This window comes from Castanea sativa, chromosome 8, assembly GCF_040712315.1.
Source record: "Castanea sativa cultivar Marrone di Chiusa Pesio chromosome 8, ASM4071231v1".
Classification (NCBI taxonomy): domain Eukaryota; kingdom Viridiplantae; phylum Streptophyta; class Magnoliopsida; order Fagales; family Fagaceae; genus Castanea; species Castanea sativa.
Genome location: NC_134020.1, coordinates 24,682,951 through 24,827,129, shown reverse-complemented (window position 1 = coordinate 24,827,129; position 144,179 = coordinate 24,682,951). Strand labels below are relative to the sequence as shown.

Sequence of the window (144,179 nt, the reverse complement as noted above, 5' to 3'; positions counted from 1 at the left end):
TAGATGAGCGCTAAGGCGGTTGCTTTTTGGGGACGATGGATGAATTGACATTTAAATGATGACAAATGAAATTTGGATTCACCTTAGGAGCTTCGTAAGCACTCCATGCAAACACATCGATGTTTTTCCTAAGAAACACTATTAGCTCCTCCCTCTCCCGAGGAGGCAACTGAGCCCCGACTTCGAAAAAAGTTTCCATATCATCATCTATAACAATTTTTTTCTAACTTCTCACACTTTGCCCCTTTCGTTGCCACATCCATAGATACACACTGACCTTTTTTTATTGCTATAAGTCCTCTTCAGCAAAGGCTAAGGACTCCATCCTAGTCTGATGCCTAATTGCAGCCACCAAGCACTGTCTAGCCATAGATTGGCTTCCAACAACTTTCTCTACCCTGTCCTCTGATAGGTATTTCACCTTGAGATGCAGAGTGGAAGAAACGACCCTATGGAATGAAGCTAGGGCCTTGCCATAATGGCAATATAAGGGGAGTAAGAATCCACAACAATAAAGTCCACCTCGACCACCTCTAAACCTGCCTGGACCAGTAGTCTAATCTAACCCATTGGGACAACAACTTTTCCATCAAAACTCACCAAAGGTGAATCATAACATGTCAAATCCTCAAGTTTCAACTTTAGCCTCTTATATAGATCATGATTTCTGCTCCACTGCCTTGATCCATTGACATCCTCTTCACATCATAGCCCCTTATTCTAAGAGTGACCACCTAGGCATCGTCGTGTGGCTACACGGTTCCAACCTTATTCGCATAAAAAAAACTCAATGTTGGTCGGACCTCCACCCTACTTCTCTTTGGCTCAGGGGACGAGTCTTCTGCGAGTGGCTGAGTTATGGACAGTACCCTAGAAGGGTGAGAACTAGTCTTTCCCGGAGTGGCAAGAATAATGCTGATTGTGCCTAGAGGTGGCTTTGAAGAAGCATCTCTCTGAGATCCTGACCCTGCTTGGTCTCCTTGCCCATTGGGGTGATATAAAAATTGCTTTAACTTACCACCTCGAACTAACTACACCAGGTGATTCCACAAAGTTTTGCAATCCTCCGTAGTATGCTCTTACTCCTGGTGGTATTGGCAATGAAGGCTCTGGTTACATCTCGTGAGGTCCCCTCACATCGTATTTGGCCACTAAAAATATGGTTCATTCTTAATTTTTTCAAATATTTGATGCACTGTTTCTTAAAATACTGTGTTAACCACTTGAGCAACAGCAGCCTCAGATTGCCCAAAAAAATCCCACCAAGGATGATTGTTATTGTACTTGTCCGACCTGAAGTCCCTTCTATTCTAAGGGACCACCTTAGCCTTGCCTTTACCTGGCTATTGGTCCTCCTCGACCCGCATATACTTGTCAATGCAGTCCATGAGTTGGCGCACATTTTTGATAGGTTTTCCAGTCAAAGACTTCCTCAAATCGTGCTCGGCAGGTAGGCCGACCTTGAATGTCCTTATAGCTATGTTGCCAAAATTCTCATCTATTTCATTGAACATTTTCCAGTATCGGTCAAAGTATGTCTTCAGGGTTTCTCCCTCTCATATAGTCATAGACAACAGGGAGTCTAAAGGTCGAGGAACTTTGTTGCAAGTGATGAAACGAGAACCAAAGGCTCTTGTGAGTTCTTTAAAGGAGGCAATAGAGCCTTCTTCCAAATCATTGAATCATCTCATCGCCACGGGCCCCAAACTGGATAGGAACACTTTACACATCAAGGATTCATTCTTAGAGTGAACAGCCATCCTTTAGTTGAAGTGACTCACATGCTCCACTGGGTCTAACTTGCTATTGTACATAGTGAACGTTAGCTAAGTAAACCACCGAGGAAGCTTCCTTCTCTCAATCCTTCGAGTAAAGGGTGATTTAAAAATCTGATTCAGGGCCCTGCTCATAGCATTTTTGCCAAGGCCCCTGTGAGATGGACTTTTCCCTCTCCTTCTATAATGGTGCTCCTCGTCACACAAAAAAGACTCACTGGGGGGAGTCCTTGACCTAGGCTGGTAGTTGTTGTCACTATCATCGCCAGAAGAATAGTTAGAACTAGAAGGAGTCCCCCTATGTCGCTCGTGGTGTAACCTCCTACGCAATCTGTCAATCTCCAACTGCATGCTTCTAGTATTTTCCTCATGAGAGATATGACTCCCACTACGAGACTGGCTTATACCAGTGTGTGCAGTGTGCACACTAACCTTTCGGTCCCTTCTCCGCTTAAGATTGACAAAATGATTTTGGTGTTGAGACCCAACGAACTCCTCCTGGTTTTACCCCATGCAAACCATAACTAAACACTAATCTCACCAAAGCTCAAGTATTTCCCACAAACAACGCCAATTGTAAGGATATAGTTTGGTGCTTAAGCCAAAAAGGAAAAAGGATCTAAGCCCAAAGAGCCCAATACAATGAATTTGTAGAGAGTGAGCTAGAAAACTAGGCTCTAATGAATTAGATAGTGATTACTGTGAGCCTAGATGACAAGAAAACAAGAATAAACTGGTTTTGCCTCAAAGAAAATTGTTCTTGGTGCAGTTCGAGGAGACTAGTTCTTATATATATATATATATATATATATATATAGGCTCAGCCTACCATTTGCAGATGTAATAGAAAATGATGAAATAATAGCAGACGAAGAAATAAATAAAAGGGAACGGAAGAGTTATCATGAAATAGATGTAAAACAAAATATGGGGTATGGGAGATATATCCATGAAAATAATTCAAAATAATTATAATGCCAAAAATAATCTGGATAACTATGGCGGCAGTGCCGACCAACTTGATTAAATGATAAACAGTAACTTACAATCCGACCGGGCCAAACTTGGCTCTGATACCAAAAGGGGGTAAGTTACAGGCTAAGGCCGGTTGGGGCCATGTGCGGAAAATACAAATAAAGGCCGACTGAGGCCATGATATTACAAATATGAAATAGTGCCATCTGTTTACAATGCTAAGGGTTGTAAAGAGGAGGCAAAGCTGAGAAAGATAAACTTTTGGCTGGAAGAGGAGGAAATTTTGGAGTTGCTGAAGTTTCTCCTAAAATTGGACCTGCCTCAGAATGGAGGAATGGCTTCCTTAAATAGGCTGGAGGAGGCCTCGGATGCTGGCTGGAGATTGCGGAAATTACGGAGGGTAAACTGCTTTTACTGAGGTGAAAGTTAATTCCACCGAAAGCAACAGTAACTCTTGATGATTGTGTCGGTGAACAGTAAAACTTTTACTGTTCATGCTACAGTGATTTGTCCCCTTGCTTTTCTGGATTCGGTCACCGTTGAAATAGTAACTCGCGGGGACCGCCGGGTGGCTGGTCGTGGTGCTGATTTTGAATAGTAACCGGACTGGGATTTTTATCCTGAGTTGCTTTGTCAGGTTATTCTCTAATCGCTGTCCAAGTTATATCCGCTGTAAGGGTCTTGGGAATCTTGGAACGGATCCAGTGGATCATGGTTGACTGATCCCTCAGAAGCAGTGGGAGAGACCTGTTCTTCTGATTCTAACTGTTGTGAGTGAGCAATTAGCTGCAGGGCTAATTCCTTCAACTCTTTGCTAGATTTTCCGGTAATCTGGACAGAGTCTAGGCTAGACTGAGATCTTGTCCTGTGGACAATGGGTCTTTGGACTAGGGGAGGATAATCCTTATAAACCTGATTGATGATTGGATTGATCCTGAGGCTGTCCCACCATTTAACTGAGAATTCTCGGTCCAAGAGGTTGCTGTTAATTGTATATTTCCACATACTGATCCAGTGGACTTTGTACCTCTGGGAGAAAATTAAGATTACTGGGAACTGGGATCTGTGCTTAGAGGAGCTGCACCTTGAGTCAAAGTATCTTAAAGCATCTTGTAATGGCTCTGGAAATATTTGAGGGATGGATCCAAACATTTCCCACCACTTTAGGAACCAGGAGGGGGTTTGGCTGTCAAAATCTTTGCTGAACATTAAGAACCATGAATGGTTAAATTTCTGGTTCTGGAAGAAGAGTACTTTTTCAAAGGCATCCATGTAGTCATAATAACTGTAATGTCGTACGAGCCTGATGAGATCCGTAGTTTTTGAGGATCCTTAACAAAGAAGGATCTGTCCCTCTATTCTTTACTCGATGAAACCGGTGATGATGAACTTGTGATAGAGGACTATTGGGGGGTCCCCTTTGCTGTAGATGTTTTCTATTTGAGCAGACTTTTCCTAGGTGAGGATGCTCTTATAGAACTGGATATTTTTCTCTGGATGTTTGGGTGAGAAATGCCGGCTTGGTGGCAAAACTTCCATGGCTAGGGCTAAAGGGATTCGTTATATGAACCAGGTGGGGTTCAATATAAGAGATATGCTGGGTAAAGGTCTTTTTGACATAAGAGGACCCTCCTCTTTGGGTTGGATAGGAAGAAGGCCTACGAGTTTGGATATGGCTAAAATGTTCTTCTATCCGAGATAAGGGGTTGCTTGCTTTGGGTGGGGAGGCTAAGAGGTCACTTGTGAATGAGCCATATGGTGTCCTTTTGTAATTTGGTTTTGTGATTGATGAAACAAAATAACGATTGGCAATGCTTGATGGTGATGCGGGGGTATCCCTGCAGGGTTTTTAGCTTGTTATATTGGTACAATTTGGCTTGGGGTTATATGTAAAAGTTTTTGTGAGCTCTTTGTTTGACTAGTACTATCAAGGTTTTCTTGTTTAGACAATTTAGTTGGGTTGTTGTGGTTTCTTTCCTGGACATCTTGGCCGTGACTCGCAAAAATTCACGGGTTAGGAAATCGGGGATACCGTTTTGGCTTCCTTCAATGAATTCTATATCAAAGTCAAAGATTGAAAGGATGGCTTGCCATCGTGCAAAAATCTGTTTTGATGCAATGTTTTGAACATCTTTTTCTAAAAACGTGTTTTGCGGTGATTACAATCAATCCTGATTAGAAACTTTTGATTTAAAAGATCACTTTGGAATTTTGAAATGCATAGTACTATGGATAGTATTTCTTTCTTAATAGTACTATAATTGATCTGAGTGGGAGTCCAAATTCCTGAATGGAAACAGACTATTTGTTCAGGGGTATTGGGATTAATACGCTGGAGGAGGATGCCACCATAACCTATGTTTGAGGCATCAGTCTGGATAATCTTGAATGAGTTGTCAGAAGGAATTCCTAAACAAGGAAGGGTTCTGACATATTGTTTGATATGCTGGACAACTGTGGTATGAGCTGGAGTCCATGGGGAAGGATTGGTTCGGAGTCTATCAAAAAGGAGTTTGCATTGTTGCTTGAGATTTTGATAGAAATCTGAAATGTAATTGAGAGAACCTAGAAATCTCTGAAGCTGGGTTTTATCTAGGATTTCATCCGGAAACTTATCCGCAAACTGGATGGCTCTGTCTATGGGTTTGATAACACCATGACGGATATCAAATCCTAAGAAACGAACTCTAGTTTGGAAAAGTTTGATCTTGGGGGCTGAAACAACAAGACCATTGAGTTTGATGGTATGGAGGAATACTCTTAAGTGCTTCTGATGTTGTTCCAAAGATTCTGAAAAAATGAGTACATCATCAATGTAAACAATGGCATGACTGGAGAATGGATTAAAAATCTCATTCATGATATTTTGGAATTCAGAAGGTGCATTTTTGAGACCGAAAGGCATCACATTCCATTCGTAATGGCCAAAGGGTGTGGTGAAGGCTGTTTTATACCTATCAGGCTCTCTGATTTGTATTTGCCAAAATCCACTCTTCATATCAAACTTGCTGAAGACAACTGCTTTGCTAAGCCTGTTAACTAAGTCCTTCTTGTTGGGAATTGGGTACCTTACCCATTCTAAGACTTTGTTGAGGGGCTTGTAGTTGATAACTAACCTAGGGACACCTCTCTCTATCTCAGCATTTTTCTGCACATAAAAGGCTGGACAAGACCATGGTGATCTGGATTTCCTGATGATTCCTTTCTTAAGGAGGTCCTCTATCTCTGTTTTACAGGTATCCAAAAGTTCCTGGTTCATTTGGATAGGTCTAGCTTTGGTAGGGATATCCTTTTCATTGAAATCTTTGACATACGGGAGAGCTACCTCGTGTCTCTTTCTATGCCAAAAGGCTGTGGGTAGATCAGAGCAGACTTCCTGCTTAAGTTTCTCTTCAAACTTTCTGATCTCTTCTTGGAGGGTTTTACAAGCTAGTTGGTCCTCAACTTTCTTGTATCTAATTTCCTCCTGAAGATAGTTAAGGTGTATGGTCTTGGCACTAATCAGTTTTAAGGTGTTGGAGGCGACGTCAGCTTGGATGGTGCTAATGGTTCTAGGCACTGGTCCACTGATAAACTTAAACTTGATAGTTTGGCCAAAGGGTTGGGTAGTGATTCCTTTACTATCTACTGTGAAAGGGTAAAGGATGCAAAGGAAGGGTCTTCCTAAGATGACCTTATCTGTCATATTTTTGACAAGAACGAATGTGGTTTTGAAACACATGTTGTCTTGACAAATATGGGCTCTAGGAAGTTTGAATTCAATCTGCATTTTTCCGCCACTTGCGGATGTCAACCTTTCCCTAGACTTTTTAAAGTATTTGGAGGGAATGATTCCTTCTTGAATGCAATTAAGATCAGCACCTGAATCAATTAAGGCAATGACCTCGAATTCAAAATCTTTGGTAATGACAATCTTGACTTTGGAATGCCATTTATGGAAGCTAATCCTAGTGATAGCATCTAAGAATAATTCTTTGCTGGGTTTATAAATGAGATCAACTGTAGGATTAACTGTATGACTCTCTTCATCGTCTGAGGGACTTTCCTTATTGCCTTGATGAGAGGTGCATTCTAAGGGTTGAGTTTCCTGGAGGGCTTTAAGACTTTGTTTTAAGGTCCTTATTTCACACCTGGTTTCCTTGGTTTCTTTTGAAGGTCGTTGATCTTGACTTCCTTCCTGGACAGGATAGGCCTATTATGGGATTGGTCCAAATCTACCTTGGGTTGATGGTTACTGGGTCCAGGTTTACTTGTTTCCTGTACCAAAGGCTGTTGGGTTGGGCTAGGCTTCTGAGGCTTGACAATAGGGTCACCTATTTCTATGTGAGAGGATTTGGTGCCACAATCTTTTTTGAGATGGTCACGCTTACCGCAACCATAACATTTTCTAGGTTTAGGAGGGACATGCTTCTTAGATTTTTTGTAAGCTTTGGAAATAGGTCGATGGGCAATGCTAGCATGTCTATCAAGTCTACTCTTCCTTAGGTGTTTCCACTTGGCTTCTAGGGGTTCATTATCCGTGTCAGAGGAAGAACTGCTAGAGGTTGTGTGGATTTTCAAGACCTTAAGCTGGCTTGCGAATTTTGGTAAGGGAATGGCTGGTTTCTTTGCTAGCTCTTCAAGTTTCTGGGCCACTATTTCTAAGGCTGATTTGTCCTTAGGATAACTGTAGTTGGTTGTAGGAGACTTGACTAGAGGCTGCTTAAGAGTTGGTTTACTAACCATATCCTTAACTGGGTTGGGTCCTTCTATGGTCCAGGTTCTGGTGAGGACACAAAACTGCTTTTGCTGGCCAAAATACCTTTCGAAGTATATGAAAAAGGGGACATTACGGGATATTTCCCTCATGAATGCCGTCCATGCTTCAAATACTTTTTCTTTTTGATCTCTGGTATAATTGGCTTTGTAGGCTTCTCTTTTAGTCCTGTTTTCCTCAGAACTAAACTCCTTACCTAACTCTTCAAGGTTAGGAACGAATTCTCTATTTAACACCAAGATATTCAGAGATTCCTCATGCTGCTCTGGGGGCTGTTCCATATCAGTTCCAGATGGGGATGGAGGGGATTGCTCCCGATCGTCATCCTCATTGACAATCGAATCCTGTTTGGCTGTGTAGCAAGGTGTGGTGAGTTGGGAATTGGTTCTAACTCCCTGAAGCTGAACACCTAAATCTCTCCTAGACGTAGGAAAAGGTGATCTTAGAGGTCTAGTTGAGCTACACTGGGATGCAGATCTATCTCTAAGGTAGATAGGTGACTGCCTATGGGGCTGCTGTAGATCGATTGGAGATCTAAACCGGGATGTGTCCAAAGGTTGCCTACACTCATAGTCTAGAGGAGTGCTAAGCCTAGATCTGTCAAAACTTAACCTAACCGTGCCGTCGGCTAGTTGTTGGACAAATTCTAGATCTGGATTCTGGGCTGGGTTTTGGATCTGTAGAGTATGGTTCTCATTCTCTAGAGTCCAATTAGCTGGGAAAGTGATTTCAGACCATTTAAGGGTTCTAGGAATCCTAATTTTAGCGCTAGGGTCGGTGGTCTCGGATTTAGGGTTGTCTCGCCCTTTTGTCTCCTATCAAGTGCTCCAACATTCATGTTCGTTCTCATGCACTTGTAGTAAACTCTGTATATCAAGGCAATCTGACTAGTTCCTTGTGTCATGAGGGTTCCATGTGTCTTGATATTGAGGGTGAGGGCTTTGATAACTGTTTTGTCATGGAGATAGATTGAAAAATCTGGGAAACAGTTAAAATGGATGGGTCCGTTGCTAAGACTGGTTTCTATGGTTCCTAGGAGGCTATCGTCAAATCTAATGTGACGAGCATCTCTAAGGGCCATGAGGATTGAGCTGTTCAAACCTCTTCTGGTGAGTGGTTTCACTCCAACTTGGACTAATCCTATGTGTAGGAAGTTATGTCCTTTGTCTTTATGATTTTGGATAGCTGAGGGTGATAACAAGTAGCACGTTTCGTACTCCTTGTTGATTCCATAGACTTGTTCTATGGTCTTGACATGGTAGTCTGTTCTGAAAGTTGTTCTCAAAGACCATGAAGACTTATAGAATTGGCTGGTGGCTACTTTTGGGATATTCCAATCTCCTATGTCTAAATCTAGATCGGATAGCTCATAAGACTCCGAATTAATTGCTCCTACGTCTGCTGGGATGTCTAGAATGGATGTGGGTTGAGAACATCTACTACTGGTGGAAGAGTGACTTCTAAACAACCTATTCATGATTCTGGGGTTACAAGTTTAAATCAACGATTACAACCTAGTCACCTTTATCCTCAAACTTCTGGATCAAACCTTAAGATCTGAAGCAAAAACACAACTATGGGATAGACACCTGATCTGTGAACTTCTACCTACCGGACTCTCCTCCAAAATGGGGACCACCCTTACACGCCTTCTCTCGGCTTCACACGGGCTGACCAAACCAAACCTAGGAAGATTTTCGGTCGTCTTAGGGCTTGAAGACCACACAGATTTCGGTAACAAATCTCACAGGTATAAATCTGCAACAAATTTTAGGGCTAAACACAAAAATAGGAAGAATAGGGATAACAGGGAAGCAAAGGTTAATCTGAACAAATAATCACAGAATAACAAATAGAATGGTTAGAAGGAGGCTCAGCCTACCATTTGCAGATGTAATAGAAAATGATGAAATAATAGCAGACGAAGAAATAAATAAAAGGGAACGGAAGAGTTATCATGAAATAGATGTAAAACAAAATATGGGGTATGGGAGATATATCCATGAAAATAATTCAAAATAATTATAATGCCAAAAATAATCTGGATAACTATGGCGGCAGTGCCGACCAACTTGATTAAATGATAAACAGTAACTTACAATCCGACCGGACCTAACTTGGCTCTGATATCTTTTGAAATTTGTTACAAGTCCAGTTCTTGTTGCTACAATGTTTTTTCTTTCAAATCTCCGGTCCCCCCTTACAAGGGGCTTCTTTCTCTATTATATACCACTTTTTTCTTCATCTCCACTGTCCACCTGTAAGTCAAGGTGTTGGCTTTGATCCTTGTCTCATCAGCACCTTCCTAAAGTCTTTGGGAGTAGCTGTAGGTTGCTCGCCACTGTTCATGTATCACCTCTATATTAATGTGGTCAGAAGGTTAGCTGCAGAGCATTCAATGCGGTGGTAGCAGTTTTCCCTTAGATATTTCTTAGCTTCCCTTTGTCCTATGTTTCCCTAATATTGATTCTTATTGGTAGAACCTTCCGAAGCGTTACCCTTGAGGGTAGACCAATCCTTCTAACCTCTGCTTTGCTTAGTTGAGTAAACATTCCTCCTTGAACTATCTTCCCAAACCTTCGCAGTCATAGTTTGCTCGTAGAGCTCTGACTTTTACGTCTTCCCTATCGTCTATTTTTCCTCAGACCACTAAGCGTCCTCGAACAAGGCCTACGGTCCAATATATACTCTTGGGCCCTTTATCCCTACATAAATTATGTCCAAAAATTTAATTTTCTTACAATGAGTTTGATGGCAAAATTATGATGCACAAATTGTAATACTTACATTTTGCCACATATTGCAATAAACTTGTACAACCTAACTTTTATTATTAAAAAAAAAAACTACAGTAGATTACTAAAATAATTTTTGAAATTTAGTTTAAATTTTTAAAAACTCTTGGTAGTAGAATTTTAGTTAAAATATTATTATTTTAAAATTTTAAAATATAGAAATAGAGTATTATTTGAAGAAAATATGTTAATTATTTTAATATACTACATGAAAATCATAAGGAGGGGAAAAACAACAATCCATTTGGTGCAACGAAAATGTGTGTGATATGATATGATATATTATGATATAGACATGATTAATTTGTATTTTTATTGTGAATGTTTTAGTGATAATAATTAAATCACTAATTATAAAGTTTTCAATTCTCATAAAGTATATCGAATGTCTTGTACTTTCACATTGAATGAATTTTTGTGTTTGGATAAGTTTTAGTCACAAGTCACAATTTATAAGAATTTATGTTAATTTTTTAGGGTTTGATTTGATATCATCCCAAATTATTATAGAGAAATTTATGTAATTTACTCAAGCTTTTTAATAAGGGTAACCACTTATGGCTCACTAATCTCAAATGGTGTCATTGTCCCAAGCTTCAAATAAAATACCAACGTGGGATTGAGTTACAAGACTCTTGGCATGTTTTGTATATAATTTTAAAGTAGAAAAAACTTGAAATTTATACATTGTTGAGACTTGAGATGGTTATTGATCTTTGATCATTTTGATATTTTATATGCATGGAAGGTATAAGAAGATCATATAATACAAATATGGTATTGTTAAACACATCCATTATAATTTTTTTTCTTAATCATTGTAAAGTTATTGAGTGGTAACATTGACAAAAGTTACATCAGGTATAAGTTGAATTCATATCATATATACATATGAGAGAGAGAGAGAGAGATTTTACTTGGTTAAAAGGTATTAATTGAAGGTATAATTGTCTCTTAAAAAAAACCTCTTCCAACTTATAGGAATGTGGAATGCCCACATTTTAAAGAGGGAACCCTCACTAACACAAAAGTGAAGTTTACTAGAAATCTAGATGTCCATAGACATACATTTTTTTTGGGTCATTTTGAAGTAATTTTATGTTAGTTAACATTTTCAATCGTACTAAATATCGAAACATGAAAAATATTTTGAAGAAACATATTACATAGAATCAAAGTGGCCTAAATATAGGTTGAGAAAAGGAGAAAAGAAAATTTTTTTTTTAAAAGTTACTTTTTTCTTAGGTGAGCTTGATATTATTTTTAAAAGGATTTATCCAGTTATCTAATTATTCAATCTATTTTGCCATTAAAAGGTGAAAAATAATAAATTTTAATTAGGAAATCTTTAACGGGTATCACTTTAAGCTTCACCTAGACGTGGCAAAATAGGCGGGTTGGGTCAGGTCGGGTCAATCGGGTTTGCGGGTCATTCAGGTCGTGGGTCAAACGAGTTGTTTTTAAATGGGTCAGTCGGATCGGGTCGGATTGACCTGTATTTTTCAAATGAGCTTTTTTTTTTCAATTATAAAAACAAATTAATATAACTTGTTTAGAGAGAATGAATAAAATCAATGACAACCTGTTTAGAATGAATGAATAAAATCAATTAAACAAATCAAAAACAAATCTGACAGTTTTGAGCATGACGAAAATTCTTTATAGTCATAAATTCATGATAGAAAAAGTCTTCAATATTAATAACTCACTGTCAAAATACATGTAATTACAAGTTTACATCTTAAAAAAGAGATAGATCTTAAGGAGTACTAAAAAGAATATATTTTAAGTTTATATCACTAATAATATCATTTCCACTTGCAAATTGTAACTCAAGTTGCTAGTTTCGTTAGCATCTTTATCTACAATATAATATTTTAATATAACTTAAGGTACTACGAGAGCAAATCAATAAAGAATTAAAATTGTATAATAGAGGCCGAGAAAAGAATAGAGGCGCAAGAGTCAGACTGAAATTGTGAAAGGCTAAAAGCTCTTACCTCTTAGTGGTTTGTGCCTTTCAGCCTTTGTGGACTATAGCTACTACAAGTTCTTCTTCTTCTTTTTATTTTTTTATTTTTAGATGCAGTTCTTAAGTCTAGCCATTTACTGTGTTAGTAAATAGTAAGTAGGTAATCAATGACTGTATACTAAGTCTATCAAGGAGAAAATCTAGACTGCTATGTGGGAGCAAAATATATCAATTGCTAATAAAAGAAATAAATAGATCAAGACATATTTTTTTCAAAATCATAAATTAGAAAGAAAAAAAAATTGGTTGCTAAGTTTCTACCCAAAGATCAAAAAATTAAAAATGAAAGACATGATTGATGAGAGTACTAAAAAAATATAATCAATTAGAGCAACAACTGCCAACAAGTTGCAGAAATGAACGGTCTAGAACAACTTGCATATAATATGACTGAAACAGGATTAGGTTTGCTAATTTTTTATTTGTCCAATTACTAATAATTTAATGGTCCAATTTAATTAAATTTAAAAAGAAATTCTGCCTTATTTATATTTTCAAGGGAAGGGTTTAGTGTATAACCTACTGTGCGCGCAAAACTTTGTTGTGATTAGAATTTATTTATTTATGTGGCAGTGTTTTTGCACTCAGTGTAATGTTTTTTTCTTCACACAAAACAATTGAAACAATTCTAGTGCTTTGTGCTTTATGTATGCACCTAGCATTAGGACGTAGTTTAAATATTTTATTAGCGAATTTTTTTACCAGGTCAAGTCACGGGTTATCCGGGTCGGGTCAGGTTTACCCGCAAAAAAAATCGGGTCAGGTCACGGGTCAACCCGTTTTTACTTCGGGTCAAAAAATTCGAATTCAGGTCATGTACTTTTTGGATCAGGTCAAAAAATGTTGACCCGTTTTGCCATATCACCGATACTCTTTTTTTTTTTTTTTTTTTTCTTTTTGAGAATCTGGCTTCACCGATCCTCAAAGCCACTAGTAAAGGGGAATGGACTGGGCCTAACTCATCATAAGTTACCCAAGCTTGGTCCAGACTAAAAATCATATAGACATGGTCTAAGTTAGTTTTTAGCATCAACTTATTTAGATTTTTTTGTTAAAAATGTGTTAAAATATAATTATAATTTGAAAAAAAATATGTAAGATTTTAAAAATCTATACATAAAAGTGAAAGCTTTCCGAATAAACTGTAAGCATAAACACTAAATTTGAGCAAATCATTGGACTATTCTATGTTTAGACTGGCCCTTTTTGAATAAAAGGCAAAGGCTATCAGTTCACTCAGTATGGGCTGCATGGGCAAGGGACCATTTGGGCTTGTCTCAAGAGATAAGGGATAGGGTGAGATATTTGTTTGTTTGATCATTAAAATAAATTTTGAGTTAGGTTATATTTTTGTCCCTAAAAATTGAAATGTTACCAAGTTAGCTTTTCCCAAGTCTTGCCATTATAATCCTTACTTATGTGACAAAATTTAACAAACTCACGTGCCACCCCATTCTAAAGGTAAGGTTATAGAAAAACTAACTAGTGTGTTCACATGTTAAAAAAGAAAAAACCCAAACTAGTATGTTCACATTTTTTAAAAAAGTTTCAGATTCTAAAATAGAACTTTACTCAAATTTTTTAAGAACGAATAGTGTAAAATATATCTCTCTCTCCTTTGTTCATTTTCACTTGAGCGGCTTCTCAGCCATCCACCCTAATTTTCTAGGGTATATCTCTTGCCTTTGTTTATTGTTCACATAAGCGGCTTGTCAACAATCCACCCTATTTTATTAAGGGTGAAAATTCGGCCACCAAATTTAAGGCCTTGTCCCCTGATGTCTTCTACACACACACACACACTTATGTGATCTTATTGTAATGAACAATGATAGAAACAAACAAATATTGAGACAAAGAGAGCAAAGAGAGATATGTATTCAATATTAGAAATGATATATATTGGTGGACGAACACTTGAGAAGAAGTAATTTAGATAAAATCTTACTCTCATATTTCTTTTTCTTGTTTTTGTATTTCCTTTAATTTACAACAACAAATAGTACATTTTTCAACTATTTTTTGGCTGAAGAATGAAAAAGGTGACTATTGTTGACTCCATACAACCGAGTACCGTGCCAATATAAAGTGAGAATTATAGGTTGTTTGTGGTGTTTTCGAAATGTGTTTTTAACACTTAAATATAAAACCCTATAAAAGACACCCAAAAAAAGAAAGAAAGAAAAACTTGTTAGGTTCATTGTTTGTAGAGAGCGTCTTTTTGCTGTTTTTAGTATTAATTTATGGGCGAAAATGAGCTTTTGCCCTTTTCGCAAAAAAAAATTAGCATGTTGCCCCATTTTCCAAACTAATTAAGGAAATATTTCTCTTTTGAAACTCAATTTTCTCAAAATCAAGTTAAGCCCTATAGCAACGTTTTAAGAAGCCTATAATGACGTTTTAAGGAGCCTATAGTGGCATTTTAGAACTCGATCTCCATGAAATCAAGTTATAGGTAAAAAAAAAAAAGGAAAAAACTTGTATGGAACTCGAGTTCATGGAGCTTGAGTTCTAAAACGCCACTATAGGTCCTTAAAACGTCACTATAAGCTCTTTAAAATGTCGCTATAAAGCTCCAAATTTTTTTTTAAAACTCAATTTTTGAGAAAATCGAGTTTCAAAATAAAGACATTTCCCTAATTAATTTGAAAAATTGGGCAATATGCTTTTTTTTTTTTTTTTCGCGAAAAGGACAAAAGCCCATTTTCCCCTTAATTTATGTTCTCAGGGGATGACAAACTTGTAATAAAATCCTCAAAAATAGAAACACGTTGCCAAACCAATTTTTAGGTGAAAAACACTAGAAAGCTATTACATTTTATTAGAGTAGAGAAAGAGAATAACACAAAATTTATGTGATTTGACTTAATGGCTTATATCCACAGAAAAAAAGCCTCAAGACCTTGACAGCTACATCTTCATTATAATCTCAATTCACTCTATTACAATGAACCTTAAGTATGGTTTATAGAAGGAGAAAAAACTAGGGTTAGGCATATATAAACTTACAATAAAATTGAGCCTCTTGAGTTACACATATAAACCTAATACCAACAAAAACAATGTTGAAAATAAACAAAACACAGTTTCATTGTTTTAGAGTTTTGAGAGAGAGAGAAAGAGAGAGTGTGTGTATTTTGGGAATGATAATACAGTATATATGATAAATATAAATATAAATATAGGATACATATTACATACCAACAAAAATTAAATTATATCCCCATTCAATACCTTTGTGAAATGGAAAAAAATCTACAGAGGACTAATACGAGACAGGACGAATCAAACGGAACCAAGAATTTTTGCTATCTGCTTTTCGTTAAGCCGAAGAATTTGAGGCTCCTAAAAGTTTTTTGTGTTCCAAATTTTGTAAACAGCGCTTGTCCAAGTGGATCAAGCGTTCTTGACTCCTGAGTGCATTGTTGGGTAACCAACAAAAAATGTTACCTCAAAACGTTGTGAAATAAAATTACTAGTATTTTATTTTTCCACTAGCATTGCTCCTAAATGAAAGTAGCAAGAAAAGTGAGGTGATTGATATGGTGGGGATGATGTTAGAAAAAGTGAACAATTCAAACAAGTAGGTGGTGGTGGTGCCATATTTTCCTAAATTTTACTACTAAACTAATAGCTAACACATGCTATACATGAAAAAATTATTAAAAGATTTTATAAAGATGATACATGGTTAATTTTTTATCAAGAAATAACAATTTAAATAAGAGCTTGTAAAAAAATATAAAGCAAGTTAATTAAGGTACAATTTATTTAGAAAAGATTAATTGTAATTTAAATAGAGTTATTTAGTTTTGAGTTGTTTTATTTACAGTCTTCCAATCATATTCTAAGTTCTAATTAGCCTTACTATATATAGTAATGAGACAAAAAAATATATAGACTTGCAAGTTTCAAAAGTTTACGCGGTAGTATAAGAAAAAAAGATTTTTACTAATATATTTCTTTAGGGCATATATTAGTAAATCATTTTAGAAATTTTTTTATAAAAAAAAATGAGAAATGACTAACTTTCATGATAGTTTTTTTTTTAAATAATTTTATAAAAAGTTTCATAAAATGAATAATTAATGTATACCGTTAGCCCCTCATACATTAACCAGACCTAAGAAAAAATTATCCAACAAATAAAAAGCTTTCATTTTATAGATTTTCTCAACCAATAAAAGTGGGCAAAGGTTACTACGATTTTTGTTGCTCTTTCTACTTCATTTGCCGACTTGATGTTTCATTCATTCTTGTCGTTTTGACGTGCATTATCTTTCCTACTTACGCAAACCCATTACCCATCAAAGCTTTATTTAAACACTGAAATTTGAATAAAGACAATTTACATGGATGTTAACTCCTCACCTCTTTTTGTTTTTGACATCTAGCCCATCAAAAATTCAAACGTTTACACCACTTTTGAGGCTTCCCTAATCGTTTTGAATTACTTTTTAATTAGCTTCATATCAAGTATAGTAGCTCTTTGGTTGGTTCTTCATACACATATGTCTCCCCGTTACTCTTGTGTTCAAGTTTCTCCAATCAAAATAAGGTGTGAAATCACACACAACTCTTCTTACAGGAAAGAGTAGTTATGGAGTTTTGGACTTTTGGGCAACAATGCATTTCTTAATGCATTATTGTAGTAGTTCCTCGCACATAGAAAAAGCTTGTGACAAACGATACTAGCAAGTTGGCTTTAACCAATTATGCACCCTCTTCCTGTGTTTTTCTCTTTCTTTTAGCCTTAACGAAAAGGAACTAACTAGCACCCTCTTAAATCATTAATGTCACAGCAATGATACCATTGAAAGCGATGTGATTTTGACTTTTGCTGACTACAAACTTCTTCTATTATGAGCCTCATAGCTTTTTTTTTTTTCTCTAATTTTTTTCCCGTTAGGTGGTCTCCTTCATAAACTTGTTCATATGCAACCAAGAAATCTTTATTGTTATTATTCTCACCACCAAATCTAATCATTTTAAAGGCTAAACAGAATGACTACTTCACACATAAGTCATACTTCAAAAAGGAGAGGAGACAAACTCCAAAAGCTTAGTTCCTTTTCTCTTTGCCGTCACACACACCTACTTTTACACCAAACTACACCCAAAATCATTAATGTAGATGAGGCCCTTTGTCTTTGTAGGTGTTGAGTCATGAGTGTCCCCCCTACAACAAAAAGAGCATTCTCAACCAAACTCTGTTCAAACTTGGACTTTCTTCAATAAAGCCTCGAGCATTGATAGCTAGATTCTAACAGTTCGCGATCAGTCCGACCAAACCTACCGTCTTTTTATAATTTGGTCAAATGTGTATTGAAAAAATGGATGCTTACTACTTTTCAGCCAAAATGGGATTCGTTTTACGTGGTTAATTTAATTAAAGAATCCTATGGTCCATACTTCTTAATGATGGTGCTCAGATGCTAGCTCGGATTAGGACTGGAAATTCACTGCAGGTTGAGTAACTATCTAGCTGCAGTGCAGTTTGAACTTTGAATTAGTGGAAGTGTACAGCATAATGTCTCAAAAAGAACTTTTTATTTTTGCCGAGGAAAGAATTAGAAACGCTAAAGAGCCAATACAAGAGTCTAAAAAAGAATCTGCACTTTTAGTTCCTTCATATATGAATATATTCATCATTAAATGAGACTAGTTCTTTTCTTCACTTTCCCCCCTGATCAGTACTGCACTCATTTTCGTTTAATTAAAAAAAGGGTGGGGTCTAAAAAATGTCTTGGAAACCATAGTTTTAAAAATCGAAACGATCAAAGAGCCGAAATATAGTATGGTTTTCAGTTTTTACTAGTTGAATCGGTGATTATTATAGTTGAATCACTGGTTTTTGTAGTTTTTACGGTTTTTACAGGACTAATTGAGGGTCCAATTTCTAGTTAAATAAACCGATCTAATCCGGTTTTTAAAACCGTGATGGACACACACTTTTTACACATTTTGCCACAACTTGATGACATGTGCAATTATGAATGGTAGAGAAAAAAGTGATGGGTTCACATGTGATTATTGGTTCACTAATCATAGTCACAGATCATCAAACTGTGACAAAATTTGTGGCAAACAGTACGGTAAAAGAAGAAAAGGTGGCCAAAACTTCACCATCTCAAGGTCCTGTCACTTGTGTCTTTGATATAGCTTTTGTTTCAGTAACATGCTATTTGGAAAAGGTATATAAGAAGAAAAAAAAAAGTGAGATTTAAGAAATAATTGTACTATGAAAAATAATTTCATATAGTAGAAACAAGTAGAACCCTTAGAGCATCTACATCAGTCCAGTTAAAATCATCTAAAACACAAAAAACTACCAATTTTACATATTTTGAGCCAAAAAATGCACACATCAGTGGGTGTAAAAATATGCAAAATTGTGCAAACCCATCCCCGAGCTACAGTAACGTGTAAATATACACGGTTACTGTAGCTCGTTTATCCCTTTTTTATTAATTTCCATTGGCTCCTTTTTTTCTCTCTCCTATCCATGCTCAACAACCCAGTTAACTGCTCATCTTCGTTTTCCTCAGATGCACACAAACACACCCACAAACAAACACATAGAAATCATCACAGCGATACACTTCTCAAAAAAAAAAAAAAAAAAAAAAGAGAGATACACACAGATAGTAGATCGGAGCTCCGAGCTGGTGGATCGTGGATCGAAACTCGAAGCTCGGATCGGAGCTCGGAGCTCAGATCAGAGTCGGTGGATCGGAGCGGATCGAAGCTCGGAGCTCGGATCGGAGCCGATGGATCAGCGTGGATCAGAGCTGGTGGATCGGCGCGGATCGGCGAGGATTGGAGCTGGTGGATCGGAGCTCGTGGATCGGACGGATCAGAGCTCGTGGATTGGACGGATTGGAGCGGATCCGAGCTCGGAGCTGGTGAATCATGGATCGGAGCTCGGATCCGAGAAGATCGGAGCTCGGATCCGAGTGGATCGAAGTGTTAATTGAGAGAGAGAGAGAGAGAGAGAGAGAGAGAGAGAGAGAGATTCTGAAACAGGTAGAGAGAGAGAGATGATCTGAAACGGGATGGTAGAGAGAGAGAGATGATCTGAAACGAGTAGAGAGAAAGAGAAAAAAAAAAGTCTGAAATGAGAAAGGAGAGAAAGAGAGAGCGAGAGAGAAAAGAATGAGAAATGAGAAAGAAGAGAGAGTTAAAAAAAATCATAAATGAGAAAGAATCAGAAATGAGAAAGAAGAGAGAGAGAAAAAAATCAGAAATGAGAGGAGAGAGAGCGCGCGTTTGTTGGTTAGAAAAAATAATAAAAAATTGTGAGAGTGTTGATTATTTAATTAAAAGATGGGTAAAATAGAGAAACTGATGTGAAGATTTTGTAAAAGTGATAGTGTAAAATAGAAAAGGTAGATTTTTTGTGTAAAATAGAGGAAATTTTTAAAAAAGCTGATGTGGTTGCTCTTAGGAGGGTTGGGGTGGGGAGGGGTCAATTTAGGTCACAATACTATGTTACACTATCTATTATTCTGTACTTTCTCATTAATATTTATCATATGTACTATTTTTAGCATTAAAAAAATCTAGCATGGATCATTCCATTTATTTTTAAACAAAACACAAAGTGGAATACATAACAAGAAACTATTGATCACACGTATGAGTGGATATCTTATGAAAGTGAAACCATCCTCTCATAGCATGTGAGATCCTTTCATATGGGATGCACATGTACTTTAAGATAAAGATCTTGTAAGAAAATTTGGACAAAAGTAAGACCCCAAATCATCTAAAACAAAACCCAAATTGATACCTCCCCTAGGCGGGTGAAAAAAAAAAAAGCCTCAATTCATGAGCTAGGGCTCACAAAAAATTCCCAAATTAATTCCCCATTTTATGGTTTCAATATCGTTATAAAATTTTCATAATGATTTGAGGGGGTGAATTTTTTTTTTTTCACAGAAGTTGGAGGAGAGGGGTGAATTATCTGAAAAGGAGATTATCAAAGCTGAGAGGAATTATAGAATAGTTAGCAAAAAAAAAAAAAAAGTGAAGGAAATTCAAGTATATATGTATATCATTAATGGTAGTTAATAAGTATTGCATGGTAAAAATGCTTGTGGAGTGTAGAGACCAAGGGTCAGGGTTCAAGTCTCCAGAAAGAGTTTCACAAACATATATACATTTAAATTATGTTAAAATAGAAATTTTATCTTGTATAAAAAATAAAAAATAAAAATCCAATCTTCTCTGCTTCCTCTATCAATCATAATTTTTCCCTTTTTTTATTAACACAAAAACAACTCGACGAGGGAAAACTTATGAAATTTTGTGCTTCCTCTCTTGCCTTCTCCAAGATGTGTCCAATGACTCCAATTCAAGTCCTAAAGACATTGGTCCTACATTCACAAAAGCGGAGTCTCTTCAATAATTACACACTACAAGAAAAAGGTTCTATAGCCGCGTTTTTAAAACGTGGCTATAGGTCAGAAAAGCGTGGCTATAGGTCAATTTGGTCTATAGTCGCGTTTTTTTAGGCCGCGTTTTTACCCATGGCCTACAATGCGTAACTATAGCCTAGAGGGGTCTATGGCCACGTTTTTATAGCCGTGGCTATAGGCCGGGACCAATGGCCACGTTTTTATAGCCGTGGCTATAGGACAAAAGTTGATTGCCTGGAAGAAAGTTTGGCCGCATTCAAAACGCGGCCATAGTTGTGAGCTGAAGCCGCCTTTTTAAAAACGCTGCTTCAGCCCATTACTATGGCCCCATTTTAAAACCGCGGCTATAGCCTTATTTTTTTCTGCTCTCCCTTTGGCCATGAATCTTCAACCCCATTCTTTTCCAGAATGAAAGACACATAGCCAAAGAAAGAGCACAAACACATATTAAATACCAAAATGTACAAGAGGGTTTAGTGTAACATGTCAAAAGTTTATCATACATTTTTTTTCTTTCCCTTAATATTATCATACATTTTTTTTCAATCTAAGAACTAGGTACCTTACATTTAATGGCCTAACCAAAAATGACTGATATGTCTTGCTATATGTACAAAAAATTAGATACTGAAGAAGAAGCAGCTGAAGCTTATGATGTTGCAAGCATAAGATTGAAAGGAATGAGAGCGATTACCAATTTTGATTTGAGCAACTACAATGTCAAAGACATAACGACGATACAAGGCAAGGCTTCCAATTGGCAAGGGTGCTTCAAAGTTGATAAAGAAGACTCCGATGAGGATGTTCTTTTGAAGAAAACAAATACTAGAAAAACCCCGTATACTACCGACAGTTTGGAAGTTCAAGTAGCTCTCAACCCAAATACTACCAAATCATTTAATTATAAACACCATATCGTGACGTGAGTTCAAGACCCACTAGTGCATGTGTATTTACCAATAAGAAAAAATTCAAAACAAGAACAAAATATGTGTGCGTATATAGACTAGTACACAAACAAATACAGAAATATACCTTTATTCCACTTGCATTTGATGTTTCAAAGACAATGTATGTATCACTTGATATCATCCCTCTTTCAATAGTACTAGATTTTTCCTACCCCTCTACGGCAGCTTGATTGACTGTGAAAATATAGTTATTTCCATGAAACTCAAATATAGTTTTTTTGGGTGTAAGCAATAGCCGGATGTAGTTAGTCAGTTAAGTACAATGTATAGATGGTGAGACCGCAAAATAACAGAAATACAGTTAGTGACCAAACTAATTAAACTACCTGGAAATTAATGAACTAATTCTTTTCCAGTCCCTTTCAATGTTCTAAGTACTAATTCATATCCAATGGACAACAAGAACCAATGAGTCCACTCAATAGGCGTGATTTTATGTTTGCTCAACTTCGATATCCGTAAATCATGATCACATTGCAGGGCTATTGAAATTTGAAACCGTAAGCAATGCGACCTTTTTCTTCACAAACTTTCTCTCGAAAGATTTTGAGTTAAACACCAAGTCACAATTAGCTTTCACCTTACAAGTTATTATCTTCTATATAAATACTTTGACAAAGGGAACTTCAAACTCCTTGCTACCCGTAAACATTTCAAAATTACCAATAAAACGATGTGATGTAAACAACAAACAACTCATAATGTTAAACCTACAGAAAATTTTCTTATAAAATCAATATATGAGAGCACAAAGATTACCTTCGTAGCCATGTCTTCACACACGGTAGATCCGTACCGAGTTGAGCCTTCCAATGGGCGCCTCTTCCCTTTAACAATAAAATTTGCATTGCAGAGACCGGATAATTGCAACGTAGAACATCGACATGAATCCACCATCCCCACCTTGAACTCCCGAACCTTCATCTCCATGTTCCTCTTCATCGATTGAACCTTCGCTACGTACGTGAGACATTGAAATATGGCTAATAACCTCTCTAATGGGAAAGTTCCCGGTCCCTTCATAAGTATTTCCCCGTTTTGCATTCTCCTTCTTCTCCAATGACTTTTGAGAGGACCTAAGCATGAAAAGGCATAGAAAGATCAAATAACTTGCAGTAATGATAGAGTGGGGGGGGGGGGGGAAGGGGAGGGCGCAAAGGGGTAATGGATACCCAAAAAAAAAATAATAGAGGGCTCAACTAGGCAACATACCAATAGTGGATGGATGTTTGGTATTCTCTTTGCTACCCAAATTCTCCTAGTAAGAGCACATTAGACACAATCCCATGCCAATAATAAAAGGTGACAATAAAATTAAATAATTGAGGAAGTAAACTTGCAAATCTAATAGAAGCGCGACCACATGTTACATAAATGATTCCGCAAAGAAAGTCTTGAAAGAAAACCTATAAGCTCTTCAAATCCCTTAAACTAAGAAATGCAAGGATGGGTATTGGTTAGTTAATTTGTGTGAAACACGGTGTGCTCATTGAGTGTTAATGCTAGTAAAATAATAAGTAACATGATAAGAAAAATCACAACCTTAAAAAAAAATTACATTAGGATCCATTTTGTCATCCCAAAAAAAAAAAAATAGAGGGCAAAAAGGAGTGGGACCGATATGCCTTCATTATTAACAATGTCTCCAATTAGATTCCAACTTGGTTTCTGGAGAAAATCCAAGATGTAGAAAAATAAATGTTCAATCAAAAAATAAAAATGATAATAGTAAACCTCTCGTAAAGGAAAGTAAATGGGGTTCATAAGAATGTGATTCAACCACACGATATATCCTACTTCGCAGTGAGTAGTTCTGCAACCTGAAAACTCCAAATAACTATCACCTATAGACTACACCACTATGACATAGACTGAATATCAAATTGTAAATGGCACTTACTTTCGCTTTTGCTTTCGACTATCAATACCACCCATTGAATCAAAAAGGGAGGTGTCAAGGGTAGGTTTCTTGAAGCAAGAAATGCCGATATAGGAGGCGTCAAGGTAGCCGGGCTATTTCCATGAAACAGCATCAACCTACAAAAAAACGAGAACACCAATTTTTTTTTTAAGCATAAAATAAAAAACCCCTCCATGAAGTTAAAACTAAGATTATTGACTGAAAGTCTATAATAACCTGTTCACTTTTAGTCCCCTTTTTCACAAACTCCAACTCAAGTGAAAGCAATGCCAGGTCGAAATTCTCCGGTGGAATAAATCTAAAACAAATTACAAACCACACACAACAATTAGAAACAATATTAAGCAAAAAAAAGAAAAAGATGGCGATGGTGGTGGTGGTGGTGGTGGTATCGAATCGAATGAGCTCCGACCTGTTAACCGATATGGTATCACCGGATGAAACCCTGGCATGGCGACGCTGAATCGCATTTAGAGCTATGTGGCCATTCCGTACGCTCTCGTGAGCAGTATCATCATCAACTCTTAGTTAAGGCCACCATAAAAAAAAATAAAAAAAGCCATCAATCTTAACAAAAATTACATGCAAATCTTAGTTATGCATGAAATCAACAAATTTCAGAGCAAATTCTAGAAGCGACTTTTCGGATTTACATCTAAGCAAATAAGATACGGCAAATCTTAGCTTGTGCAAGAAAATTCTATTGTACAGGATCAGAATCAAGGTTGATCAGAATTGGAAATGTGCATGATGAAACCCCACAATCACAAAATCGAAACCCTACAATCACAAAAACGAAACCCTACAATCACAAAATCGAAACCCTAAACCTAAAATCAAAACCCTAAACCTAAAATCAAAACCCTAAAACAAAAATCAAAACAATCAATTTAAAAACTTACTGTTAGTTGGCCCTGTCAGTGTCTTGAGTGAGATTGAGAGAGGGAGAGACCCAAGGCAGCGCCAGTGTGTACGATCGGTGGTGGACCTTGGGTGCCTTAGGGGTTTTTTTGTTATTTTTTTGAGGGTAAGGCTTTTCGCCGCCGCCTCGGACTTCGGTGCGGGTGAGGGTGGAGGCGGTGCCGCGGCGCTTGCTCTGGAGGTCAGTGACGATGCCTTGGTGAACGACGGCGCGGGCGGTGTAGGGTGGGGCGGACTTGAGTTCGAGTTGGGTCTTGATCGAGGGAATTGGGTTTGAAGGTTTGGATAGAGCAAGGGCTGTTTTAGGTAAGCAGATTTTTTCATTTAATATTTATAGTAGGGTTTTTAGCCCCGTTTTTTAAAACGCAGCTTCAGGGTTAACTATGGCCGCGTTTTTAATAAACGTGGCTTTAGGACACCTAGAGCCGCGTTTTTAAAACGCGCCTTCAAGACATATATTAAAAAAAAAAAATCCAGATGGGTCTGAAGCCGCGTTTTTAAAACGCGGCTTCAGCCCATTCCAGAAAAACGCGGCTACAGAGTTGGGCTTGGGCTGCGTTCGTCACACGCGGCCATAATATAGGTGCTGTGGGTGCGTTTTTTAGAAATGCGGCCCAAGTAGGGTCTTAGGCCGCGTTTTTGCAAACGCGGCTGAAAAAAACGCGGCCTAAGACCCGCGTTTTTTGTAGTGACAATGCTAATTGTAGGGCAAACGTTTATAGCCCATGCAGTTGCAGCAACTTCAATTTCATTAGCCTCATTGACTATGTACAGTTTACTACTCACACCACCTGTTACTTCTCCCTGCTATGTTCAAGTCTGTATATAATTATAATGCACTATCAAAATTCACTTTATGGTTACCTGAATTTAGCGGACGCCATTTAGTAGAATGCATGTCATGCAAATCTTGTAGAAAAGCCATAGCATCCATCACCACCACCTTGGAGGTCCTTTTGTAGCTCCCCAATTCTTGCATTATTCCTTAACAAAGAAACAACCAAAAAAAAAATTCAATTTGAGGATTTTTTGTGAGCTCTAACTCCAATAGTTTCTTGTTTTTTTTTTTTTTTTTGATGAACACCAATAGTTTTTTTTTTTTTGATAAACCCAATAGTTTCTTGTTTTTTTTTTTTTAACACAAGATAGAATTTCTACTCTACCCTAATCTAAGTGTATATATGTGTGAAACTTCTTCCTGAAGACTTAAACCCCGGCCCTTGCACCCACACTCCACAAGCATTTATACTTTGTGCATCCTTTATTTATATTAATAAAAACAATAATGGTTAATGAAAATTCCTTTAATACTAAAAATTAAGTCATCTAAAAACATTTACAATGATACACTAAAATGTATGCTATATTTTTTAAGTCATCTAAAAACATTTACAAAGATACACTAAAATTAAAATGTATGCTATATTGATGGTGGTATACTTAAATTTTTTTTACAAATAATGACAGTTTGCTGTAGCTCAAAAGTGAATTTTTTTTAAAAATTATTATTCCATTTCTTCTATTTTTCAAAAAAAATAATGCTCTCTCTCTCTGCCCAGTTCACTCTCTTTCTCTCTTTTCTTTCTTCCTCGCCATAGCTGACAATCCTCACTCCCAGCCGCTTCACTGAAACACACCACCTGAAACCGTGAACCACCTCCTAGCCACTGCAGACCACCAAGGCCATCTTCGATCAAACCCATCTCACCACTGCACCAAATTCTTCTTTCCTGCCTCAGATTTGATTTGATTGGGGTGGTGTTGGTAGATCTGATTTTGGGTGTGGTGGTGCTTGTCACTGCCGGTATGGATTGGGTTTTGCTATCTTCACTACCAGTATGGGTTTGTGAGTGGTATCTCTAGGTTTGCTGGGTAACTGGGTTGTGTCGTTATGGGTTTTGCCGCCGCTATTATTTTTGTTGTGGGTTTGTTGGGGTTGTGTGGTGGTCTTGCATCATGGGTCGTGGTGGTTGTGTGGATTTTAATGGTTTTTGCAGGGGGTTGTTGATGACGATGGTGGTTGCGGTTGTGATGGTTTTTTTTTTATTTTTTTGTGGTAGGTTGTGATTGACAAAGTGGTGATTATGACTAGTGATGGTGGTGGTTGATTGTGGTTGCGGCTGGTTGTTATGGGTTTTTTTTGTAGTGGTTGTTTTTTTTTTGGCGTAAATGCACTTTTAGTCCCTATATTTTGACTTTTTTTTTATTTTAGTCCCTACATTTTATTTTTACCACTTTTAGCCTCTAAACCAATTAACACGTATTATTTTCGTCCTTTCTGTCAGTCAACCGACAGAAATTGCTAAGGTGGCTGTCGGAGGAATTAAAAAATTATAAAAAATGCCACGTCACCTTGACACATTAGCATTTTTTTTTTTTTATAAATAATTTTTCATATTTAACTAAAAAAATAAAATAAAAACACAAACTCAAATTTAAATTTAAAAATACAAACCCAGAAAATCAAACCAAAAACACGAATTCAAAATTAAACCCATTAACAAAATACCACTTCTGTTAGAATAACTCAAACCCAGATTTGAATAAAAATTGTTGAAGATGAACCCAGATCCAATCTTTTGTTAAAATAACTCAAACCCAGATTACAACAACACAAACGAAAAAAGAAAAGAAAAAAACAGAGATCAAACACAAACAAAGACCCAGATCACAAATATAGATCAAACACTGACCCAGATCACAACAACACAAATGGGGGAAAAAAAAAAAAAGATAAAAAATTTCTTCCGGTCTCAAGACCCAAACAACATGACCACTCAAAATCAAGATCAACTCTCACGGTCTCAAGACCTAAACAGCATGACCCATAAGACAAACCCCAGCAAAACCCAGCTAGACCCAAATAGAATAACCGATCTGACCGATCTGAAGAAGACCGTCGCCGCTTCGATGGTGGAGGTGGACTCGCTGGGGTCGGCGGAGGAGAGAGAGGTCGATCTGATCCACCACGCATCGTTGATCTAACCCACCACGCATCGTCAATCTGACCCACCACGCACCGCCGAATCCATCGCCTTTATCATCTTCAACTAACTCATTATCTAATCACCAGAAGATCTTTCCTCCACCGGGCAAAGTTTTTAGAGTAGTGCCGATGTGGAAAGTGAAATGATTGGCGTGTCAATGGTGGCAGCATCTCCAGCTCCGGCCTCTCTGTGTCCTTCCAATGCTTCTGTTCAGAAGAAGATGGTGTGTCATGGGTGATCTGAGAAAGCCACCGAATCAGAGAGAGGGGAGAGAGAAAGGAAGATGATAAATGAGAGAGAGGAGTGAGAGTGACCATGTGATTGAAAGAAGAGAGAGAAAGAAGTGACATTTTGTTAATGGGTTTAATTTTGAATTCGTGTTTTTGGTTTGATTTTCTGGGTTTGTGTTTTTGTGTTTTTAAATTTGAGTTCGTGTTTTTATTTTATTTTTTTTAGTTAAAATTGAAAAATTATTTATAAAAAAAAAGAAAGATGCTAATGTGTCATAGTGACGTGGCATTTTTTATAATTTTTTAATTCCTCCGGCAGCCACCTCATCAATTTCCGTCGGTTAACTGACGGAAATGACGAAAATAACACGTGTTAATTGGTTTAGGGACTAAAAGTGGTAAAAATAAAATGTAGGTACTAAAATGGAAAAACGTTAAAATGTAGGGACTAAAAGTGCATTTACGTCTTTTTTATTTTATTTTAATGGGCTATATGTAAAAATATTAGATTTAAGAGAGAGAGAGAGAGAGATTAAAAAAAAAAAAGATTTGATAGAAGGTATATTGTAAAGTGAGGTGATAAAATAAATAAAGTAGGTTTTTGAGGTGTTAAAAAGCTAAGATTATGTATGGTAACAATTTTTGTTTTTTATTTTCAAAAACTTATTTTGGGGAATATAAAAAAAAAATTGTATTTTTGAAATCAAAAACATGTTTGGTTAGTTGAAATTAAAAAAATAGTTTTTTGAAGAAAAAATAGAAAATACTAAAATATGTTGTTACTAAGATTTGAATTTTAATACTAACTCATTAAAGGAGGCAAATTCATTAAATTAAATGCATCTTTTCATTAACTTTTGAAAATTAAAAACTGAAAACAGTATTTTGCATGTTTTCAGTTTCCTTCATAAATTGAGTTTTGAGAACAATTTTTGTTTTCTATCCATTTTAAGTTGCCAAACAAGTTTTTTAGTTTCAAAAATAAAAAATTGTTTTTAAAAATGGAAAATAAGGGGGAAAAACAGTTACTAAACATACCCTAAATTTTTTTTTGGTAAACGATGCTTGAGATTAAAACTAAGGAATAATAAGTCTATTACAACAAACAATGCCAGCTTTATCTCTAGCCAACATCTCAGCCACCACATCCAGTGGATTAAACAAAAAAATAAAATCAGTTACATAAATATTAGCTCCAAACCTTGCAAGCCGGTCAGCACAACCATTTGCTTCCCTGAACACGTGCACCACCGAGGAGTTAGGGAATGTCTGTATCAGGTTCCTACAATCAGTTAAGAGGGGTTCAAGCATTATATTGACCATTGAAGGCCTTGACAGAAGTTGAACAATAAACTCAGCATCCATTTCAATACAAATATTCTCAATCCGCATTTGCTTTGCCACTGTAAGCCCGTCCTTCAGCGCCCAAAGCTCTGCCACCGTGCTTGAAGTGCTGCCTAACTTCCTCGCAAACCCACCTAACCAGTCACCATTGTTGCTTCTCAAGCCACCACCCCCACCAACCTTCAACGAGTTCCCGTACATGGTCCCATCAGTATTTAGTTTTACCCAACCCGTAGGAGGCTTGTGCCATTTCACTTGGACTTGCACTCTGCTAGGCTTGTTGGGTTCATTGGGACCAATAGCATAGAACTCCACCCCTTTTTTTAGGCAAATAGAACTCGTGCCCTCTTCCACCCTCCCTGATTGTAATATTGCCTTATTTCTATGCAGCCACATTGTCCATATTGCTTGAGGAAATAAAATTTTCCATCGAACATGGGGTCTCGGGTAGGAAATGGAAGTCCCACAAAACTTTTTCAGCCACTCTTCCAAATTCAAACCAAAAAATTCCTGGTTGTTTTCCTCAAAACCCAAGTCTTTCCACACAGCTTTAGCCACCCTACAGTCCCTAAGAGTATGTATGATAGATTCCACCCCTTCCCGGCATAATTCACACGTTGGGTCAAGGTTTAACCCTCTTGAACCAAGAACTTCCTTTGTAGGCACGTTGCGATGAGTAAATAACCAAATAAAAAATTTGATTCTAAGGGAAGTGTGTGCTTTCCACACCCATTGATGAGGACTAGTTTCGAGGTTCAACAGATTAAACCCTTTTGCAATGAGATATGCAGATTTAAGGGAGAAGGATCCATCTTTGGAGAATGCCCAAATTAACATGTCTTCTTGGGCTGGATTTGCTGCAATGGGGATACCTTTAATTTCTTGTAGGATTCTATCAAGTAGGACAAAAGAGATGCACTCCATGCTATCCTTCAAACTCTTGGCCGAGAGCTTGTCTTCTCCCTCAGATAAAGGGCCTTCAATTTGCTGCTTAAGTGGTCCGGAGGGAGTCAAAAGTCAGCCCAAGCACACACACTCTCACCATTGGCAAAAGACCACCTTAGCCCCTTATTAAAAATAACCCCTCCCGCCTTACATGCTTTCCAAATTTGAGAGGCAGTTTGATTCCTAGAGTTTCCCCTCAAGCGATGAGGGATAAGGTATTTACAGGTGAGCATTTGAGCCCACGGCATTCCTGGACTAGCAGCAATCAACCAACAAAGCTTCGCCAAAAGGGCAAAATTTCTTGCATTCATATCAAAAATCTCGAGACCTCCCAAATTAATTGGATTTGTGACCTTGTTCCATCCCACAAGATGAATTTTCTTCTTATCCACCGTAGAACCCCAAAGAAAGTTTCTCACCAATTTAGTAACATCCTCACAAACCTTGATCGGAAGTTTATTAATATCCCACAAGACGAATTTTCTTCTTGTTCCATCTCACCAATACCTCTTACATCTTTTTTACTTTTTCAAAAAAATTTACTTTTTTTAAACTCTCAACTTTTTTACCTTTTAACTTTTAATCTGAACAATTAAGAAGGTATTGCATGGTATAATAGCTTGCACTAGACCCCAATCTATTTTTGAGATCTAAAAAAGAGGTTTGAGATTAAGTGCTGATGCAATTGCTATGATAGTTGTAAAAAGTAACTTTCAATTTCAACCATTAATTAAAAAAAGTTTAAAAATTTTTTATGAAAAGTAAGAAGTGAAAAAAATAAAAATAAAAAAATCTTTGTGAGACAAAGTTGGTGAATTGCACCTGTGCCTCTCCTAATCCTAATAAAGAACATAGACCTTTGGTCCTCAAGATTCTACCGTGCCCAGTCTAATACTATATAGGCATATAGCAACCATAATGAGACTATCATGATCGCTATTCGATCAGTGACAAACCATTTGATAGCAACTCATGCAGGTCAGAACTCGTTACTGCAATCTTATTGGGATTTCAGATTTTCATAACTGACTAACATGCATCTTTGTTCAACAATATGATCCATAAAGACAACGACGAATAGAACCACGGTGGAAGTCACACGCACCACTAAAGTTGTATGGAGCATAGCCTACCTAGACCTTTAGCACAAACAGAAATAATTATAGTGACACATGTGAAAGTAATGATAGTATATTTGATACAGCAATCACAAAAAATGGGGAAAATGAAAAAAAATCAAGAATCCAAGGGAGACCGTTGGAGTGAATTCTAAGCAAAAATTGAAAAGGATATATTGAGGTGACATGACACTAATTTCAGCAACCTTGTTGTAGAAAACACTATTTCAAAGTATACACATTGTCATTTTGTGTGATATGGAAACTCAATTCGATAAATTAGTCTATGTTCACTTTGTGGTAAACCGTAGAAGCCAAAATATACATGTCCCTATAGTCCCATGTAGAACGTTGTTACACATGTTCTTCTCCCTCATGAAGTGCTTGATAAGTCAAATTCTAAGTTTCTAACTTGGAACTAACAATGAAATGAATGATGAGTAAGATCCAACACCATTGTCGGCTCGTTAAATCTATCAGAATGAAAAATCCAAGAGTTGATATATATAAGAAACTGACCTTTTGTTTTTTTTCTTCACATTGTTGCCGTATCTAGATTGGTTACCTTGTTGAAACTGTTACACACACATTGTTTTTATTTAACAAGTTCAAACCCATGTATTTTTTAGCTCTAAGCTAAATGTATATTGTGGTGGATGGGACACGTGCAGAGCTAGTATTGGATAAGAGCTACAAGGCAAGCCAAAATGTGCATGTGCCTCGCCGCACGGTCATTACGCCAAGTGTCGTGGTGTGAGGGGCAACGACATGAGCAGCACGTGTGTGACTTCTTTGAACGCTTGGATTTCATTTTGTCTACACGTGTTGTGCCCCCACATGACTTGCACCTAATTTTGCCCATGTGCATGTGCACTAAACGACAATCTAATGGGCGATCGCTGCAATAGTTATTAAGCCCCACCTCTATGATAAAGACGTATTATCTTACTGTAAAAAAATTTTAGCTTTTTATTTTTAAATTATTAATAAGAATCAAATTATATATCGTGTAGCCATGTAGGAACCAAACGTGCCTAGTGCAAGGTAGATTCTCTAACCGTGTGTTGACACGTGGCATCCTATAATTATGAGGACTAAGAGGGCGTTTGGATAGCCAAAACGTGCGTCCACGTCCAAAAATTTTTTTTTTTTTTTTCGCGTGTTTGTTATTGTTCATTGGCCATGAACAGTGATTTTAGACCAATGAACAGTAACTTTTGGCATTAACAGTGTTTTTTACCCATTTAAAAATTATTTTGCTACAGTGTTTTCAGTTTTCAGTTTTTAACAATAAATTCTATCCAAAGGGACCCTAAGTGTACATAGTTCAAAGTTTCAGTAGAATAATAGACATTTGGGTCATCAGGTTTATAATATTTTAAAACTAATTAATTTAGTCTTTAATTATTGTAAAAAAAATACGTAATAATTTAGGGTCTATTTAGTTCAAAATTTCTAACATCGTTGTTGAATTTTTATTATTATTAAATATGTATTTGAATATTATAGAAATATATATCAAAAATATTATTATTATTTAAATACTAAAAATTGTTATTTAAACAATAATACTAGCCTCCGTACCAAATTGAACCGTTGAAAAAAAAATGTTAGACGTAACTTGCTTGAGAGGTGACTGAATTTTACCTAAAACTTTTTTTCTGTGTCTTTTTTGAGTTTTTCTTCCTTTGCTTTTACATAAAATTTATTTATTTTTTACACGAATTTAGATGATTGGGTTGACAGGTAAAGTCGTTACCCGTTAGGAAGCCAAGGAGGTAAAATGGAAACTGGTCTCACTTTTTGGGACCATTCTTCAAAGTTGATCCACCGAATTTACAACAATAGCCCTACAAAGCGGCTTCATAGCATTGTTAATACTTAATAGGCCATATAGCTATCTCTCTATCATCCACATGACCATACTGCGCTACTCTTGTAAGAGCATCCACATCAGATCCTCCATTTTACACACTCACTTTTACACTAAAAATCTACTTTTTCTTTTTTACCCATCTAATTTTACAAAACTTCTACATTAGTTCATCTATCCTACACCCTTTTTAATTAAATAATTAATTTTCTTTAATATTTTATTCTTTTCCCCAACAACCTCTTAAATTACCGCGTTCTCTCTCTCTCCTAACTCATTTCTCACTTTCGCTCTCTCTCTCTAAACCCAACTCTCAGACTCTCCCTCTCCCTCTCCCTCTCCATCAACTCCCTCTCCGATCACCATCTGCGAGTCCGATCGGCGAGCTCAGATCACCATCCGGAGCTCCGATCGCGATCTGCGAGCTCCGATCGCCATTCGCGAGCTCCGATCGCGATCTGGGAGCTTCGATCGGCGATCTGCGAGCTCCGATCGCGATCTGCGAGCTCCGATCGGCGATCTGCGAGCTCCGATTGCGATTTGCGAGCTCTGATCGCCATTCGCGAGCTCTGATCACGATCTGGGAGCTCCGATCGGCGATCTGCGAGCTCCGATCGCCATTCGCGAGCTCCGATCGCGATCTGGGAGCTCCAATCGGCGATCTGCGAGCTCCGATCGCGATCCGCGAGCCCCGATCGGCGATCTGCGAGCTCCGATCGCCGATCCGCGAGCTCCGATCGCCGATCCGCCAACTCCGATCGCGATCCGCCAGCTCCGATCGCCGATCCGCGAGCTCCGATCCACGGCAAGACCCACGAGCTCCGACCAGTCAAGCACCGATCTACAAGTCAAGCACCGATCTGTGGTTGTTTGTGTATGTCTGTGTTTTTTTTTTTTGTTGAGCAAAGTATATCTCTGTATTCTGTGTTGAGAAAATGATGGAGTCTGTTAAGAACAGATCAGAGAGAGAAAAAAAGGAGCGAAGGAGAAATGATAAAATATTGTTTACCCGAGCTACAGTAACCATGTAAATATACACGGTACTGTAGCTCGGGGATGATTTTACACTATTTTAGCTAGTTTTAGCTCCACTGATGTAGCTCAAAATGTGTAAAATTGAAAAAATTTTGCATTATACATTATTATCCACACACTGATGTGGATGCTCTAAGGATGTTCAGTTGTTCACACTGTTTAGATCCATTGGTTTGACAATGAACCTTGAAAATATATGTTCTATTGTTACATGTGATTAAACAACATTTTTTTAGTTTTTTTTTTAAAATACATGTAAATAAAAAAGTGTGAAAAAATACATGTAATATTGTTTAAAAATTGAAAACATGTGCTTAAACACATGTACCAAATATGCCCTATATATTTTAAATAGCTGTTTACTAACTATCATCTTTGTATTTCTTGAATATGATTGCTATCACTATTGTTAAAATGTGATTATTTCTCTTTAATATGGTTGTCATGCTAGGGTGTTCTTTTTCCATGCTCTACATATAAGAGAGAAAGAGAGAGCATGAGAAATTTGAAAAATGAGATGTCCCATATATATATATATATCCACCTTCAATGTTAAGATGTCAAAATATTGAAAACTTTCATATTGTAATGAGTACTTTTACACATCCCCAAATTGTTACACATATACTCTAAGATCTCTTCCCTGCAAAATCTCTTCCATTAAACTACAATAAGGGTACGTAGGTCAACTTTTGAAGGTAGAAGGTAGCCATTTGATTAAGCAAAAAATATAATAATAATAATAATAATAATAATAATAATAATAATAAATACACACAGTCCCACACATATGAAGTCACACACTTACACACGTATAGTATATGCTTTCTGTTAGATACATTGCATTAAGAGAACCCAACAGTTTTCAATTTAGTAGCTTTGTCGTAAATGAGGTATTTTTATATTTAGCGGTTTCGTCTGCTTCCTATAGTTAAAAGCGAACCCACAAATTTAATTCCACTAAACGACTAAATTATATATATAAAAAGGCTTGTGGGGAACACCGACTCTATGCCTAGTTGTATAATACATGTACACTACTTTACACACTAACAGTTGGATTAAGAAATAATGACATAATTGATAATGCATGCAAACATCATTATTGATTGATCCAATGACTAAGCTTGCAGTGGTATGAAACTTATTATACTACAAGGGTCACGTTATTAGAGTTCAAAAATTGATTAAAATTGTTTATAAAAAATAAAAATAAAAATAAAAATAAAAAAAAACTTGAAGAGTGCCGAAACCGCTTGTCGGGAATAAAGAAAGAAATCTTCCGGTTTTCCTATGGAATTCCTCATCCATGTTCATTGGTTACTTTCAGACCAAGGTTTTATGAGATTGGTTTGTACTTTACATTAGAAATAATATTGAATAAATAAATAAAAAGAATGGATTTTGTTTGCACCTGATAGCATAAAATTCCTGCTGTGAGATGTGGATTTGTGCCAATGTAACTAATTCAGTTCATTCTTGGGTTGATAATATGTCACAAGTACTCTTAGTAGACATGCACACTCTTCAACTAAAGTTTTTCTTTTTGACTAAAGTTTCATCTTTTTTTTTCTTTTTTTTTTTTAAATTTAGGATAAAACCCAAGGTGTGTATACGTAAGAAGTTGATTACATCATATGTTAGAAATAGGAGAGATGTATGGAGTGAACTTCTCATAATATGTGATAGGGTCGGAGTTAAAATAATTTTAGGTCTAAAACGACAATTTTGAGTGAGTAATTTTGATGCAATCAAGAGTTGTTAATTACATTATATATTTGAAATGTATACACTTAAAAAAGAGCTTATTCTTTTTATATAATCAAGAGTTGTTATATTAATAGTTTGAACATCATTATACATGACATAAGAGATCGTGTTTAAGATTCAATTAATTTTTCAATTTTTCTATCATTTTTTCTTGAGTTTTCATATTCTAATTGATATTCTCTAATAAGTGTTTATAATTAAAAAATATTATGAATAAAAGAAACATTGATTACAATATAAAATTATAACATAATACTAGTGTATAGCATGTGCATATGCACGGTACAATTAAAAACAATCAAAATTACTTACACATATGGATTCAAATTATTACTTGTTTAAGTCATAAATATATACATGAGTTTCTCTCTCTCTCTCTCTCTCTCTCTTATTTTTTTATTTTAGTTTTTTTTTGTTATACATGAGTTTACTCTTTTTTGTATTATTTGATTTTTATGGTTTATTTATATTAGATTCTTTGTCTTTTTTGCACAACATTAACTCATATAGAACAATAATTTTTACAAAAAGATATGACACATAGTGCAAAAGTAGACAACAATTAGAATCTAATGTAGAATTTGATTATCTTAAGCTTTGGCTTTAAATGTATACTATCATGTAACCACTGCAGAACCCATGCATGCGCATGGACACCTTTAAAAATAAGTACATTTTTTTAATCATAAAAATATACACAATTGATTGAATTATTAGAAAAAATAAACATAATTAGATGCATATTAAAGTTTTGCCTTTTTCTCAACAAAAAAAAAATCCTGCCTAAGTTTATTACTATTTGTGATCATTTTTATATTCTAATTTTTAATAAAATAGAAAGTGTGGTGATTTTTGTTGAGTAGAAATATGATTGGTTTTTTTATTTTTATATTCATTATTATTGAACAATTAGTATTATGCATTCATTAACGTACTTGGCACAAATATTAAAAAACTTGAATAGACACATGATACAAAATTAGCCCACAATTGAAATCTAATTGAATTTTTCTCTTAACTTTGGCTTTAATTATATATATGACAAAACTTAGGTATAGTTAGGTTTTCCTCTTAAGATTCAGCCATGTAGCTACTTATCAAAGCCATCATTAGGAATTCATTGAATAATAAAGTCACCCAACAATGTTATCCGAATGGAAATGAATTAAACACATTACTAAATGAATTAATACTAACCATACTAAGATTAAATTATATATATATAATCACATATCATGATTCTATTATCCAAGCGAAAAATTTAACCCCAAAAAAGAGATTATATATATATATATTTTTTTTTTTTTTTGAAACAATTTAAGATTTCAATTGAGTTAGAGTTTTATTGACCCACAATTTTGGAGGTCTTATTGGGATAGAAAAGAGAACACACGACCAATTTATGTTTTCTTTTAAAGATTAAATTATATACACATACACATAAGTATTCAGGGAGTGGTGAGATGAGGCGGCAGAAATTAAAACCTATCTTCACCTCTTCAACTCTTTAAGATGGGAAAACTTACTCAGGGCAAAACAAATTAGGCTGGATCATATGGGGAATATTGCCATTTAAATGCAATTATAACTTATAAGTTCACCAAATTTAAGTAAATAAACATATAAATAATCCATAAAAAGTTGTTCTTAGTCTTGGGACTTTTTTTCTTTTTTTTTTTGGTTGAGAAGAATTATTATTAGGACTTAGCTAGGAGTATATGTTTTCTCAAAAAACCAAAAAAGTCTTAGGAGTATATGCTACTGCCAAACAGAGTACAATGACAAACAGAAAGTGTTGCAAAAGTTACCAAATAGAATAAGAATAACATGAATACAAAATAAGTCAACCATTATATGGTTAGTTTCAGTTTTCTTGGGCAGTTCACAACGCAATCTAGTACAGCCCTAGGTAGATAATCTAATCCATTGGGTCCGACTCGTCCTTCATTATAAAATATTGTCCAAATAATAATAATAATAATAATAAGCACAACCTTTTTTTCTTTTTTCTTTTTTTTTTTCTATCAACTAAAATAGTGTATGTTGCAGAACAAGGGTTTAATAACCAAGGTGGGCAGGCATTTTCAATGACTACTTATTGGAAAGACGGTGTGCATTACTACTACTAGTATATATAATTCACTCTCATGAAATTAAAGCCAGTAATACATTTCATCAAAATAATAATAATAATCCAATAACACATGGCCTTTCATATTTTTTCTTTCTTTTCTTTTTGGGAGATAAAAATGTCAACTGAGGCATGCACGTTCTATTCACATCATAGGAAAACAATAGGGGCTACAATAGTCGTGCTAAAAAAATAGTAGTAGTACCAACATTTTATGGGCTAGAGGTCAATGCAATCAAGGTAGCAAGTTTTTTTTTTTTTTTGAGAAAATTCTTCTCTTTTTTTTTTTCTTTTCTTTTTTGAGTGAGGATAATCAATGCAGGAAGGTGGGTTATAGTAATTGATGTATTGATATGATAATATATATATATATAGTATAATTATCTTTTTCTAATAAAAAAAATATAATTATCATAGATCTTAGACGCTATTATTTTAGGACATTTATTAAAGGACAAAACTTAGGTACAGTACCTTTGGTGCCGTTCTTTAGATTTTCCTCTTAATATTCAGCCATGTGGCTACTTAACTAAAAAATACACTTCCTTATTATGAGAAAAAATTCACATAACAAAATCTTAAAAGGAAAACCTAAAGAACAACACATAAATATTGTACCTAAGTCTTGCTCTTTATTAAAAGACCATTTAAAAAAAGTTTTGATACCATTTTCATGGGAAATATAAAAAACAATAAAAAAATCAATATTTTCTAAAAATATTTCATAAACCAATATTTTTAAAGCATCTGTTAACTTTGCTCATATATTAAAAAAAAATCCAAGATACCAAAGAAAGAGTCAAAAAAAAAAAAGAAAAAAAAGAAAGAAGGATATACCATTTTTAAAAGGGAAAAATATTCAAATCTTTCATTAACCCTGACCCCCCAAAAAATCAAAATAATATTTTCGGTATGAGACAAAGCATTTAGGAAAAGTTGACCTAAAAAACTAAAGAATAAGATCAGAAACATTGCAGCCATAACATTGATATAAGAAAGGACCAATAACCAAACAGAAAATTGATCAAGCGGTGTTGATCTTAGTTCAATTATTTGATCACCCAATAAAAAAATAAGACACACCATCACCCATAATGGCCTGCCTTTTAAAACACTCCGAATCTTCCCAATTTAAAAACCAGGGGCCGCGGGAAGGAAATTCTTTTCACAACCGGGGTATTTATGGATATTCCCTAAAATAAAACCGGCGTATTCCGCAAGAGCATGGTTTTAGCCTTGTACAAAGTGACTTTTCTTTTTTTAATAATGTTTCATATGAAAATAAATAAATAAAACACGAACCTTTAAATTTTTGTTTTTTTTATTTTTTTACTTTTAAGGAAATGATTGTATGTAAGGAAAATATAACAGGAATTTAATTCTTGACCAATGTAAGGATTGAGAGAGAGGGAGAGAGAGAGAAAGAAAGAGTATAAATTGTTATAAGTAAGAGACAAAGTTCCTGAAAGTGTGGGAACGGTTTCAATGAAAAGAAATCAATTTTCTTTCACAAAGAGTAGAAAATGGTATCAGCTAAATTTTCTATACGGAAGGTTTTTGCATTCCTTATATTTTCTTTGACGCCGACAGGTATCTCTGGAACTTTGTGAAAAAGCCATCTCTCTCTCTCTATATTGTCCTATGTGCCTCATTGTTCTTCTATTTATAAGAGTCACACCCTACCTTCCTTGAACTCCCCCAATACCTAGTTTTTAATTTTTTTGCCTTTTGTTCTCAAACAGCAAGGTAGAGAATAGAGATAGTATGGAAGAGTTCGGTTGTCTTTGGAGTTACCATGAGGTTGGTCATACTCATTCCTCATTTTCTTCTTCTGGGTCTTGTTTTGTTTGTCATTTGAAGGTTTTTTTTTTTTTTTTTTTTGGGTTCTGCCTTTTCCAACTAAAATTGTATGTTCTGTGAGGTTTTTTTACTCAGTGATCATAATGTATTCAAGGTTCTTCCTGGGTATTTTTCATTCTTCTCTTAATTCTATGTTTCAGTTCCTTTATGTTATTTACTAGTTATGTATATTTTAAACTTTGGCTATTGAACTTGTTTGGCTTCCGAAGCTTCAGTTTTTCTATTTCCCTTTTTGTTAGTACTGTCTTTGTAGTCATGGTTTTTCCTCTTCTCCAGAAAAGACTCTTGGCTTTCAATGAGTTGTATTTTCAGTAAAGGTTGTTGAGAAATTTTCAATCTAAGTATCCAAGACCTTACTCTTGTGTAAAAGTGCATTTTGTTGGCCCATCTGTCTAAACCAGCTCCAAGATGTCAGTGTATTGTTGTAATATTTCATTGTATTTCAGAGCTAGGTGTATTAATGCTGACTCTTAACTCTCTCTCTATCTTCTTGTCCCCTGTTCATCAATTTCAAAAAGAAGTATGGTTTGACTGCAGGGGCTCGATCTTTAAAGGCCGTTTTAGGGATTTTACTGTTCCTCTCAAATTTGAAATAGTTTTTGATCAGTAGCCTATTTTGTGCCGATGAGATTCTTTCTTCAAAAGGATTTTGGTGTCAATGGTCACTTTGAAGCTATTGGGCTGAAGTTGATTTTTGCTCTCTCTGAAATATTTTTTCTTACAAAAAATTTATTGTCAAAATTTGAACCCATTGGGCTTCTTCAGTATCTCAATTCATTGCTTAAAATTGTGTGTGTATATATATATATCCCTAACTGATGATCCCTGTGTGTGTTTGTATGTCTTTCTTCTCTCAATTGTTCCTTAAAATTTTTGTTTCTACTGTTTGAGCCTCTCTCTCAAGCTAACTGTCCTGTTTTGAATATTGACAGAACATTGATGAGGTGAAGCAGAAGCTTATCTACACCACTCTTGAACTGGAGACAATTAAAATTGAAGCAAATGAGGAAATCAGAAAGAACAAGGAGAATATGAGGAATTTACACAATCTTCTGAAGATTGCATATCAAGAAAGAGATGAAGCTAGAGATCAGCTGCAAAATCTCCTAAACAAGCTCATGGCTTCTAGCCCAACTGAATTACCCAATATACACCCACGTGTCCACCCTGAAAGTCCTCTAGTAATACCTGCTAAAGCAAACTCAAGCATAACAGAATCTAACAGTCTATCTGAAACATATAACCCCCAATCACATGGCTCTTCCCCAGTAGATTCTCTTTTTGATGCCGTTTCATCCCCAGATTTCTCAAACATTAATGTGGTTGATTCAGGTAAAGTGGGGTTTGTGAATCAGCCCCTTGTTCATGATTATAATGGCTCTTTGTCCACAGATTTAGCCTCTCCTGGAAAGGCAAAGATTGATCCAGCTTCTGAAGTAATTGATAATCTTGTTAAAGGAAAAGCTTTGCCTCAAAAGGGAAAACTCTTACAAGCTGTGATGGAAGCTGGTCCTTTACTTCAAACACTTATTGTTGCCGGGCCACTTCCTCGTTGGCGAAATCCTCCGCCTTTGCAACCCTTCAAAATTCCTCCTTTTTCCATCAAAGGTTGTGAGACTGCAGATTTCTCTTCTAAATCTCCTGCAAATGCTGGATACATGGTCCAAAAACCACTGAATTCATCCACATATCCTGTAATGTCTCGTGGGACTTCTCAAACTTGTTCAGCAGCAATGTTAAATTTTGCTAGTGGCCCTTCTAATTCATATTCAAACAATATGATGCCATTGACCACAATTGCTAGTTTTAACAATCATGTCCCAGCAGGCAAGCGACAAAGGTTTCAGTAAAATCACTGAACCTTGCTTCTCTTATGTAAAAATCGAAATTCAGTGGTTGATGGTGTAAATGTGATACTTTGTTTTGGGGTTTAAAAATTGACATAGCTCTTTAACTTGGTTTATCCTTCTTGTGTCCGTTTACATTGAAATCCTACCTTTTCAGTTAATTCTGGCACAAGATAGTTGTGAAAAAACTAGTTTTATATTTTGGATATAGACACATAGATGTGATCATTCAGCGTGTGAATAAACCGGTAATGAGGCACTCAGCCCAAACAAAAAAGTGAAAAACACGGGTAATGAGGCATTACATTCTAATCAACTATTCACTTTGATTCAATTGAGTCCGATTAGCAATGTCAGCATCAACCAATTGAGCATACGTCAACCTATATAGCCCATTAAAAGATGGTAGCATTATTGAATTCTTAACTTGGGAGAAATAAATGGATTGGAATGAAATGTATAGAATATAAAAAATATATATATAAAAAGAAATTGAAATGAATTAAATATTTATCTCTCTTGTTTGGATGTTTTGAAATGTAAAGAATAGAATAAAAAATAATATGGTTTGAGAGTTGAAAAGAAACAAAATTTGAAATGAATGTTTTAATAACGTTACTATTATGCTGTTTTAAAATAAAAAACTATTAAGCCAAATTCTTTATTAAAAACCGGCTATACTGCCATATGTGCAAGGGTGTAGTACACACATGCACCCACACACATAAGGTTGGATTCAAGTTGGGTTCTAAGACTTTAGGTTCAAATGTATTAGAACTTCATTTTGTAATATTGGCAAACTATGATCAAAACGTTTAGTCTTGTTTTTAGACTTGCTTAAAGTATGTTTAAGTGTAAAGTTGGAATCGAGTGTACTGCAGAATTTGCTATGTAAATCTAACTAGCTCAATTGATCGAAAATTAGACTCGATCGATCGAAACTCGTGCAGATTGTTTTTCTGCAGAATTTTCTAACTCAGCCCAAGCTCATTTGACGTATAGGGTTTTATGTTTTGTCTTAAGTATAAAAGGAAAAACCCTAGCCACGTTTTGAGGTTGCTCTTTGTGCTGTGTGTGTGAATCTCTTGTGAGATCTAGAGGTGTTTGCCTTCACATACACTTAGGGTTATCAAGGTCTAGATTGATGTCAAGAGCTTGGTGATCAATTCAGTTGCAGACTAGGAAGCACGGGTGCGGCGTTTGGGCCGCTGCACCCGCGTCCGACGCGGCGACGCGCAGGCGACGCCGCTACCTGCGCGTCCGTGCCGCGTCGGGCATTAAAAAAATCATTTTTTCGGCGCGATTCACGCCGATACGGCGCCATTTCGTGCCGACGCGCGCCGATTCGGCCTGAATCGGTCCGTATCGGGCGCAACCCGATACCGGCCGAAATATGCTGATACCGGACGAAATCGGCCGATACCGGCCGAAATATGCCGGTACCGGCCAAAATTTCAAAAAAAAAAAAAAAAGGTGTAGTAGAGAGAATAGGTGCTGTCGAATGGCTCTGGAGCATGTTGTTGGACTTGGATTGGCGGGAAGTGTTTCTTCAACTTGTAATCTTAAATTTGGTCAATCTTAAATTTGAGCAATCTTCCACTTCCATATCCTATTGTTCTTAAATTTGGAATATATTTATATAATGTGAAAAAATTATGTTTAGCAATATATTAAAAATATAAATAAAAATATTTTTAATATTTTTTTAATCGCCGCACCCACACCCTACTTTTTCAAAAATTGCCGAGTCCCGCACCCGCACCCGAATCCCGAAACGCACCCGTGCTTCATAGGTTGTAGATTCAAGAGCTTAAGGATATACAAGCGGGAGTGCTTATATTTGCTGGGAATCCAAGAAATAAGTAGTTCGCGGACTCGGAGCTGTCACGTGGTCGTGGTAGTAAGTTTCATACTCGAGGTAGCAATAGGATGTTAGTGGTCTAAGTCGCTATTGTGTAAATTTCAATTCTTTTATAGTGGATTTGATTTACCTTGAGGATAGCTAGGTTAAATCATTCTCAGGTTTTTTACCGGTTTGGTTTTCCTAGGTTATCATATCATTGTATTCTTTATTTTCCGCACTTTACAATGATATGATATATTTGTGTTAACCTAGATCCGTTTAATTTGACTATGTAATCACTTGGCTAATTAACTAAGTTAACCTGGTTGTTTTAAGGGGTCTAAAAACCTACAAAGTTATACCTTATGTAATTTTAAGTAATATTACATCATTAAATATTTTTTTACCGTTGGATTACATTTTTCTCTTATACTCTTTATGTTTGCAAAATTTGAAGATGATCAATAAATATAACTATCTCGTCTATAAAATATTTAAATTTCAAATTTTTGTAATTTAAAATTATGCACAAAAGATGAATTATTGATCGAATTGTAAATAATATTCGATTAGCACAATAATTTGGCATGCACCTTAAGAACATATAAAATATGAAATCCAATGGTGATATTTTCAAATTATTAATTCAATAAATTATTTGGAAAAATAACTTACTTCAAAATACACTTTGGTAATATATATATATATATATATATATATATATATATATATATATATATATATAGTAAATTATATCTGGTGTAACTTTTTGTTAATGTTACATCAATCAATAATTTTTTCTTCGTTTAATATAAAATGAGATTATCTAAGACCATAGTCTTTTGTGGTGAAGCTTTGATATGGTAAACTATGAGTAGTGAAGAAACAGTGATAAGTTCATATGAAAGTAACATATAGTCAGTCATAATATGCCACATAAGATAGTTGTAAAAAATTGTGTGATAAAGGTTGTAGTCCTAGAATAACTCATGTAATATATTCAAATTTATATGGTTGTATTACACATTTTCATTTTCCTTAACATATATGCCAAATTCGTAATAATCACATGTTATTTATTATACAATTAGTATACTCATAATTTTGTTTATAATTTAAAACATAAAAACTTCAATTCTAAATATTTTGTAGAGAAAATAGTTATTAATATAATAATGTTTTATCATCTTAAGAGTTTTCAAGCATGGAGATTATTAAGATACAATGTAATATTTAATCAACAATCTAAAATTTTAAAGATATTTTAGTGACATATAATATATAGAGAGAGGATTATGTTACACATGGTGTGACCCTTTTTTTCTTTTTTTTTATAGATAGAATAGAATTAAACCTATGACATCTCTATAAGATTACTCTTTGTCATTAGGCCAAAACACTAATTGGTTTTTTGTCAAGTTTCTTATTCGACAACAATAGGCTTTATAAGTTGAGTTAATTATAACCCACATTACATGGAGTAACTCTTATTCTCTATCTTGTTGACACACACGCAAATCCATAAACTCATATTTTATGCATAATTTTAGAAAAAAAAAGTTTAAAATTTAAACAATTTATAAATGATATTATGGGAGGATGGAAAACCAAGGACGAGAGTATAAGGACTGAGGACAAGAATGAACGAGAAGAGGTCAAGACAATAGAGGCACACCTTGGGAAGTTTTGTCAAGAAGACCACAGAGCAAGTGTGATTAATGCAACCACAAAACCCGAGAAGACCGGAATGCCCAAGGAACTTGAGGATGCTAACACCATGAAAAGACTGAGGTCTAGTTATGAAGACCACCAAACATATAACCGAGGAAAGGAAGGAAAGTTAGTCATCAAGCGGATGAAGGAAGGGTACAGATAAAGCATGCATCACCTCCGCATTCAGTGCTCTGCACTCACTTAGCTAGCCACATTTATGGTGGAATGACCCCTGAACAGTGTCATCACAGCTCACAACCTAGTAAGGCCCTGATGGAACAAATATCTGAGGAAAAAGCCTTGGCGCCAGGATGCAATCTAGGTGACTATATAAAGGAAAGAGATCCCTACAAGAAAAGGGGATCAGTATTGTAAAGAGGAGAAGTAAGAAAATACAGAGAGAGAGAGAGAGAGAGAGAGAGAGAGAGAGAGAGAATATTATCATGCAAGAACAAATGTCAATCTTTTCCTCAGCCTAAAACCGAGGAGCATTGTTATATTAATCACAGACATGTTCTGCCTTTCCTGACTTACATATATACTAAGCACTTATTGCAATAACACTCTATTAACTTGTTAAAAAAAGGGTAATTAAGGTTGATTGGCATCCTATCTCTATAAATAAATTGTGTGTGGTTGAAATCTAGCTTAGCCAATTTTGACCTGCCATATATTTATCTATTAATCTCTTATTGTCTTGAAATTTTGGATGATATAATTCAACGGTGGAGTGGTCAGAATACAAATCCAATAAAAATCCATTAAGTAGTATAACATAGCTAAAAGTTAAATTGTGTGTTGTTAGGTTCTAAATATTTAGTCATAAATGTTTAGGTTCTAAATATGTTGTATGTTGGCAAACTGAGAACAAAAACTTGCCTAGAATTAGATCTTAGTGTCTTTGAAGTGTTTTAGACATTGCTCAAATTGATACAAGTCAAGATTCAAGAATGTACAAGCTACAGAAAGAAAAATTCAAAATCGGTCAAGCTCAATTGATTGAAGAGAAGGCTCAACCGATCAAACTACGAATCTGCAGAATTTTAAAGAAGGCCCAACAACTAGCGAAACATTTAGGGTTTAAATCCAACATTACTAGGTATAAAAGAAAAACCCTAATACACATTTTTCTAGTCTTAAGAGTTACTCTTGTAAGATTTGTGAGGTTTTGTACCTTCTAACTCTATCAAACATCGACTGGAGATCAAACTCATATTGCTAGTACTGGTGGAGTAAAAGTTGCAGTTAAGCTTCAGTTATCAAGCATACTGAAGATCAATACATGAACTGGAGGTTCATGTGAGAGCAAGTCCAAGATCAAAGAAGTCTGAGGAGATCAAAGAAGTCTGAGGAGTTCAGAGCTCAGTGTGGTAACTATGTTAGATTTAATATAAATTGGTATTCTTGACTGTAAATCTCAATTGATATAGTAGATTGTTCTCTTGGGATAGTTCCCCCCAAGTTTTTTATCTTGAAACGAGTTGTTTCATTGGTTTTCATGGGTCATCACATCCTGTGTTATTTAGTTTTTCGATGTGCATGTTATTTGTGATGAATGTTTAACCTAAATCTGAATAATCAACATAAGTAACAATTTGGCTAAAAAATTAGATTAAACATATTGGGTTTTCAAGGTCTAAATCTTTATATGTGTAATTTGAACAAATAGTGCATAATTTGTTTTCCCCGACAAATGATCAAGCTTTTATTTCAAAAGAAAATATTTTTTTGACACAAGATAGAAATTCTACCCTAGCCTAATCTAAGTGTATATATGTGTAAAGCTCCCTCCTAGATACTTGAACCCCAACCCTTGCCCCTTACACCCCACAAGTAGGCCTATTCAGCCACAGCCCACCACTGATGGAACCGCCCCTCACCGCACCGAGCCACCCACCTTAGAGCTCCACCGCAGGTGTCCGATGCAATGATCGGCAGCATTTTCCAAGTACCAAAGCCACCAGGTGCAGCGAGTGGTGGTGGGTTTTGCTTACCGATGAAAACCGCACCACACTGCCTTTTTTTTTTTTGATGAACTGCCTATATATATATATATGTGTGTGTGTGTGTGTGTGTGTGTATGTGTATGTGTGTGTGTGTGTGTGTGTGTGTGTGTGTGTGTGTGTGTTTCAGTGGCATAGAGAAAGGTCTGAGAAGAAGAGGACGAGAGAGAGAGAGAGAGAGCGGTGACTGATCTGAAGGAAGAAGAAAAATAAATTGGAGTTAGGGTTGAAGACTTGAAGTTGTTTTACACGTAATAAAACAAAGTCGTTTTGGGTTTTGTTTTTTTAAAATTTCCGATATTAAAACAACGTCGTTTTGGACTTTAAAAAATTAAATTAAAAACTGTGGAACGACATCGTTTTTAGTTAGGTTAAATTTTCTTATTTCCCCATTTATATCAAACAACCTCTCGTTCTCTCTCTCCTCACAGGTCACAGACTCACAGGCTCACAGCCTCTTGCTCGCTCACTCTCTCTCCCCCCTTAGCCTTCACCACTCGCAACCACCATCCTCTGCTATTCGATGCCTCCATTCGGACCACTCTCCAAGCATCTTCCTCACCTCTCTCCTATTTCTCATAGCTATTCATTGGAAGTTTTAAGATAAGGTTTTGGTGGTCAATACCTAGGCTACTATGCTTCTCCTTGCTATTAGGTATGTAATTTATTTGATGCTCGAGACCTAAGATACTAACTATGCTTTGCCTTACTATGCTTTTTAGAAAGATTGTGAATTTATTTGAGATATTTTGTGTGGGAATTTGAGAAATATTGTGAATATGTTTGTTTGTTTGTTTATTTTTTTTAATGAATATTTTGATTGTTTGATAATTCTGTATGGGTTGTTTGATGTGGATTGAGAATTTTTTTTTAATATTTGGGTTGCTTTTTAACCAAACTAACCGCACCTTGTGTAGACCGGTTTCCACAAGTGAGGTGCGGACAGGGTTGAGGGGAAACCGCACCCTATAGGCGCGGTGTAAACCCCCCCCCCCCCAAAATCGGCCGCACCGCACTGTATACAGCCCTACCTACAAGCACTTATACTTGTGGAGTGACCATCGCACCAAGGGTGTGCGGTGGTCAAGAGAATTAATACATCAAATCAATACAAAGGCACAATAGTAGCATAAATTTTTACTATGTCATTAAGAAGAGTAATTAAATAAATATATTTATTATATTAATTATGTATAAGTGGTGCACTAATTATTTATGTAAAATGAAATTTATAGTTTTTTTTTTCCTCTAAAAATTTGTATGAGAAACAATTGATTAGGATCATAGAATTCTTGCACAATTTTAATTACTTTGACAAAAATGAAAATGAAATCAAACCAAACGAAGAAACATATGCAATTAATGATTCAAAAAATTGTGTGCTTAAGTTTGTGGAAATGGTAAAATATATTCAATTTTTAAGAAATGCATTCAAATTCTAAACCATATTAATCTTAACAATTTACATTCTTCTATTTTCAATTATTTGTAATATAATCAAAATTAATGCATTCATATTCTAAATAATGTACATTTTCCTATTTTCAATTACATATAATATAATTGAAATTAATTTTGAAAATATTATAACACATAATGAGTATTATTACTGAGCTCTAGATATAATATGATATTTTATTGTGAGTTTTAGTTAACTCAACTAATAAAGTTTTTAATGGTTGTAGACGCTCATTTTTTGCAAGCCCAGAAGAGAGGAAGGCTCAAAGTCATGGGCTAAAGAAAGTATTGTGGAAGTACCATTAAGCGAGTGACAGGAACAACGAATAGTAAGTCTAACAAACAAATAAATGGATCTTGAGGAAGTAAGTGGGCCTAAAAAGGCCCGGAAGAAAGTAACCACGAACCCATGGGCTGTATAGATGTGGAAAAGTGAAAATGGGTCATAACTGCTACGATAGACCCAAAGTAATGCAAGTAAAGAAAGTAAGGGACTGTGGAAGACCCATGATCCCCAAAGGAAAAGTGAGAAATGCTTGGGCCGAGGAAGCCCAAGAAGTTAGTAAAAGCCCATAGGAAATGTAGAATTGAAAAAGGATCGAGGACGCCCGAGAGAGTAAGTGGGCCAAGAACGCCCAAATGGAAGCAGGTGGGACAATAGGAGCCCGCAAGTAGCAAAAGGGCCCACTTAGATCATTGGGCCTTCAGAGAAAGAATAAAGAGAAAAGGTCCAAAGTGGTCCAGTAGGCTTGGGGTTAAGAAGGCCTCATGGCAGGCATGACAGAATTGTGTGGCGGGAAGCAAGAAACAGGGGCTGGGAATAAAGGCTTGGAACGGCCCACGAACAAGCATGGCCCAATCCTTAGAAGATGCAAGCCATAAAGGAAAGGTCGGGCGAAATAGCCCACGCCAAAAGAAGCCAAAAATGAGCAGCAGGCTGGGCAGTTTGACGTTCAGACCGCGGCAGACAGATGAGCAGCAGGTAGGATTTGAACAAGCACGGAGTAAGGTACGCGTAAAGCCTAGGCACCACCAGCCTGTACCCAGCCAATACAAGAAATGATGAGGTCATGGGTCAGAGATAAGGGGGTATGGTCTGGCGGTGGGGAGGGGGAAAAACCCATTTTTGTGTTTCCTACTCAAGCCCTTTTGGAAGCAATATCCTGCTGGGAAGGCATGCGAACCAAAAGAGGCAAGGTTGAGTGGGGACCACCAGGTGCATGCCGTGAGGGATAAAGGGAAGGGGAGTATTCACTCCGTGGCAGGTAGGAATGCCAAAAGGAGTAAACAAAACAAGAAAGCCTTCTCTAACTAAGGCAGGGTGGCATTGGCTGAGTGACTGATCAGTCAGTGACGGTCGGCAAAGGAACCCATGCCAGACAAGAACGGTTAAGGGCTAAAATGGTAAAAAGCCAAGCGCTGCTGGCCCTATATAAGAAGCCCTACAGTGAACGGCTAGAGGGGACGAAAAGGGTAGAGGAGGAACCTCTGTAAAATAGTGGCAAGAATCATAGAAAACAGGGGAATAAGAAAACGCAGAGGAGAAAGAAGAGAAAGGACAAAAAAGAAAGAGAGTAAGGAAAAAGAAAACAAAAGAAAAGGAAAAGATTAAAAAAAGAAAACAGGAAACAAGAAAGAAACAGAGTGAATGGAGTGGTTGGCATGCACCGAATGGATTAATCTCCCTCTCCCCTTCCAACTCATGCTCTCTAATTAACCAAACAAAAATCTCGTTCAATCAAAGTCACTTAGGCCCGTTCTTTCAAAGCAGCTAATTTCCCCTCAGAGAAATTAGTCACGTTAAGAAAGTGGTTCCCTTTCCTGACGCAAGCTCTGTAAAACGGCCCATCACGGCAGACTAACATTTGTTTCTCTAGTACGCACCTGACTCTCCATCTAACATTCATTATTCTGATACTATAGTGTAAAACGGCCACCCTTCATTAAGGCCCACTGATCGTATTGCTTAAATCCCTATTATTTGCTTTTCTTTTTTTATCATATCTGTCTGCTGTAGCTAACGTGATAGTTCTGCCTATTGTAAAAATTTGATCACCAAAGGGCATTGTTTGTGCACAAGCCGGACCACGAAGGTTTGTTCCCGGACCGGTCCCAACTCCTCAATCTAGAAGAAAATCTCGGGCCTAGTGTAGCAGCGGGCGGCCCAGCCCAACACTTACAAAAAAGGCCCACACAATGGTTAAATAAGGAAACTGGGTTCATTCCTTGCCTACACCAAAAATCGATTGATATTTTAGTCTAATAATAAAGAGTGTAATTATCAGAAATGGACGTCATATGTTGAAACATTGTCTGGTCAATTATAAAAGCCTAATACTTTGAGCTTCATAACCGGAACGGAGCAAGGAATATGCATATATGTTTGCTTATTTATCTATTTTTATGTATATACCTGCTTCATTCGCTTCATTAACCGGCTTTGAACTTTGGTATTATCTACCTTGATAATAATTAAATAATTAAAACAAATCTGAAAGATACATATACTAGTTGTACACTAACTATTAAGGCCACATATGGCAGCTTATGCAATTTGAATCCTTAATATTGTCACCAATCTTGTATTTTCATATCTAGTCCTACTTCGTTTTAATCACTCCCCCAACTAGATAATTTTGACATTCATGGAAGCTCACTTGACGGTGATTTTCAAGAATAAACCTCTCTGATATATTGCAGCCAAAATTCATAAAAATACTCTGGAAACTTTAATCTGCTATGTATTTGTAACGGTGTACAAAATTTGGCATAGCATGCAACCAAGTCCTGATAATAGCCCATCTCAAGGACTTGGATCAATCAAATTTCAACCATGGGTGATTGAGTGATTCCCTTGGTGGCAACTGTTTGCACCATCATTATCCTAATCTATGAAGCACGGGTGCTTTTTGGGACTCGGGTGCGGGTGCGAGTGAGGATACGAGTGCGGGATTCGGCAATTTTTGAAAAAAGTGGGTGCAGGTGCGACGGGACTCGGCAATTAAAAAATTATTAAAAATATTTTTATTTACATTTTCTATATATTTTTACTATTAAAATATTCTTAAAAAACATATTACTATGCCTTGATTCACAAAACAAAGAAAGAAGAAAGCAAGAAACACAAAACAAAACACAAAACCAAAAAGAAAACACAAAAGAAGCAACAAATATTCAAAATAAAATTGAGGAATGACAGATTTAGGGTGTTTGGGTCTCATTCAGAGCCGATTTCTGCTGTTCCGGCGAGATTCAAGGCAGATTTCGGCCTGTTTCGGCCGTTTCGATCGCCGACCGATACGACCCGATATGGCCGATACAGCCCGATTCTGGCCGATTTGGCCCCAATCGGCACGAATTGAAGCCGAGTCGGCGCGATTCAAGCCGCGTTGGCGCGAGTCGGCTGAAAAAAAAAAAAAAAAAAAAAAAAAAAAAAAAAAAAAAAAAAAAAACGTGGCAGACACAGCCCAACGCGGCACCGACGCGCGAGCAGCGGCCTCTCGCACCACGTCCGTGCATCCTAGATCCTAATCAGTTACTGCAGTGTACTCAAATGACTCTGCTGGCTACTTCATGGTGTACCCTATCCAAGAAACCGGGTTGAAAGACGGTGTATGAATGAAGCCAACCCTGATGATCCTTCTCTGCAGTTTCACAGCCAAGCACTAGAGTCCTTCATCACACAAAGTCTTCCCATCTCTCAGTTCAAGAAGAACAATGAAGAACAGAACCAAATGCATACAGATTGTGCAGTTTGCTTGGGAGAATTCGAAGATGGGGAATGGCTAAAACATCTCCCTAATTGCACTCATACCTTTCATGTTTCTTGCATTGACACCTGGTTCCAGTCTCACTCAAATTGCCCCCTCTGCAGAGCACACGTCTACGATTTCACCATACATCATGAATATTCTTCTGTTAGTGTGCACACATTGCAAGAAACTCTAAGGAGGGAAGACAGTACAGGATTAGGTCCTACGCTTTGAAATCCTACAAAACCCAGAACTTCGACATGAATCAAATAATGTCAGTTGATTTGCTTCACCAAGCTGAGTTGAGAAAAAAGCAGGGGGTATAGATAAAGCACTATGTTCAATTAAAGCGCTTTCCAGAACCTACAATGAACTTATAAGTTATGACAGATAAAAGTTGCAGGTGTTCACATGGATTTAGAGCACAAGCGAGATGATGATTCTAAAGATACATGTAGGATCCGAAAACCAAAAGACAGAAAAAAGGTTCAATTCAACTTTGTGATGCCGAGTTAACAGAAAACTATTAAAGCAGTCTAGGAGCCTCCAACTTCCCCATTTTTTGCAAATAATGCTCCTTGTACAGTATTGATTGATAGATGATATTTCCAGCAAATGCTACCCCAAATTTCAATAGAACTAATGAGCAAGAAATTATAAATATCTTGTCATCTGATAATCATCTTGTGAAATTATATGGACTATAGAGCTGTTAAGACTAAATGCCTAGTTGGGATTTGAATTTGAATTAATATCCTAATTTCATATGAAACTCTAGAACATGTTACAACTTGCAAGCTTGCAGTAAACCGGGCAGAGGGAAAAAAAATGATGCAGCACAAAAATTAATCTAAATGGTTGATCTTACAGTACTTATGGTCGACTATATGAGTGATTATCAGCCATGTTAATCCAACAAAAAATAGGACACCATTCTCCTAGTAAAGAAGACACAGTTAGACAACTATGTATTCACTTCTCTCTCACCAGGTTGACTCAGCTGCAAGTCTTCGTTGAGAAAGCATACATTTTGAGACCTTACTATTAAAAAAAGGGGGTCATACCTTGTGCACAAAGAACCCCCTTTTGTATGGTTTAATAGAGGTGATTAATAGGCAGTCTTACCCTCACTTTATTTTTATTTTTATTTTTTGGAGAGACTGATTCTCTAATTTGAAGTTGCGACTTGTTGTTTTGGTGGAAGACACTTGCCATTGCACCAAAGCGAGATCTCTTGAGAAAGTGAGACCTCTTGAGGCCTTACCTTAGAATACTAAAAATATATATATTAGAAAAGAATAGACACGTACCTCAAGTTAGTCCGTTCAAGTGGCTTGAAGAGAACGGCAAATTCACAACTATCTTTTAACGAGGGTTCCTCTGCCCATACCGGGCTTCATTAGCCTTTTCTGAAGGATTTGCACAAGTTTTTTTTTTAGGCTAGAGTAAGAGTCCTCTTATTTATGTCAATTTCTATATCACATTTCTTCCACTAAGGAAAGTGCAATACATGTTCAGTAATTTGAAATTCATCATACACTGCCAAAGCCATGATAAAATAGGTTTCTATTCTTAGCTACCACCCAATATTTTAAATGAAAATTAAACCAAAAATAATTAAAATAGTACCCTAATGTGGCTTGTGGACCACATTAACTCTCATATTGGAGAAGACATGTCTCACACGCACATGTCCAGGGTTCTTGGTATATCAAACAAGAAAGACAATTCTTATATAGATGTCTCATTCATTTGTATATTTGGTAGCTCCTGTGATAGGTATCCTTAATAGTATCGCCAACCTTGCACGTCCATATCTGTTGCTGCTTTGATTTAATCAACTCATACATTTTGACATTCCTGTAGGCTTTCTAGACACAGTAATTCAGGAATAAGCTTCTCTAAACTATGCTGCAAAAGATGACATTCTATGGATATTGTAGCCAGCAATTTTCTGAATCCTTCCTCAAAAGTGGATGTAGCATGCCGTTTAATTTTCTGAATGTTATGTTTCTTTGGAAACATTTCTGGACACTCAAGAGAGGGAAGACTTACTCCAAGAAAGGGCAGCAAATTACCAGACCCCACGTTCCACAATCCTACAAAACTCTGGACTTAGACGTGAATCAGATCATGCCGTTTAATTTGGTTAACCCAATGGAGTTGAATAACCCAATGGAGTTGAAAAAAACCCATGTCGTGATGTAGGAATGTTGGAGGAAACAACCACTTAAAGTTGATTTCATCGTTATATAGATTTTATGAGGACAGCCAAGCTGAGACGTAACAATAAAAGAAGTTTCAACTTTGTGGAGCTGAGTTAACAACAAATTTCCAGGGCAGTCTTGTAACTTCCTATTTCACTGGTTGCAGACAATACCGTTTCATTAAAGGTTCTGTACATGTTAAATATCCTTATCGATGAATGTTATCTCGAATTCAACAAAATTAACAAGCAAGGGCATTGTATTGATTATCCCCTCGTCAAAATATGGAATATCGATTATTAAGCATAGTTGAAATGTGCAATTAAAGCAACATTAACATGAACCTTCGAGTATATTGCAGGGTAACCAGGGGAACCTGTTACCTAACCACTGGTGAACGGAGTGCTGAACATAAAAATTAATCTGAATTTTTTACCTGGGGTGAGTGTATGATTGAAGATTGAAGATTTCAGTAGACATGGAGCGAATTTAAAGAAAACGATAGGTGCATCTTATATTCTGTGGAGCATTAAAAAGATTTAGAAAAAATAAGGGGACTAAGTGTCTAACACCTAAGCAAAGTGAATTTGGTCAGATTGTTCTAATCTATGCTATAAGAAGACCGGACACTTTAACAAAAGGATAAGATCACTACAGGATCTAGCCATAAGAATGCCTGGCTGACAAGATCAAACCACTAGTCCTAGACAACAACTATAATAATCGTGCACCACTCCACGTGACCTCCTTCCAAGTCTGGAGGTACATTGCAAAATTGTAGGCTCATACAATCCCACCAGAACTAACGGTTTGGGATAAGTAGAATCATAGGATTGTACAATCCATATTGCAATTTTAACAACCACGGATCCCACCCATTTAGTATCCATTTTGTTCACTCAAATTCTAAAACATCGGCTGAAGCTCAGCCCTCAACGAACCTCAAATATGGAATCATCTGTTAGATTCCATATGGCAATTTCTTTGCAACAGGATAGCAAAAGAAGCACAAGCCACTTAAATGAATATAAACATTGTCTCAATGTAACAGAATGACATTGAACAGTCCACATTGATATCCGATACCTTTGATGTCAAACTCTTCCTCAAAAACATTTCGTTTGGCAAGTTTATTTCAATAAGTGGATTCAAAGATTATCAACTTTTTTCAGGATTTCGTTTAACACATTAATTTCATTAAAGCTTGCATAATGTAAAAGATTCAACACATCTCTCCCTCACACACCCAAATCATAACTTCAAGTCTCATTGGTTGAAATTTCAGTTAAACCAAACAAAAAAAACACCAAAGAGAGAACACAAGATTACAACTTTTAAACTAGTTTTGAAAAATCTAGGTGCTTACAGTCCTAGCAGAACTGTCTTACTATTTAGACTGAAATTGAAGGACAAAAAAGAAAAGGAAGGCCTGCTTTGAATGAGGATGCCAGACATTAATTTAGATAATACCAATTTTGTTTGCCACATCCAAGGCATCATAGTCTGGTGTCAATCTAACATATGCCTTCTTGGTACCATCAGGCCTGCATCACAACAATTAAACTAGTATGAGAATCTGGGATTCCAAATATATTACAGAATGAGAGGGAAAATGAGGAAAAATGTAACACATGCAAGTCATTAAAACATTGATGACACTCAATTTAAAATAAATAACTAGTACCCTGCCAAACATGCAACACACAAAAAGGCATCTTACAATGTATGAAAAACCATATAGGATGGATACTGAAATCTACCCAGTTGATAAAGACACTTTGAATCAACTCTGAATAACTACTTTTTTTATTCCAATGGTCAAAGGTCCATCATGAGTCATTATTATTAGCCCCACAAATTTAGTACTTAAGTTCAACATGGTCAACAAATTAATAAGACAAATTATTTTAGAAAGTTAAAAAAAAAATGCCATATATTGAAATGGTTTTAGATATTATGAGAAAATTTGCAGCACTTCACTAAAGGAAGATTACAGTAAAGAAGGGTCAATAGAGAATAAGAGATATTATAAAGGCTGACATTATTACAAAATGAGTGTGCCAATTAGTTTTAAAAATCATGTAGCGAAAAGACTAGAGAGTAATTATAGTACTTCAAAATGAGCCCGGCACCCGCTAACAACCTTTACTTGTTACTGGAAATTAAGATGATAGTTATTAAGAAATAGGAAAGGCTCACCTGATTAAAGTATTCACTTTCTTAGCCTGAATATCGTACATCTTCTTTACGGCATCCTTGATCTTCTTCTTGTCCGCACGAATGTCAACAATGAAAACCAAAGTGTTATTGTCTTCAATCTTCTTCATTGCAGACTCGGTAGTAAGGGGAAACTTGAGGATCTGATAATGATCAAGCTTGTTCCTTGGTGGAGCACTAATGCGAGGATACTTTGGATTCCTTGCCTTCTTCAATGTCCTTGGACGGTGAAATGTAACTGATGTTCTGATCTTCTTAGTCTTCTTCTTGAAGGTTGCACCAGATTTCACTGATTTAGCAGCCTTCAAGGCCTGAGCCTTTGGATCAGCCTTTTTTGAACTGTCAACTAAATAAGACATGTACCACTTTAATAAGTTTCTGAAGAGAAAAAATACACAACCATAATAATAAAAGTTCTAATTTATCCAAAAAGGAGAGGCAACTTCAAAGAGGGACCACTGACCACTAGAAATCAATATAATGCAGAGGTAACAGACTTCAACCACAGTTTTGTTCTAAGCAATACAATTTAACCATGTTTCACAGGGCTGAACAAGATCAAATTATAGTTGGAAATCAACAGACAGCAAGATTATCTTTAGTGACTACAATTGAACTCTGACCATCCAGATACACCCTAATTGAACCAGCATTTACGTTGGTTATCCAACTACTAAAATTTTTCTTTTCTTTTCTTTTCTTCTCTTTAAGGAAATGTAGTAATTTGTTAAAAAGCACAAAAAGATGCAACTATAGTACATCCAGAATATACAAGAGAAAAGCACACACACACAAAGAGAAAACCTAATCTTTATAATTAAGAAAAGCTATAAGGCCCATATATGATTTAAAAGGAAAACAACAGAATTCAACCATCCAATCAAAAAGTGACCTTAAAAACAGAAAATTCAGACCCACTACAGAATTTACTCAAACCTAAAAAATATAAGCATTTATCGACTTCCAAACTACCACACTTAAATTTTCAAATTACCATATACACATACACAAACTTCTAACATATTTCTTCGGAATCCCTTAAAACACAAGCTACTATACATATATGTATTTATATATGTAATTACATAGTATGTATGCACGCAAATAATCCAAATTACCAACTCATTTGCACTAAACCTATAAAAAAAAAATTCAGCTCAGTGAGGTTCATTTCCTCATTCATTTTCATACACTTTTAGTTAATTTCATTCGTCTTTCTTTTCTCCTTAGTTCCCATAGCAAATAGAAACAGAAAAATAAATACATTGTCACTAAGAAAAAACATAAAACTGAATTTAAAAAGTAAAACGAAATCAAAACATATATACAGATAAGATGAAAGTTTAAAATCAAGTTCCGAATCTATTGGGAAACAATACAAACCACGCTAGATACCTAATTTGGCTTGGTTGAGCTCATTACTATTTACAGTATCGTCATCTTGTTATACAAAGTTTTTTTTCTCAGCAACCAATCAAGGTGTTATAGAAAAAGACCGAGAAACAAAATAAGGATAAAGAAAATGAGAAACAAAAATAAGAGGAGAGTAAGCGAGTCCAGTACCTTTAGCAGGAGCCATTGATTTCTGAATCAGAAGAAGCTCGGCCTCAGACCCCTTCAATTACCTGAAAACCCTAAACAAAATCAAACAATATATTTATAGCGCACATATGAGAGAGAGAGAGAGAGAGAGAGAGAGAGAGAGAGACCTGTGGTGTTAAGAGGGAAGCGGAGGAGGGACCGTCTCTAGGGTTTTGAAGGAGGTCGTAGAGAGATGGGTTTATGATTATATAGAAGAGGGCGGCTGAAATTACCAGAATATCCATCACCTTTAACATTTAGAAACAAGGGTCAGGCTCGGGCCCAGTGAAAGCCCGGTCAAAATCGAGAGGAAGGAAATGAGAAATAGAGCCCAAAGGCCCAAACTACTTGTTCAATAGCAGCACACTTTTTGTAGTGTTCCTCTTTTTTTCTTTTTTCTTTTTCTTTTTCTGGGCTATATATACATTAGAAATATTTGATAAATTTTTTTTTATTTTTATTGGTCCATATTTAAATTAGTAAATAATAAGTCAAATTGTAAATTTTATATAAAATAAAATTGGTTAAAAAAATAACAACCCTAGTTTAATTAGAAATTATTTAGTGTTGATTTGTTTTGTTCAAAAAAGGGTCAGTTCTTTTCAAAAATAAAGATTAAAAAATTAAAAAAAGAAAAAAAGAAAGAGACGATGAGTTGTCTAGAGTAATGTAACTAAGCATAAAAATGAATCACACGTGAAATGATGCTGTTTCTTGATTCTCTACTCTCTAGTTTCTTCAAAGAAAACATGCAAAATTGACCTTATAAAGGTTATATAACTTATAATTATTTCCATAACATATAAGTTGTTGATTTTCGTAAAGCAAAGCATACAGCTAGTTCTAGAATGCAACAGGAAATGCAAATCAGATGTAAATATTGTTTAAAGAGCTAAGTTGGGATTCTTGGGATAATGCCTTATGTCTAATCTTCAATTTTGTATGGATTCTTTTGGTAACCTCATTACTAAATTGAGTCCATGCTATCTTAGTAATGAGTTAATGCCACTTTATGATCATAGAATGAGTAGTGTTTGTTACACACGTATAATACATTTGTTGAACTGAAATTGTGAGTTGAAGACAAGATTTCGAAACTGAAATCTTGTTTTCAACTTGCAATTGTGTATAACAGTTTTGATTCTTATAAAACTACTTATCTTATAGGAAAACCAACTTGACATGAAAGAAATTATGATAATAATACAACAATCAAGAAAAATACGAAAAACATACACACATAGTCTGATAATTTGCTTATATAATATTAAAATATTAAGACAATTTATCATCTCCCTATTATATTAAAAATAATAATAACAATTGGGGGGCCATGGCCCCGGAGCTCAATGGGGCTCCGTCCCTGGTGATAGGGGTTCCTGTTAGGGCCATCTAGTGCCGGGGATACAAGTGGGAGCTTGCGCTTATGAAATCACGTGGCTCACCATCACCAACTAGCAGAACATGCCTTGTGCTGCGATGATATGGCTAAAGGAGGTTCCAAATTTTGTCTCTACGTTTGTTAGTCAAGGATCTCATCTATGTAATTGTTGCTTCTGTTTTTCTATTATGAATTATGAATGAAAGTTCGAGTTTGTCCTCAAAAAAAGTTAAGTTTTTGGAACACACATGTACAAGAACGTGCCAATGCTATTTGCAACTGAATTCAGGCAAGAATGCTTCTAGTTAATCAAACCATCATCTCTATTACCTTGCCCTTTGTTTAATTTCAGATTTAACGATAGAGGGCTAGAGGCTAAGAAGCCAAACACGGATATGGGAATGGTTATGGGTACGAGATGGTGACACGCGTCCTTTCTGAAAGATTATAACATATGGGACACCTATATAACACAAATATGGCATCCGAAATGAAGTTTCGGACTGTCTGGGCTTCCTAAGCCAGAGGCATTTCCAATGTTGCTCTCCCAGGCAGTAAATTTAGGGGGTGTTTAGTAGCTAAGTTTTAACACATTTTCACATATTTTAAACAGCCTTATGCACATTTCGACACATTTTTTCTACCACTCACATATAAAAAACACTCGAACAACATTTCTAAAACTAATTGCCCTTCGTTTATAATTTTTTTTTTTTCATAACAAATTCAATTAACTTTAGCTATCTGATTGGTCTGGGTTATTTTCATTTGGGTTGATGAATCCTGCCAATGGTCCATGTATATCAGACCCATAAACATGACCCATCTTGGTACGCTTTGTTTCCAAGTACTTCTTGTTTTCCTCTGTAATTGGTGTCAACACAGGAACTCTCCCAATGACTGCCAAACCGTATCCCTTCAGACCAGTGAATTTGGCTGGATTGTTGGTCATTAGCCGCATTGTTTGAACTCCAACGTCTCTTAGAATCTGCTAGCATCAATTTTGGAAGGTTGGACTTTATGTTCATCTATCAAATTACAATAATAATTTGGAACAGCACGCAAAGTTAATGTAATTGTTCACATATTTTAGTAAGAATAAGAAAAACGTCTGCAACTGAAAACTATTAATAAGGAATGATGGCAAAAAAAAAGGGGATTAAAGAGGATGTTGTAAAATTGTTTTCATAGCCTTCTTTTTTGTTTATTTTTTTATGTGATATAGTTTAGTCTTCTTTTTTCTTTTAGCTAAACTGAAATTTTTTCTCACAAAGCTCACTCTCTGAACTGGCCGATTAATATTAAGGCCATAGGGGATTTTATTACACACTGTCACACACATTGTGTGTTTTCTTAACTCACGATTTCAGTTTTTGAAACATGCTGTGTGTAACATACTTTTCCCTAATAATAGATTGGGATGTATTTTCAGACTTATACAAATTTAGAAAGGCACATTACATATTCATGCATTGTGAGTTGGTTGATTGACGCTGCTTTGGCCGGAATTCATAGTCTGCTATTAGTAGTTTAGAACTTACTAGGTATTCTGAAAAAACCACACAAACCCCTGAGATATGCTATGTTTGGATGCAGGGTCAACTGGTTAGAAGCATGTTGGTGGTTTAGGTTTTTGCGATAATTGTTACTTTATCATTTATTCTAATAGTTTCAAAAATAATGAAGTACTCACATTTGTTAGAATTTGGGGTGAAAGGGTTTTAGTATAGATAACTGTTTTTACATGAATGTTTGTGCAAGGAGGTCTATGCATCCTATCTTTCTTATCTTTTCTTTAATTTTCTGTAAGAAGTCTATCTTGAATGATATTTAGCTAGAAGAAAAGCTTTATCATACAGACCTGGGCACCAATCCCGTACTCACGTGCATCAACAGCTAACCCAAGTTCTATATTGGCCTGGACTGTGTCATGACCTTGATCCTGCAAATTATACGCTCGAAGCTTGTGACCTAAGCCTATTCCTCTGCCTTCATGACCTCGAAGGTAAACAACAACTCCTCTACCAGCTTGTTCTACTAACTTCATTGCCAAATCCAACTGGTTGCCACAATCACACCTAGCTGACCCAAATATATCCCCGGTTAAACACTCTGAGTGAACTCTTACTAGAACATCTTGTCCATGGCCAATGTTTCCCTGTCAATGTTTGAAGCAAAAGTGACTAAGCAGAAATTGAAGCAACTACAGTTATTATTACTTATTCGATGAACCAAATCACCTTATAAGGACCACTTTTACCTTCACAATTGCTATATGTTCTGTTCCATCTAGCTTTGAGCAATAGCAGTATGCCTGAAATAGACCCCATTTAGTGGGCAGACGTGAAATAGCAGTTCTTTCAACCAAATTTTCCCTCTTTCTCCTGTACCTAGAAGCATAATCCACAGTCATTTACTAATGCATAATATAGTCATTGGTGTCTCCCCCTTTTGAAAATGAATGACCAGATGAATGGAAGAGAAGGCATAACTATGATGACAAGTGAATTAGTGTGCTCTGAACTGGGAAATGTTGTGTCATTGAACAATTAAATAGTATATGTTTGTGTTTTATTGAACAGTAAAAAGCACTGTGCTACTGCTAGGGCACTACACTAACTTTTGAACTAAAAATGAGGGAGTCAACCATATATGAATATCTTATACTAGTCACACTTTTGTTCATGATTAAACCCACTGCTGAAGTAATTATGCAAACATTGGTTGCACCTACTTTTTAGGTAGGCACATATCATTTAGAAAGAAAGTTAAATTTTGAACATATATGTATATTACCTATTAATTCAACTTGACCTTATTTAATTAATTTTCTATTATCCTGTGGGAATACATACGAAAGGGGCCACTGAAAAATCTTCTAAACAACATTCACCAGAAGATTTGATCTTCTTCACTCAATCAATGCATCAGTGTGTAACTTACCTAATCAAATCAGTTATTGACACAATTGGAATGTTATGCTCCAATGCCAACTTTCTTAAACCAGGCAAGGATGCCATTGAACCATCATCTGCGTCAACAATAGCTGAAAGAACAGAAACTGGCCTCAAGCCAGCCAGTGAAACCAAATCTACAGAAGCCTCCGTGTGACCAGCTCTCCTAAGAACCCCTCCATTCCTGTACTTTAGAGGAAACACATGGCCTGGCCTTCGGAAGTCTTCTGGCTTTGACTCAAGAGACGAGAGAGCAAGAACTGTCTTTGCCCTGTCTGAAGCTGATACTCCAGTAGAAGTGCCAGTCTTTGCATCCTATGCAGGCAAACAAGACATGTTGAGATACCTAAGTATGCCTGTTGCAAATCTTCAATCTACTACAATATATGGTGCTGTAGATTTATACAAGTCCAAAGAAGTTAGAAAAGCCTTGACAATACCACTGTGATTGTGAAAGTGGGGGCTGAAGAATCCTCATCCTCAGTGTCCGGTGACATTAGAGGAAGCTTCAGTCTTTGAAGATCCTCCTCTTTCATTCCTACCGAAACAATTCCTGATCCATGTTTGACCATAAATGCCACGTCCATGGGACTCGTAAGAGATGCTGCCATGACAAGGTTTCCTTCAATATCTCCATTTTCATCATCTACAACAATCACAAACTAAGAAATTTGCAATGGAGGTTAACATTAAATTTCACCAAGATTAAAGTTTTATAAAGAAAACCCCCCTTCCCAAATAAAATGAATACATTCATGAAGCAGTCTAAATCCAAAATTTTCACAAACTATATATTTCTCACTTCCATGTTAGAATGATGGTCAAATTATTAAATTTATTATTTCCTAATAGCTGAAACTTCTACGACTATTGTTAGTTTATCATTATGATATCAAAGCTGGTGGTCCTTATTTCGAACAATATTGCTTTCAGGACAAGTGGTAGTTTATCAATAAGAATAGATTAACAATGGAAATTACCAACCTTTCCTTGGCGTAGTGTATTAAGCGCCTGCTCAATTGAAAAGTACCCCTCAGATGGGCAGTCAGGGTCACCCTCAGCATCGCTGACAAAGAAATCAATGGTTTCCGGAGTAATTTCAGCATCTAGAGTCCCAAATGGTGCTGAAGCCAACTCATCATCAAAGGCCCCCAACACAGACCCATTTTCACTCCCCTTCAAAGAACTATCATCAAACAGATTTTTAGCTCCAATTCCAGGCACCCCAGCAGCCCAACAGGGACGATTCAACAACTTGTGCTTGTATAGGCAAATTCCAGCTCTCTGAAAAGCCACCAAACATGGGTGCCAGCTACAACAACACTACCATTAATTGTAACATCTGTTTATTATTTAACTTGAACACAATAGAAACCGAGAACTTACCTTGAGCTGGTGAAGATATGAGAAAACAAGGGATGAGGAAACAAAGCAGAATCCATGGATTTGAGTTTGAGTCTGAGATGCTTCACAAAATTTTAAGAACGGCTAATTTTTTAAAACTTGTATTCTACGTGTTCTTTTTGGCTGCACAGTTTGCATGTTACGTGCCAAATGAAGGAACAAAAGCTCACCTCTGGTTCTGGATGTGTTTGTAAACTAATTCGTTATCCAAAAGTTTAAACTATTTGAAAATGTACGGAGTTTCTCTGCCACATGCTATACATATATTTATCACCATGACAGCGATCCTTCGACGTGTACAAGAGCGTGCCAATGTCATTTGGAAATGAATTCAGGCAAAGAATGCTTTCCGTATGATACACTTAAAACTTTAAGTCCTTAACCCCACCAATCTATCATCTCAAACATCCACTATTTCACCTTTTCACACCAATTATGAATATATATTTTTCCTTGACATCAAATATAGTTGTCTTTATCTTTATTATTTATTTATTTCAATCTTTTCTATTGCTAACCTAAGATGGTATAAATAAGTATAACCTATCATATTGTATAAAATTACTCTTTACCTTGTTTGTGTACTCATGTATGAAAAACTTAAGATAAATTGGAGAGATGAGCATCAAATGATGAATATTTTTAAGCTTATTAGTGTTGGCTAATCTTGTGTCAAAAAATTCAAATATAAATTGCAAATTTTTTGTATTTGAATTTCTATGTTATAGTAACTAGTATGTAACCCATACAGATGCACAGATGTATTTAAAATTAAATATAATTTTTATTATAAAAAATATTGTAGGGGCAGGATGGTTAGAATACGTCTTTGGGCCTTGGGCCTACTTTAGGGGTTTTTATCTGTCCGAGCAGAGCTTTAAAGCCCACTAGTAAATTATTGCAAGAAAGGTTGATAGGGGTTGTCAGAGGAGGCGCCTCTCCTCGGCTAAGTCAACTGAAGATCGTGTGGCATGTCATAGTGTTTGGATAGAGAATTCTGGAAGGTCTGTTGGGTAAAAATGCGTTCCACACAGTTATAGAGAATAAGAACGTATGAGAAGTATCAGGGGAAAAAGCTGCTACCACCGCATTAAAGACTTTGCACCTACCCTACTGGCCACATTAATGGAGAAATAACCTTTGAACAATAGTGATCAGCCTTACAGCTATTATTTGAAGACTTCAAGAAGGTGGTGGATGTGACAAGTATCTGGATTGGTGATTTGTGTCACACGTGGAAGGTGGAGGGAAGGAAGATGGAGACGTTGGATATATTATCTTCAACTGTATTCTATTAAGGGGAGGAGGAGAAGAAAAAAAGAGAAGGACATTGTACACACCATCTTTAACTAGAATTTATTATTGAGAGAAGAAAGAGCAATACAAGTCATCCTCGGCTTACGTCCGATGAGAGTTTTTGTCATATAATCATTTCATTGCACATGTATTGGCGATCTAACCCATCATATTTGTTATCCAATATTCTCAAAACTTAGGTTTCAAGCCCACGCTCTACAAATTTCATTGTATAAGGCTTTTTGGGTCTGAACCCATCACTCGGTTGGGTCCGGGTACAAATTGTGCACTTACAATTGGCGCCGTCTGTGGGGAATCTTGTGTTTAAGGAATTAGAACACTATGGCAAGCTCAGATTCACATCATGTAGTGTCTCTGGGGTCCTAGGGACAGGATCATTTCCAACGTCTTGAGTGTGAAAGGGATCGAGAGGGTAGTGTTCATACGGTTCACACTCGTGGGAGTCGTTCGCGGGGTGGAAGCAGAATCCCTCATGAGGATGACGCGAAGGCCATGCAAAGGGAGATTGACCACCTTAAAAAGAAGTTACGCCGTGCGAGACAGAGGAGGACACCATCTTTTTCTGATCCTTCTTCTGAAGGCTCCCAAGGTAGTAGTTACAGGCCAAAGTCCAGGACTCCTCCTAGCGAAACTTTCTCGTATAAGAAAGACAACCTTCACGGTCGAAAGGACAAGAAGTCTTCCTCTAGGGGCTTGGGAAACAATGCTATGAGCAGGGCGTTGCACCAGATCTCCAAGTCACCTTTCACACGTAGGGTTGAGAGGGGAAAGCTTCCACGACGGTTCACTCAGCCCACGTTCACCATTTATAATGGCAGAACAGATCCAGTGGAGCACGTGAGTCATTTCAATCAGAGGATGGCAGTACACTCTAAGAATGAAACTTTAATGTGCAAAGTCTTCCCTTCTAACTTAGGACCTGTTGCTATGAGATGGTTTAATAGCCTGAAGGCGGGTTCTATTGATTCCTTCATGGAACTCACCATGGCATTTGGGCCTCGATTTATCACCTGCAGTAGAGTTCCACAGCCTTTGGACTCATTATTGTCCATGACCATGAGGGAGGGAGAGACCTTGAAAACGTATTCTAATAGATACTGGGAGATGTTAATGAAATCGATGGCAATTTTGACGAGGTGGCGATTAACACTTTCAAGGTAGGCCTTCCAACTAATCACAACTTAAGGAAATCTCTGACCAAAAAACCTGTACGGAGTGTACGTCGGCTCATGGATCGTATTGACGAGTACAAACGGGTTGAGGAAGATCAGCAGCAAGGAAAGGGGAAGGCGAAGGTTATCCCTCAAGAGATGAGGGATTTTAGGTCGGATGGACACAACAACAATAGGCGGAGGAGAGATTTCGCTGGGCAATCGGGTTCAGCCACTCCTCAGGTAGTCAACACCGTATTTCGAGAACTGGTGCATCAGTTGTTGGAGAAGATTCAGAAGGAACCATACTTCAAATGGCCCAATAAGATGGCTGGGGATCCTACGAAGCGAAATCAGAATCTCATTTGTCAATATCATCAGGACGTAAGTCATACTACCGAGAATTGCCGGACACTGTGGAATCATTTGGAGCAGTTGGTTAGTGAAGGCAAGTTGAAAAAAAATTTGCATCATCCTAATGGACAGGGAAGCCATTCTGGTTCGGTTAATCAAAGGAACAACTCATCCAGGCCCCCCTTGGGAACAATTAATGTCATTTTCACTGCTCCTGGCAGGACTGGCTCTTGTCCTACTAGGGTGATGTCGGTGTCACATATTCTCGCCAAGGAGTCTGGCTCGAAGCTGAAAAGGATTAAAGGAAATATTCCGCCTATCTTGGGCTTCTCGGATGAAGATAAGATTGGGACCATTCAACCGCATAATGATGCTCTAGTGATTACGCTGAGGATAAGGGGCTATGACGTGAAGAAAGTCATGGTTGATCAAGGTAGTGGCGCGAATATTATGTACCCTAACTTGTTTAAAGGGCTTAATTTAAAGCTAGAAGATCTTACTGCTTATGATTCATTGTTGATAAGTTTTGAAGGAAAAGCTGTCATACCAAAAGGAAAAATTCGTTTACCTGTGCAATCAGGTCTGGAAGTGGTTGATATGGATTTCATTGTGGTTGATGCTTATTCCCCATACATGGCCATCGTGGCAAGGCCTGGGCTGCATGCTCTAGGTGTTGTATCATCAATTCTTCATGTCAAAGTGAAGTTCCCATCAGGGGAACAGATTGAAGAAATTCTTGGGAGTCAATCAGTAGCAAGACAGTGTATATCGGCTGCAATACTACATCAGGCTGAACTAGGATCCTCGGTCTTGGCTATGAAGGACTTATAGCAATTAACGTCTCTAGATACGCCCAGTGCGGTGACAGCAAGTGAGGCAACATGCGAAGAGTTAGAGAGGTTTCTTATAGATGATGACCCTGAAAAGTTCTTTCAAGTTGGTGCTCGGCTACCACATCAGGAGAAGGTGGAATTGGTTATGTTTTTGAAGAACAATGTGGACGTATTTGCCTAGGATCCCTATGAGGCCCCTGGGGTTGATCCAAGCTTCATTTGCCATCGTTTGAACGTCAATCCTACCGTTGTTCCGAGAAGGCAACCACCTCGGCGTTCCTCTAAAGAGCATGCCGAGGCTGTCAAGGAAGATGTGCTCAAGCTCAAAAGAGTCGAGACAATTAAAGAAGTTTTTTTATCCGGAATGGTTGACGCACACAGTGGTAGTGAAGAAGAAGAAGAACAGGAAGTGGAGAGTGTGTGTGGACTTCACAGACCTGAACAAGGCTTGTCCTAAGGATTCGTTTCCAATGCCTCGCATAGATCAGTTGGTGGATGCTACAGTTGGACATCCTTGGATGAGTTTTTTGGATGCTTTCCAAGGGTATCACCAAATACCTTTGGCATTGGATGATCAGGAAAAGATAGACTTCATTACTTCAACGGGGAATTATCATTACAAGGTGATGCCATTTGGTCTGAAAAATGCAGGGGCTACCTATCAAAGGATGATGACCAGGATATTCGAGTCGTGGCTAGGAAAAACTATTGAAGTGTATGTGGATGATATGGTGGTGAAAAGTAAGAGGGTGCCTATGCATGTGAAAGATTTGGATGACACCTTTCAAACGCTCGGGAGTACAAATTGCACCTTAATTCCTCTAAATGTTCTTTTGGTGTAGGCTCTGGTAAATTCCTAGGCTATATGGTAACTCACAGAGGAATAGAAGTAAATCTGGCACAAATCAGGGCAATTAATAGCTTATAACTCCCTCAGAACCCAAAAGAAGTTCAGAAGTTGACTGGGATGACTGCTGCTCTCAACAGGTTTATCTCTCGATCCGCTGATAGGTGTAGACCTTTCTTCTAGTTGCTGAATAAGTGGAAGGGATTCGAATGGACCGAGGAGTGTGCCTTAGCTTTTCAACAACTTAAAGAGTACCATTCTCAACCACCAATCATGTCTCGGCCAGACGTGGATGAAATCCTGTTTGCATATATAGTTGTAGTCATCCATGCCGTCAGTTTGGTTTTAATATGGGACGTTAGTGGTGTACAGAGACCAGTTTACTATGTGAGAAAATCTTTGCATGAAGCTGAGGTGCGTTATTTACCATTGGAGAAAGCGATTCTGGCTATAGTGCATGCTACCCGTAAACTCCCTCACTATTTCCAATCCCACACAGTTGTTGTTCTGACTCAACTCCCTCTCAAGTCGGTATTGCGAAGTGCTGATTACTCAGGGAGGATAGCAAAGTGGGGAACTATCTTGGGGACTTTCGATATTAAGTATATGCCTCGCACCTCTGTCAAGGGCCAAGTTCTTGCTGATTTAGTGGCAGAATTCGTTGAACCTTCATTAGAAGAAAGTGCAAAAGGGTTACACATGGATGGAAAATCAGTTGGCGTGATTTCGTGCAAGAAACTTCCGATTTGGAAAGTGTATATCGATGGGACGGCGAACCAAAGAGGATCAGGTATAGGACTAGTTCTTGTGTCTCCGGAGGGGCTTACGTTCGAGAAATCGCTGAGATTAGGATTCTCAGCTACCAACAATGAGGCGGAATATAAGGCCCTACTGGTCGGGATGGATATGGTTCAGAAAATGGAGGGAAAATTAGTCCAAATGTTCTCGGATTCTCAATTAATTGTGAGCCAAGTGGTAGGGACATTAGAGGCTAGAGATCCAAGAATGCAGGAATATTTGACCAGGGTTAGATACTTACGATCCAAATTTGATTCTTTTACCTTGGTGCATATATCCAGGAGCGAGAACACGCATGTTGATTCATTGGCCACACTGGCAACATCTTCGGCAGAGGGTCTACCCCGAGTCATTCTTGTTGAAACCTGCTCGGGCGGCTGCCAATGCCATCCATATTCATCAAGTTAGGTTCGGACCCAGTTGGATGGACCCCATAATATCCTTTCTTAAGAGTGATGTCCTGCCCGAGGAGAGATCTGAAGCAGATAAAATACGCAGGAAGGCACCTCGATTCTAGCTGTCCAAGGATCAAAAGTTGTACAAACGCTCTTTTTCTGGGCCATATTTGCTGTGTATACACCCTGAAGCAACGAAGTTACTTTTGGAAGAATCGCACGAAGGGATTTGCGAGAGTCACATAAGAGGAAGGGATTTGCGGGAGTCACACAAGAGGAAGGTCTTTGGCTCATAGAGCTTTTACCTAGGGGTATTGGTGGCCTAATATGCAGAGAGAGGCTCAAGATTATGCGAAGAAGTGTGATCAATGCCAGAGGTTTGTCCCTAACATTCATCAGCCCGATGATGTCCTTAACCCTCTGACCAGTCCATGGCCATTCGCTCAATGGGGGTTAGATATTGTGGGGCCTTTCCTAAAGGCCGCAGGGAATAAAAGATGGTTGCTCGGAGGGATCGATTACTACACTAAGTGGGTTGAAGCTGAGCCTTTGTCGAATATTAGGGATGTGGACGCAAAGAAGTTTGTTTGGAAAAACATTGTCACTAGATTTAGAATACCTCCCACTCTTTCAGATAATAACCTGTAGTTTGATAATAAAGCTTTCAAAAAGTACTGTTGTGACCTAGGTATCACGAATAAATACTCCACTCCAGCTTATCTGCAGGGAAATGGGCAGGCTGAGGCAGTTAATAAGGTTATAGTAAGTGGACTCAAGAAGAGGCTGGATGATGCGAAGGAAAGATGGGTGGAAGAATTGCCACATGTTCTGTGGACATATCAAACTACACCACGAAGATCCACAAGAGAAACGCCCTTCTCCATGACTTATGGGGCCGACGCCGTGATCCCTTTGGAAACTGGGTTTCCGACGTTGAGGACAAGCTTTTTCATCCCAAGTAATAATGAGGGTTTACTAGAGAGAAGCCTGGACCTAATTGAGGAACGGAGAGAGAGTGCGATGGCTCAACTAGCTTACTATTAGCATAAGCTCAAACGGGGGTACGATGCTCATGTGAAGTTGAGGCCACTAGCATCCGGAGACTTGGTATTAAGGAAGGTCTTAGGTAATGCCAAGAATCCAGCATGGGGAAAACTGGGACCTACCTGGGAGGGACCTTATCGTATTACTTCGGTAGCTGGCATAGGAGCTTATTATCATGCAGATTTAGATGAAAAGGCTGTAAAACGTCCCTGGAATGTAAATAACCTACAACGGTACTATTATTAAAGAAAGGCATTTCTGCCGTCTTAGTTCAAATTATTATTGTGTTGTGTTAATTGTAGTTCATTTTTTATAAGTATCAAACAGAAACTTGGTCATGCTTGATTCCTCAGACCACATACCTCATGGAAATTGATATTTTAATTGAACTTTCTCTAAGTTTTGGGATTTAAGAAAATGGTGAAAAAACATAGATCCAGCGAAAATCTCATCGGATTCTATGAGATTCGCTTGATCTGGCGAAAATCTCACCAAATTCGATGAGATATCGCCAGATCCGATCAAAATCTCACCAAATCTAATGAAAATATCGCCAAAATTTGGAAAACTATCGCCAGAATTTGGGTTTCTTTGCCGGATTTTGGAAAATTTACACCGAAATCTGGAATTTTGGTTGGGATCTAGAAATTTTGGCTGGAATCTGGAAATCTTTTGGTCAGTTCGGGTTTTTTGGGTTTTAGGGGAGGAAAACCAAAACTGACCCACTGGAATTGGTTTCTGGTGGTGAAGACCTACTGCTGACCCGTCGGAGTAGTCGGGTCAGATCCAGTCGGTTCTTCGAGTGGGTCGGGTATTCGGATAAATTTGGACAGCCCTACATAGTTGGCACACATAACACCTATGTGGCCATTAAAATAACAATAAAATTTGTTATTTAACATTTAAATAATGTCATGTCAGCATTTTATATATTAAAAAAGACCACGTCATTATTTTTATTTTCTTTAATTATTTTAAAATAAAATAAAATTTTATTATCTTTTCTTTTCATTATTATGTTGAAAGACCATTTAGATTGTTTACATGTTCTTCCCTAGAAAATAATTGATTGTTCTTCATGTTCTTTCCCAAGAACATGGTTGCCTAGAAAGTTAAAAATTAAAAAAATTCTTATCTTTTTTGGCATTTTCTTAGCAACCAAACAAACAAAAACACATACAAAATCATGATCAAACTCAGCAATTCTAACACAATCAACTAACACAATTAAAACCACGATTTGATCAAAAACAAAAATACCAAAACCCAAAGCTGATCTTCATCAATAAAATACACCAAAACACAAGCCAATCCTCATCAATTTCAGATTTGGTCAGATCAAACCACAGTGACCCACCCAACCACTACCGATCTGGATTTAGAAAGAGCAAGAGAGAAGATGAGATTTTGGTTAGCCATGGGTTTCGGCCATGGGTCTTTGGGTCTTTGTAAAGTTGTGATTTACAACTATATTTTATGTTGGCTTTATTCCATGACAAAAAGTATTGTAATTACATAAATTTGTTTCCTTGTATTTTTTGTGGGATTTTATTGTATTGGGTTTAGTATTAAGTTGGTGAAGATTCAAACTTAATTGAAGATCAATGCATTTCGTGACTTGCTAGCGAGAAGTTTGCGAGAAGGGTTCCCGCAAAAAGGGTTCCCGCGAAAAGGGCATGTGAGAAGCACATGACTAGAAGCTGAAGAGTCATGTCAAGCTATCAATTTTGCGAGTATTTCGCCAGTAAGGCCTTCTAGCGAAATACCCGCGAAATTCTCTACTTGGAGGATTTTTAAGTGTGACTTTCTTACCCTTCACCCATATTATATATACCCTCATTACCTACAAATATGTAAGGAGGTCATTCAGAGAAAAAAACCCTAGATAGGTTTTCTACAACACACACACACACCCATATTTTAGAAAGAGAGCTACTAATCCTTAATGAGAAATCATCCTAGCCTCTTCTTCTTCCCTCTCCCATTGTCATATCTTGAAAGGAGATTTGTACCCAACACACAACCTACATATTTTCAGAGTGTAAAGAGTGTTTTGGAGCTTGGGAAACTTTGGGGATTTGCCAAAAGTAGCCGATAAGGCTTGGCGGATGTAATCGGGCGTATTGTGGGATCCGGAAAGCTAGACAAGACACGGTTCCGAGAAGTCTTGTTGGAGTAGGAGCTTGGAGGGTTTAGGTACATTGAGTAGATTAGGCTTAGAGGGTCTCTTGCTATTCGTGTATTCTAACTTATTGTCTAGTGGATTGATTTACCGTTTGGAGGGCGGCGGAGAGGTTTTTCACCGAGTTCTTCGGTTTCCTCTTCGATAACACATCGCCGTGTTATCTTGTGTTTGCATCTCTTTTTCCTTACTCTTGTGCTTTACTTTTATTGTTTGTTGTTCATGTTTATGTACTAAAGTAGTATCGGTTAATTGCGCTTCATTTATTCTTGTTTTCGCACTTAGATAAGTTAGAGTAAAATCAACCGAGCCGTAATTTATTAATTTAGGGTCTAAACAACTCTTGTGTTTTTAACACAAATTCGAGCTTTCAGTCTTCAACCATGGGTCCTTTGTAAGGGATTTAGAGAAGATCATAAGCCATGGGTTTTCAGTTATGAGATGAATCGGCCATGAGAGAGAGAGAGAGAGAGAGAGAGAGAGAGGAGGGATTGGGTTTTCAACAATGAGTTTCGGCCATGATAGAAGAGAGAGAGAGGGAGAGTTTGAGATGAGAGAGTATAGAGAGAGAGAGCTCAGGTTTGAGTTTAGTGTTTTTGTGTTTGGTTTCTCAAAAAGAGTAAGAAAATGGAAGAAAAGTTAAGTGTTCTTTCAAAATATAATTAAAAAAGAAAAGAAAAGAGAAGGTGTGTGGATGTGTGGTTTGAAAGTGAAATCTATATTAAGTTTTAATGTTTTGGTGGTGTGGGGGATTGATTCTATGGATTTTTTTCATGTATGATTTTGTGCTGATGTGTATCTAATGTTAGGAACTAAATGTGGTAAAATTAAAAATTAGGGATCAAAGTGAGAATGAGTTGAAAATGTATGGACGAAAATAGTATTTCTGCTTTAATTTTATGGGTTTTAAATTTTCTAGTTTTGTGTTCTTGTTCAAAATAAACTTAGATTTCAATTCAAATGATTTTTGGTTTTTAATTCTGTTTTGAATTTGTTTATTTAGTTAAAATTGTTAAATGTAGATGCTGATGTGGCATTTTTTAAATGCTAAATAAAATTATTATTATTATTATTTTAATAGTCACATACTCACATTAGCATTATATGTGTCAACAATGCATTCCGTTTACTATGAGGGAAATTTATGTTAGTAAAATGACAGTTGGGACCAAAATAGAACTTGTTTTTGATTTTAGGACTAAAATGGTAAAAATAAAAGTAATGACCAAAATGAAAATGATACCAAAATGTAATAACTCACTGAGAGATGATACGTCCATAACATTTTTGCAACATTTTCACAACAAATCACAGGTGGTTAGTTGTTATTGGATCAAATTTGAACCTAACACGAAGATTATTTTTTTGCCTCAACAATAACAACCAGTAATAACTTACCATTTAGAATTTGTTCTAAAAATATTATAAAAATATTGTAAGCATATCATTTTTCTAACTAAAAAGGTAATTCAGCCTATAATTTAGGTATACCGAGAAACCATCCATTAGATAAGATCAGTCACGCTGTCGTGCAACAATTAACTGGGTTCAGACCAGGGGCACCAAATCAAACAAGAATTCTTCTAGAAATAATGAATAAATAAAACAAGAATTGAGAATTTGACCAAACCTAACGTAAAATGACCTCCCTTCTAGTTCTAGTCACTACACTACCAAGTAACAACATCGAACTTTCTCAAAAAAAAAAAAAAAAAGGTAACAACATCGAAAGTGCACAGTGGGGGCGGCTACGCTGAGGTGGCAATATTTTCTTCTTCTTCTTGACTTCCATCTTTTTAATTTATATTTTTAGGAGCCGAGCTGAGCTCCCAGAAAGCGGAGGAGTCTACAAAAAAGAGAGAGGACCGACTGAACCACCCAGGAGGAGTACTCACTGGCTCTACATATAATAATTAATACACAGCTTTCATTTTTTACATAAACAAAAAAATTAGTTATCCTTTTTAACCTTCTTTTCCTCTCTCTCTCTCTCTCTCTCTCTCTCTTCGATCCTCAATCTACGGCCTCACTCCCACTTTAATCGCTCTCTTTTCCATTCAAAAACGACGCCGTGTTAGAATAATCATAGTAGTATTAATTAACAATCTCTCCTGTTTCTCTCATGTTTTTCTTTCGAATAAGAAATTCGATTACTTGTTTAAATTCTCCAGTAATCAAAATTTAGCGGTACAGCGTTGTGTGTGTGTGTAAGACTGTGAATGGGCTATGGCGGAACCAGCAGCAGAAGCAGCATCAGTTCTAAGTAGTAGTAGAAGTAGTAGTTCTTGGAAAGAGAGCAAGTTTGCGAAAGCTGTTTTCGCTATCCTTGGAATCATGCTCACCCTCGTCACCTATGGTGTTCTACAGGTTCTCTCTTCTTCTTCTTCTTCTTCTTCTTCTTCTTTATTTATTTATTATTATTTTTAATTTTAATTGTTATGTATAAATTTCAATTCCTCTGTTTATTTGTATTTAGGGTATAGATTGTAAAACATTTTTCTTTTGTTTCTAGTTAGTATGATCTTTGATTAGTTTTGGTTGATTTTATCATATGTGCATTTTGCCATTCATTTTAAATTCCATTTTTTATTTCGCTAATTTTTATCTAAATGATTATCTAATTCGGATTCGGTTAACCATTTGAATCGATTAAATCGAGTCATTTATGTGTACATACATACACGGCTGATGTTAGGCCAGTGATATAATTTTTACCATTGGTTTTTTTTTTTTGGGGAATTTATTGATCTGTTTCAGAAAACTGGATGGCCATTGTAGAAATCATATGTAAAGTTTTCTATTGGCTTGTCCTTTCATAATCAGAAACTTAGTCGTTGCGTACAAGGTGAGGATTTGAATTTTGTGAACTTAGGCTCATTACTTGTGCCATGTGCTAAGATAGCTAGTGTGTGCTACATATAAGTTATATAATGGCATTGCTCGACTCAGGAGATGCTACAGTGGCAGAGCTAATTTCTTTCTCGGGGATAGATAGTTCTGGAATATTAATTTTGGCAGATCGGTTCTAGATTGGGAATTAGGATTGGTCTCATCATTTATGGACTTACCTGTATTATGGTTTGTGGAAAGGAGATGGGGTGGGTGAGCTGTGGTGGAAACCGTCTTCTTGGGAAATTTATGATATTAAATCGTACTAGAAAGTTTTACAATCCCCCTTCTCAGGTGTCTTTTCCTTGGAAGGCTGTGTGGAGCTCCAAAGTGCCTCCAAAGATCAGTTTCTTTGTTTGGATGGCGGTGTTGGGGAGAATCCTGACTAATGGCAGTCTGAGGAAGTGTCGGCTGGTTATTATTGATTGGTGTTGCGTGTGTAAGAGGGCAGGGGAGTCTACTAACCACTTACTATTGTATTGCCTGATAGACAGCACGATGTGGAATATAGTGTTTACTCTTTTCGGGTTATCTTGGGTAATGCCCAAGGATGTATCTGAGCTTCTTGCTAGCTGGCCAGGCAAGTTTAGGAAACATAGAAATGGGGAGATATGGAATATGGTCCCTCACTGAATGATATGGGGTATCTGGAGGGAGAGGAATGCGCAGGTCTTTGTAGGTGCTGAGAGGTCAATTCAAGACTTGAAGATGTCTTTTTTCCAGACATTGTTTGGGTGGACAACTGCTTTGGGGGATTTTCTTTTTTCTTTGTCTAATTTGCTTGATAGATGTAGTCTTTATAATTCTTAGTTCTTTTGTTCTCATGCACCCTCAGTACACTTCCTGTGTGCTTTGGCCTCTTGTATATTTTTTCTTTCAATGAAGTTTATTACTTATCAATTTTTTTATTTATTTTTTAAAGTTTAGGAGGAGGTTTAAATGTCTTATTAAAGTACGTGGTAACTGTCCTTAAGTAAGTATTGTTTATTCTTACGTTAAGCAATTTGTGAAATTTCGTTTCCTGCAGGAAAAGATCATGAGAGTACCATATGGGGTGAACAAAGAATATTTTAAATACTCATTGTTTCTTGTTTTCTGCAACCGAATAACAACATCTGCCGTCTCTGCAGCTGCTTTACTGGTGAGTATCTGTTAATATCCATATACTATTTGTACTTTTGGTAGGCTTTTGGAGGGAGTAGAAGTTGATTCGTAGAGAGTAAAACTGATGATCAAACAGTAGGCAATTTTCAACTTTGTTTAAGCTGTAACCGACCGAATGCCATTGTATTCATAGAGTGTCTTTTGTTGCTTTAGTAGCTTCTCAGACCAGCATTCTCATTGTCATTTTAATCGTTTATTTCTAGGCAAGTAAAAAAGCCTTGGACCCAGTGGCTCCAGTTTACAAGTACTGCCTTGTATCAGTATCAAACATACTAACCACCACATGTCAGTATGAGGTAAGCTGTCTACATCTTCACGTCTCTTAACATGATTGTACCCTATGTGGGTAGAACTAATTTGCTGAATTTCTTTGTTTCTATTTTACAAGTTCTTTGAATCGGTAGTTTTGTGCAAGATGATAAATAATATTCACTTTAATGACACAAGGCTTGCTGCAGGCCCTCAAATATGTCAGTTTTCCTGTTCAGACACTTGCTAAGTGTGCCAAAATGATTCCTGTTATGGTAAGTTAATTGTGCATTATTTTATGTGGCATTTACAGTATGCATGCATTTAAGTTTCTTTCAGTGGGTTAAAACTGTTTTTATGCTAAGATGATCATACTTTTTGATGAATTACAATGGCTAGTTGGTTTGCTGATTATTTTAATAACCTTTTATTTTTGGTACTTCTGTAAATGAATAACTGGTTGTTATGGGTGCTTCACATTGTGCATTCTGATGGTGCTGTTCCTTTGTAATGACTGGAAAGTGGAAAGTGGAAAGTGGAAAGTTTATGTATGTCTGTTTTTGCTATCTCTTTTGAGTCTCGAATTCTGGAATTGGTTTCATTGTTATCATTTTGTCACTCTTTATCCCGTATGAGTTCCTTCCATAGAATAATTTGTCTGATACAGGCATTCTGAAGACTAGGTGAAGTGATGGCTTTGCTGAAACATTTTTTTTCCTTCACCTTTTCCCTAGTGAAAATCATCTGATCAAGTTCAGATCTAGAATCTTTTTTTGAGACAAAAGTAAGCGAAGTATTATTAAGAAAGACCCAACAACAAAAAAAAAAAAAAAACACAAGTTCAAGGCAAATCCAAGTGGTACATATCTTCCACATCCTCAGGTAGAGATTCTACCCATACATCAATATTTGTAGATAAAACTACTTTTTTAGCTAAACAATGAGCTAACCTATTCCCCTCTCGCCGAACATGCTGGAATAAACGGCTCCTCAATGTTCCTCCAAGTCTCTTTTAGCTTCATCAATGATGTGACCAAACAAATTACGGCAGCGACCTGAACCCTTCATCAAGAACCCGACTACAATCCCCTTCAAAAATCACATCAAACAAACACAGCTCCTTAACAAACACCACAGCCCTTCAAGCTGCCATTGCTTCAGCCATTTCTATGGAATGAATCGAACCAATACTCTGTCTCAACGCTCCAATGATCTGCCCAGAACAATCACGAACAACTACACCCACACCTGCTGACCTGGATTCTTCAAAGAAGGCTGCATCGAAGTTTGCTTTGTAATGAACACCAGGGGGAGGAGACCAATGTACCTGGGGACGACACGAAGGCTCATGCTGCTCCTGAGGATGAACCTCCCAAAAGTCAACAAGTAATGTCCTTGCCCGATCCCCCAATTCATGCAACGGCCAAACCGATTGACGTTCTCTCATCCTGTTGCGGTACTGCCACAAACTCCACACCACAACAGTAAAAGTGCAATACGGAAGCCTGAGCCATGAGCGAAAAGAACCTCCAAAAGCTTCATAAAAGACCTGCACTTTGCCTGAACCAAAAAAAGGAAACCGGGATCCGACATCCAAACCGAACGAACCTGATCATAGAGCCACCAAGCATGCAACACTGATTCCGAATGATCACCACAGCCATCACAAATATTACCAACTGGGATGTGCCGAGCCACCAAGTTCTGTTTAGTGGGCAAAGAATCCTTCGCAGCACGCCACAAGAAGTGCCTAATTTTATTAGGAACCTGAACCTTCCAGATTTTCTTCCACACCGAACCAACACCAGTTGAAGCAGAAGAGCTTGGCAAAGACAGATTCTCATTGGCAACAAGCATTCAGTATGCACTCCTTACACTATAAGCACCATCAGAGGTCAAAGGCCAAATCAAACTATCCTCCTCCCCGTTGTCACAAACCTGGATTTTACGCACCATATTCGCTTTCCATGGTAAAAAACAGCTTGCTAGGCGCCCCGGGTCCCAAGTCCTTGTACCAGGAATAAACAAATCACACACCCTACTAACAGATGTGTTGGCCTAAGGGGATATGATTTTACTATGGTGAAGGTCAGGCAGCCACCTATGATGCCATACATCAATCAATTGTCCACTACCTACCCTCCAAATCGCACCTTTCTCAATAACCCCACGTGCATTCAAAATACTCCGCCATGCATAAGAGCACTTGGGGTGAACTGGGGCCTAAAGAATATTACCATTTGGGAAATACTTTGCAAAATTCAAAATTCAAGGACTTATCTGTTTGGAACCCTATTCTTGAGAGAATGGAGAGGAGATTAGCAGGTTGGAAAAGAATGTAAGGTGACACTCATTAAAAGCTCACTCTCGTCCTTACCTACATACTTCCTTTCCCTTCTTCCTTTACCGGGTAAGGTGGCTAAGCGTATGGAGAAGTTACAGAGAGATTTTTTGTGGGATGGGATTGGTGGTGAACCTAAATTTCATTTAGTTCATTGGGCCAAGGTTTGTAGGCCTTTGCAGGATGGGGGGTTGGGTATAAGACAGTTGAGTAATTTTAATTCTGCCTTATTAGGTAAATGGTTGTGGAGGTATGGTACCGAGACTGATGCTTTATGGAGGAGGGTTATAGAGGCAAAATATGGGAACATGTGGGGTGGTTGGTGTACGAAGAAGGTGACAAGTCCTTATGGGGTCAGCTTGTGGAGATATATTAGAAGTGGTTGGTTGAACTTCTCTAAATTTCTTGTTTATGATGTGGGGGATGGTACTAGAGTAAAATTTTGGAAGCATGTGTGGTGTGGGGATTCTACTCTCCAAGAGGCCTTTCCGGAGCTATATTGTCTTAGTAGGTCCAAGGACTCCTCAGTGGCTGAAGTTATGGGGGTTGGTCTGTTGGGAGGTTTCACTGGAATGTGCAATTTCGTCATCCACCACAAGATTGGGAAGAGGAAGCCTTTGACCGGTTTATGGGGCTAGTCTATTCCTCGTCAGTGAGAGGGTTTGGTCCAGATAAGGTTTGTTGGAAGTCTGCAAGGAATACAAGATTTGAGGTTAGAAGTTATTACAGTTCCTTCTACCCTCATAATCGTGTTTCCTTTCCATGGAAAATGATATGGCAATCGAAGGCGCCTCCAAGGGTAGCCTTCTTTTCTTGGTCTGCTTCTTTAGGTAAGATCTTAACAACAGACAACCTTCGTAAAAGACGAGTGATAGTTCTTGATTGGTGCTCTATGTGTAAGAGGTGTGGGGAGTCGGTGGATCATCTTCTACTTCATTGCACCATAGCTTGGGAGTTGTGGTCTTTGGTTTTCTGTTTGTTTGGCATTCAGTGGGTTATGCCTCGTACTGTTGTTGAGTTGTTTGAGGCTTGGCAAGGAAAGTTTGCGCGACATCGTCACATTGATGTTTGGAGATTAGTACCTCATTGCTTGATTTGGTGCATTTGGCGAGAAAGGAATGCTAGAAGTTTTGAGGGCTGTGAACGATCTTTGCTGGAGATTAAGTCTTTTTTCTTACACACACTGTTTGAATGAAGTGTGGTTTTTTCTCATTTTTCTTGTTCTTCCTTTTCTATTTTTCTTGACCGTTGTTCTTTTGTTTCTTGATTTTTGTACCCATAGTACATCCCCAATGTACTCGTCTTGGCATTTTCTTTATTATTATTAATAATATTCTTACGTTATTTATCAAAAAAAAAAGAAATACTTTGCACTGAAGACTCTAAAGAGGAGTTCATATCTAGAATCTAATGGTCTAAGTTATCCTTTGATTTAAAAAATTCCCAATAGATGCTATTTATTTTATGGGTAATTGATTCTGTCCTGCAAATATGGTATTGCTTACAGTCAATTGATGAATTGCATAACTTGTATCCTTATTTTTGACATGGAAATCTTTATTCCTCTCCATGTTATGCTAGTTGTAATTCATAGTAAGTGGTAAATCTTACTCATTATTTTCTTATCATTATACAGGTTTGGGGCACTCTTATTATGCAGAAAACATACAAGGGACGTGACTATTTGTTGGCTTTTCTAGTGACCCTGGGTTGTTCAGTATTTATTCTATATCCGGTAATAACTGTGGTCATATCTCCAATTCTTACTCTGATGTTTCAAGGCTTTTCTTTCTTCTTCTTCTTCTTCTTCTTCCTTTTTATTTATTTTTAAATAATATTGTTAAGATATGATTATATGAACCTAAGACCTACCTCCACCTTTTATGACTTGAGCTAAGGTTTAGTGGTTTGCTACTTTCCTTTTTTGTTCACGTGGTGGTTTGTATCTTTATTTCTAAGGCGCTACATGAGTGGCTGAAGGCTGTGGTTCAAATTTTAGATGTTGAATTTGAGGTATTTGATCTTGTATGCATCATTTGTATTAGGGTTTTATTTGATAGGTAAATAGTTGGGGAGGTGGGGTTTGAACCCAAGACATTGGGCACCACAGATGGTGCCAATATTAGGATTTTTTTTACACATGCATTCAGTGGGTCTTGAACCCACAACCTCGCCCTTCACCTTGCTTTTACAAGGGGAAAATGTGCCATTTGAGCTAGGGCTCATTGACATGAATATTAAAAGCAGCAGTGGCAGACATAACAAGCTACTTCACAGTAGTTTCTTTGTTATTTTAGCCACCCTTATGGATTACTTTCATACATTTTAGATTTAAAAATTTTGTACAAATAGTTATCCTTTCTATTAAAAAATTGTTTGTCACAGAAGTGTAGTGACTAGCACTTCCCTATAGTCCTGTTTAGTTCCATAGTTGCCCACAGAACTGCTGAGACTCTCTCCTGCCAATGAAAAATCTGACACAATTCAGGTTACTTTGATAATCAATTCGACAACTTGAAAACACATGCAGCCCACTTTTGTATCTGAATTTATATTAAGATGATGCTGCATCTGGCCTTATTATAACAACATTGTCATTTTGTTTGTTTAAGCACTGGATTTGGTCATTTGAAAGCATGTCTGTACATGACTTCGACAATATGTATTATGGTGAATTGTGATTCCTGTGATGGTCTGTTGATGATGCACAAGAACCTTAACAGCTAGTGTTTAACTTGAATGTAGTCTGAACTATTTTTTCTGTGTTTGCTTTACTGTAGGCAGAAGCTGACATTAGTCCTTACAGTAAAGGAAGGGAAAACACTGTTTGGGGCGTCTCCCTAATGCTTGGTTATCTTGGGTATCTTATTTGAAGCTCACTTTCTTTCATTATTATGATGACTGATTTACAAATTTCTTTACCATTTGCTGTTAATTTAAATACTAATCATACTTCTGCTCTATGTTCAAATGTAAATATTTATCAGTTCATAGACGTGTTTATGTTTCTACAAGAAGTCTGCCCTGGTGTCTTACACCTCTTGATTTGTTTGTTTGTTTGTATTTTTTTTTTTTTTTGATAGGTAAAAAGTAGTATTATTGAATAAAGAAAAAAAAAAAAGAGAAGAATAAAACCTTGATGCTTGCTTCTCACACATTGGGCAAGTGAAACACTATAATCAGTAATGCCACACAAATTTTTTGATAACAAATTTCACAATATCTGAGTTGGTCAGCTGTGAGTGATGGAAAAAAAGTGGTGGATCCATGAATATTGTGTCCACCACTCACAGTCAACCTACTCAGCAATCGTGAAATTTGTTGTGAAAAAATTTGTGCTGTAGCGTTACTACACTATAATGATATAGGAAGATTGTAATAATGGTTTTTGGGTGTGTGTGTAATTACCAATAAAAAAGAACAAAAAAATTGTACTGATGGTTCATGCTAATAGTACTACCCATTAAACTATATTGCAGAGATATACATATGCATTTGGCTCCATTACAGTAATACTACTTAATTCTTCATTGCTTATCTCCCTCTAAGGGATGGCACAAAAGTATTCTGCCCTGCCCATGCCAGGCTGTGTGAGTCTCCTCACCCCAAAGAGGGGGATGGGGCAAGAATAGGTTTTCCTTAACTTGCCCACCCCGAGTGTGTATAAATATTTTATTTAATATAATTTAAATTATTTATAGATATAATTTATTCTATTACCATCCCCAAAACACTTGTTTCACTCCCAGCACTCTCACGGACTCCCCTCCCTTTTCTCTCTCATATCTATCTCATCAATGCTGGAGCCACCTCAATAGAGATGGCAAAATACCTCCAACCCACCTTGTCCTAGTCCTGCACTGCATGGGCTTTCCCTTCCCTGAAAAGGGGATGGGGCACACATGATCCGACCTCGCCCTACCTTGTTGGCATACTGTTTGGCATTTCCATTTTAGATCATTTTAGGGTTAGCTTTAAGTTTACCTTCTAAATGATTGAATGAGATATAATGGAAGGATGCCTACTTGTTTCCCATAAATTCAAATGCTTATCCGTGTGATTAACAGGTTTGATGGCTTTACAAGCACGTTCCAAGATAAACTTTTTAAAGGCTACCATATGGAAATACACAACCAAATATTCTACACAACATCGTGTTCTTGTATTATTAGCTTGACAGGTAATTTTGTTACTGTTGTTTTATCTTGTTAGTTCTTAAATTCTGGTTACATTTTGGTTATAGAACAGTATATGTGGGAGATGATCTGCAGCTGAGGCACTATATAGGCGGTATATTGTTACAAATTTTTTTTTTCTTTGATCTATTTTGAAACTTCGAATGCATTATGAGTGTTATATTGTTAGGACATATGTTTGATGGGTTCGAGATTTTGTTATTCAACTATGAAGTTACCATCAGTCGGGGATTTTTTTTTTAATTTAGCAGAAGTCTCAAGACAGGATTAACCCTTTCACAGATATAAAAGTCTTTTTTTTTTGAGCTTTCTCACTATTCTATGTAGTTTAGAAAGCTCAATTAAACACAACTAAGGTTTTATCTCAAGCAAATTTTTTTTTTTGATAAGTAAAGAAAATTTTATTCAAAGACATAATAATGAGTCACTCAAGTATACGGGATGTATACAGCGGGGGACCAAAACAATCAAATACCTAAATTACAAGCATCCATCAAATCATAGACTGAAAAAATAGAATGACTTCCTATGATAGACATCCAATCTGATAGAGTTTTAAAGAAGGAAAGTTTTAAATCGGCTATGTCCTTTCAAAATCTTCAATACACCGGTTGTTTCTCTCCTGTCAAATGCACCACATCAAACAATGAGGGACAGCATCCAAATAACACCATTACGATGATGACCGATGTTTTATCTCAAGCAAATTGGAATTAATTTCATTGATCCATGGAAATAATTGGAATCTGTATAATTATAATAAGGTCCCTTTCACTTTAAAGTTTAGCCATGTCAATCACTATAATGTATCAGAGACTAACTTATCAAAAAAAATAATGTATCAGAAACTATTTTAAGCACTGACACCTGTTGCGTGGTGGGATAGTGAAAATCCATACTCTATATTTTTTCATCTCTATGTATGATAGAAAATCCTTGTCTTATCAGAATATTTTTTCCAAGGACAATATTTCACTTATTAGGAATGTTATTCTTAGATTTTGGATAAATTTCTAGCATTCTAGGCCTTTGTCAAAAGTGTGGTCATGCAAGGGAAACGTAGCTTTGTGTTTCAGCACTATAGTGGCAGTAAGCTGAGAAATTTTTACTCTGTGTACCACGTGTTTTGCGCAAAACACGTGGTACACAAAGTAAAAATTTGCAGAGGGCACACAAGTTCGATGTATATACCATGTCAAACATGCAAAGATACATCATATCTGTTTATGGAATTGATATTTAACCTGTGCTAGCTTATTAATGTGCCATCTTTTTGCATAGTTATACAGATCTTTCTTTGGAGCATAACCTGACTTGCAGGATCAGCTATGATATGTTAAGACACTTTTGAGATGCTTAAATACTTCTTTTTACCTTCTCTTAAAATGACAATTCTATTCTCGGTGTTTTTGTAATGGAGGCATCCTAGCTACCTGGAACTTATCTTGTGCTACCAACCAAGAGAATAGGGTCTCTCTTCTTATGTTTCTCTGGTGTATTTTCTGTGCATAAGTATCGTGTGCTACTTTTTCATTAGAGCTTTATAATTGCATTTTTGTTGTTGGTGTTGATCTGTGTTGATTTTCATCATTTGATATAGGTCTTTTATTACAAGGGCATCTACTTCCAGCAATAGATTTTGTTTATAGGCATAATGATTGCTTCTTTGACATTGTATTGCTTTCGACGGTAAGTGACCATTACTTAGGTATTTAGTGTATCTTATACCCATTTTTTAACATCTTTGGCGCCCAGTACTCTGTTCTAATAATGATTTTCGTTGCAGGTAGCAACTGCAAGTCAATTTTTCATTTCTTACACTATTCGCAATTTTGGCGCCCTTACGTTTGCCACCATAATGACCACAAGACAGGTAAAATATAAGTCTCCATAACAATTATTTATCTTCTTTCATTTGTCTCTCAAAACTACTCTTCTAATGGATGGAATCTTCTCAAATTCTCATTGTTGATGTAGTTGGTTAGCATCATGCTGTCGTGTGTGTGGTTTGTCCATCCCCTAAGCTGGGAACAGTGGATTGGAGCTGTAAGCCTCATACTGAATCCTTTCCTGAATTATTTTTTTTTGGTCATTTTTTTATTATTATAAAAAGTCCAATAACAAACTACATTGGATATTTTGATCAGGTTATTGTCTTTGGTACCCTTTATGCAAAAACCTTCTTGAAAAATCCACCACAAAAACCTTCACTTCCAGAACCTACAGGAAATGGAGCTACTAGTCCTGTGAAGCAGAATCCTGTATGAGGGCCAGTCTTATGTTTACTATGAGATCTGGCACTTGCTATCTCTAACTATTAATAGGCAGCTTTAATTTTAAGTGTAAAGCTGCAAATTGAAAACTGAGAAGGCACACACAGGAGTAAGTTTAACCTTAACCCAGACAGCATCGCATGCACCTGAAATTGCGAGTCAGCAGCATTATTTCTGATATACACAGTTCAAACATCTTGTAATCCGCAAATTTTCCATTACTGGAGATAAATAATAGCTTAACTAAAGCCAAAGGAATCATCTATCCAAAAAAAAAAAAGAAAAAAAAAGAACTAAAGCCTAAGCTTTTTGTTTTTGTTTGTCTGGTCTTCAATAGGAATGATTAAAAAAAATGAAATTTGTATAATGCAGTTCCTTAAGATAAGTTTTGTTTGTTCTGGTGAGTAGTTTAATTCAAGGGTTGAAAAAGTAGGAAAGAAAAGAAAGGAAATTTTTTGAGATTAGTTGTTGAGCTCATTTTGCATTCGCACTTGCATCCTCTGTTTGTTGGTATTTAATTATCAAATGCCAAACCCCATAGGCATTGCAGTGCAGTCCAATATATGCTTGCATTTGGGCCCTTTGCAATGTCTACCGATAAAAAAACGGCTTAATCTTAATCAAAGACAGCCACGAAGGCAAATGATACTATATGATAGATGGTAAACTGTTAACCATGTTGTGCATATAGGCCTGGTTAAATTTATTTTAACTAATATCAGAATGAGGTCTACCATCCACATTCTGATATTAGAGAAAAAGTGAGAGTTCAATGATTTTTCACTGAGACAAAAAGAGATAAAAATAAAAAAAATAAAAAAGAAGAAACGAACTATTTTGTCAAAACAAATAAAGGAAAAGATTTTGAAGGATTAGAAAAAAAAAGTAACCAGCACACTATTTGTGTTAAAAATTAACTTTTACACTCATACTAGGATATTCATGAACTTCTATTCATGGATACGATCATACGAATATGCATAACTGCATGACTTAACCATGCTGCCCGAAACTACTAACACGTGGTAGGCCATGTCTTTCCTCAAAACTTTCTGAAGTCTATAACTTATTAATACTTGAACTTATTTGTACAAGGTGAATCTCCAAATACTTACTGTAAACTTACCATGTTTGGTTACTAGTTCTTACTATCACCATTCACCTTTACTTAGCACCCACCTGTTTCCATGGGTCATTAATTTACTACGTGTTCCACTACCTAAACCTGAATTAGGCACCTTTAATCTATAAGAAGCTTGGTCCTCAGTTGCTTTATGAGTCAATTACATCTATTTCCTTTCCGAAGCAATTTAGTTGATTTTATTTCAATTTTTGACAAACACGAGCAAGCAAAGAAGACACCCAAGCTTCTTCTTCTTCTTCTTCTTTCATTAGAATTGGTTCATTTTAAAAGAAGGGATAGTTGCCTTGCGTGGTTAACCTAGTTCATACAACTTACGACCAAAAGGGTTATACACGCATAAAAGCTACCATCACTAGAGCGATCTTGTAATAATTGGTCAGATGAGAGGTCACACGATTCTTCTTTCCTATTGATTTTCTCCAGTCCCATATGCAATGATAATTGGAATATGTGGATATTTTGAAAGCTACAAAACCAACAGCTCTGCACCAGAACATCATCCAGAAGAATGTGAGCTCGTATATGCTCCATGATATCTATAAACTATCATCAAGACGAGACCTGTAATGAGAGAAATGAAATGAATTTGATTCTCCATCAGATGTATATTGATCAATTGACATAAATCCTTTGCCCGGTGCTCTACACCACTGAAAATTTGAGCAATACATTGACACACCATGCACAGCCAAAACCATGGGAGTCATTGATTGAATATACAGAGCCGAGGGTATGTGGGATGAGAATTAAAGTTGACCTCAAGGTGATCAAAACAAGTTGACCCCAAGGTCTAAGGCCTAACCTATATATGCAATATATGATGAGGGGCCTGGAAATTGAAGGTTCTTACCAGATTGCTCAGTCTTGAAAAGTGTTTAAAGTGAACCCCAATCCATCTAGATGTAGATTTGTGTGTGCGTGAAAAAAAATTCTAATCTCTTCTTGAATTCTGCCTAAAAGATGGTATAATGATTATAAAATGTAAAATTAACAACTTTCAGGAAAAAACTGCAGCTATTTAATCATCAGTCACATTCATTGAGACCGCAACATGAAAATTCTGTTAGCATCCCACAATACTCTCATTACCCCAAATTTTATTTCAGCCTCATTGAATGAGGTGCCTGTGGCTTGAGATGGATATGGAAGTTTTGCCCCTCTCTCAGCCTTAAGCTCGTTAATATCCACAACGCAAGTCTCTAATTCCTCCAGACTCCGTCCATACCAATTACCATCCACCTGATGCACCTTTCCCTTACCGATCTCCTCTCCTTGCATATCGACAAGAACAACATACTGACCCGGCCTGCATTGAACAAATTCTGCTGGGCCAATATCAACAAAATCTGCCATGGCGGTATCAGAGTTCTCACCACTCCGGCCGATTCTCAACATGCTTTGAGTATCTCTTCTCTCATTCAATGGGACATTAGCATCTTCACCTGGAATTGAGTTACATGACACTGGTCCTGGTCCATCTTGCTTGTCTGGAAGGGCATTGTCAACATCTGATGTTGCACGTACATCTTTAGCTGTGCGGGCCAACCTGGCTTTTCGATTATTCAGCCTGTTGATAAAGCATAAAACATTTATATACATATATAAGTTTCAGAGACACAAAACTTTCAAAATAACATGAAAAGGCGCTAGGGCCTGATGCAATATAAAAAGTACATTGCAGATTTGCAGTGCAAATAGTATGTTCATTCAATGTAATGCATTTATCAATAAATCAGAGAAACAACTATATTTTAGGGTACAATTATCACCAAATAAATTATGGAACTCAATTGACTAGATGGTTGACGTCAAAGATTGAAAGGAATTGCAGGAAGGTCCAAAAAAATAGAAGCTAAAATTAGTCATTTGAATTGTCTTTGGGTGAGAGAAAAGTTGGATGGCCTCCCTAGGAACCCTGTATCCACATGTAAATTTTCCAAACAACTGATAGTGCCACAAATATTCAGCACTAGCACAAACATCTATCGCAACCTCCACTGATGCAGTGCCTATAATGCTTCTAAGTTCTAAGACCCATAAAGACAAACAATCTTGTCCAGTGCCTTCTTTTGTACAGACAATGAAAGGAATCAATTAACATTCTTACAAGTGATTTTCCCTGAACCAGGCTCTTAAAGAAGAGAAGGAACAAGAGACAGGAAACAGTCCACTCAACATTGGGAAACACCATTCAACTGATAACCTAAATAATTAATCTACTTTTCATTCTCTGGGCTTGGAAGAAAAGGTACTGTTACTAAGCAACTATCTAGAAGAAAAATCAAACTTTCAATATCAACTGTTAGGCTTGCCCTCCACTCCACCCTTGTGCCGCATGTGAATTGAAGAAAACAAGATTGCCCCTTTTCACTTGCCACATAGCTTCTCAATACCAATCTCTCATATTTCCAAGGAAAAACCTATTGATGCTTTTAACACAATATAATGTGGGAAAATCATAAGTAGAAGATATAGATATTAAATGTTCAATTACTTGGCCAAATAACAAAAGAGATTAAATGTTCAAATGAAAAACAAAAAATACTGAAAGGATCTAAAATGCCAATGAATGCAGTATAACCATGACAATGGCATGTACAACTAGACTCTCATAAAATTTGCTAATAGGCAAATAACTAACTTCTGAATACACCTCCTTCTCAAAATTCTTAAGTACCGGGAGATCCTAGGCATGATTCTTTGAACCATTGCTAAAAACCAAAGCATCCTTGCACCTAGAGTAAGAGAAATATTCTACACCCAGAGTTTACTTTTATTCTTCTTTAATTCCATCTTTTAAAGTTCACTTTTGCACACCATGCACATGATTACTTATACCTTGTAAAAGGCTTGAAAAAAGAAACCCCTAGGGGTTGGCTCAAGTGGTCAGGGCCTTGGGCTTGGTGGTATGCGCCCTCCAAGTCTAAGGTTCAAATCCCCTTGGGTGCAAACAATTTCTATGGGCCATGCTCCATTGGGAAAGCCAATGACTTACCTGATCCTTATGACGTGGGCACATTACATGGGTCCGGGGTTTAACCGGGTAAAAAGACACGATGCTCTACATGGTCTCCAGGGTTCATCGTCATCAAAAAAGGCTTGCAAAGCGAATTTCAATCTTCAATAAATTTTTTTAAATTACCTATATAAAAAAGGGCTTGCAACAAGAAGCTTAGGACCTAAGGACTACTAGACTCAACTTAGAAATCTAGATGGTGAGAATTTTTGGATCACGTGATTCTACTCTTGGATGGCACAAGTGCAACCCTTTGTTCACTCAAACAATGGTAAGAGTATGCTTTTAAGAGCAGCCGATTCAGATTGCCAAATCCTGGATCTTGAGCATCATACATGCCCTGCTATATTCCATTACACCTGGATCAATCAAGACAAAGGTACTAGATAATGTATCTTAATCTGCAATGTTTGTGCTTTTCATAGGCTATCTTCCTTTTCTGGCACAAAGTTAATAAGAGACACTACAGCTCCTCAGATTTCAAGCTGTAAGTGTACTCATTAAAGTAATCAGCATTTTTTTTTTCAGTTATTTGCTGTTTGAAATCCAAGAACTTATAGGAAATGATAAAATCTAGTAAGAATCAGCCAGAGCCCCAACCTATTATCTTGAATATCAAAAGGAGGATTAATTGAAACATCAAGAAGGAAAGAGATATGAAACCACTGATGTGTGCTAATGTGAACAGATGAGGCTTACTGACCAATTTTTAAGCTGCGAAGGCGTAACTTCAGAACCCTGGAAAACACAATGGAAAATCTTAGTGAAGAAATGAGTTATTGTTTACAAACGGAATTAACTAACACAATTATCAAATTATGAGGGGCACTTGACGTACATGAAGACTTAATTTATCAGCCCAGGATTGTATTGAAGTTGCGTTTCGCTGCATATCAGGTTCATCCAAGAGGGCCCTCTCTATTAGCATCACCTGGTTATCATTCATTATAGTTCGCTTCCGTTTTTTCCGCTGCTTTTCTTCACACTGATCCATTGTAACCTTTTCATCCTCAGGATTTCCTCCAAACCCACTCTCTTTCATATGCTTGTTTGATTTTGAAAACTCACCATTTTCCATTTGATGAACAGCATTCTTTCCTCTTGAAGAGCTTGTATCTGAACCGCTTGTTTCAACATTCTGAACATCAGTGTTGATGCCTCCCAAACCTCCAGATGCACCCCTGCCAGAGAGACCTCTATTTTCCCCCCTATTTACATCATCACCTTGATCGATATGATCACTTTTGACATATATCTGCTCCACTTCTTGAAAAGCAGAATTCTCCGACATTTCCTCCTTCAAGGTACCTCTTCTTTTATTAGATATTGGATGATCTTTTCTCAGTAAAGGTGATGAGTATCCTCCGGTGCTCTGAGCCTCCTACCAGGAACAAAACTGTACTTCTCAGGTTACCATGTTGAGAAAAAGCTATATCACCAATTCACCATTGGAAAACTCAACAAGCCAATTTAATAATTGGCTGGTTTATGTTGTTTCATAATACAATTAGCTTTAACTCAAATGACACCTCCTCCGCTCGTAAGAGCGTAAGAGTAAGAAAGTCAGTGAGGTCATTGGTTCACAATCCATGAGGTGCATTTGTAGTTATCAATAAGAAAAAGGTTGTTCCAAATTTAAGACATAATGTTAATGACTGTAATAATAATAATAATAATAATAATATATATATATATATATATATATATATCTCACTTTGTGTTTAATAACATTTTTATTAACTTAAGCTCAGTTTGGCAACTCAATGACTCTCCTATATTCATTTTTTATAGCCACTAAGAAAGTCTTCTACTAAAATTCTCTCCAGGTAATTTTAATATCAAATAAAAATGTTTGGCCAAAATTCAATTCACATTCCACGTCAGCCAAATAAAGTGACCATCAACTGTGAGTTACATGAAAATAATCCCAGACATTCACCTGATGATTTTCACTGAGGTTGAGTTTGGAAAACTTATCCCAAGATGTTGACTCCTCAAATTTGTTATCCTTGAATTTGCTCCAGCAGCACGGTTTAAACACATTGAATATTTATATGGAAAAAAAAAAAGCAAAAGAAAACTGATATAGTAAATAATAACTGCATAAATATAAAATTAATTACTGTAAGGACAAAAAATTTACTTGGGCTCGATTTTCTCCTAATTCACCGGAAGTAATTAGTGACTGCAACTGGTCAAAGAAAACCCTGCAACAAAAGTTTGTAGAACAAAATTAACTAGGATGCGAGCAAACCCAGGAAGTCAAACAGAATAATTTTTTTTGTTTTTTGGGGATAAACAGAAGATGCTTGTGCTGTATTTGTACACACACGTTCACTTTAAACAGTATATATAAAATAGAAATATGAAGAGGCAATCATATATATAATGAAAATGTTGGGGCAGTTCCTCTCCCTCATCATTTGCAAGTAGGATCCATACAAAAATGAAAATATATTTTATGTTGGGGCAGTCCCTCATTTGCTGGTGGAAGCCATTAAGAAATGAAAACAAATCTATTAAATTGTTAATTCTCTCAACGGCTTAAGCTATTAGGAAATGATGAATTTAACTATTTAACCATAATTCTAACCCTCCCTTTCACGTGTTGGCTTGAACTCTAGTGGGGCCTAACGCGTGGAATTTTTTACATTTTAAATGGAAGGTGGAGTAAAGCCAAAGATCAAACTCAAGATCTCCTGCTCTGCTACCATGTTAAATTACCCATTCTCCTAATAGCTTCAACTATTTGGAAATAATGAATTTAATCATTTAACCATAATTCTAACAAAAATAATAGCTTAACTCATGGTAACATGAAAACTTATCCAATATATCTTGGAATCATTAACAGGAAAGTGATAAGGTCTTGGGTTGCTATGGGTGGCAAACTATATAGAGAAGAGAAAGTTTGAGAGGCCATTTTCCTTTTTCCTTTTACCACTTAAGAAACGTATTTCGTAGGAAGATCAGGTAGTAATTTGGACACCAATTACCCTGAAATTTTATGAGCTTATTATGCATCAAAAGCCATAATTCTACTGTTTCTAGTTGGTGATTTGCTCCCTTCCCTTGTCTTTTTTTATTGTTATTTTTAAGCACCCAATTTTGATTTCAGTAGGTGAAATTTACAAGTATCATTATTATTATTAGTACTAGAGGATGTCCCGCGCGATGCGCGTATCCACTATTAGTTATTTTATAATACTCATATGTGTTATAATGTTTGAAAAATTAATTTCAATTATGAATTATATGTCATTAAAATAATGAATGAAAAAAAAAATGTAACACAATATATCTATAAGTAGCCATAATTAATTAGACTCTAAAAATGCCATTGTATGCTCTTTTTTGTTTGATCAGGTGTACATGTATATTTAGTTCTTACATTTGACGTTTCCAATATAAATTTTTTTATTATTTCCTTTTTTTTTAGAAGGTTTTTTTAAAAAAAAAGAAGAAGAAGAAGAAGAAGAAAACGTGAACTTTTGAAGGCTAAACATCTAAGATTTAAGATTTATAATTTCTAATTCACAAAACTAAATATACATGCCAAGAGATTAAAAATAAAACAGCAATTGAGCAGAGAAATTTAAACTTATACTATTTCATATCTCACGTTTAATTGAGTACCTTAATCACTTACAAAAATTAAACACTTTCCAAAATATAAATAAAGACAAAAAACACATACCTTTTAGAAACACCATATGTTGTTAAAGTATTGTATCAAGCTTTGATAGCGTTAAGTTATTAAGAAACTTAGATTATATGCACCTGAAACCAAAGCCAATTTCATACTCTCTTTTACACTAATTTTCTCGCTTTTTGTCTCTCTATCTCTCCAGTCCTACATTTCTTTTGGCCTTTTGATAGTTTGTGAAACTGGAATATATAAAGGAACATGAAAACTAACATTGAATGGAGAAAACCTTTCATTTTTTAAATTAATGAAATTAAAAGTGGAAGAGTTTAAGAAGTTGGAAAAGGGAGTAGAATCAAACCTTTTAATTTTCTGCATTTATGGCTTAAACTAATCATTGATAAGAAGATAGGAGGTGAAAGGCTAAATGAAAAAGTACTCATACAAAGCGCCACATAGCAGAACCTCATGCATTTCCGCACGAGGTCTCTGCTTTTATATATATATATTGATTGGATTAGGAGTACGATGGATGATATGGATAAACATTTCAAGATTATTTTATGATCATACAATACCTATTGGATGAAATGGATAAACATTTCAAGATTATTTTATGATCATACAATACCTATTACATTAAAGGGAAAATATTGAACACCTATTACATTAAAGGGAAAATTTTATAAGATTATTATCAGACCATCTTTGGTACTGAATTTTGGACTATTAAGAAGTAACATGTTCAAAGAATGAGGTTTAGTTGATAAGTTTTGGGTGAGGCAGAAAATGGTTTATGGAAAATGAAAGTATAAACCAATTTCCACCATAAGTGCATTTATTTTATAGTCAATCGGAAAACAATTTTTGGTTGACCAACTTTTCCATCATCCCAAACACCCGTAAATGCGTAAAATATTTTCTGGAAATCAATTTCCGTCAAACAAACACAACTTAGTGCTGAATTGCTAAAGATCCTACATCAAAATTGCTTATAGTATCAAAGCTCATTCAAGATTCCATCCTATATTAGTTTGGTATAACAGTAGGTTTTGCCATGATGTTTCCACATTATGGGAGATCCCTTTTTTTTTTTGATAAGCACATTATGAGATATCCTATAGAAGTGAATTGTCTTGGCAAGATGGTAAAATGCCTTTGTTTTGGATAGACAAATTCTAGACTTGGTTTTTATTGCTAATGAGTGCTTACATAGCAGACTCGAAGCAGGTGTACCAGGAGTTCTATGTAAGTTGGATGTGGAGAAAACTTTTGACCAGGTAAGTTGGGATTTTCTTACGTTTATGTTGCAGTGATGTAGGTTTTTTGAGACATGGAGAAAGTGAATTTTGTTTTGTATCTCCACAGCAAGGTTCTCCATCTTGATCAATGGTAGCCTTAAGGATTTCTTTGGGAGTTCTAGGGGGCTGAGTCAAGGTGACCCTCTTTCCCCACTTTTATTTGCTATTTTTATTGAGGCTTTAAGTCATTTGTTGGATGGAGCTGTTCATGCTGGGCATATTTCCAGATTCACTGTTGGTACCATGGCCAACACTCCCTTAATGGTGTACCATCTACTTTTTGCGGATGACAATCTAATTTTCTATGATGCCATTCCTAGCCAATAGTTAAATTGCGAGAGATTTTATCTTTGTTTGAAGTGGTGTCCGGGTTGAAGATTAATCTGGCTAAGTTAGAGTTATTTCCAGTTGGGGAGGTGTCCAACATGGATGAGCTTGTGGCTTTGTTGGGTTGTAGACGGTCCTTGCTGCCAATGAAATATTTGGGGCTTCCTTTGGGTGCTACATTCAAGGAAAGGACAATTTGGAACCCTATTCTTGAGAAACTTGAACGAAGATTAACAGGTTAGAAGAGATAATATTTATCAAAGGAAGGTGTCAGAACCCAATAGTGTTAGTATTTGGAGAACCATAAGACAAAGCTAGCCAACTTTCTCTAAATTCCTCCATTTTGATGCAGGAGTTGGTACTAGAGAAATTTTTTGAAATGATTTGTGGTGTGGTGACTATACCCTCAAAAAGGCCTTCTCGAAACTTTATTGCATTAGTCGTAATAAGGAGTCCTCTATAGCAGAAGTCATGCATTTTCCTAATCAGATGCTGCATTGGGATATTCTTTTCTCTAGAGCAATTCAAGATTGGGAGTTGGAACCTTTGTATGTCTTCATGGATCTAATATATTCTATGCCTCTTAGGGGTGAAGGACATGACAAACTTTGATGGAAGCCAGGAAGAGTAAGGGTTTTAAGGTGCGTGAATACTATTTCTCCCTTTCCTCGACTTCTGGCATTCCTTTTCCGTGGAAGCCTGTGTGGCGTTGAAATATTCCTTGTAGGGTAGCTTTCTTTTCTTGGACTGCTACCTTAGGAAAGATTTTGACTTTAAACAACTTATGGAATAGAGGTGCTACTGTTGTAGATTGGTGCTACACGTGCAAAAGGAGTGGGGAGTTGGTGAATCATCCTTCTTCGTTGTCCTCTAGCTTTTGAGTTATGGACAATGGTGTGGAATTTGTTTGGTCTTCTATGGGTTATGTCACAGAGTGTTACTAATTTATTCTCGGCTTGGCAAGGTCCTTTTGGAAAACATCAAAATATGGCTTTATAGAGGGTTATGCTACACTGTGTCTTGTGGTGTCTTTGGCAGGAACAAAATGTGAGATGCTTTGAGAGAAATGAACAGTATATCTTCGAGATTAAATCTCTACTTCTTCACTCTCTTCTGGATTGGAGTACTGCGTTTAACTCATTTCCTTGTTTTAACTTATTAGATATGTTAAAGCTTTGTAATTTGAGTGTTTGATGTACTGTTACTCAATTAAACCACCGGTGTACCTTGGTATTTCCTCTCTCTCTCTCTCTCTCTTTTCTTCTTCTTCTTCTTCTATTTTTAATTTTTTTAATTTTTTAATTTTTTAATTTTATCAATAAACTTTCATTACTTATCCAAAAATTGTCAGTTTGATGTTGGTTTGGGAAATAGAGTGAGGTTTTGGCAAGATGAGTGGTATGGGGATCAACCTTTTCAATTGGCCTTCCCAAGGTTGTATGGCATTGCCATTGATAAGGAGATTTCTGTTGAAACTTCTTTGTCCAAGCAGGGGGCGGAGGAGAGAAGAATTTGGGATGTTCGTTTTATTAGAGAATTTGAGGATTGGGAGATTGATGAAGGGCTGTATTTCCTTCGTTTATTGGGAGCTAATACTCCTCTGAGGGATGTTGGAGACCGGATGAGATGGAAGTTAAAGCCTAATGGGGAATTTGACATCCGGTCATTCTATAATAAATTAAGAGTTTGTCCCTCAATCGTCTTTCCTTAGAAAGCTATATGGAGGGTAAAGGCTCCTAAGCGAGTTTCTTTCTTTGTTTGGTGTGCAGCTTGAATAAGATCTGTACGGGCCATACCCCCCTGTCAAGCCCAATCGCCCTAAGGCCCGAAAGGACTAACTCTTACAGAAGCCTCGCGCCGACCACACGCAGTAACGCGCATGCCGTCCAAGAGGTTCGATCTAGGAGTGCTCAAAGCAACCTAGGACGTGCCCGGCCGAGCACGGACTTAACTACGGTGTTGGTCTCAACGCCACTATCATTTTCTCCTTCCCGCCACCAAATATCCACTTAGATGAAACGGTGTTGGACCTCCCTTCCACTACCTAGGGAACGCCCCTGCCGAGCATCAAACACAGCGGTGGAGCCAGTTCCAATGCCACTCACTTTCTCCCAATCCAACTAAACCCCCACTTAAGGGTAATAGTATTGGACCCCTCCCTTCACCCATCAGGAGAATAATCATGACCGTTCCACTAAGTTTAGCTATAAATAGACAAAGAAGAATCAGTCAAGGAGGTTGGCAATTTCAGAGAGAAAAGACTAGGGAGAGAGCGATATCAAATTTTCCCAAGGAAGAGAGGGGAGAGATAGTGAGAAACAAGGGAAGGGGGTTCCTTATACGGGCCTGCCGAGCATAACACCACCCGTGGTAGGAAATCCAGAAGCCCACTATACAAATAGATTGTGAGCCCAAATCCCTTCAAGGCTCAGCAGCCCTATTCTAGGACGCACAATTGGCGCCGTCTGTGGGAATCTCCTACGCAGCTGTGGTGCTATCTTAGCACGCTCGTAAGGATGTCTGGAAGCGGACAGAGAAGTCATGCGGAGAGCGGCATTGGAGGGACGTTGCGGGGGTCCACATGGCGGGAAAGGAGGCAAAAAAGGCAGGAGGACAGAAGGCACGAGGAGGTAGAAGAGTCTGGGCCCGGGGAAGGGTCCGACGCCTCAGGCCGCAGCCGCCTTGACAAAAGAGACCAGGAGCTTGAATGGAGGAACCAAGAGCTTGAGCGCCTGCGCAAGGCGGTTAGGGATTTAGAATTGCAAGCACAGGGCCGACGAGGGAGAAGGGACCATGGAGTACGAAGGGAAAGGTCAGTAAGTGTGGGGAATCGCCGAGAGGCCAGATCTCATCAATCCGGGTCTCATAGGCACCGCGACCGCTCGCGAGAGTACGCGGACCGCGAATCAACTTCCCCCGACGTGGAGCGACCACGTAACGCGGCGATGGATATCATGAGCTGAGCACTGCGCCAAGCTGCCCAGTCACCGTTCTCTAGAGATATCGAAAGCGCACCTATGCCGAGCCGATTCGCGCAGCCACCGTTCAATTCCTACACTGGAAGGACAGACCCAGTGGAACATGTAAGTCACTATATTCAGATGATGTCCTTGCACTCCTATAACAATGCATTGATGTGTAAGGTTTTCCCCTCGAGCCTCGGGCCCACTGCATTGAGGTGGTTCAACGGGCTGAAGAAGGGCTCGATCCATAGTTTCTCGGAACTGATCCAGGAGTTCGGAGTACGGTTCATGACGTGCAGCCGGGTTCTGCAGTCCGTGGACGCGTTGCTATCAATGAAGATGGGGGCTGGAGAGACCCTTCGCAACTACGCCAGTCGGTACTGGGAGTTGTACAACGAGATTGGCGGGGGTAACGAAAAGATCGCGGCTAGCACCTTTCGAATTGGCCTGCCCGAAGAGTCTAGGCTGAGAAAATCGTTGACCTTAAAGCCTCCCGAGGATATGAGGCAGCTGATAAGGTGTATCGAAGAGTATAAGCGATTAGAGGATGATCGGCTACAGTCCAAAGGGAAGGAGCCGATAATCAACTATCCTCGGAACAACGGCTTCAACCCCAGACATAGGAAGGATTTGAGGATTCAGGAGCCCGACCCGGCGGTTGGGGGAGTCAACGCGACATTCAAGGAGCCTGTACACCGCATCATTGATAGAATAAAAAATGAGCCGTATTTTAGGCGACCGAACAGGATGGCAGGCAACCCGTCAAGGAGAAACCAGAACTTGTATTGCTCCTATCATTGGGATAAAGGGCACACCACCGAGCAGTGTAGGGTGTTGAAAGATCACCTAGAACAGTTGGCGAAGGCGGGGCATTTGAAAGAGTTTCTGGTAGAGACTGGGAGTCAGGAGACTGGACAGGCTGAGTGGCTGCGTCGAAACCCTCTCCCTCCCCCTCTGGGAGTGATAGAGGTCATCCACGCCGCTCCAAGGGCCATTATAATACCCAATGCTAAGGGGGTGTTGACCGTGGTGTCAGCAGAAGGAAGCACGAGCGAACAACCCTCGAGGAAGAGGCCGAGGTACAGTAGACAACCCATCGCGTTCGACGACGACCTGGAGGGTACTACCCAGCCGCACCACGATGCTCTGATAGTCACGGCCCGAATAAAGGGATTTATAGTGAAGAGAATAATGATAGATCAAGGGAGTGGCGTAGATGTGATGTACCCGGACCTATACAGGGAGCTTGGCCTGAAAAAGGGGGACTTGTCCAAGTATGATACACCTTTTATAGGATTCGACGGGTACATGGTGATTCCAGAGGGGCAGATTTCGCTCCCAGTTATCATGGGCGGCTGGGAGGTGATGGTGACGTTCATAGTGGTCGCCTTTTTCTCACCATACACGACAATATTCGGAAGGCCGTGGATACACGACATGGGGGCCGTCCCCTCCACCTTGCACGTAAAAGTCAAGTTCCGAACTGATGAGGGGATTACAGTGATAAGGGGCGATCAGCAGGCAGCCAGACAATGTTTGGTAACCGCGGCAATCAAACAAACTAAGCAGAAGGAACCAGCCGAGAAGGCGCCCCTATAGCAATTACAGTACCCCCAGGTGGAGGGGACTAGCGCTGCCGAAGATTTAGTAAGCGTAAAGATCTTGCCGAGAAATGAAAGGAGTTTTCAGATAGGGGCAGGCTTGAGTGATGGGGAAAGGGTGCAACTGCTGTTATTCCTCATACAAAACGTGGATGTGTTTGCATGGAGTCCATATGAGGTGCCCCGCGTCGACCCCGAATTCATAGTTCACAAGCTGAATGTGAATCCTTTGTGCCCCCCCAAGAAACAGAGATCAAGAAGGTCTGCTAAGGAGCACGCGGACGCCGTCAGACAAGAAGTTGGGAGGCTAAGAGAAGCGGGGGTCATAAATGAAACATTCTTTCCGGAATGGCTCTCAAACACAGTGGTCATGAAGAAGAAGAGCGGCAAGTGGGGGGTTTGTGTTGATTTTACCGATCTGAACTGGGCATGTCCGAAGAATCCATTTCCGATGCCGAAAATCGACCAATTGGTGGACGCTACATACGGGCACCCGAGGATGAGTTTCCTCGATGCTTTCCAGGGCTATCACCAAATTGCCTTGGCCGCCGAGGACCAGGAGAAAACGGCATTCTTAACGCCCGACGCTAACTACCACTATACTATGATGCCGTTCGATTTAAAGAACGCGGGAGCCACATATCAACGAATGATGACGAGGATGTTTAGGAACAAGGTCGGTCGGACGGACGGTGGAAGTATACATTGACGACATGGTGATAAAGAGCAAGCAAGAAGGGCAGCACATTAGCGACCTGAAAGAAGTGTTCGAGATACTCCGACGACACCAGCTGCGCCTCAACGCCGATAAGTGTGCATTCGAGGTTGAGTCCAGCAGATTCCTGGGTTATTTGATTACTAAACGGGGGATAGAGGTTAGCCCCGATCAAATCAAAGCCGTGAAACGTCTCAAACCGCCGGGCAACCCGAAAGAGGTTCAAAAGCTAACTGGTATGCTGGCCGCCCTCAACCGGTTTATTTCCAAGTTCACTGATCGGTGCCGGCCTTTTTATCAACTTTTGAAGAAGTGGAAGGGGTTCCAATGGGACGAGGAATGTGACAGGACCTTCCAAGATCTGAAGGATTACCTTGGCCGGGCATCGACGTTGTCAGCCCCCGAGCCGGGAGAAGACTTATACATGTACCTCTCCGTGTCCGAGCATGCAGCGAGCGCCGTACTACTAAGAGATAACGGTGCACAGCTCCCGGTTTATTACATCAGCAAAACGCTAGTCGATGCGGAGACCAGGTACTTGCCACTGGAAAAGCTGGCGCTGGCACTCGTACACTCCACCCGAAAGTTGCCCCATTATTTTCAGGCCCACACGGTCCACGTCTTGACTGAGTACCCGCTCCAGTCACTGTTGAGGAGATCTGACTTCACGGGGAGGATAGCCAAGTGGGGGACTCGGCTGGGCTCCTTCGACATTAGATACAAGTCGAGGAACTCGGTGAAAGGACAGGTACTTGCGGATTTTATTGTCGAGTTCACGTCGAGAGCTACAAGCATAACCGGCTTGGTAGAAGTCAGGCCATGGAGGGTGTTTGTGGACGGAGAGTCCAATACAGCTAGAACAAGGGCAGGGATCGTGGTCATCACCCCGGAAGAGCTGAAGCTGGAACACTCATTTAGGTTAGGCTTCAGGGCTTCTAACAATGAGGCCGACTACGAAACTCTGCTTGCAGGACTAAGGGTTGTCAGGGATCTGGGAGCAAGGGAGGTGGAGGTGTACTCGGACTCCCTCCTCGTGGTAAGTCAGGTCCAGGGGAACTTCGAGGCCAAGAATCCCCGGATGATAGAATACCTGCAGCTAGCAAAGCAGATGATGGGTAGCTTTGAGACAGTCAAGATAGAGCGGATAGCCCGGGGGCAAAACCGGCACGCCGATTCCTTGGCAACTCTAGCATCATCAATAGCTAACGAAGTACCTCAGCTAATTAGGGTGGAGTTGGTGCCCGAGCCAAGCATTGCCGCCAGGGCACTGATTGTACAGGTCACTAAAGCCGAGAGATGCTGGATTGATCCGATCGTCGACTTCCTTTCAGAGGATCGAACCCCAGAAGATAAGAAGGAAGCAACCAGAGTACGGCAAACTGCTGCTCGATACTGGTTATCTGCTGATCGGAAGCTATATCGCAGGTCATTCGAAGGGCCATACCTGAAGTGCCTACGCCCCGACCAGGCTAAGAGCTATTAGCCGAACTGCACGAGAGAGTCTGCGGTAGCCACGTGGAGGGCCACTCGCTTGCGCACCGAGCAATGACCCAGGGTTTCTGGCGGCCGCAGATGAGGAAGGAAGCCACCGATTATGCTCAAAGATGTGAACAGTGTCAGGTTCACATGCCGATGATCTGCCAACCGGCCGGGAACTTAAACCCAGTTTGCAGCCCGTGGCCGTTCGCCCGCTGGGAGCTGGATATAGTCGGACCTTTTCCCCGAGCAACGGGCAACCGAAGGTTCGTGCTGGTAGCGGTGGACTACTTCACAAAGTGGGTAGAGGCCGAGGCGCTGGCCAACATCCGAGATGTTGATGTTAAGAGATTTATATGGAAGAACATTATAACAAGGTTCGGCGTGCCGGAGTCCTTAATATCTAACAACGGCCTGCAGTTCGACAGTAGAGCGTTCCGAGAGTTCTGCGAGGGCCTTGGTATCCGAAACTGATACTCCACGCCGGCCTATCCGCAGAGTAACGGCCAGGCGGAAGCAACCAACAAGGCCATAGTGAGCGGCCTGAAGAAAAGATTGGAGGGTGCCAAGTGCAGATGGGCCGAGGAGTTGCCAAGCGTCCTGTGGGCATACCGAACTACTCCGAGGAGATCCACCAGAGAAACGCCGTTCTCTCTAACCTACAGGGCGGAGGCGGTCATCCCCGCTGAAGGAAACCTATGTAGCGCCCGAGTTGCGAGATTCGCTTCTGACGAGAACGAGGAGTTGATGGCTAAGGAGCTGAACCTGCTGGAGGAGCACCGAGATATGGCCACCATCCGGCTAGCGAAGTATCAACAGAAGCTTGCCCGGAGATACAATAGAGCTGTCAGAAGGAGGGAGTTTGCCACGGGAGATCTAGTACTCCGAAAGGTAGTGGGGAACACGCGAGACGCGAACGCGGGAAAGCTAGCCCCGACTTGGGAGGGGCCCTACCGTGTGACTGCTATTGCCGGAGCAGGGGCATACTATCTGGAGGATTTGGAGGAAAGACCACTTCCCCGGCCGTGGAATGTGCGCAATCTGAAAAAATTTTATCAGTAACCGGATACCCCCCAAAGATACAAAACTGATGTAACCGGGCACCACTGCCTGTTTCATATGAAAACTTTGAGTCAGCGTCTCTTTTTTATTTCAAGTTATGATTGCCAGGCGAGGGTTATAAAGTGGATCGCGGGGTTAAAACCTGCCCTCGGTTCGAGCCCTATCACCGAGCAGGTGAAAACCTTACACTATTTTTATCCAAGGACAGAAACCTGCCCTCGGTTCGAGCCCTATCACCGAGCAGGTGAAAACCTTACACTATTATCATCCAAGGACAGAAACCTGCCCTCGGTTTGAGCCCTATTACCGAGCAGGTGAAAACCTTACACTGCTTTCTATTTAACAACAGGACCCTGCATACAGTCCAAGCCCTATCACCGAGCAGGCAAAAGCCTTACACTAGCCCTATTGCCGAGTGGGATTTATTTAATTTATTTGATTTAAGTTGTTCACTTACGCCGGGCGTCCAGTAACATAAGCCCCGACGGCTCGGATTCAAAGGGGCGCTCTCGGCAAATCTAAAGCGAGAGAGTAAGATATGATGGCATTTAACAACGATATAAACGACATAAATTGAAACAACGGTATCTAAAAAACATTAATTATAGATATATGACAATGGAAAATTGTTCTATCGCCACAGCCCGACGATTTGAGCTCTTCAAACGGCAAAGAAAAAATAATTATGGCAATAAAACAAAGGAAAAAAGCAGGACAAAAAAGGGCTGAATCATCAAACGGCAGGGTCGGCTGGAGGGGGCGAAGGCACAGGCTGCTCGGTTCCGCTCACAGCTGTCAGTGGGGCTTGTTCTGGTGCGGCTTCGGCCCCCGCGCGGATGTGGCTTGACACCTCAGGGTCGGCTGCCTCCATATGAGCATCGATTTCCCACACAAGGTCAATCATACTCGGAGTCTCCTCCTCGTCTGATGCCTCGGTCCAACTCTGAACGGCAGGGGGAGGAGGTGCCAGGTAGGGGATATGCTCGGTACTCCACAGCAGAGAGTCCACGACCACCCCCACCGCCTGAAGAGCTACTAGCCATCCCTCCCCGAAGCCATGGTGCCAAGCTTGGTGAATGATCGGCTCCGCGGAGTTTTCAGCATCCGAGAAGCTGACATTGTACCACTTCTCCTTGCAGGCTTCGAGGGACTCCTTCAGGCTGGCGATCTCATTAGCCTAGGATAGACTCAAGCCGTCCACCATCACTAGCTTGAGCTCGGTCTCCCCGAGCTTCGTCTCTAGGAAGGTCAGCTTCCCTTCGGCGGCCTGTCGGGCCTTCTCTGCGTCCACCGCCTTCCTCTCCGACGCCGCGGCAGCCTCCCCCTTTTCCCTGGCCGTGGCTTCAGCAACAACCTTCAGCGCCTTCTCCCCCTCCAGGGCCTCGGCAGCATCCTTCAGCCGCCTGGTCACAACACTTGTCATCTGAGCGGCCTGGAGATATGATAGTAACCAAGTGACGAAATTAGAAAAGAAAAGAGAGAAACACTCGATGCAATACACACAGCCAAGGGGGATAGAGCGTTACCGCGATAGAGTGCCATAGCAGTCGCGTGGCCAGTGTCTCGTCATCGCCCTGCGCATAGTAGTGCACATCCTCGGGCAGCATGAGGCCCTGCGCCAAGCTTTGGGCCTCTCACCCCCCTGCGCCCCTGTCCCATAGCCGGACGCTGGAGGTCGCCGGCAAACACTCGTCACCCAACTGGAAGGTGTGCTGCCAACCGGCCACCTGCCGCGAAGAGGACGCCACGTTCGTCCCTGCCTGCACCGCAGGGGGTGTCGCCGCCGGCCCCTCCGAAATCCTGGAACCACCCGCTGCACGGGGAGGGGTCTTCGGCAAAGCATCACCAGGTATAGGAGGGTTACTCTCGGCAACCCTTTTTCTCTTCCTGCCCTCACCTCTGGGAGGAGTTTGACTCGTTCCTCTCAGGGACTGGGTTTGAGCCACAGGACCGGCACTAGGGATGAATTGGGAAAGGGTCATCTCCCTATGCTTCACCATTCTTTCTGCTGGGGCAGCAGTGGGTTCCTCGGCTACGGGGGCAGCGTCCTCTGGCTGTCCGATCGCTTCGTGCCTTCGTCAACTCTGCGACACTCGCTCGGCAGAGCTGTCCCTCGCCGGCGCAATATCGTCGGCAGTTGTATAGCATGGGCCGCTTCCTCGAGCCTCGCCTGTGGTGAGCCCAAGGGGGAGGAAGGTCTTGTACCGCACGTCGATATACGACAAGAGTGAGCTATCCACCAAGAGCGCCTGGCCGAAGCTCTGCCAAGTGGTGTACACGGGGTTGACGCCGAGGATCAAATGAGACGCCCTAAGCTGCCCATCGTCGTGCACGAAGATCTCCGACCTAAGAACGAAGTTGAGATCATGTGCATGTATAACTCAACTGTCCGGGAAGAACCTTCTGGATTCTACAGTAAGTCAGGCAACAAACCGATCAACTAAAAGAGAAAAATATAATATAATATGTATAAAGGGTACAAGAAACAATCGAAGGAGGGTTGCCGGTACCGACCAACTTCACGCGGTGAGAGCGGGTAAAGAAGCTCACTGGCGTGCCAGTTACCACGCACCCGAATGAACTCTCCGGCCGAGTTCCTATTAGAGTCAGGCAGGTAGGATATGAGCCGGACTCAGGTATCTCTAGTTTTCAAGTAGTAACCACAGGCGAAGTTGCCGCACAATTTATACATGAAATTTATGTCGTGCTGGTTCAACTGCAGCCCGAACATGTGGTTTAACCGGACGACACAACTAACAACCCTATAAAAGTTGGGGGGAAACTGGTCGGAGCATAGACCATAAAACCCTAGGGTACCTATGACAAGAGGATCTACAGGGAACCTAACCCCACCCTCGAGTATCGACATCAGCGGGAAAAACGCTGCGTTCGAATCAGCAGCCCTCTGAAGTTCGAGGTCGCCCACGTTGCAATACACAACGTCGACGTCCCCTGGAATGCCAAAGGTCTCTCTAAAACTGGCCAAGGCAGCCCCAGGGGTAAGTAGGTGAGATAATCCCATTACTATAAAATGATATGGAAGAAAATCGAAAAGTTAAGTGAGGTAGAAAGAACTTACTTGTGGGCTCTAGAGAGTGGAGAACTGAGGAGGTTTTTTAGCGCAAAAGAAGAATGCTCGGCAAAGGAGGGGATGGGAGTGATAGAGACACAAAAAGTGGAGAAGGAGTCCAGGATGGGCTTCTTATAGGCCCTTGAAACGTTTAATGAGGCCAGAGGCGGGAAAAATAACCCTCCCAAATCATTTTCTTGGGTAACCCCCCACACGCGTGGGCACGGTTCACGAACCGTCGGGCGGTTCGCCAACTACCAAATATTAATTACTGACATGACGATCTGATACAACGCCATTCTCGAGAAAACCGCTGAGACGATTGCCTTGGCCGGGTGCCAAGAATATACGTCCGCGGGAACCCATCACTACAACTTGACTGGGATCCTTGATTCATCACCTGAAGCAAAGCATGAATCAAGGGGGGGCTATTGTACGGGTCATACCCCCTTGTCAAGCCCAATCGCCCTAAGGCCCGAAAGGACTAACTCTTGCAAAAGCCTCGCGCCGACCACACGCAGTAACGCGCATGCTGTCCAAGAGGTTCGATCTAGGAGTGCTCAAAGCAGCCTGGGACGTGTCCGGCCGAGCACGGACTTAACTACGGGGTTGGTCCCAACGCCACTATCATTTTCTCCTTCTCGCCACCAAACATCCACTTAGATGAAACGGTGTTGGACCTCCCTTCCACTACCTAGGGAACGCCCTTGCCGAGCATCAAACCCAGCGGTGGAGCCAGTTCTAATGCCACTCATTTTCTCCCAATCCAACTAAACCCCCACTTAGGGGTAATAGTATTGGACCCCTCCCTTCACCCATCAGGAGAATAATCATGACCGTTCCACTAAGTTTGGCTATAAATAGACAAAGAAGAATCAGTTAAGGAGGTTGGCAATTTCAGAGAGAAAAGACTAGGGAGAGAGCAATATCAAATTTTCCCAAGGAAGAGAGGGGAGAGATAGTGAGAAACAAGGGAAGGGGGGTCCCTTATACAGGCCTGCCGAGCATAACACCACCCGTGGTAGGAAATCTAGAAGCCCACTATACAAATAGATTGTGAGCCCAATTCCCTTCGAGGCCCAGCAACCCTATTTTGGGACGCACAAGATCCTAACGGGTGATAACTTGAGATTGAGGAGATTGGATTTTGTGGATTGGTGCATTATGTGCCGCCAATGTGGAGAGACGGTAGATCACTTACTTCTTCATTGTGAGATGGCTTATCGGTTATGGAGCTTTGTCTTTAGAACTTTTGGCTTGTCTTGGGTTATTCTTAGATCGATCCCAGATTTGCTTTTTGGATGGTGGAATTGGTTGGAGAAGCACTCGTCTCAGATTTGGAATTTAGTTTTGTTGGTCATCCTATGGTGTGTTTGGAATGAGCGGAATTAGCGGACTTTTGAGGATTTGGATAGCACCGGTGATCAGTTGCTTGCTTCTTTTAGTGGGACTCTTTTCGATTGGTCTAGGGCTTGAGGACTCACAACTAGTGACTCTCTCCCTTCTTTTTTAGCTCCCTTTCTCTTTTGTAGTTTTTCTGCTTTCTTCCTCTTGTTTTTCTAGGTTTGCTCTATGTTTTTCATGCATAGAGTAGCCTTTCGTTTATATTTATATATCACTCTTACTTATCAAAAAAAAAAAAAAATAGATGGTAGGATGTTTCTGGGTCCTTGGTGAAGAAATTATTCAACAACTCAACATTCTGTTCTTAATCGTTTGTATATATGCTTGAGCAAGTTCATATGCAGGTGATTCATTATGCCAAGTAAATATATGGATTTATTTATTATGGCTGGAGTAGGTTGAGGTATGAAATTAAAAAAGTGATGTCTCATGTGTACTTAGAAGATCTTGATGATGCTATAGAAACAGCTCTTCGGTTTGAGATGTTTGTAAAATTTGAAGAAATGTACAAATATCAAGCCTAAAGATAATGCTGAACAGCCAAGATTGCATGCAAAAAAGACTATACAGCAGGAGCAGCCAGCAGAAACTCTAAATCATATAGCTAAAGTGCCACAAAGGGAAGATCGAAAGGCAGAACATGATGCTGACAACCAGAGGAACAAGTAGTGGATCTGATACAGCAATCTCAAGAGTCAGAAAAGCATGCAACAAATCCTAGACAGCCAGAAAAACAAGTTGAAACATCTACACAACTTGAAGATGATTCAAAAAAGCAACTTGAAAACTTAGTTAAGGAAACTCAGCCCACTCCTGAATTGATCCTAAACATTGTTATTTATACACAAGGATTCATTTTACTTTTCTACAACAGAAGCCAAAGCTTTAGGCTTGAGTAAAACCATCCCTAAAACATCTTAGCATGAGGTGTGGAACCCACATGCATATTAGAAGGGAAAAAAAAATAGTGATTTGGTGCTTATCCATCACGGCATTGTGGTGGAAAGTGTTTGGTCTTTGGTTGCTAGGCCAGAAGGCTATAGAGATGATCAACTGAGGCTACTCTTATTTAGACTATATTATGTAAGGTGCTGCTAACCATGTTGCATTGAAAATTATACATGATAAACCATTGTTGTAGCTATCCAAAAGTTTTCAGGCAATTCTACACAAATCTAGCAAAAAGAAGGATCAAGGAAGAGAGGGAAAGTGCTAGAGGTAATCACCTTAAAAGCTGGACATCTTCCTCATTCAAAAAGTTGGGAATTAAAGATTCTGCATGACTTAACAATGAACCTACAAATACAATACACTCATAAGGAATACAGGAATATCAGCAATTATGTCCTCCAAAATGAAAAAACATTAAAATGATCATTGAAGAGAGATACTTACGGAGGTTTCTGCAAACAGTTGTAGCTTTTGGAGCATCAGAATTAATGGAAAATTCAGGTAATGATTTAGATAGGTCCATTTGCAAGCACTCCAAAAACTTGAGAAGGAAGAGGTTCCTCTCCTGCTCTGTGGATTAAAATAGAAAACTTGATTAGTATAATCAGGAAAAACTGCTGAGAACTGATCAAACTTGTCATGAAATTTACATAATCATTGATAGAGAATCAACCTTCACAGATGGTAGGAACAAAACAATGGAGGTTTGCAATTACTTTGACAAATAATGATGTTCTCTGATGTTCATAGGAAGTCTGGGGCATGTTATTTGTAAGTGGAGTAAATTCCAAATTTGTCCCATTTGATAAGTCCAATGGTGAAAGTTTATCCAAAACCCATCCAGCTGCTGCAAATAAATCATACTCAAGACTACCATCTTCTTCCCTCATTGGGAGATTAGAAGAACACCAACTGGATAAAAAATCTCCATGAGGGAGTGAAAATATTGCAGTCAGAACTTTAGTCTGGAGTAAAACACAAAAAACATGGTCACAAACCTCATCAAGACATACTCGGATGGAAAATACTTGGATATGTGCACTGTATCCATAAAGAATTACATGTAGACAAAACAATGACTTTTCAACTGTTAACAACAAATAACAGCAATTCAATATCATGCAAATTAAATTTTTTTAAGGAATCAGAAATGATATCTTCTTTCTTCTTAGAATATATAAAAGTGTATTAGTCTTAAAACAGTCCCTGCAGTTTTTCTTGATAGGTATAATCATGGAACTAAAGCATGTCTTTTAATTTTAATTGAACGAGAAGGGGGAGGGGGAGGGGGAGGTGAGGGGGAATTTGTATCTTGACATTGAGTTTCAATAAGGCTTACAAAGTGTATTGTAATGTAAGATCGAAAATTAGAATCATCGGAGAAGATATCAGCTAGGCGCATTGCATTGAGTTGCAAAAACCCCGTTGGGTAACTTCTATCGGAACAAGAAGTAAGATGTTTGGGATCTCTACCAAGTGCTGTCTTCAACAGCTCAAGAACCTACAACATGGAAATTTTATCAATGGTGAGCAGCTTGACAGTAAAAGCACACGTAGTATACCCAATAGAGTGTAGAATTCCAGGGGGCTAATCATGAAGATTTACAAAGTATAATAGCACTTATAGCAAAAATGCATTTTGCAGACCAACTGTCAATGAGAGCTCCCAAGGGATTCACACAGAATTTGATCTCTACCTCATATAGTCATTTCTTTTGCTGGGCACTCAATAAGACCAATATCCACCAATTGAGATAAGTGCCCAGAGAATTGTGAAAATGGGACTAGAAGAGAAGTATACAGAATTAGCTGACCATCATATTGTTAGAAGATTTTTGGGGCATTAGATCCTAGGAAAAAACAGTTAAAAAGGTCTTGCTCTGCAGAACAAGCCAACAAGCTGTATGAGCAAATGCTATGGTCTAAGAGAGGCCCATTCTTTGATTTTTTTTTTTTTTTAATTAAAGAAAATTTTATTCAAAGACATAATAGTGAGTCAGCCAAGTATACAGGAACTATACAGCAAGGGACCAAAACAATCAAATACATAAATTACAAGCATCCATCAAATCATAGACTGAAATAATAGAATGACTTCTGACTATAGACATCCAATCCGATAGAGTTTTAAAGAAGAAAAGCTTTAAATCGGCTATGGTCTAAGAGAGGGCCATTCTTTGATCATTAAAGCAAACTAACCTCTAATGCAACAGACTTAGCCAAATTTAAGCTTTCTGGCGAGCTGGCAACCTCATCCAGGTAAGAAATGCTTTCTGCTTCACAGAGACTCAACAGCTGAGATAAAGGGAGTTAGTGACTAGAACAATAGAAAACTGCAGTAGATTCTAAAGCAACTTAACCTCCAAGTAAATGTTAACAGTGGACTTTCTTCAATGAGACTCACAATTGATAGGATTTTAGCTTTCATCCTAGAGAGAGCAGCCACAATTCTGGAGGACCCTGTAAAAGGTGGTACATTTAACTTCAAGATGGCTCGAGCCAGAAAAAGAACTCCACCCTTTCCACATAGTTCCTGAAATAGTATCAATACCAGCTACTTTATCAAAATAATGAAAACCATGAATTATTTCAGGAAGCAAATGAACATTACTAAAATGGGACCTGAACATTACTAAAATGGGACCTAAACCTCTACAGTGATATTTCAAGAAAATCCTCCATGAAAATATTGACGTACTAAGATGATCTTAAACATTGTTTCATCACTGTTGCGATTACATTTATGTCTGCCAAATGAAGATTTTGACTATTTAAATCTCCTCCCCACTATGTACCTTAGCTCTTGACCCACATACAAATGCAGTTAAGATCATGTATATTTTTAATAATATAGTTCCAGAGCATAGTGCTTCCAGTTTGGCCACAAACTAAACTAGTCCCATCTTAATTGTTTTCTTATTTTTCTACTGCCCCCCATAACTTACAGCTAACATAGGTGACACACTTCCTAGCACATGACTTGCTCCAAACATAAAGAGAAAAGAAAACGGCTCAAGTTGGTAAACCTTATTCCTAAGTAGGCGCTCCCTAAACATCTTTTGTTGGCACAATGACTGAAGATACTGTAAAGAGGCTTCACATTGCTGGCATAAAAAGTTAACCATTCGTTCAACAGTCAGACTACGAAAATCAATATGGTGTGCTGACAGCTGGATCTCAAGAAACCCAATGGCAGTGAGGACTGCTCCAAAAGCTGCATCCATAAATATGTCAACCTGACACAGAAAGATTCATGATCAGTCGCACAGAAATTATGTCAGCCTGAAGAACTTTATAACTTAGAGAAGAAAAATATTTAGCAATTAGAGGATCATTGCCATAAACTGATTTGAAAATATTTTTCTTACTAATAGAAAAGTAAAACTTAAACCAGCAAAGAACCAAGAACATGCAAACAGCTAAGGTTAGAGAAAGACTACCTAAATAGTCCAACTGAACCCTCTTTCTGAAAATAGCAACTTAAACAAATCATTTGGTGTCTGTTTGGCTAGAGCTTATAAGCTCAACTTTTAGCTTTTAGCTTTTATGTACAGATTTTTAAAATCTCACTTTTTCTCACTTTTTCAAAAGCACAAATATACTTTAGCACATTTTTAGCAAAAAGCTAAATAAGATGTTCCCAAATGGACATGGTCTAAATTGTACCTTAGGGTGCGCAAGCAATACATGAACAAGATCTTGCCACTGTGAAGCTATGCATCCTGTTAATAGATGTAGACTGCTTGCCACAAGTGCTGAATGAACAAGGGGAATAAGACCAAAATTATGGTTTTCCTGCATTATGGAATCAAGTCTCAGTAAAGATAAGGAGTCTGGAAGACAGAACTCAAGGGTAAGGATTAAGGAGCACCTGTTTATATCCACCAAGAACAATCAGCAAATAAAACACCAAGTCAAGCAGCTGTTCTGACACTTTTACATCATCTAGCAAAATCTGTAATACAAAAAGCAGGAGAAAAACGTAGTTTACCCTCTTATACTACCCAGAATCTTCAATAGTTTCTAAAAAATCCAAAACTATTGGAAAGAGAGAGATGCAGGCAATGGATTTCACTAAGGGTAATAGGAACTTTTTACTGGTGCAAACTAATTTCAATGTGAATAGCTACTTCAAGGCAAACACCAATCCACCAATCCATGAGTATATAAATATTCTTTTCTCCATAATTCATCCTCAACTTTCCATATAATTCATTTAAGCCTTACATTTAGCCTCACATTTAGCCTCTTGTACTTCCTTTTTTTGCTTCCTTCTTCGCCACTTTATAAATTTCATAAGTGGCAGCGACTCTACTTTAGGTAGGCTCTCTCTCTCTCTCTCTCTCTAATATAATTGATCATTAGACCTCCTTATTCCACCATCAAGACTCCTTAGTCAATCACCCACATTCTTTAGATTCTCCAAGTACATCTTTAGCCACTCTTTTAGGACAATTAGTCATTTTGTTCCGCAACTTATCAACATCTTCATCGTATTCCACTTGCCTTCTTTGATCATTTTATCTTTAAACACATCTTGTTTATCCCTCTTCAAATCCCACCACCTAATCCTTCGGTTTTTTTTGTCTAATAACAAGAGGTGGCAAACATCAGAGACACCCAAACAACCTGCCTTCACCCACTTGAACCAGTCCGACCTGGCAGGTATTTTGCAAATTTTAACAAACCTGGCGGTCGGCAGTGAGTTAAATCCAACCAAACCCGATATGATCGGGTTGAGTGTCAGGTTTCATTGTTGGAAATCCAACAAAACCCAACCCGTCTGACATCTCCAAACCTCTATCCTTCCCTGATCACCGTTGTTCCCCTTTGACAGAGAGCTTGAGATCTCAATAAGATCTAGCAAAGATCTTGAGATCTCTACCAAATCCATTGTTCACTAGATAGTGATGCCCTCCACCTCAAAAATCCCAGATCAACTACGGAGAATTTTCCTTAGCCCACAGGTTCAACTGAATTAACCAGAGATTTGTACTCACCAAACAGGTTGACAAACCGTGTATTGACATTCAGCAGCACTTCCAGCTTCCTTAGACCTATTTTAGTTGTTTTGGCCAACAATTTTACCCTAAACCCAACTCCAACCTACTCACGGACACCCCTACCAATGCCTCTTCTTTTCCATCTTTGAATACAAATATTTCGTATCTCCAACCTATGTTAATGGTTTCACTCTCTCCTGGTATCACCTTACAATCTTTACAATATTTACAATTCACTTTTCAAATAATGATGATATCTATTAGACTAATGTCTGTCCCACTTTTGAAGGTGCTTAAATTTGTTCTCTCTCTCCTTGAACCAAATGTTCGTTAATATCAAATCATAAGTTGTTGCAATGCCTATAATAGCATCTCCTAATTCATTTATTATTCTCTATCCCTAGCTTCCATGAACTCTTTCAAAACCCCATACTATCTTTTCTGACATGACCATTCAAGTCTCCTCCAATGAAAATCTTTTGGCAACCCATGAATCAATTCATCCATATCTTCCCAAAGATTTTACTCGACAGATTCTTCCAATCCTATTTGAGAAGCGTGTACTATTATGTTAATTGTCTCTTCTCCTAAGACAAGTTTTATTAACATAATTCAATCCCTTATCCTCCTAACCTCAACTTCTCTTCTAAGAAATTTATCTATGATTAGTCAAGTGCCTTGTAGCTCAACTGGTTGGCACCTCTTGAAGTTTCCAAAAGAGAAATTTAGGGTTCAAATCCCCCATCCCCCCAACTGTCGAATTATAAAATAAAAAAAATTATATATGATTATTCCTACCTGATATCTATTTTATTTTTTTGTGTATACCATAATTTATATCCTGAATGTTCAATCTCTCTAGATTTCTCACTAATCACTCAATCTCTTGAAGATGTCTATTCTCCTCCTAGTCATTGTATCTACTATTTCCATTAGTTTTCTTATTAAAGACCATATATTTTAAGTGCCTGTATGAGTCATATTCTTTTGAACCAACTTCTTTAGCCACACCAGCTCATCAAAGTGCAAGAACTCTTGCCCATTTTTCACTATACTTGAGCAATAATTAGTGCATCACTGATAGGAAATGCCTAAGCTAACCCTTGCCCACTTTTCACTACATCATGGGTTTGATGCAAACAAGTTGCTGGATGTCCCAACGTGCATCTATAGTGGATTCATTCAAGATAGAGTGACTAATTTTACATTTCCTATCAACCTACTGCAACCTTCCTCTTCCGTTTTTTGAGTTTGCAACCACCTGTGAACAAAATCTATGAAACTGAGCACAGGCACAGACTGAGGTTTTTATTTTTAATTTTAATTTTTTAAGCAAACTACGCCATAGAAAATAAAGCATCCACATTTATGTCCCTTTATCATGTAAAAAATTATTTAGACATAAATAATAAAGTTCCCAATACTGTAGGAAGTGCCATACACCTACAGTAAGAAATTAGAGAATATTCAGTCCAAAATACAAAAACTAGTTATTACATTATATATTTCAGAGGTGCCATGATAACCAAAAAGACAAATTCCAAATCCACAAAAGAATAGGTGGGGGACCATTCTTTTAAATGAAATTTTAAGTAGTGACTCTCCCCACCCCTGTCCCTCAACATGGAAATGTGTACTGCACCCCTTCCCATATCTCCCACTCACTTTTCCTAAATGTATCACTAAACTAATTAAAGTTTCTGATAGCAAATTCATTACGGGTTATACCACATATGTAATTTCAAGTGTTTGCAATACACTAATTGATCACAAAGCTATAAAAATTTGTGGAATGCACTATGCTGCACATGAAACAAGCACAAGTTCAATATTACAGAAACCAATTAAAGAGAAGCTTTGGCAGACATTACTAACAGTGACCTGCTCCACTTTAGATTGCCGAGATGCTAAATCACACAAGGAATGCAAGAGCCGAATACCACATAACAAGTATCTGAACAGCGTCTCATCTCTGTCAGATGACATAAGAACACCAAGAAGGTGCAAAGGAAGAAAGGCTGCAAGCTTCTCCATATCAATCTGATACATAAGACAATATAAAATATGACACGTCAATGGATAGGTAAGAGCAGGACCACATAATGACAATGGTGTTGACAGTTTTGTCTGACCTTCATCAATCCTTTTTCAGTATGGTAGTGAATTGTAAAATTTTCGGAGTCCTTCAATAATTTATTAAGTTCCTGAGAGCTAAGCCCATGTAACTCCTTCACTGCTGAAATTAAGTCAATGGCCTGTTCATACAGATAGATTGAACTTATTAATATGAGAGAGAGAGAGAGACTGAGTCCTAAGAACAGAAATAAACTTGATTTTTTTTTTTTTTAAAGAGAGGTAAAACAGCTGTCTACATTGAATAGAAAAGTGGGGAGACAAAATAGAAAATAAAAAATATTTTGCACCAACTTCTACTTCAGTTGATTATTCTTACTTCTGTCGCACTACATGATGATTCTTCCTTTGCATGCCTCATCCTTAATAATCTAGAGCAAAGAAAAATAAAGGATTACATAAGGAGAATATCACAATGTAGAAAATTAGTACTAAGTAGACTGATGGCCATAAGATATTTTTATTAATGTGAACTGCAGGAAATGCTTAGACCTTGAATATATTGAAGCAACTTCAAGTGCTAGATATTGATAGTAGTTTACATATAAGCTAACATAACAGTACCCTGTAAAAGCATTTCTCGCTCCTTCCAACTATACTGACCACTGCAGAACTCTGTTTACTTTTGGTTGCAAAGAAGACATCAAACATTTATTCTTTGCAACAAGCAGACACAATAATAGTCATTGAACCTTACTTTTTAACAATTGGAATGGTTTTGTACAACATACTGGTGATTTTTGCAGCAAGGGGCAATCTAGATTAAGAAAAATCATATGTTTGCAAAAAAGATGCTCTAGCCATCCAAAATTGAACTGTTGTGGTACTTCATTTTGAACAAACATGCCTGAAATGTATAAGGACAGTCTGAACAAAAAATATCCCCAAAGTCCAGACACTAACATGTGCACATGCTTGGCAACCAACAAAGCATGAAAAGTATACTATGAGAGAAAATTTAAAAGAGAAGAAAGTAACATAAACAGAACACATGGAGTTATCACTTACGTGGTTCACCCAAGTAGGGCTTTATCAGGAAGGAAAGAAAAAATTGAAAATAAAAATTCAGTGCTAAGGTTTTTTTCCCCCTACAATTTCAGTGCATTGGGACTTCTGTTTATGCAATTGGGGGTTCGAAAGCTCACAATCCTTTTTTTTTTTTTTTTACTTATCAAAAAAGGATTACAAGTTTTTGACCTCCCAATCCTCATAAACAAGAATCCCAATGCACCAGAATTGTGGGAAAAAAATGTCAACAACCAAGAGTTCGCACTCATAACCATGGGACCCTCTTTAGTAGTGAGAGTGAGTCTTCAACTAGGAAAGTCACCTAGTGCTCCACCATGGGTTTTACATGCTCATAAATCATAACACAACACCCTGAAATGTGTTGCCAAAAGCCTCACTAAATGTACTCCCCATGTAGAGAGCCCACCAAAACCCCTAAAACTGATGCCCAATTATCATGCTCAAAGACAATTTTTCCATTGCTTGATGGACAAGGATTAACAAAACAAATAAGTTCCATCACAATCAATCTCCACAAAAAAGGAAAGCATATAAAACTACAAATTCGATACAACTTTCCTAACACATGCATCTAGCTTATTGGCTGCTACATTCACTTACAAGATCAAATTCACAATTATACACACACACACACATTTGAAGGATCCAAAAATATTTGCACGATGCAATGCATTGAAATTGATTACACTCAAAGATTAGGGTTAACACATTTAACACACACTCTCTCTCTCTCTCTCTCTCTCATAGACTTCACAAAAAGCATAAGCCTTGTACACTCTGAAAACGAACATTTTCTAAAGATTGAATTTTTAACATTGTCCTGCTTTTTTTTTTTAAGTAAGAAAAAAATTATTAAAAAAATACTCCTTTATGCGAAAATATCACAAATCAGACAAGAAGTACAAAGAATAGGAAACACCGAAAATAACCATAAACACTGTATATCATTTTGTACCCAAATTGTCAAAATTAGTCCAAAAACAGCTAATTTAACTAACGAAATGTACTTGCATATGCGAATTCGGTAATACACAGTCCAATAATAACACACTCATATTCAAACAAACACAACCAAATAGAACTCAAAATTAAGTAAAAATATGTATATTCTAGAAACACGCAGACTATAACCAAAAAAAACCCTAGATTTAGTGCAAAGCAGAGTGAGTTGCGGAGACAAGTCTGCGCGCCGTACAGTACAGAAATAACACAAACAAACAAACAAAAACAAAGCAAACAAATTTCTGAAAACAAAAACAATAAAAAAATTTTATATATATATATATATATATAGAGCTTGAATAAACACAATAACTGTGAGAAATTGAAGCTATAGAAAGCCGACCTGAGAGCCGTACGGTTCGTGTGGGATATGAGTTTGGAGATTGAAGAGCGAGAGCAAAGAAGCGAAGCGAGAGAGAGAGAGCAGAGAGAAGAGAGAGAAACACAAAAATGAAATTCGCGGGTATTTTGGGGGTTAATGCACAACACACACACACACGTCGATTTAGTGTGAATTTCTTGACGAGTACAGTACAATTTGTATGATTGAAGACTACGTTAATATTTATATTGTACGCTCTCCGCTTAACACTTTTTTTCTTTTTTCTTTTTTTGCCGTTTTAATTTGGTGCTGGTTTATTGTTGCTGGTGTGCAGTGGGGGGTTATAAGTCAATGACTAATGTTCGTTGGTCAAGGTGTCTGTAAACAAACAGGGACCAGTGCAAAATGGGATTTTTAGCTGTAGGCCCTGTTTGTTTTCGGATAATGTAGAGTGAGTTTTGCCAATTGTGTATTGTACTAGCGTGTTGAGTTTCTCTGTTTGGAAAATAACATAAATAGGACCTCTAGAGTCTAGAGTTTCTAATCAGTTTGGAATTAGCTTTTTTAAGTTCATAATTTTGTTGATTAAAGTCTTAAACTTATAAAACCGTTTCAATTTAATTTTTTTGTCCATCTTCATTATTATGGCCAATAGAGGAGTAAAGAAAAATGAAATACCGTTAATTAAATTTGGTGTTTCACTTGAATAACTGGTTTTGATTTTCTAACATAAAATATTCTTTTAACTTTCCCACTCTAACTTGAGCTCTCTCTCCAATCGTTTACTCTATTTACTCATTGATTGCTAAATGATTTATGGGTAAGTCTTAAGTGAAATAGGCAGGTTTGATAAACAGCTTTTAGCTTTTCTCTAATTTGTTATTGTCGAGACTAATGGAAATGAATAACGAAGTTGAACAGATGTTTTAAATTGAAATGAACTAATAAATTTGAGATTTTAGTTGACAAAATTAAAATAGGGGATCTGATCTTAAATATTGTCTAGTTTTGATTTGAAACTAAAGAAACCCTAGGTTTGATTTGTAATAATTTTATATTTAGGTTAATAAAATTATGGCCAACAGAGGAGTAAAGAAAAATGAAATACAGTTAATAATAAAATTTGGTGTTTCACATGAATAACTAACTTTGATTTTCTGACATAAAAGATTCTTTTAACTTCTCCACTCTAAGTTGAGCTTTCTATCTGATCATTATACTCTGTTTACTCATTGATTGCTTAATGATTTATGAGTAAGTCCTAAGTGAAATAGGCAGGTTTGATAAACGGCTTCTAGCTTTTCTCTATATTGTTATTGCCCAGACTAATGGAAATGAATAACGAAGTTGAACAGATGTTTTAAATTGAAATGAACTCATAAATTTGGGATTTTAATTGACAAATTTAAAATAATGGATCTAATCTTAAATATTGTCCAGTTTTGATTTGAAACTAAAGAAACCCTAGATTTGATTTGTAATAGTTTTATATTTAGGGTTAATAAAATTATGGCCAACAGAGGATTAAAGAAAAATGAAATACCATTAATAAAATTTGGCGCTTCACCTAAATAACTAACTTTGATTTTCTGACATAAAAGATTTTTCTGACTTTTCCCCTCTAACTTGAGCTTTCTCTCTAATCATTATACTCTATTTACTCGTTGATTGCTTAATGATTTATGAGTAAGTCCTAAGTGAAATAGGCAGGTTTGATAAACAGTTTCTAGCTTTTCTCTATTTTGTTAGAGCCCAGACTAACAAAAATGAGTAACGAAGTTGAACATATGTTTTAAATTGAAATGAATTCATAAATTTGGAATTTTAATTGACAAATTTCAAATTAAGGGATTTAATCTTAAATATTGTCTAGTTTTGATGTGAAATTAAAGAAACCCTAGATTTGATTTGTAACAGTTTTTATATTTAGGGTTAATAAAATTATGGTGAATGGAGGATTAAGAAAAATGAAACAAAAAATAATAAAATTTGGCGTTTCACCTCAATAACTAACTTTGATTTTTCTGACATAAAAGATTCTTTTAACTTTTCCACTCTAACTTGAGCTTTCTCTCTAATCATTATACTCTATTTACTCATTGATTGCTAAATGATTTATGAGTAAGTCCTAAGTGAAATAGGCATGTTTAATAAATAGTTTCTAACTTTTCTCTATTTTGTTATTACCTTGTCTAACGGAAATGAGTAACGAAGTTGAACAGATGTTTTAAATTGAAACGAATTCATAAATCTAGGATTTTAATTGACAAATTTAAAAGTAAGGGATCTAATCTTAAATATTGTCAAGTTTTGATTTGAAACTAAAGAAACCCTAATTTAATTTGTAGCAGTTTTATATTTAGGGTTAAACCACCCCTCAAATGTAAAATTGAAAATGTAATTTTATATAGCTATTTTTGGGTTATATAAATTTAATGGGTTATGTAAAATCTAAATCAACATCGGTGAAATTGCACTCTACTTGATTATGAAGACCAAAGTATTGGCTGTAATGAGCAAGGTCAACTCAATACAATTTAAGTTTTAAAGCGATTATTTTAAGTAGGAAATTGTTTATATTTAATTAGTAATTTTGTATCTTAATATCGTATTTAAATATTTCTCTATTCTTGATATACAAAATTATTAATTAAATTTCTTTAACATCTCATTTTCAATTAATAAAAGGACTAATTCAATCCATCTAAAGTAAAATTTTATCAATTTTAATATAGAAAACAATTATTAGGATGTGACCTCTGTTTTTTAGAAACCAATTATTCTTCCTAAGAGAGGGGTCTTTGATAATGAGTAACCCCTTTTTGTAGAACAAGGATTGCGCAAAACTCAGTGTTAACGCAATGCCGCATGATGTAGTTGACGTTGGATGTTGGTATCTGGGTACTCATATTGTCATCTTTGAAGACTATTTAAAATAGCACAAACTGGTTTTAACAGACAAAACTGAATCTTTGTCAAGCTGGGGTAACTGCCTAACTGGTAACATAGAGGTAAATCTTTGGTTTTGTTTGACTGGGTTTAGACTTTAGAGGTTGGGAGATTTGGCTAGAAGTTACAAATACTAACAAATCAGCAAAGAGTTTAGCCCAATTATGCTTGCCTCCTCATAGGAAGGTGAACAAGTGTGGATGGAGGACTATCCATCTTTCTTAAGGCCTTTGTTTTGGACTTGGATCTTATACTACTATGTAATTTTACTTTATTCAATAAAATCGCCACATTTTTTTTTTTGAAGTCTACCTTGGTGAGACTGCAGATCAACAAAACTAGCTAATCAACTCATTTATAAAACTCCCTTAAACAAACTCATAGCTTAAATAAAACAAGTGCAATTATATGACAGTAATTAATTGTTAAGCCTGCAATTATATAATCATAGTCATATAATAACAATGTTTTAAAATGTGCCTGAGTCACAATTCCGATTTTTTTTAATATGCTTAATTTGTATCTTTGTAATTTTTTTTTTTTGAGAATCAATCATAATTGGGCTAAACTCATTATATAAATGTAATTTGTTCATATAATATCCTCGAGAATCTTTTTTTGAGAAGAATATCCTTGAGAATCTTAATATTGTTATTTATTTTTTAAAATCGTCAATTAACTAGTAAGTAAAGCCATTATTGATCGATGCACCTTATATTGGTTAGTACCCACCCTATATTTTAATGGGGTGCAAAACTTGGGGTTTCTTTACATAAGATATGTTTTGGTACCGGTATAAAAAATACCAACAATATAATGATATTTAAGGCATTGTTACATAATCAAAATTAACCAATTAACTCTCTCTCTCTCTCTCTCTCTCTCATTTCAATTCATAAGTTATTCACTAATTTTGTTGATCCTAAATCCATATCCTCCATCTAATTGCTATTGAAGGAGGATGTGCCATTTAAGTTATTGGCTTTCAGTTCATTGACCATACAATGTTATAGTCGACCTTAGAAAGTCTACCAGAAAGGCTCTAAGGTCTTAGCAATCAGCTCATTAACCATGCAACCTTAGCTATTTAGAATAACACAACTGACTCTTTTGTTAGATTTCTGTTGCTTTAATTGGACGGAAAATGCCACAAAATCATGTTTTAAGCGGGAATTAGTTACTGTGCACATGTTTTGGCTGACGTGATATGCATGTGATTATTTTTTTAACCAAAAGAAGCAATAGAAGTTTAACAGAAGAATCATATCTGCTATTTTAAATATCACAACTGTTTAAAAAGTCAATTTTATAAGGTATTTGATAACCATCTTGTATATTTACTTTTTTTTTTTTTTGAAGGACGACTTGTATCTTTACATATAACTCAAAATAGGAGGGGAAAAAAAAGAAAAGAAAATAAGGTTGAGCTTGATTCATTTTAATTTGCAAATGTTAAAAATATGACTTCTCTGACATTGAATATAATAAGTGGCAGAGTATTAGATATTGGGTAGATCTAATATATATAGTAATATTAGATGTAGTACATTAGGTTCTCGAATTAGATTCAAACACTTAGTTGTTTTGAATTTAATTATTATTGAAAAAGATAACACTATTTTTATTTTATTGGTTAATGTCAATTTATTGGATTTTGAGATTACTAATCGATGCATTGAACTATTTGAATTTAATTGGGGAACTTAATGTATTGCACTTAAGGCATTAAGTTTTACCCTTAAGTTGTGTTTGGTTCTAAGAAAATTTTTTCTAGAAAAGAAATTATTTTTAAATGTTTGGTTGCATTCCTGAAAATACCCTGAAAAATATTTTCCCGTGTTTTTTTATGTTCTCGAAAGAGTTTTAGAAAATATATTTTCTACTACTTTCTTACATTTTCTCATCTCCCAAGCATATATATAATATAAAAAGAGAAAATTTTAGATAAAAAAATAGTGATCGAGGACAGGGGGTGTTGGCAGCCACAAGCCCCCGGTGACAATGGTTGGCCATTGGAGACCAAGGATGATAGTGAGGGGTATGCAGTGGAGGTTCGATTGATAAGTTTTGAGTGAGAAGCAAAACCATTTACAAAAAATTAAAATTGTAAACCAATTTCTGCCATAAGTATCTTTATTTTACAATTAGCTGAAAAACAATATCTGTTGCTTCAATATGCCAAAGTACGAAAAATATGTTCTAGAAATAAAAAGTAGTGAGTCATGTGGAACACAAATGTATGTAGAAATATTAAGCTTCCAAACAATTGACAACAAAGTGGCTGTAGTTTAGTGGTAAGAATTCCACGTTGTGGCCGTGGAGACCTGGGCTCGAATCCCAGCAGCCACACATTTGTCTCTATTTTGCTATTTTTCCAGCCTTTTCTCCGGGGAGCCACACGATACATGCAGTGTTCTCTCATCATATCAGCCTCTGATCATGATCAATTAATATTCTCCATTTTTTTTTTTTAATGTGGAGAATAAATTAAGTTCTCTAATTCCTCAAAGTGGTAATGGCTCAGTTGGATTCCATGCTTCGAAAACTTGCACTTTGTGGTCTAGTGTCGTACCATCAGATACTGCTAGTTCTTCAAACCGAAGAGAAATAACATAACAGACATCACAGAAGGAAAGAAGATACTGTGACTATTGACTAAATCAAAACAAAACAAAGAAAAGCCACCAAACAAAACAAAACAAAACAAAACTAGTATATACTTTTATATCCTTAAAACTAAGATGCCACATATGTCAGAGAGGAAAAGTATATGCCTTGTAGCTCTATCTTTGAGAGCTACATGTCGTTTGCATCCCTTTTCCTCTCTTGAATTTTAAAGTTTCAACCTCACCGGGGTCTTATTGGCCAAGGAAGCACGACACTGTTTTTTATACGTAACCTTCATCTTCATATTAAGTGATCACATTTGAGTGAAAGACGAATTGCTTTAATTTCTAGTGGAGGTAGTGCAATCATGAATTGACGTAGATACTATAGAATTTCTACTTTCTAGCTTATGTGTTATCTGCAAATGCGATGATTTTTTATGTGTCAAATATACACACACATATACTTGTAGGTAGGTGGAGTGAAACACGAAACTGTAGTACTGATTTGACAATCATAGAGGTCGAATGTCCAATGATTCGCCATGCAAGAGTATGCAAGAAGATAAAATGTTACTCATTAGCTAGGCCTAGGACAGAGACCAACAAATGGGGTAGGTCGGCCATTCTGAAGGTCAAGGTTTTTTCTTTTGGATAGGTTCCGAAGGTCAAGTTAATTAATGAAGAAATTTACATAATAAGCTCAAGCAAAATTATAGACTACGATGATGGAGAGCATATATTTCTCTATGTAATCAAGAGGCTTAGGTTCGGACAATACACCATCCCCTCATTAGGTTTGAAGGTGTTGGTGCCTTCTATAGTTGTTAGGGAAAATAGTTCGTTCACTCTGCATTAAATTCTAATAAAGGTTATTGAACCTTAATTAATACTAGATGAGGGATGTCAAACTGTCAAAGGAGGTATCATTTTCCATACCTTCTTTTCTAGGTAGATAAGATTGGTTGTCAATCTCCCTTCCTTTTTATGTAGATAAAATTAGGTTTGGTCTGATATGGATTGCTTTAAGTTGGAGCCTTGGAGGTTTGGCTATTCTAGGAAAAAATTTACCATACATCGGATGCATGTAATACTACCTCTCATTCTAGAGGTAATTGGATCATACTCGATTACTCGGTTGTTTTGACCGTCAACCAAAGAACCATGCTTGGGGACTTTGCTTCACCAATCAAATTAAAGCTTTGGCAGAATGCCTTCAAGTTGGCCATGGGATGTGGCTTTAGACCTAGGCTTGCCCATCTTGGGCTCTTGCGATTTTCTTCCTCCACCTTTTTCCTCTTTAATTTTGCAACGAAAATGGTTCTTCATTGAATCTAAGGTCACATGCATTAAGGATGTTGGAAGTTAAGGGTTGATACACAACAAAGTTCATTTGTAAATTATGTGAATTTGTGTGTAGAATTGGACTCTGAAGTGTGTTGAATTGGCAAATCCGACATTAAATCTGTAATAAATATATAGAAATCGAAATAGAGTAAGAATGTAGTTAGTGTTTTTCTCAAATTATGATTATTAAATAACATCCTATTCCAGGTTTTATATTTTCCGTCTTTTTCTTAGGTGAAATCTTTTGTCTATTTTATCAAGGAATATATACCGTAAGACATATTAACCCACACCTTTACCCCCTTTTGTACAATGTGGTAATCTGGTTCCCTTTTGTTAGACCCAAATACATAAAATTAAAAAGGTTTGGGTTCCCTTTTAATTTAATATACATAAATATTTTTTGTCATGTATATCTGAAAGTGTTTGAGCTATATGACATCATATTTGAATACTATTATACGGTGTGTATATCAATGTGAAAATGCATGCAGCCAGCAAAGCTCATATTATGCTTTCTTGATGAATTAATGGAATCATTTTAGCTGTCTCATATATTATGCTTTCTATAGATTCTTATAGCCATTTGGTTTAAAGCCAAGCAATCGCTTACCCAAAAAATAAAATATTTATATGAGTTTAATGAGTATAAACTATAAAGCCATGGAATCCCATGCTGAGTCGATATGAGTATCAAATCCCTATTTTTTATTCTCAAAAAGGGAAAAAAAAAAATCCCAATTTTGAATTAATTTTGTTATTGACTAGACCGACATTTAAGTGCTCACAAGAGGCAGGACAGACGGCAGAGTACGCGTTGGATTTTGAAGGTGTTTTGATCAAAATAGTATTACCAATCCAAGCAATGACATGAAAGCAAAGAAAATATAAATAAATATATCCTTTTTTTTTTTAACCAAAAATAAAAAATCATTTTTTATACTGGAAAGTAGACCGTAAACGAGCTGAGCTTTGTCGAGTAGTACATGTTCAAGCTTGGCTCGTCAGGAAAAATCAAAAGTTTGAGCTTGGCTTGAACTTGTGAAAAGCTTAAAAATAGTGTTTGTGCTTGAACTCGTGGGAAAGCCAAAAGTTTGAGCTTGCCTTGACTTGGCTTGAATAATTAGTCCAGCCAAACTCAAGCTTAATATCAAGCTCAAACTCAAGCTCAGATCAAGTTTTTGAGCTTGAGATCTAAAAAAATTATATTATTAAATGCTTAAATCTCTAAAATTAGAAAAAAAGAAAATGAAAATAGTATACTCATTTTATCATGCACCTACTTTTGCTTATGATTAGCTATTATTCAAATTAATAATTTACATAATTAAATTCATTCATTCATCATTCCTTATTTATAGCTTCAACAATTATTCAAAATACAATTTTTACATTCAGGTTAATCATTCCTTATTTATAGCTTCAGCAATTATTCAAAATACAATTTTTACATTCACATCAGATGATGAAGGACTAGAAAAATACTTATTTGTAACTATTATGAATGAGAAAATACTAACATGTTTTATAACTTTACTTTAAATAATTGATAGTGAATGATTATATGTGGCCTACTTAATTATTTATTTATTTTTAAATGTAACTATAGTCTAAAGTTGTTCCTGATCAGTTTAAAGGGAAGGAAAAAATTAAAGTAATATAGGTAGTGGTCTCATGTTGGCCATGTCATTATTAAGATATGTGTAATGAGTATATTTAGCTAACATATATAAACTTATAAATGAGTCTATACTTGAATTGTTGTGTATCAAGCCTAATAGTTCATAAGTTTGTTCGTGAACAAATTTTTTTGTTTGGGCTCGGCTAGTTTATTAAACGAGTCTAAAATTAAGACTCAAGCTTGGCTTCTTTATAAACAAACAAACATAAACAAACTTTTTATCGAGCTGAGTCCGAGTTATTCATGATTGGCTTGGTTCATTTACAGTCCTACTGGAGAGGAGACTTGAACCTCAATCCTTACCCTTTACACTCTACAAGCATTTATACTTATGAAGTGACCATTGCGCCAATAGTACGCAGTGCTATAAATAAATAAATCCTAGCAATGACATAAATACATTAGAATTTTACTATGAGGGTAGTGATAATTGGTAAACCAAGCAAATCATCCCAATAGTTAGTCATAAGTCACAAGCTAACATTAAGGTGACCTAAGCTAAAAAGGGATGTGATTGTAACACTCCAAACTTATACTAAGGATTTAGATACATGACCTGTCTTATAAATAATCAACATTTATTATAATGGAAGATAGCATAATTAAATACCCACAAATAAGAATCAAACTATCAAGTCTTTCTTATAAAATCCAACAAACTAAAACTTTAACAATAAAATTTCCAAATACAATCTCAAATAGTTTCAAGAATACTAAACTCACTATCCTAAGAAAACATAATAAAATAGTCCATCAACTAACATAGCTCCAAAAAGAGTCTTTAATCTATGGCTCTAATTATCTACTACCAATAGAGATTCTACTGCTCTAATCTGAAAGAGTGGAAAAAAGGGGGTAAGCTAGAAACTCAATAAGAGACTACATAACATGAGGATGTCTCTCAAAACAAAATAATAATACCATTAAAAAAATATAAGCTTTACAAAAAATTTACAAATAGTTTTAATAGTAATATAATATACTTTGGTAAAACTGTCAGGAAGAAACCATTTAACTATAGCACTATACTTAGTAAATAAAATGGTAACCACTATAATTGGCCAAAATACACTAAATAGGTAGAAACAATATAATATAGAAATAAACAGTTTTTCCACTTATAAAAGGCCAATAACAATAAAACAATAATTTTATATGAAAAATATTAAACATTAGCCAGACAAAGACATAAACTGCTAAACACTCGGTATGTGAATCCCATGGGAAACAATAACACTAACCTCAAAGAGGCAACACTAGCTCCAAGGCTCCAAAGAGCAAATGATATCAATGTACCACACCACAATAACACTACTTTAGCTAAAGACCAACACTTAAACCCTGTGTTGGCAAAGGTTGCAGATTGTCTAGCTGACTGTTCAAAAACATTCTTACTTTATTATAATATTGTCAATACCAATCATATATCATATAATGAATATTTTCTCAAATTATAGTAGCTTCAAAGTAATAAAATTATGGTTTGTATAATGCATTGACAATGATATAAGATTTTGAAACTTCACTTTTGCAAATACACACACACACACACACACACACACATCTTGAGAAATGTCATGTTCAAAAGTCCACTTATCTCTAGTTGTTAAATCAAGCTTCACTTCAATTGTCCGGAATGATATCAATTAGAACCTAATTAAGGATCAAATGTCTCAATGAGGGCAGGTTTCGAATAATTAAAAAGTCCTCTTATAAAATTTTTCCTTAGCCATTGTGAAGATTTTTGCAATATTAGATTTAGCATAGCTTTCTAATATACATCATGTCTATACCATATTTTATATAATTGTAGTGTAATCCCTAATACAACAATCTGCAATACCTATATATATACCATTGAACACCACCTAACAAATGTCTATATAGGCTTTACTCATAAAGAATGGTGATACTACACATATATATTAGATCTCTTTCAAAATCAATAAACTAATGTACGTTTATTAGATACTTCCATGATAGCTTATTTTCCCTTGAATATATCAATATAATTTCTAAGATTTTCACGTGACTATGCGATTATGCGATGATGAATCCTAAGTCAAAGATGTGCTTAATGATTCCAAAAAAGTATGTATTATATGTTTACCTTAGCATAATATTAACTTGTTGGCTACTCTAGTAGTACCATGTTATTCTATTCTTTTTAGTGTAGAGAAACCCTAATTCTCTGGTCCTAAACCTTTACACAATAAGCACTGACTTTTTTTTCTTTCTTCAGAATCTCACCGTCTTTCTCTATCTTTCATGTGGCTGACTTAAAAAGACCCAGTGTGTGTATATATATATATAATAACACTCCAATTCAATCTAGGAAGACCAACCCCACTCCAATTAGTACTCTTAAATAAATTCAGTTTTACACATTAAATACATTTCCTACTTGGATTGGAATTAACTTTTCCTATTTGGGCTGAAATTTAAAATCCACTAAAACTTATCTCTTTAGCCTCCAAGAAGCCCATAAAACTTAAATAAGCTTCCAAGTTCTTAAATTCCCAATTTAACTCAAATTATGGTTGTTTAGATAGGCTAGAACTCTAAAGGATTCCAATAATACTTAAACTCCTAATCCAAATAGGTTTTAATCTCTTGTCTTTTTCCTTAACTGATAAGGAGTCTAAAAGTTAAATATAAATAATCCACAAAATAACTCTACACGTTATATCTTCTTTTACTTATTTTATTTGTAGATATCATAATATAAAATAATATCACATTCAAAATAAATTAAATAATTCATCAATTTCACTTTAGAAGCAATTAAATTAAATTTAAGTAAGATGAGTGTTACAATGATAGACAAGTCACATGTGGCTACATTAAAGCCTTAAAGGTGACCTATGCTAAAAAGGAATGTGATAGTCTGGTAGACATAAGATTGTATTACTTCCTTCTACAAATTACCTGTAGTGAATAATAATAAAAAATTAAACCCATAAAATTTAAAAGAAATTTAATTATTGAAATTAATAAAAAAAATGTATATGGAGAGGATTTGATATTCAACTAACTAACCATTTTCACTTATTTTCGTGATCACAAATAACAACCAAATCTATTTGGATTGAAATACGATGGGATTAATACAACAAGTCCCAACATATATCTTACAAATTTTATCCATAGCACCTAAACAAACTTGATCAATTCTGAAATAAAATCTAAGTTGGATATTAATTTATGATATTCAACTAACTAACTATTTTTTCACATATTTTCGTGATCACAAATAACAACCAAATCTTTTTGGAGTGAAATACGAAGTGCCTTTAAAAAAAAAAAAAATTAGAATCGAAATACTAAGTGCTTAAAACAACGAGTCCCGAATTAAATATATCTTACAAATTTTATCCATTCTAACTTTAAAATTTATTGCAATGCACCTAAAAAACCTTCCAATTCTAATATAAAATCTAAGTTAGATAATGATTTATGACAAAACTTAGGTATGGATAAATGCTGTCAAACAAAGGTATGGATAATGATTTTTTTTATTTTTTGGATAAACAAATACACACAAATGAGATAGAAAAAGGTTCTAATATTGGAAAAATTGATATTTGCTTTAATTGTACAAAGTACAAACCCTTCATTCTATTATATATATGTTGACGCTTAATTGGTGCAACCCATTTTACACTTTTCACATTTTATAATTCGAGAAATATAAATATTGTTACATAAATATTTTTTGCAACGATGAAAGAATTGGCACATTGTGATTGGTAAATGTGGTGTTTTTGGTAAGTCATATAAAACTAATATCATCAGAAGCATGATGTGTTGATCATCTTAATAAATTGCGAAAAATATAATGTGTTCAGTATCTTCTGTACCAACGCTCCTCATTACAAACTCCACCCAATCACAATAGAACACATTTTTTATTTATTTTTTTAATTATAAAATAACCAAAATATAAAAGAAAACAAAAGTTCAAATACATGACTTATTATTACAAGGAGTATCTATTCTATACTATTAATAATAAGATCCCCGGTTTAGTTTTCAACATTTTTCATACTAAAATATCCTCACACAAATTCTTAAACTCTCTAAGATACTTTCTCTTTTAGTTAAATAATTTTGAATTAAATAACTGGATAAAATAGTAATTTAATGTTGCTAAGTTTTGGGCTTTCTCCTTTATCTTCTATATCTGGCCTAAAATTTAAGACACTATCTCTATTTCATTTTTAAACATTGAGAGGTGGTACATCCACATTTATAATAAATCACAAGTAATTAGATGTCATTGGTTCAAATTTGAATAACATTATTTTTTTGTCAAAATAATAACAACCAGTAATAACATGCTACTTAAAATTTGTTATAAAAATATTGTGAGTATATTGTGAGTATATCATTTCTCGTAAATATTATTCCATGGTACCTTATATCTTTTTTAAATAAAAAAATACACACAATTATTTATACACCACTTTTAAACATTATAATTCTAAACTAAAATAAATAAAATAAAATAAAAGAGCATGATTGCACACGCAAATCACGTGTCATACGAGTAGGATTTTTATTCAGCACACCTCAGCCCACAGTTTTCGTGCTTTTTAATCACAAAGCGTATAATAACAAACAGTAGGAAAATCAGTTGCAGTTAACTACTACTACTTCAGTCTTATCTAGTAGAATCTTTTGAAACAATACTTATCTAACAAAGTCTCTCTTCTCAATCCTCACTGCTCTCTTTATATATATATACGTCCTTTCTTACTCTCTTTTAACGCACAGAAAGCAAGAAAGATACTTTGGTATTTTTATTTAAGAGAAAAGAACAAAGATTGAAAATTATGGAGCTTGATCTTTCTCCAAAGTTGGCTAGGAAGGTGTACGGAGGCAATGGTGGGTCATACTATGCATGGTCTCCATCTGAGCTTCCCATGCTGCGTGAAGGAAATATTGGTGCAGCCAAGTTGGCCCTGGAGAAGAACGGTTTTGCTCTTCCTCGTTACTCTGATTCTGCCAAGGTTGCCTATGTTCTCCAAGGTAAATTTATACACATAATTGTTATCTGATTTTTTTTTTATTTTTAAATTTATAGATTTTTGTCTTTTTAAGCATGTCTGCGTTTGTGGGTTTTAAGTTTTATTTTCGGATCAAAATATATTGCATGTTCTGTTGTTGTTGTTGCTAGATACTTTTGATCTTTTGATGATTCGTTTTTTCTTTTTAATTTTTTTTATATGTGATAATTAATATATTTAATGGATGGGCTTTTGTTTGGCTATGCAATTTGTAGAATAAAATTTTACTGGAATTTACTTTTTAATTTTTTTATTCTGTTAGATGAATCTGTGAAATTAAAATTTGGGGTATTCAATTTAATAATAGACAGCCTAAAGTTGTTCTAGTTTAGTGGTAACCATCATGTGCTTGGTGGACTCATCAAATCATCGATTGCTTGTTTTATACTCTATTATGATATTCTGTTTTTTGTTATGGCTTTTATTGCTCCATCTATTGTCGTATTCTTAATTTTTATTCTAAACTAGATCCGAACCTTATTTTTTTGGGTGTTTTTTTTTTCTTTCTGGAGATTGGTTTTTTAATTGGATTAAAAGAAAAGGAAAAAAAAGAAAAAGAAATCGGGTTGTTCGAATTGTTATGGAAGAAAATTTTTTAGGCGTTTAAATGTTGGAATGAACAATGCTTTTGGACCAGTTTGTAAATATGATTTGATAACTTGGTCTTTGGAAAAAGTAGTATGGTGCTATTCCATGTAACATCAGGAACATTCATTAGTTTTCTTTTCTGATATAGTTAATTAGTAATTTTGTTGAGCATATTATTGTCTACATAACTTTTTTTTACAGAGTAATGGTAAGAGTATGAACCAAATTCTGTCAGCAATTATTGTGTAATATCTTTGTATTGCAATTGTGGTCTACCTTTATGTTAACTTAGTGCTCATTGATTTTTCTTCCATTTTGTATAGGAACTGGTGTAGCTGGAATTGTCCTTCCCGAATCAGAAGAGAAGGTCCTTGCAATTAAGAAGGGTGATGCCATTGCCCTCCCTTTTGGTGTTGTTACATGGTGGTACAACAAAGAGGACACTGAGCTAGTTGTTCTGTTCATGGGAGATACCTCAAAAGCTCACAAATCTGGAGAGTTCACTGATTTTTTCCTAACGGGAACCAATGGGATCTTTACAGGGTTTACTACCGAGTTTGTGAGTCGAGCATGGGACTTGGATGAGAATATTGTTAAGGCCCTTGTTGGAAAGCAACCAGGCAGTGGAATTGTCCAGCTTCATGGGAACTTTAAAATGCCCGAACCAAAGAAGGAACATCGAGAGGGTATGGCATTGAATTGTGAGGAGGCTCCATTAGACGTGGACATTAAGAAAGGTGGAAGGGTTGTGGTGTTGAACACTAATAACCTTCCTTTGGTTGGTGAAGTTGGGCTTGGAGCTGACCTTGTCAGGTTGGATGGGAGTGCTATGTGCTCTCCTGGATTTTCTTGTGACTCAGCATTGCAGGTGACTTATATTATTAGGGGTAGTGGCCGTCTTCAGGTTGTTGGTGTTGATGGCCACAGGGTCTTGGAAACAACTGTTAAGGCAGGTAATTTGCTCATTGTGCCAAGGTTTTTTGTTGTTTCGAAGATTGCAGCTCCTGATGGTTTGGAATGGTTCTCTATCATCACCACCCCCAAGTAAGACTTTTTTCACATTCTTAGCCACATTGTTGCATTTGTTTTAGGCTATTGTTATATATCTAATCAAATTTTTTGTGTGCTTGTTTTTATTGGGTTCTCTTGGTTAATTGATCTGCTTGTACTAGACACAATTAATTCTTTATCAAGCCTATTGTGTATTGTCATTATCTTAGTGCAACAATTGATTCTTTATCAAGAACTTAGCTTAGAAGTTTCATGACTCACGAATGATTTTGTTTTTCTGTGGCAGTCCAATATTCACCCACTTAGCTGGAAGGACTTCAGTGTGGAAGGCTCTATCTCCTCAGGTGCTCCAGGCCGCATTTGATGTGGATGCCAATACAGAAAAACTTTTCCGCTCAAAGAGGAATTCTGATGCCATTTTCTTCCCTCCACCGAATTGATTTGATAAAAGAACTAGCTTAGTTTTGCTAGTCCTCTATTGAATTGATCAAAAAACTGGCTTTGTTTTGCTAGCTTCTTAATCGCCTCAATAAATAGGGCTTTCGTTGTCTTGGGTTTATGGTTGTAGACTTGTTAATATGGTTTTGAATCTGGATGTTCATTTCATTTTAATGCAGAACTCTTTCCATTTAATTCTAGTCACCAAATAATTTGTATAGCTGAGCCTATGGCCCTGGTTGTAGACTTGTTAATAGAGTTTTGATTCTGGATGTTCGTTTCATATTAATGCATTTAATTCTGGTCACCAAAAAAGCTCATGGAAAAATTGGTTTGGTTACTTTTTTAAGGTTGTGGAAGTCTAGAATGATGAAAATTCACAACTTAACGAATTTGATTTGGTTTTGCATTGGCTGGTGAACGAGGGTCCAAACTGGGCTTTAATAAGCACCGTTGATTCTTTAATTTGGAGAAATTATTCAGTACAACAAGACGATGGTTAGATGGTCCTCCTATCCTACAGAAAGAAATTATTTCAAATCAACTCCTAATTTGAAGTAGTTCACATAGTCATTGAAACCGACGATGATTTGTATTAACGGGAAGACAAATTTTTTTCCCATATTGTTTCCATCTATCTAACAACATCGGCCTATTCAAAGCAGCGCCTTTTCTAATTTCAATCAAAGATCATGATTTAGTTTTTTTTTTTAATTGCATTAACTTGGTTGGATTTTATGCATATTTAGTTTATAAAATTTATTGCAGTTATTCAGAAAGTTTGAAGTTCTATGTGCCAGATGTTTTGAAATTGCGGAAATAAATTGATCTTTTAGATTCTTTGTTGCTACCCCTTTAAGATGTAATTTTTTTGCTTTTAATTTTTGCTGGTGTTGCAAAAGAGAATGAGAAGGCTATTGTTTGGTCATCCTTCCCCTTTCCCAATGTATAGCAAGGTTTACCATCATTTTCTCTAAAAAAAAAAAAAACTCCAATATCTTCAAATAAAAATTTATAATGCTTAAGGGCATGGAGCTCTAGTAACTAGACCAAAACAATGAAGTACTACTGATCATAGTGGATAAGATTCTTTGATGCGCAAATCAAACAATTCATCCACCCAAAAACCTGACACTGAAACCAATCTAAAGGCAAGGAAGAATATTATAGGCATATACTATAACATCATAATCAAATAGTCTTTCACTCTGATGGGGCAAGTCTTGAGAAGTTGTTGGAGTACGTGTGTTTCAAACTTTTAAACTATGCTTGTGTCCCACATTGGTTAGAGATGTGTTCTTATGTAGGTTAATAAACCATAGAACCTTATAAGTGGTAGATTGAAAGATAATGGGCTAAGGGTTAGAGTTGGGTTTGGGTTGGGCGTAAGCTTGTCTATATCTCTCTTGGGCCTCATTCCTCTCACTTTCTTTTGGTTATGCCTGTTGGGCATTAAACATTCAGCCCGTTGGCATGCACAGTAGCCGTTGGTGCAGCCCTCAGCCCTCACATCATATAGCTTATAAACCCTAAAAATCACACTATTCAACACATGCATTTTCTCTCTTCTTCTCCAGTTGCTCTGTTTTTTTTTTTTTTTTTTTTGCTGCACAGAAATTTCAGCTTCATTTTTTTAAGAAAAGGAAAGGCAAGTAGGGTTGTTCCTAGTTCTTCTTGATTGAGTGTATGATCAACTTGAAGAAATTACTATAATTTAATCTTGGGGGTTGTTCGGCCAAGAGAGCCATTCACACTAAGTTCTACTCCGGGTGGCACGAATCAATCTTTAAAGACAACGCATTTTGCGTGATTCTATAGTTTGTGAGATCTTTCTAACTCTATCTATTTATTTTTGTCATTGCTAAATTTTTAGGGTTTGTATTGTTGAATCAAAACTTGTTTATTTAGCCATATTTTCCAACAAAAGTCAGGTTATCTATATGCAACAAAGTCTTGAGAAGGTCAGGTTATTTATATGCCACAAGAAGAGACCACTTGAATCATGAAATGGATTGTATTGCCCCAAATATTGCTTCATCAATACTACGGCACAACCAATTTGAGGCAATGCTACAACACACCCAATTTCATAATTTGTTGATTTGTGTGACTATGAGTTATAAACGAAAAGTAGTGCTTGCAAGTGTTCACCACTCACAATGCACAAATTAATAAGTTATCGAATTGGGTATGCAATTTGGGTGGAACCGAATTCTAAATATCAAGTGGTTGTAATTTTAAAATGATTCCATTTTATTGAGATTTTTCATGATGAAAAAGAGAAATGAAAGGATCCAACAAATATTTCCTCTTCAAGAATCTATGTGGACATTTATTAAATTGAATAGCAACATCAATAATTAAACAATAAATTACAACTTACAATCATAGTCTATCAAGAAAAATAAGTTATTGATCTCAAAACCTTGATTTTTTTTTTCCCTCGCTTTGAGGGACTACCTTTATCAATGTGAGATTTTCAGGGTCAAGAGATAAACCTTTTTCTTTTACAAGGATAGGGGTAGGAGTACTATGGTAGGTTGTAGGTATGTTAAAAAGAGTTTCTTCTCATTTCAAGATTTTTTCAGAAAAAGAAACAACAATTTCAAAATTTATCATCTTCCCTTGTGATATCACTCAAATGATAAAAAAACAAAGAACTTAAGAAGATAATTTATGCACACAAATGCAGAGATTTTAAAATATTGTATTAGCAAATGCTACAAAACTTTCATTGAGCTACAGCTGCAAGAGAGCATTAAAAATTCTCTAGTTTATCTATAAAAGGTGTAAAGTTGTAATTTACAACTATTTTATGTTGGCTTTAATTCCGTACCAAATTTGATTATAATTTCTTCAATAATTTCCTTGTATTTATGTGGGTTTTTAATTGTAAGGGATGAGTGTGAGAGAGTGTGAAGACTCCAGCTTAAAATGATGAAGAAGTGGATTTCGCGAGTGCCTTGCGAGAAGCTATCCCGCAAAAGAGCCACGTGTAGAGCACATGACTGGAATGCGAAGAGTCATGCCAGCTTGGAGTTTTCGTGAGTGTCTCGTGGGTAAAGCCTTCCAGCGAAATACTTGCAAAACATTCTGTTTGATTAATTTGTCATGTTTTGTTTTACTAAATCTTTACTCACACTATATATACCCTTATTATCCACATATTGTAAGGAGTGTTTTTCAAAGAGAAAATCCTAGAAAATACTCTTGAGAATTAGAAATTGTTATACCCATAATCATTTACACATTTTCTTGTGGTTTTCCTCTACTCCTACATCTTCATCTCTAAAATCCATGAGAGGTTGATAGCCAAACACTTACCACACCCAATCTGAGTGTTAAGTGAGATTTTGGTGTTGCTGGGAAGCATTGGAAGGAGCTATTCATTGGCGGATGCAATCGGGTTGAATGGCTGGATCCGAAAAAGCTAGAGAAGACAAGGTTCCAAGAAGCCAGTTGGTAGCAGGAGCTTGGAGGGCTTAAGTACATTGGATAGATTAGGCTTGGAGGGTATTTTGTTATTCGTGTATTTCAACTTATTTTCTAGTGGATTGATTTACTTGGAAGGCGGCGGAGAGGTTTTTCATTGAGTTTTTCGGTTTTCTCTTCGATAACACATTGCCGTGTTATCTTGTGTTTGCATCTCTCTTCTCTACTCTTTAAGCTTATCTTTTATTGTTGATATTGTATGAATATGGCTTAGGGTAATTGTATCGATTGTTTGCGCTTATTTACTCTTATTCTGCACTTAGTTTAAGTTAGAGGAAAAGCAATCTAGCCGTAATTTTTATTTAGAGTCTAACAAACTCTTGTGTTTTCACACAAATCTGAGTTTTTAGTTCTTTTGGTGTATCATTAGAAATTTTGGATTCTGTTGTATAAATATTCTATGTTTTAGCAGAGAGCCCAAAGTTGTACTAGTTTCGTGGCGTCCATCATGGACTAGGTGCACTCAAGTCATCGATGGCATGTTTTAATGTATTATGATATTCTGTTTTCGTTATTGCTCTATCTTTGTCATATATATATATATATATATATATATATATATATATATATATATATATTTTTTTTTTTTCTAAATTTTATCCAAACTTTTTTTTCTAGTGTTTTCACTTGAGGTTGGTTTCTTAATTGAATTTAAAGAATATATATATAAAAAAGTAATTAGGTTGTTCAACTTATTATGGAAGAATAAATTTGTAGGCCTTTATAGCCTACAAACATTGGAAGGAAATATGCTTTTATACCAGGTTGTATTTGAAAAGGTAGTATTGTGCTATTATGCATGTAGCAGATGATTAAACATCTAGTAATTTTCTTCTCTGATGTAATTAATTTGTAATTTTGCTGAACATATTGTCTACATATGAACCAAATTCTGTCAGCAATCATTGTGTAGTATCATGTAATATCTTTGTATTGCAATTGTGGTTTACCTCTATGTTAACTTAGTGCTCATTGATTTTTCTTTGTATAGAAACTGGTGTAGCTGGAATTGTCCTTCCTGAATCCGAAGAGAAGGTGATGCCATTGCCCTTCCTTTTGGTGTTGTTACATGGTGGTACAACAAGGAGGACACTGAGTTAGTTTTTCTGTTCATGGGAGATACTTCAAAAGCTCACAAATCTGGGGAATTCACTGATTTTTTCCTAACGGGTTCCAATGGAATCTTCACAGGGTTCACTACTGAGTTTGTAAGTCGAGCATGGGACTTGGATGATAATTTTGTTAAGGACCTTGTGGGAAAGCAATCAGGCAATGGAATTGTCCAGCTTCATGGGAACTTTAAAAGGCCTCAACCAAAGAAAGAACATCGAGAGGGTATGGCATTGAATTGTGAGGAGGCTCCATTAGACGTGGACATTAAGAAAGGTGGAAGGGTTGTGGTCTTGAACACTAATAACCTTCCTTTGGTTGGTGAAGTTGGGCTTGGAGCTGACCTTGTTAGGTTGGTTGGGAGTGCTATGTGCTCTCCTGGATTTTCTTGTGACTCAGCATTGCAGGTGACTTATGTTATTAGGGGTAGTGGCTGTCTTCAGGTTGTTGGTGTTGATGGCCACAGGGTCTTGGAAACAACTGTTAAGGCAGGTAATTTGCTCATTGTGCCAAGGTTTTTTGTTGTTTCGAAGATTGCAGCTCCTGATGGTATGGAGTGGTTCTCTATCATCACCACCCCCAAGTAAGACTTCCACATTCTTAGCTTGCATTTGTTTTAGGCTATTGTTTTATATCTAATCGAATTTTTTGTGGGCTTGTTTAGCTTTTGGTTCTCCTGGTTAATTGATCTGCTAGTATTAGACACAATTAATTCTTTATCAAGGATATTGTGTATTATCATTATCTTGGTGCAATAATTGATTCTTTATCAAGAACCTTAGCTGTATAAGTTCCATGGCTCATGAATGATTATGTTTTTCTGTGGCAGTCCAATATTCACCCACTTAGCTGGAAGGACTTCAGTGTGGAAGGCTCTATCTCCTCAGGTGCTCCAGGCCGCATTTGATGTGGATGCCATTACAGAAAAACCACTCAAGAAGGACTTCTGAATTTCTGATGCCATTTCTTCCCTCCACCAAATTGATAAAAAAACCTAGCTTAATTTTTCTAGTTTCTTATTCGCCTCAATAAACTTAGTGTTAGCTGTAGGGCTTTTGTTGTCCTTTGTGTTTTGTTTATGGTTGTAGACTTGTTAATATGGTTTATCTTTCCATTTAACTCTAGTCACCAAATAATTTGTATATGTCGTTGATTCTGGATGCTCATTTCATTGTAATGCATATTTCTTTCTGTTTAACTCTAGTCACCAGATAATTTGTATATGTCATTGAGCTGAAAATAAAGTTTAAAAAAACCTAGCATAATCAACCCATATGACCAGAAAAGCTTTTGCAGACCCAAGTCCTTGTATCAATGATAAAACCCCTACTTCAAACAGTTTGTTGAAAGCACTACTAAGTTGAAATAAGCACCTTTTAGAATCCTACTGAAACTGCTATTTCAAATGTTGATCAGGGGCTTTGTCTGATATAGAACACATTTTTGTGAAAGTTCAATTCAAAAACACTACAAAAAGTAGCACTGCTATAAATCATCATCTCATACATTGCATGCATAGCATTTTATCAATTTTAAAGCATTATTCTCAGTAGTTCAATAAAAGTGCTATAAATGATTTCTAAGCTTTTGATTCTACAACATCCCTAGGACTTGCAGTGCAATTTTGGGCCTGGTTCAGGTTTTTTGGCAGTAAGCACGCCTCAATACAGTTGTGCTGCAGCAGCACTAACCTGGACCACAAAAGAGAAGGGAGAAAAAAAAAATCTAATGATTATCAACTTTAACTTGCAGCTGTGTTCTCAATCAAGGTTTTTGTTTTTATTTTTTATTTATATATTTTTTAAAGAACTTTGATTGTAGACCAACACTGCTTCAACTTTGGGTGCTTGGTCACAGACTCCACCTCCCTTTACTATACACAAATCTCTGCCACCCCAATTAGCCAATTTGCTTCACCCACAACATGGCTGGTATGGCAGAATGTAGGCAATTTAGCTTTGTTTTTTACTTTGATTTTTTTACCCTAACACGTCAAAGGGTGCTTTATAAAATGAATTTTGAAATAGATTTTATGTCTAAAATATTCTATCTGACAATTAGTGACAACCCAACAGTCTCAAAGAAAAAAAAAGAGGTAACATACCATCCTCTTCCATGCTTAATTTTCCAAATGGAATCGTTTCAGTGTATCTAGCATTATCCGTTTAGTTTCATCATTAGGCCGCATCTGCCAAAGTTCCTTAGCTACATTCTCTCGCATGAAAGACTCAGTACATCGGAAACTATGTGACTGTCAAAAATATATATACTACAATTAAACAATAAAACAAAACACCAACAATGTCCTCCAAACAAAGAAAAGAAAAACTTATGAAGAATCTTCAAATGATACAAGCTTGGCATAGAAACTAGAATGCACTAGAACACACTTGTTATTTGTTAAGCTACATTCAAAGTAAGCAATAGAATCAAGATCTCACCAACCCCCTCTTTTTTTTTTCTTTTTTCTCAGGCAACTGCAAAAATTCATAAATCAAAGTAAGCATATAGAAAACACTACTTGCTCTTGCAAATTAAAATACATGTAACTTTTGCTTTCAAAAGAACAGGAAGTAATTTTCAAAGAACATCAACCAAAATCAAACCTCATGCCTTCAACACAGAATATACAAAAAACATAATTACAAAAATAGGGAGAAGCAAATTCCACTTACCCTGTAGCACTGGAGGAAGCAGTATCGTGAATTGCAACGCGGGCATGTATATTGTGAAAATTGCTTCTGGCACCTACCGGGAGAGAGAATGATGAATAGATATAATGAACTACTCAATAACCTCAAATTAAATATAAAAACTTCAAACATTACAAATACAGTAGGAGCATGATATAATTCAATATAAGTAGGCCATACAAACGTATGTCATGCATAAGCAGTGGTAACAGATAGTTTATAGAGCATATGCATATAAAAATAGGATTTGTTTAACTTTAGCATATACTTCACTATGCACCAAAACTAATACCGATATGCTAATTGCATTTGAATAAAAAATTCAAGCTATAACATTTTTTATATAAAAAAAGAAAAAGAAAAAAAAAAAACAGTTTGGGGAGGAACATACACATGGCAAATTATCCGGGAAGGAGGGTTCAATGGGGATGAGTTGGACTATTTATCAGAGGTGAGGATTGTCCTGTCCATGACTAAAAGCTTACTGAGACTTAGTACCAGTGAGACCAGTTGCTTGGTTTGGATTGTTCTCTCAATTCAGCTTTGAAAGCCCTAGAATTGCAGTTGGTAGAGCAGAAGAGTCTCACAGGTCCAACTTTTAAGTTAGAATCCACCTGACTCAATTAATTGATTGTACCTGGTAAGAAAAGCACCAAGGGCTGGTGTGAGAGGCAAGACTAATTTTTGTTAAAAAAAAAAGTAAAAATCATCATTAATGATAATGTAAGCTAAGGAACATTAAAATCATCCAAAAAAAAAAAATGATGAATTCAACATAACGCAATTGACACCCTCTGCATTTCTACTAGCTGAATGTATGTGTATAATCTACATATAATATATGCTAGCCTCTTCACACAAGTGCACGTGTAGAGACTCTAAAAGAAAATTTAGAAAGTTCCAAATTTTGCAAATCATTGAATTTGTTAAAAGCATTAAAGGTGATCATTGCAATAAAATAAAATAAAAAATAAAAAACGAGAGAGATTGATTATAAAAAGAAAAGAAGAAAAAGAATTCTCTTTATTTATTTATTTTTGGCCTATCGGTACACAATCTCAGTTATGGACACAACGAAACAAAACACAGCTACAACTAACTGACTAAGAACACTGCAACTACAATTCAATTCCCAAGTATACAGAACAGAAATGGAATTACCAGTAACATGACCTTTCTTTAGTAGCTACATGCGCTTTTACTTTATCTCTCATATGAAGGACTACAGACTAGAGTCACTAGACAAAAATTTCTTCAGACTTGACTTGTTCACCTTGGACAGTTTTGTTTCTTTGAATCCAAATATGGCAGACTGTATAGTAGCTCCCCATGTCAGCTTACTAATAACAGCTTGTAGACTACTCCATTTCCATTTGTTCAAACCCGAATCCACCACCTTTTTCCATTCAGTTGGTGGGTTAGAGTTCAAACAAAGATCCTGATCTTTTTCCAAACTCTCTCAGCTTATGTCTCCCATATTTCTTGTAACTCTACAAATGCTCCATTGCTCTTGCTCCATTGGTAACTGTACAAATTATTCAAAAATATTTATTCTAAGAAAAACATCAATTTAGAGAAATGGCAAAGAAATGACAGGTCCAATTCTATCTAATCACAATGATCATTCGACATGGTCTATAATTAACAAAACTCCAAGGAAAAAAAAAAAATCTTCCAAGTTCCAACAAAAAAGTAAATGGGCAAATATCAAAATTCTTGGCATGCAAAACTTAATAAAATTTAAACACAACTTCATTTTGTCTCAAAATCAAATGGGAAGGCTTGTGGGAAACATAGAACGGGAAATCATGTTAGAATATAAAAACAAAAAGCATAAGAGAAGAGAAGAAGACCAACCCGTTTAGTTGCAAGCTTATTAAGCCGCCCAAGTTTATGAAATTTCCTTCTCTCTCTTATTAAAAATGTTTAAAAATATATATTTTTCCTCTTTTTTTTAATCTTTTTCATTTTATATGTTTTGAATTCCAAAAGGCATTCGAAAAATAGAAAAAAATAATAAAGTTTGTCAGAAAATAAAAGCACAATTGAAAAAAAAAAAGTGTTTTAAGTTTGTAGTGGAAATGTGAGAAGTGTAATTCTTTCGGCTTGTTCTTTTCCCCCCCTTTTTTTTTGAATTGTAGGCTTATAATATGTACGGTAAATAACATTTAGTTGCCAAAAATAAAAAATAAAAAAACTCAACTGGAAAGCTTTTGACATAATTAAATTTAATTATCATCAATTAACACTTCATTAAAACTTTAAGATTAGACGAGAAAAAAAAAGGAAATAATAGCTAAGAATTAAAATTTGGGGGCAATTTAGTCATTGTGTTGGAATGGGAGTTTCCACTCATGAGTCATGATTTCTTCCCTTTATTTTGCATCCTTTTTATTCCATCTCCAACTACTAAACATGAGGTTAAAGTCACCTCATTTTTAATTGATGATCTTTTTAATAAAAATAAATAAAGAATAGGGTAAGAATTGAAGAATCAAGTTTTTAAATTTATTATTAAGAATGTTATATATATATATATATATATATATTTTATTTAACAGAGAGAGTTAACATATTTTTAATTAGGCATTATTTATTTGGCTAGATACTTTTTAAAATCTCACATATTTTTTAAATCACAAATATACTTTTACTTTACACCTTAAAAAATTTAAATAAAATAAACCAGCGAAGATCCGAACTAAACACCATAAAAGAGTGGCGAAGAGAGATGGCACCGTTGAAATCTCTGGAGCAAGAGTATCCCATTTTAGACTC

The 144,179-nt window shown here is 36.9% G+C and overlaps 9 protein-coding genes and 1 non-coding gene across 18 annotated transcripts in view; 7 read left to right on the top strand and 3 right to left on the bottom strand.

The window, feature by feature from the left end:
- Positions 1-39,655: 39,655 nt before the first annotated feature.
- On the top strand, positions 39,656-41,822 carry LOC142607051 (uncharacterized). Its single transcript, XM_075778460.1, has 2 exons — positions 39,656-39,799; positions 40,792-41,822. The coding sequence occupies exons 1-2, from the start codon at positions 39,764-39,766 to the stop codon at positions 41,707-41,709; spliced, it is 954 nt and encodes a 317-aa protein (XP_075634575.1). The 5' UTR covers positions 39,656-39,763; the 3' UTR covers positions 41,710-41,822.
- A 14,034-nt stretch (positions 41,823-55,856) lies between these two features.
- On the bottom strand, positions 55,857-58,705 carry LOC142607997 (large ribosomal subunit protein uL23z). Of its 2 annotated transcripts, none has more exons than XM_075779694.1 (4): positions 58,609-58,705; positions 58,463-58,524; positions 56,882-57,245; positions 55,857-56,226 (listed from the first exon to the last, which is right to left on the bottom strand). In XM_075779694.1, exons 2-4 carry the CDS (start codon positions 58,476-58,478, stop codon positions 56,142-56,144), a joined length of 465 nt encoding a protein of 154 aa, XP_075635809.1. In that variant the 5' UTR covers positions 58,479-58,524; positions 58,609-58,705; the 3' UTR covers positions 55,857-56,141. The 2 variants fall into 2 exon arrangements, with proteins under 2 accessions (XP_075635809.1, XP_075635810.1); XM_075779695.1 differs by having other exon boundaries at positions 58,463-58,533; positions 58,609-58,677.
- A 1,790-nt stretch (positions 58,706-60,495) lies between these two features.
- On the bottom strand, positions 60,496-64,419 carry LOC142607111 (monofunctional riboflavin biosynthesis protein RIBA 3, chloroplastic). The gene is made up of 7 exons (XM_075778534.1): positions 64,202-64,419; positions 63,800-64,127; positions 63,256-63,477; positions 62,805-63,130; positions 62,122-62,251; positions 61,723-62,019; positions 60,496-60,849 (listed from the first exon to the last, which is right to left on the bottom strand). The coding sequence occupies exons 1-7, from the start codon at positions 64,255-64,257 to the stop codon at positions 60,598-60,600; spliced, it is 1,611 nt and encodes a 536-aa protein (XP_075634649.1). The 5' UTR covers positions 64,258-64,419; the 3' UTR covers positions 60,496-60,597.
- Positions 64,420-66,846: 2,427 nt separating this feature from the next.
- LOC142606065 (uncharacterized) lies at positions 66,847-67,872 on the top strand. The gene has a single exon (XM_075777472.1). The coding sequence runs from the start codon at positions 66,847-66,849 to the stop codon at positions 67,870-67,872; it is 1,026 nt and encodes a 341-aa protein (XP_075633587.1).
- Positions 67,873-75,080: 7,208 nt separating this feature from the next.
- LOC142608269 (UDP-galactose/UDP-glucose transporter 5) lies at positions 75,081-86,635 on the top strand. Its single transcript, XM_075780015.1, has 11 exons — positions 75,081-75,507; positions 77,057-77,170; positions 77,397-77,489; positions 77,652-77,717; positions 81,420-81,518; positions 82,564-82,643; positions 83,851-83,963; positions 85,580-85,668; positions 85,766-85,852; positions 85,957-86,025; positions 86,127-86,635. The coding sequence occupies exons 1-11, from the start codon at positions 75,367-75,369 to the stop codon at positions 86,244-86,246; spliced, it is 1,071 nt and encodes a 356-aa protein (XP_075636130.1). The 5' UTR covers positions 75,081-75,366; the 3' UTR covers positions 86,247-86,635.
- A 1,683-nt stretch (positions 86,636-88,318) lies between these two features.
- Positions 88,319-118,721, bottom strand: LOC142607393 (nodulin homeobox-like). 4 transcript variants are annotated; one of them, XM_075778857.1, is made up of 18 exons: positions 118,439-118,721; positions 116,384-116,435; positions 116,064-116,186; positions 115,807-115,971; positions 112,800-112,883; positions 112,595-112,723; positions 111,955-112,164; positions 111,333-111,461; positions 111,128-111,223; positions 110,268-110,429; positions 109,602-109,893; positions 109,373-109,498; positions 109,204-109,273; positions 92,556-92,619; positions 92,352-92,420; positions 91,251-91,793; positions 91,116-91,150; positions 88,319-88,963 (listed from the first exon to the last, which is right to left on the bottom strand). In XM_075778857.1, exons 2-18 carry the CDS (start codon positions 116,423-116,425, stop codon positions 88,432-88,434), a joined length of 2,871 nt encoding a protein of 956 aa, XP_075634972.1. In that variant the 5' UTR covers positions 116,426-116,435; positions 118,439-118,721; the 3' UTR covers positions 88,319-88,431. The 4 variants fall into 4 exon arrangements, with proteins under 4 accessions (XP_075634972.1, XP_075634973.1, XP_075634974.1 ...); XM_075778858.1 differs by having other exon boundaries at positions 115,813-115,971; XM_075778859.1 differs by lacking the exon at positions 92,352-92,420.
- A 4,922-nt stretch (positions 118,722-123,643) lies between these two features.
- Positions 123,644-123,715, top strand: TRNAH-GUG (transfer RNA histidin (anticodon GUG)). The gene has a single exon. It is a non-coding gene; the product is annotated as a tRNA-His (tRNA).
- Positions 123,716-131,485: 7,770 nt separating this feature from the next.
- On the top strand, positions 131,486-134,301 carry LOC142608354 (11S globulin seed storage protein Ana o 2.0101-like). Its single transcript, XM_075780114.1, has 3 exons — positions 131,486-132,031; positions 132,981-133,701; positions 133,955-134,301. The coding sequence occupies exons 1-3, from the start codon at positions 131,836-131,838 to the stop codon at positions 134,106-134,108; spliced, it is 1,071 nt and encodes a 356-aa protein (XP_075636229.1). The 5' UTR covers positions 131,486-131,835; the 3' UTR covers positions 134,109-134,301.
- Positions 134,302-135,868: 1,567 nt separating this feature from the next.
- LOC142608194 (13S globulin basic chain-like) lies at positions 135,869-139,725 on the top strand. Of its 2 annotated transcripts, none has more exons than XM_075779913.1 (3): positions 135,869-135,923; positions 138,590-139,291; positions 139,538-139,725. In XM_075779913.1, the coding sequence occupies exons 2-3, from the start codon at positions 138,711-138,713 to the stop codon at positions 139,656-139,658; spliced, it is 702 nt and encodes a 233-aa protein (XP_075636028.1). In that variant the 5' UTR covers positions 135,869-135,923; positions 138,590-138,710; the 3' UTR covers positions 139,659-139,725. The 2 variants fall into 2 exon arrangements, with proteins under 2 accessions (XP_075636028.1, XP_075636029.1); XM_075779914.1 differs by lacking the exon at positions 135,869-135,923 and adding an exon at positions 137,039-137,165.
- Positions 139,726-144,101: 4,376 nt separating this feature from the next.
- LOC142607153 (DNA repair protein RAD51 homolog 4) overlaps positions 144,102-144,179 on the top strand; it is a 4,363-nt gene continuing 4,285 nt past the window's right edge. For all 4 annotated transcript variants that reach the window (XR_012839247.1, XM_075778578.1, XM_075778577.1 and 1 more), the window contains exon 1: positions 144,102-144,179. This exon is cut by the window's right edge and continues 41 nt beyond it. Coding sequence is in view for 3 of the 4 variants with exons in the window: in XM_075778578.1 (XP_075634693.1) it covers positions 144,133-144,179 (47 nt within the window). In the remaining variant the exon portion in view is untranslated.

Coding starts and splice junctions, on each gene's coding strand:
- LOC142607051 (XM_075778460.1), top strand. CDS start 39,764: ATGGAAGAGTTCGGTTGTCTTTGGAGTTACCATGAG. Junction 39,800..40,791: donor GTCTTTGGAGTTACCATGAG/GTTGGTCATACT, acceptor GAATATTGACAG/AACATTGATGAGGTGAAGCA.
- LOC142607997 (XM_075779694.1), bottom strand. Junction 56,227..56,881: donor AAAGTGAATACTTTAATCAG/GTGAGCCTTTCC, acceptor GTTGTGATGCAG/GCCTGATGGTACCAAGAAGG.
- LOC142607111 (XM_075778534.1), bottom strand. CDS start 64,257: ATGGATTCTGCTTTGTTTCCTCATCCCTTGTTTTCTCATATCTTCACC. Junction 63,131..63,255: donor CCACTTTCACAATCACAGTG/GTATTGTCAAGG, acceptor TTGCCTGCATAG/GATGCAAAGACTGGCACTTC. Junction 60,850..61,722: donor AGTACGGGATTGGTGCCCAG/GTCTGTATGATA, acceptor TGATGCTAGCAG/ATTCTAAGAGACGTTGGAGT.
- LOC142606065 (XM_075777472.1), top strand. CDS start 66,847: ATGAGGGATTTTAGGTCGGATGGACACAACAACAATAGGCGGAGGAGA.
- LOC142608269 (XM_075780015.1), top strand. CDS start 75,367: ATGGCGGAACCAGCAGCAGAAGCAGCATCAGTTCTAAGTAGTAGTAGA. Junction 82,644..83,850: donor CTAATGCTTGGTTATCTTGG/GTATCTTATTTG, acceptor TGTGATTAACAG/GTTTGATGGCTTTACAAGCA. Junction 85,853..85,956: donor CCATAATGACCACAAGACAG/GTAAAATATAAG, acceptor TTGTTGATGTAG/TTGGTTAGCATCATGCTGTC.
- LOC142607393 (XM_075778857.1), bottom strand. CDS start 116,425: ATGAGGCATGCAAAGGAAGAATCATCATGTAGTGCGACAGAA. Junction 111,224..111,332: donor AAGCTAAAATCCTATCAATT/GTGAGTCTCATT, acceptor CCTTTATCTCAG/CTGTTGAGTCTCTGTGAAGC. Junction 91,151..91,250: donor CTGATAAATTAAGTCTTCAT/GTACGTCAAGTG, acceptor TGTGTTTTCCAG/GGTTCTGAAGTTACGCCTTC.
- LOC142608354 (XM_075780114.1), top strand. CDS start 131,836: ATGGAGCTTGATCTTTCTCCAAAGTTGGCTAGGAAGGTGTACGGAGGC. Junction 132,032..132,980: donor GGTTGCCTATGTTCTCCAAG/GTAAATTTATAC, acceptor CATTTTGTATAG/GAACTGGTGTAGCTGGAATT. Junction 133,702..133,954: donor TCTATCATCACCACCCCCAA/GTAAGACTTTTT, acceptor TTTCTGTGGCAG/TCCAATATTCACCCACTTAG.
- LOC142608194 (XM_075779913.1), top strand. CDS start 138,711: ATGGGAGATACTTCAAAAGCTCACAAATCTGGGGAATTCACTGATTTT. Junction 139,292..139,537: donor TCTATCATCACCACCCCCAA/GTAAGACTTCCA, acceptor TTTCTGTGGCAG/TCCAATATTCACCCACTTAG.